General features: G+C 47.7%; 1 protein-coding gene across 1 annotated transcript; it reads left to right on the top strand.

Moving 5' to 3' along the window:
* Positions 1-58,771: 58,771 nt before the first annotated feature.
* LOC126533729 (uncharacterized) lies at positions 58,772-141,179 on the top strand. Its single transcript, XM_050180919.3, has 5 exons — positions 58,772-60,826; positions 101,630-101,931; positions 131,560-131,775; positions 134,599-134,848; positions 135,973-141,179. Exons 1-5 carry the CDS (start codon positions 60,684-60,686, stop codon positions 136,367-136,369), a joined length of 1,308 nt encoding a protein of 435 aa, XP_050036876.1. The 5' UTR covers positions 58,772-60,683; the 3' UTR covers positions 136,370-141,179.
* The last annotated feature ends 3,000 nt before the right edge of the window (positions 141,180-144,179 follow it).

Below are 144,179 nucleotides of genomic sequence, written 5' to 3'. Positions count from 1 at the left end.
AAGACTACCTTTCACCCATGTAACATATATCTAGACACATGCACTATAGGCGACTGATTACGTCTTCCCGTATGTCAGCGCATGCCATGGGGTAAGAGCATTTTTTGATGTTGAGGTATTGTTTAGCATTCACTCTTATAGTGCCTACAAATGCCTCTTTCTGGGCTTCGTGCCATCATATATCAGTTGGCCCACCCCTGCTATAGATTTCCCCATGCTTCTTCTAGGTAGCCCCATGTATCCCTCTGGGTAATTTGTCTGATATATATATATATATATATAGGCGTGTGTTCGCGTTTAGGTCCTAAAATTTTTTATTAGCTAACTATTTCTGTCTCTAAAGCACCAACCAGCATTTGGAAGTGGTGTCAATGGCCACGCAACTGGCAGTGTGACTTAGGAAATAATCAAATAAGCTCTTGTGTTGTTAACGTCGATAGAGATTTTTTGAGAGCCTCTCAGTATCTGCCCAACAATGCCAGTAAAAAAAAGAAAAGAAGATCTTCAGAAGTATTCTTGCTCACCAGTTGACACACGATTGTTATCACTGTAAGCGGGCCGGGATTCGAGAGAGAGAGAAAAACGCAGAATTTTGCAAAAGAAAGAAGAAAAAAGAAACGTTTGCGCTCTACATTGCAGCCTGGGAATACCGTTGGATGCTGATTGCGCTGCGAGTGTGCTAGGCGGAAGTGAGCAGAAATTCCGTTGGCAGCACTATAGAACATAGTTACGCGGTCTCGTTTCTTCGCACCTTCGCTCCTCCTGTTGATCTACGTACACGCAGCAGTCGCAGGCGACTCATCTAAACTTTCCAGCACGTGGCCACCTCTAGTAAACTCTGCCCCTCGGTCAGCCCGCTCTTTCTTTTGTCTCATTTATGCGCATGTAACGAGATACATACCCCTGTGCTCCAGAATGTGAGAAAGCATAACAGCGATACACAAGAAGCGCCTGGCGAAGAGATGTCTCGACACAGCTGCCGCGCAGTAACGTAAGGTTAATGCATTCCATGTGTGGCAGACGAATAGGGAGGTTTCCCTGCTCAAATAAATACATAAATGAATGAATAAATAAATAAATAAATAAATAAATAAATAAATAGAAGAGAGAGAGAGAGAGAGAGAGAGAGAGAGAGAGAGAGAGAGAGAGAGAGAGAGAGAGAGAGAGAGAGAGAGAGAGAGAGAGAGATAGAGAGAGAAAGGAAGGCAAAGGAAAGGCAAGAAGGTCAACCAGAGATTATCTCCGCTTGGCTACCCTGTACTGGGGGATGTGCAATGGAATGCTATAGGTGTCAGAGGGAAAACGAAGGAAAACCAAACCTGGAAAACCGCACACCACACATACACACAATATATATAGAACTGTTTCTGTGGGCACTGTCATGCACCCTGCGAAGGCGTTCCTAGTGTCGCACAATGTCACCGTCCCATCCTGCGTAACACAGTTTACAGTTCCAATTTGTCACAGAGTCCGGTGTTCCTTAAATAACGCAAAAGCGCCTTCGTAGCGGATCGCGCTGATGTTCGCGGAGGCCAGTTTCCAAGGATCTCGTTTTCCGTTATTGGGCGCTTGTCCAGTTGGTCGAGGGTGGCTGAGAGGGTATGCTCTTTGCGGAGAAAGAGAATTGCGGAGGTTCTTATAGAGGCAAACACTCAAGAACACTTGAGTGCGTGAAGCCGTCAAACATACAGAAGCCAACAGATGAAGAACGCTCCATTGACATCTGTTAATGCTGAACGCCTGTTTTCAGCCTACATAAAACATGCGAATGAGAAGAAACGCAATATTGAGCCCCCAGACTTAGAGGTAAGAACCATGGCATATATATATATATATATATATATATATATATATGCCATGGTTCTTACCTCCAAGTCTGGGGGCTATATATATATATATATATATATATATATAACTTTCCCGTGTAAACCCACCCTATGCAGTGCTTCTTTTTCTTACTCGAACATATTCTTACCCCAATGCGTCATGGATTTTAGTCTCTCTCATTAACAGTTAAGCAGACTTGCTGGCGTATTTTGTACTTCTCGTGTTTGCTCCACTTGGTGTGCCATCGTAAGGGGGAAGGTTTGGCTAATAAATCTGCACCACCTGCTAATAGTGTCAGACCAATTGAATGTACGTTCTAACTACATCGGAATTGACAAAAAAAAGCAACCTCTTGTGGTACATGAATGAACGAATTTTGGAGTTTTACGTGCCAAAACCACGAATTCATTATGATGCACGCCGTATTTGAGGACTACATATTAATTTCGACCACCAGGGGGATCTTTAACGTGCCCCTAATGCATGGGACGTGCGTGTTTTTTGCATTTCGCACCCATCGAAATGCGAGCACCGGGGCCGGAACTTGCTCCCGCGACCTAGTGCTTACCAGCGCTATACCACAGCCTATATAAGCCACTGCGGCGGGTTCTCGTGGGCCAAGCGACGCCTTGTGAAGCAACGGCTTGCACAATATTGGTGTTGCTTGCGTAGAAATGGCTCGAGACTGAGCACAAAGAGGAGCGCGGGCTTACACTGGACAATGGAGGTCCCTCCCCAGTCTTCGACTATGGGATCTCCTAGAGTTACTTCTGTAGAGAATTTTAATCGCATCAATAAGTTGAAACTGAAACTGAACTGAAGTAACGGGAAATAATAAACATTCATGTCCAACAAGAAGGATTGCACATATATACATACTTAGGATATTCGCGTATGCATTCCTTAAAAGAATCTCGACAAAATTTGACGGAAGTACAAACGCTGTCAGTACACTGAATATGAAGCTATTCCCGAGGCAGTCGAATGCCTTTCTTTGGTCTAGTAAAACTTAGAGAGACCCCGTAATTATGTTACCAGCGAATGAACCTCCAGGGTGACACCAATTTCGAGAAATGATTTCCCCAAAATGTTGGACGAAATACAGGACGTTCCAGATGCTTTTGCGCTTCAACGTATAAAAGAGCGTTTTGTTAAAAAAAGAAAGTAAGCGGAACAAGAGGGCATCTTTTACGGCGAGTTTGATGGCGCATATGTCCAAATTGGTGCCATTGCAATAATTCATTCTAAGTGGATACGCCTTCCAAACTCTCCGTCTACAATTCGTAAATTGCAACATGCGCCGCGAAGTAATTAACAAGTTAATTATCCATTTTTGTCAATTAGTTGAATACATGTTTCGGTTTCTCGTGCAAGTAATATTGGCCTCTGAAAAATCCAGCCCAGGGACTGGAATTACGTTGCCTGCAACAGGCGATTTCTGGAAATTCCCGAAAACTAAAAAAAATAAAAAAAGCTACAGAGGCGTTTCACTTCGCGAACGCCGGTTACGCGTAAGCGTACGGACACCGCGAACGTGTACAGCGAGCACCACGGCGTACAAGCACAAACGGAAAGGGCGCAAACGCGGTCGTAGACGGTACACTGATCTCGACGCTGCGATACCTCGTGTACCACATGGAAAGCGCATATTGCCACGCATGCAAAGAAGAAGAGACGGCTGCGAACGCGCACAGGGGCGAAATGCGAAAGCACCCGTGTACTTAGATTTAGGTGCGCGTTGAAGAAACCCAGCTGGTCCACATTTCCGGAATCGCTCACAACTGCCTGCGTCATAATCATGCCGTGGTTTTGGCACATGAAACTAAGTAATTTAATTAACATGCACAGTGAACACTGTGACATTCAGCCACAAACGAAAAGGGCGCGAATGCGTTCGCTACATTGATCTCCAGAGTGCACCACCTGGTGTGCCACCGGGAACGTGCATATTATCGCGATAGCGTTGAGAGCCCCGTGGCGCCGAAAATCCGTAGCACGGAAGCTAGCTGGGCGAGTCGATGCATCTGCTTTAGTATTACTTGCAGCGCGCATTCTCTTCTGTGACGGTGTTCTTAGTGTGCGTTTCAAGTAATAATAATGCCGAAAATCCGGCGTCGGAGGTCGTTTCGGCAAAAATGTTTTGGAACCACCTTACTCAGGCCCTTCATGTGGCGCAAGGAAGCTACTGAAATAATCAAATTTCTCAAGCTAGATTACGTGGAAGAATCACAAAGTACGACTTACACACAACCTACAGATATGATGGCGTTAGATTGTAATTTGAATATACGAGAAAACGTAATTCTGTTACGAGAAAACTCAAAAGAAATCCCTTTTTCCAGCGTTTCTACAATTCATAGACCGGCCACGGCATCCGCCATTTGCGCGCGCCAGCGTGTGAGTATCTTGGAGGCCACGGAGGTTCCTTGCAATACCTCCGGTTCCTTGCAATACCTCCAGATGGCGCTCGCCTCCGCCGCATCGCGGCCTACACAAAATGGCGCGTTTCTACCAGAAAGCCCACCTTCAAGCATAGCATTTGCCGCCAGCGTTTCCCGGTAAACATTACGGTTACACACGCTCCATTTGCTGGGAAGTGTGAGAAGCAGCCAGGGGTCTTTGAATGCTATCGCGTTTCACTCTTAAAGGCGAAGCTTAAGCGTCCTCTATCTTTTTGCTACTCATGAAAAGAAGAGACGCCCCAGACATGAACAGGGAGCACCGCGGCGATTCTCTTCTCCAACTCCATGTGCCGTCCTTTTCCAGCGCTAGCTTCCCTCGGGGTGACACACACCATCATCTCGGCCATTTCACAGAAGGAGCATCCATGCTTGCGTGCATAAAACAGCAGCCACACCCGCAGCTTCACGGCAGTGTGTCCTGAAAGTCGGTGAAGACGTAAGAATTCAGTACAAGCTCCAACCACGAAAACGCAATGCATCTGCCTTTCACCATTGAAAAAGAACCAAGTCAGCTGGAATCCCTCAAGGCTTAATGACTTTACTCCGGTAATGTAAATGATAGGATAATTGCTACATAACAGCTCATTGTGCCAAGCTAAAATTTAACCTTGTGTTGAGCGCTGATATCAGGGTCATCCATAAAATTTGCGGAGGTGTTCAAATTTCAATCGGAAACCGGTGCCATAAACACAGGTCTTCAAGCTAAAACCAGTGCCATAAAGAAAGATCTAGCTGTATTGAGAAAACAGTTATCTCAAACTCGTATGTGCCACCGTATGTTGTTCAAACTCGTATGTTGTTAACCGAATCCCTCAAGGCTTAATTAATGACTTTACTCCGGTAATGTAAATGATAGGGTAATTGCTACATAACAGCTCATTGTGCCAAGCTAAAATTTAACCTTGTGTTGAGCGCTGATATCAGGGTCATCCATAAAATTTGCGGAGGTGTTCAAATTTCAGTCGGAAACCGGTGCCATAAACGCAGGTCTTCAAGCTAAAACCAGTGCCATAAAGAAAGATCTAGCTGTATTGAGAAAACAGTTATTTCAAACTCGTATGTGCCACGGGTACCTTTCATAAATTCGAGGCTGACAATAATGCTTTGCGTGTACGCTGTAATGAGTGTTGTTGTGTGTGGCAAAGCCAGTGTCAAGCAGACACCATTTATTGTTTCATTGGCTACTCTGCTTTGTTTACATCAAGTATGATGTATTACATGTGCTGTACATTATATTGTGCTTTTCGTTCATACCACAGTTGTAAGCGTGCCTACGGGTGAATAAATTTCCTTGTCAGCATAACCGTCTGATATCACGCGTAAAAGCAGGCCTAACCGCTAGACGCCATGCGTACAGGCGAACCTAATTGGTTATCCTGTGTCCCGTGCATTGGAGGCACGGTAAAGATCCCCTGGTGGTCAAAACTGATCCGGAGTCCCCCACTATGGCATGCCTCATAATCAAATTGTGGTTGTTGACACGTAAAGCCCCAGAGCAGCTTCTTGACACATACAAGCCAATATCCCTAACCAGCACATGTTGCAAACTAATGGAACATATAATAAATAAAGCTATCGTAACTTATCTGGAAGAAAATAACCTAATATACTTCAGACAACACGGCTTCAGGCAAGGGCATTTAGCTGTAACTCAACTTTTAGAAATTATACACGACTTTGCTGTAACAATTGATTCAAGACTGCAAGCTGACGCAATTTTTGTCGATTTTTCGAAGGCATTCGACCGCGTTCCACACAGTTTACTAATCTTCAAACTCAAATCAATTGGTATTAATCCCAAGACTGTTTCATGGATCGAAGCGTACCTCTCGAATCGGTCCCAGTTTGTTTGCGTGAAAAAAAAATACTAAATCAGACTACCTTGATGTTCTTTCTGGTGTGCCACAGGGATCGGTTCTGGGGCCAGCTCTGTTTCTTTTATATATTAACGACTTGTACACATGTATGGAACCAGGGGTTACAATAAGGCTTTTTTGCGGACGACTGTGTCATATACACAACTGTTAAAACAGTCGATGAACCGACAAAATTAATAAGTCTCTACGAAACATTGTTACCTGGTGCGAAAAATGCGGCATGCAAATTAACACGCAGAAAACTAGGTGTATGATTGTAACACATAAGAAAGAGCCCTTAAATTTCACGTGTAAACTAAGTAATACTTAGTTGGAACGAGTAGACTCGGTCAAATATCTAGGTGTCACAATAAGAAGATCGCTGAAATAGGACGTACGTATCAATAATGTTTGCGCACGCGCGTTCAAACAACTCGGATTTTTACGAAGAAAGCTAGCGACAGCCCCCGCCTCGGTGAAATTAACTGCTTATAAAACTCTGTTTAGGCCGATATTAGAATACGGCAGCATAGTATGGAAGCCGCATCAAAAGTATTTAAACTTGGCATTAGAAAAGATCCAAAGCAGGGCGCTCCAATTCACATACACAAAGTATTCAAGGTACGACAGCGTAAATGCGCTTCACACACAAGCAGGCATACCCACACTTGCTGGTCGGAGGAGGTTGACCTGTTTGAAGTTCGTTTACCTTCTTTACCATGACCTGATAAACTTAACAAAATCCGACTACTTGGTGCCCCCCGGACGTCACTCCAGTCGAACTAACCATGATAAATGTATTAGACCGTTATTTTCACGTTGCAGCACACTAAAATAGTCATTTTTTCCTTCAACAATAGATCTGTGGAATTCCCTGCCAAGTGACATCGTTTGGTCACAATCTGTGCATTCATTCGTGTCGACACTCGAATTGCACTTCTAGTCATTATCGGAATGATGACCGCATTGTGGTCGTCTTGGCTGAGCGTTCCTCAAAAATTATCAATGACGTATTGCCCTGCCCCAACTTCTTTCACAGGCCGGTGTCCGTACGTTCTTTTGTACTTCTCTGCGCTTGGTCCTTGCGCACGTTTGTCCATAGGATGGTATGATAATATACATTACACTTGATACTCTTTGTACATTACACGGCACACCCAAATGCATTTCTTTCCTGTATTAACTGCTTCTTACACTTTACATGGCGTACGCACTGTATAGGTTCTGTTTGTTTCCTTGTATTTACTTATTGCTGACATGGCGCGTCGATTGTAACCATTGCTTTTTGTTTGAGTTTGCTGCAAACCCCCTGTATAACAAAGCGCTACGCCTGTATTGTTTGTATGTCCACTCCTGTATGAGCCTTTCAAGGCTTACAGTATTGATAAAATAAATTCAAATTACTACAACGTACTCACGACAGACGTCATTTACATAAAGTCAAACAAGCCACGCTGTTTTAAGGCGAATGCCTTAGATCTCTATATTTCAATTCCCGTTGTGACGTACAGAAATTCCCACGTGACCCAAGGCACGCTAGAAGCGAGCCAAAGCATGCTCAGCCGTCTATAAGAAATTATTCATGATTACCAAAGTTAAGGAATAATTAGTGACATGACTAAAGTGCATCAAGAAGAATTAGGGTGAATTAGCGTGCATTAAGGTGGACTAAGCTGTATAGGAGGCTTAATTACAGTAGACCTTTAGGCGCAGCTAGATATCCTTCTAATGAACTGTTTCCAAGGAGAGGGCGCTGCGGTCGCCGAGGTGAGCGGACGCGTTCACATCGGCTCTGTCTTCTACAAATGATTTCGCAGCGATTTCAACCGTATTCCACCGCCAATCTTCACCAACGGATCCGTGAAGTCGAGAGGCATCGACGGATACCCAATTTTGTGTTGGGCTGCCATTCTTCGCAGAGACATTGAACTTTGTGTGCTCCGACCACGCCGTAGCCTCGCTAGGTCTAGGCGCGTGCGCTAGACGCTAGGCCTAGCCGGCGCAACAGCTGCGCGCCGCCGACGGACGTGGTGCCACGTATACGGGCTCTTTCCAAGGAAGCGGCACAAGCCGACGAACGTGACTCAAGAACGAACGTGCAAGTGATGGGGGAAGACATTTCCACCGACGAAATTACAGAAGAAGCCGGATGGAAGACCACCGGAGCGCGGCGTTCGCGACCCTGAGACCGCGGTGCGAACTGGACGCATGACATTGATGCAAGAACGAACGCGCCTGGCCCCGGCCAGCAAGGTACGAGACCCAAGCATGTCAAAGGAAAGGTTATCAAAGCGGGACGCATGCCCAGACTAGGAAATCAAAATCGTGGCTCGACCACAAGGCGGCCTCGACATCGTTAAGGTCGGCGCCCCGACGGCTACCACCGCAATATTCGCGGCCGCCGGCATAACGAGAGACGAAATTGCGGAAGACGCGGTCTGTCCGAACTCACACCAGAACATCGTCGTCGTCAGCACTCCGAAACGAACGAACGCGGACCGCTATGCCAAAATGCGGCAAATTCACATCCAAGGGAAACCGCATGAAGTCAACGCGTACGAAACGGCACCGGATAATACAACCAAGGGAGTGCATCCCCATTGAGGACGGACCCCGAGCACCGGACGAGAACATCGTAAATCCGAGAAACCCACTGGCACTGGCTGGCCAAACGCTTAGGAACTACGACCACGGTTATCGTTGCCTTCGACGGACTCAAAGTGCTCAAAATCGTCAGGTACGGCGCAACACTCGTCCTTTGCACATTGTATCGCAACAAAATTGACATCTGTTACCAATGCGGACGCCTCGGCCACCGCATGGACGTTTGCCCAAATCCCGCCAACCGCATTTGTAGGGGCTGCGGAGGCCGCAACCCCGACAAGGGAAACCAATGCTCGCTCAAGTGTAACCTGTGTGACGGCGCTCACATGACGGCCGACAAGGCCTGCAAAGCAAGGTACAAGACTCCGTACGTGATTCGCAGACGACGATGGGAGCTCCAAAACGCACACGACCAACTGACACAGCAAGACTTCCCGCCCATCCAGCCATCCAGACCCAGATCCGCGTCGCGATCGCTTGGCCGGTCCCGGTCCCGCAGCCGGCAAAGGCACAGCCACGCTCCGACAAGATCGAGATCCAGGACACCAACTCCCGGAGACAAGGTGAGTGGGCGGACACTGTCCGGGGCATCGCGCGGGAGGGGTTCGTAAAAGCACCTGCGGTCCCAGAGCAAAATCAAAAAGCTGATAATGCCGTTTTGGAGCCGCTAAAGAAAGAGAACGCTGTAATGCGCGAACTAACAAAGGCTAATGCAAGAGATGCAAGAACTCAGACGGGAACGTGCCGTGGCGGAACAAAACAAACAGAACGCGCAACAGCCGGTGCCAGCGAGCGTTCAAGACGCGGACGCGCACGCCCCGAAGAAACGGGCGATACAACAACAACAGAAATGAGGGCGGGTTCGAGAGCCAGGTGCGAGCGGAAATTACAGACATCAAGAAAATGCTATGCACCATGCAAAGTACCATTGGGACCCTACACGCAACAGTCCTCGGGCTGGCGAACAGGACCAATAACCTCGAAGGAAACGTGCAGATAATAATAAATCACTCCGTATTCACGCAACATGGACGCGTACCAGCGAGCAGTGATGCGGGACCGAGCCACCATCAAGGGCAGCCGAGTAACTCGCATCAGCATCAACATGGCCAACGATAATCAAGGGATAGTAATATGGCAGTGGAACTGCCGCGGCTTCGCCGGCAAAGAGGCGGTTCTGCAACAACACATCAGGCACGCAACACGTAAACCGGACGTAATATTACTCCAAGAAACACTCACCAACGCGGCTACCTTAACAGGCTACAAAACACACGGCAGCAAAATCGAGGGGAGGGGTGTATGCACGGTCGTTAGGAAGCGTCTCACATTCGTTAACCACGAACTAAGCGGCGTCTAGATGCAACACACTCTCATCTAACTGATACCCACCAAGCAGAGGAAACAAATCATATTCATACTGAACGTATACAGCAGCCCGTCGAAATACATCCAACGCTTCCGGGCGCTGTTTCAGAAGACGCTTAAGATTGCCGGGTCCCGGATGCTGATGGCAGGGGGCGATTTCAACGCGGCAGACACGGCATAGGGTTACGGATACAGCACGACCAAGGGAAGACAACTCGGGCAATATGCGCAGGAACTCGACTTCACGCTACTTACGGATCTGGCGCACCCGACGAGAATCGGCAACTCCACTACAAGCGACACGACCCCGGACTTGACGTTCGTCCGAAATGCCGGGGCGACGGCCACCACGTGGAAAAACACGTCGACCGACCTGGGAAGCGACCACATGATCGTCGAAATACACGTCTAGACACTGGACAAGGCGCAGGGCAGTAAGCGAAAATTCAAATGGACCGATTGGGAAGATTTCAGAAACAAAGGAGACAAACAACAGTCTTCAGGAGATACGATCACGGACATCGAAGCCTTGACCCGCTCGCTGGTCGCAGACGCCAAAGCGTCAACCGAAACCGTCGAAACGGAGGTCGAAATTGACGAGATGGACAGCCGCCTGGTGCATCTGATCGAGGCGAAGAGCTCGGTCCTGGCTATGTGGAAGGGACAGAGACTCAATCGGAGGCTCAGAAAGAAAATAGCAAAGATCAACCGCAACATCTAGGAGCACTGCCGAACGCTCGACCGCCAGCAATGGGCCGAATTATGCAGTGCATTCGACGGCCAACTACACAACGCGAACTCGTGGAACTTGCCCAGGTATCTGTTGGACGAAACGAAGACCAAGTCCCATCAGAGGAACTGCCTCACCCGTCTGTTACACAGGGAGCTCGAGAAGCACGGTGAAGATGCAGTGACCGTCCGGTTACGAGCAAAGTACTTGCTGCACACTTCGACCGCACAACACGGCCCATATGAGGGGGATCCGAATGCAGAATTGGATAAGGACTTTAGCGCAGAAGAGGTCAGGACGGCGCTGCACAACTTCCACAGCAGATCGGCTCCGGGCCCCGACGGGGTGTCGAATCGCGCCCTGCAGAATCTCGACGACCGATTCGTGGAACAGTTAACGGCATTCATCAATGACTGCTGGCAGCGCGGCAGCCTCCCTCAACAGTGGGAAACTGCGAGAATGATACTAATCCCGAAACCCGGAAAAGCGCCGAGCCTCGACAACCTGCACCCCATGTCGCTGACGTCGTGCGTCGGCAAAGCCACGGAGCACGCACTGCTTAACCGCTGGCAAGCCCACTTTGAGCAGAAAGGGGCGCACCCACCATCCATCATAGGATTCCGCCCACACTTGTCCACGCAAGACGCAATGATACAACTGAAACACCAGGTGCTCGATGGCAAGACGAGAAACACCAGAGCAATTCTCGGCCTCGACCTCGAAAGCGCGTTCGATGGAATCGTGCACTCCGCGATCTTACACCAGATGTCGCGGCAAAACCTAGGTGTACGCACGTACAACTTAAAAGATTTCCTGACAGGCAGGCGAGCTGTTTAAGTGGTAGGGGACCTCCAGCTAGAAGAGCAAACGCTGGGAAGCACCGGCACCCCGCAGGGCTTCGTCATCTCGCCCACGCTCTTCAACCTGGTCATGATCGGGCTAACAGAAAAGCTACATGAACTCAAAGGCGTCCGGCACACCATATACGCCGACGACATAACCCTCTCGGTGCACGAAGGCAGCGACGGTCACATCGAAACGGCACTGCAATTAGCAATCGAGACAATAGAGGAGTACCTTGTAAGTACGAGGTTACGATGTTCGCCGAAAAAGTCGGAACTCCTACTCTACCGCCCCACGCAGAGGGGCAGACCACCCGGGTGTGGTCGGAATGCGGCGACGACGTGGCGAGAATGTGAAGAGATCAGACTACGCACGAGAAACGGAGCAACCATCCCGATAGTGCACAGAATTAGGGTCCTCGGCATGGTAATCCAGGCCAACGGAGTCGACGGCGAAACGATTGCTAAATTAAAACACAAGACGGCTAATGCCATGAGAATCCTCAAAAGAGTCACTAGCAGAAGAAACGGAATGCGGGAGGCGAGTCTCACACGACTCGTACACTTTTTCATCATGTGCTATATTGCGTACGTCGCGGCATTCCACAACTGGTACAAGGGAGAAGAAGCTAAGATTAACGTCCACATCCGCAGGGTGTACAAGATAGCACTGGGTCTACCCGAGTCCACCAGCACGCACCGCTTGCTCCAGCTCGGGCTTCGCAACATGCTTATCGAAATCACCGAGGCGCAGCGCACTTCACAACTAGAAAGATTAGCGGGCACGAGAGTGGCACGCCAGATCATGGAAAGTCTCGGCATCCGTTACCACGTACAACAAGGCCAGAAAGTCGCCGTTCCCGACGCGATCAGACAAACGCTAAGAGTCGACCCGAATTCACGGGACGTCCACCCGGAACACAACCGGGAAAGAAGAATGGCCAGGGCCAGAGCCCTCCTACACATCCACGGAGACGAAACGCGGACGCAGTTCGTTGACGCCGCGGAATACGCAGAACGCTCGCGATTCGCGGTTGCAGTCGTCGATTCAAGTTGCAAAACGCGCATAACGGCAAGTGTAGCGTGCGAGCGCGCAGAAGCGGAGGAAGTGGCGGTGGCACTCGCCCTCACGGATCCGACGTGCACCACGGTTCTCGGAGACTCGCGACAAGCGGTCAGAAACTTCGCCAAAGGATGGATCTCACGGAGAGCGGCCCGAGTCCTGAGCAATCGACAAGTCCAGCGGGAGGTAGATTTTCAAACCAGAATCCAGTGGTTCCCGGCGCACATGGGAGAAGTGTCGAAGACATATCGCAACCGAAACGAGACGGCACACGCCAAGGCGCGCGAGCTCACGAACCACGCCGGCGACCGTCGTCCGTGGGACAGCACCAAAGACTGCTTGACCAGCTACAACGAAATTACCAAGGCCCTCTGCCTGGTTCGCCGAACCTTCCCACCGACCAGCGACAAGCTGGACAGGGCGCAGGTGGTGGCCCTCAGACAAGTGCAGACGCTCACGTATCCTAACCCGGCACAATACCACAGGGTCTACCATGGCACATACCCAACAAATACATGCAAGGTCTGCCACACTGGTATAGCCACTTTAACTCACATGCTCTGGGACTAACAAAAACCCGCACGGTGTTAACTCCGGAACCCTTCCGCCACCGTGGGCCGCTGCCTTGCGCAGCCCCAGCCTCGGTGACCAACTCTGCACCTTCCAGCAGGCCCGCGAGGCGGCGGCGAGGCAACACCTCGACGTCCCCACGTGGGAGACCTAAGGCCCCGTCGGCGAAAGCTCTGTCGGACTCAAAAGTTATCAAACTGTTTCTAACTTAATCTAAGCGCTACATTGTCGATACTACTGCTACAAAACCACAATATTGGCCAAAGTATCATAAATGGTTCAGCCAAAATGGATCGCCGCAGTTGCTTCTCATTGAAACGTTATTGGCGCCTAAGAATACCTTTTTTATTTAACGTGCATCCTTTATCCTAACCGTAAGACGTTGCAGACCAGGGATTCATTTAGCTGTGGTTTTAGCTGCGACATTTTGGACACGACCGTTGACGCATGCAGCTAACTTGCCAAGCTTCCTCGACTTTGCATTCGGCTAGTGAGCAGCGGTTCGACATACCGCCGCCACCAGTATGTGGGACGGACGGATGCAGACACTGGGAGCCGGTTTTACGTGCGTGCATGCGCGCGCACGTGTGTGTGTGTGTGTGTGCGTGCGTGTACGAGCGTGCGCGTGCGTGTGTGAGTGTGTGCGTTTGTTTGTTTGTGTGTGCGTGTGTGCGCGTGTGTGTGCGTGCGTGTATGAGCGTGTGCGTGCGTGTGTGAGTGTGCGCGTTTGTTTGTTTGTGTGTCCATGTGTGTGTGCGTGCGTGCGCGTGTGTGTGCGTGCGCGTATGAGCGTGTGCGTGCGTGTGTGCGTTTGTTTGTTTGATTGTGTGTGTGTGTGTGTGTGTGTGTGCGTGCGTGCGTGCGTGCGTGTGTGCGCGCGTGTGTGTGTGCGTGTATGAGCGTGTGCGTGCGTGTGCGAGTGTGTGCGTTTGTTTGTGTGTGTGTGTGCGTGTGTGTGTGTGTGTGTGTGTGTGTGTGTGTGTGTGTGTGTGTGTGTGTGTGCGTGCGTGCGTGCGTGCGTGCGTGCGTGCGCGCGCGCGCGTGTGTTGAGATTTGATCTTAATGTCGATTGGGTGCGTGTTCGGGATACACACTTAGATATACATCAACGTGTATTACATAGCAGTTAGCAGAACACCAAAACAGTTGGCGCTTTATTGTTATGGAATATTGCCCTTGAATACAAGAACAGCGAAGAGAAGGCCGTGACAACAGAGCAATAACAATATTCCATAATATGACTATGTCTCACTGCTCCGCAACAATATAATTTCCATACTTTGGTACGCTACTTTAAAATGAAGGTACAGAAAGCAATTATTGAAGAAATTAGGACACAAGTGGTAAGCTACCATATTATAGAGAGTTTTGAAGCTACTGAAGAAAAGAAGGTGGCTGATGACAATGCTGGATGGCTATGAGTTCCGCTCTGTAATTGATAAAGTCTCGGCGAGTTGCGATATTTATTCGTGTGTGCGATTATCGGGCGAACAGTGCAGCAAATGTTCGAGACGTGATCAAGTGTGAGCTGCTGATAAGGCATGCACAAGCGCAAAGAGAGAGTCACTATGAAATACTGAATGAAAAATGGATAGCCGGGAAAGGCTTCTGCACATTGCAAGCTGTTTGATATTAAGGCATTCTTGCGAAAATAGGCTTTCCTATCATGAACATGATGACAGAATGAAACCGGCGGCTTTGTTCTGCACTGGTTTGAGCAAGTTTGTAAGATGAGCTCGGTGGGGATGCCATATAACCAAATTAGATTCCAAAGAAGACGGGATTATTGAAGTATATTCATGGAGTCTGGTGCCTCTATCAGCGAACTGCAGCCGAAATTTCCGAAGTGGCCGCTTTGTTTAAGTCGTAATATGTAAGGACAGGTTAACGTGCGTGCCTTTATTGTTAGCTTTACCAACAAATACCGAACGCTAATTTTGTCCCCATGTTTTCAGACATGCGAAAGCCGTAGAGCGCTGGCCAACAGTCAGTCGAGTACTGAGACTGGGACCAGCTTCATATTTGCTAGTACTAGGGTCACGTAATGTCTGTCGTGCGTGAAGTACCAAATGTGTGTCATCATCATCATCAGCAGCAGCAGAAGCCGGGTTACGCCCTCTGCAGGGCAAAGGCCTCTCCCATACTTCTCCAACTACCCCAGCCATGTACTAATTTTGGTCATGTTGTCCCTGCAAACTTCTTAATGTCATCCGCCCACCTAACTTTCTGCCGCCCCCTGCTACGCTTCCCTTCCCTTGGAATCCAGTCCGTAACCTTTAATGACCATCGGTTATCTTCCCTCCTCATTACATGTCCTGCCCATGCCCTTTTTTTTTTATTTCAACTAAGATGTCATTCACTAGCGTTTGTTCCCTGACCCAATCTGCTCTTTTCTTATCCCTTAACGTTACACCCATCATTCTTCTTTCCATAGCTCGTTGCGTCGTCCTCAATTTAAGCAGAACCCTTTGCGTAAGCCTCCAGGTTTCTGCCCCATACGTGAGTACTCGTAAAACACAGCTGTTATACACTTTTCTCTTGACGGCTAGTGGCGACCTGCTGTTCATGATTTGAGAGTGCCTGCCAAACGCACCCCAGCCCATTCTTATTCTGATTATTTCTGTTTGGACTTGGGCCGGGATGCGGCCTACGAGGAAGTACTTAGTGAAGAACTATTGCTACGTTATTTCGGTCCCTGTAAGATCATCCGACGCATTGGCGCATTGTACGATGAGGTCGTGCCAGACGACATTGCGCAATCACAGCGGCGTTGCTGGCAGCGTGAAGTTGTCCAAGCTGTGCACCTTAAGCCGTTCTACCATCTCTAACGAACTGCACGAGGCTATTTCTTTATTGCTTTGTTGTTGTGATTTTCTACGTCTGCTATTGTTTTAGAGCGCAGCTCTTAAGGCCAGAATACATGGAGCGAACTTTCACGACGAAGTTCGGGCGGCAGAAAATCTGCCGCGGCGCGACGCCGTATGTTCGTCGGGCTGCGCTACATAGAGCGAAGACAGGCCGGCCGCCGCCGGCGAGTCGCTGCGTTGTTATCAGTGTGGCAAGACGAGGCAAATGCACTGTCGTGAAACACATGACAACAAAAAAAAAACTTTACTGACAATTATTATCGCTTTTGAATTACGGAACACTCTAAAAACGCGTAAAATTTTGTTTAGAAATGATTTCTAGTCTGTTTTATGTGTTTGAGACATTCATGTGCCGATGTAGTTTAAAGAAAGCGGCGATGCTATGCGTTGTGGCAACACTGGGCAGGTGAACAACTTTCGGCTCCTCCAACTCTGCGGCTCTGTTCTGTGGCTCAACGCGCGCGCGGCCGAAGCAAGCAGACCCGAAAGTAGCGCACGTGAGCTTGCCTAACCATGCCTGTTATTAACTTGTTAAATTCCAGCCGCGCCGCTTTGGATGCCATGAATACGAAAAGCGGGAGACCGGCGTGAACGATAGAGCGGGATCGGGATACATGGACAAGCGGGGAAGCCTAGCCGGAAGTCGGGGCGGATAGTGAGACCTGATTGGCTCGTTTTGGGGCGCCGCTCGTTTGCCGCTTCCGGTATCGTCGCCGCCCGACGAACTTTTGTGCGCCAGCTGTATCGGCGGCGAACGACGTTTTCTCCGCGCGTCGCGCGTACGCCGCCGGGCGTCAAACGCCGATTATTCGTCGCATATTCGCTCCATGTATTCTGGCCTTTAGGCAATCGTTCATGCAGCGAGCGTCGGCGTCGGCGCTGTCGGCGGCGTAACCGAGCGAACGAGCACAGCGAAAGACGAAAGAGCGAACGCGGAGCGGGAGGTGAAAGACGCGAGCCGCGAACGGCGGAGACCAATAAGAGCGGCCCCTTCATTGACGTGCTCGCGGGAAGCTGGTGTCATGCGGACCCGCCCGACCACTCGATGCGTAGTCGTATCTGGTCTCAGCCTGACCGCTCGTTTCGTACTATCGTCGGCTCGGGTGAGCTCTCGCTCACGCCTGTTTCGATTGTGGTGGTTTGCGAATGTTTTGTAATGAGATTGTATGCGCGACGCGAATTGTGTAGTACTTTCTGAAAGCCGCGCAGTATCAGCTATTACGCTTGAACGCTCGATGAGTCATACATAAAAGATGGCGCTCTTGACCCGCAGATCAGATTTTCAACGATGGTCGACTCTGCTACATGTTACTCTCAAATTTTTTGCCTCGATAAATCGCGAAATGAAAACACGAATGGAGCTGTGCACAAATTTTGCATTAGGGATATCGCAATTGTCGGAAATTTTTTTCCTCGTCGTGTTATGCTTGCAGTACAGCGACGATGCTCGTTAAAGGGACACTAAAGCAAAACAATAAATTAAACTGCGACTGATAAATCTCTCATTGAAAACTGTGTTGTCATTAATTTCACGATAATGCGTCAATTATTACAAGAGAAAACGAAGCTCACAGTATCATTTTTTTTAATATCGCGCCGAGACCACAATGCTGGTACGTCAGGGTGACGTCACAGATTTCAAAGCATTCTTTTTTTTTCACATTTGGGCCGCCTTCGCTCAGTAAAGCTTCTCGAAATTTGCCATATTCAGTCTATGGCTCCCTTAGAACACAATGCAGTCGATCTTTACCGCTAAAGAATTAACTAGGCCCTAGAAGACGCTGGCAAAATACAAGACGCCACGGGAAACTGGTGCGAGAACTTCGAGGTGGCGTCGCCGCTCGTCCTTTGTGTTTGCTCGATTTTATTTCGTGCTCACAAAGCGTCTTCTCTCGGTAAGAGTGCTGTGTTTTGCTATTGTGCAAGGGTAATTTACCAATACAGAAGAGATCAGCTTTCTCTTTAGTGTCCTCGTTTCACCGACTAACAAGCGCTAAGAGTTATCGCTGGGCCGAAGATGCGTCTGCATGTAATCAAAACATCCTCGATTGTTGTCGCCGATTGTGTGTGTACTGCCTATATGTTGTCGCCGAACCTGGTGCAATCAGATTGCGCGCGCTACGCGAACAGTGGTGTACTACGTTCCGGAAGACGCGCGAGCAACAGCGATTACGCTGGCATCTTCGACGAGTCATTTGTAAATAGCCGGAGTGCACTTGAGCCGCAGGTCAGATTTCGAGGGTCGCCGACTGTGCTCGCCGCTATCGTTGCGCTTCGAGTGTCAGTTGCTTTCTTTGTGTGTGCAGAAATTTCCCGATTAGAGAGACTGTTTTTGGTGCTCACAGTTTTCGCTACCGTCGGGCTCCTCGCTGTAATTACAACGCGACAACGCCAAAAATGAGATTCTGGAAATTTAAGTTCCAAATTAAACCGCAATCTGATTATGAGGCGCGCCGTAGTGGTGGACTCCGGATTAATTTTGTCATAATTTTGGCATGTCATATACGCAGAATGTACACCTAAGTTAGAATTCACTCACGGTGGAGGATTTGTTGTTATATCCAACGAACGACGAACGACTGTCGTGTTTTCGCGGCGACGCGAGATGGCTGACGCACGATCTCCCTTGGATGGCCTTCGTTGCTGCTCGCTGGACGGATCACCTTTCTCCGGTGCATTCCTGATACGCGATGTTTAGCGCGCGCTCGGTGGAACAACTCCGAGTGAAAAAGTACAGCCTTCGCTCTGCGTTCCTTTGAGCGGTGGCTGCCTGTTCTATTAGAAGGAAAACGCTGTGTTCTTTGCTCAGCGTGCGTGAGTGATACATCGCCATGTTCGGGGCGAGCCTCCTACAGTTGAAGCAGAACCTTACGCTACGTTCTGTTCTATATTGCCGCAAGAGTAGAATGGGCATTCTACTCTCTCTCAGTAGGGCAGAGTGAAAAGCACATTTCCCTCTCTCTTTGCTGACGGAGTGAACAATGCATTTCAGCCCACTCGACATTTTGCGAGAGTAAAAGAACGCTTTGAAGAGTAGATCGGCCGCTTCACTCCTGCGATACCCTCCCTAGTTTTTAGAGTGTAGGCGAGGCAAGTGGGAAGATTGTCTACATTGGCGGTGACTCTAGCCCCCGGAAATCATCGGTTTGCGGCACTTCAAATAATTCAGTCTCTTCTATTAATGAAGCAATTTGAAAAATGATTGCGGTAGAACACTCTTCAGAAGGCGCGTAACAAGTTCGAGCATGTAACCAAAATTGATATGCGGCCTAATGAGGGGTCCTTTAAAGGGATGCATAATGAAGCACTGGATCAGTCGAGACTGGTAAATTGCTAATTCAAAACAGCGTTTTTTGTTGACTCACGCAAGGAGGTAGGCTACCGAAAATAAAATAAAAACCAAGTCTGCCCATTCGTTTCCGCTTTCGTTTTCTTTCATTAACTGGCGTGTCGGAGCGCCATTGCCCGCACGTGTGTGAAGTCGCGCATTTTAATTTACTCTCTCGTATTTCGGTCGTTTTGTCGCAGCTTAATTTCCCCCGAAACTCGACGTCGTGAGGGACGACGCCTTTTCTGTTACAGGTGTCTCGTGATAAGGTTACTACGAGACCAGAGTTACTGTTACTCTGTTACTTAGCGCGAGAAGTAAGGGAAAAAACCCCGACTCTCCATATTTTGTCAGCCGAAGTGGGCCGCGTTGCAAAAGAGCGAGAGGAAAAAAGAAAAGTGAAGGCGGGGCCTGTGAGGTATGCATCACGCGATCCTCGAGCTCCAGTATGGGAGAACGTGAAGAAGGAATTTTGCTTGCGGAGGCTAGGCGGGGCAAGTGGAGAGAGTGCCGATGTTGGTGGTAAAGCTCGTCTCCTGAAGTCGTTGGTTCGTGGCACTGAAATATTTCTATATCGGCTATTAATGAACCAATTTGAAAAAAAATTATTGCGGTAGGACGCTCCCTAGAGAACTTTCCAGCGTATAACAGAAATTTCCCTATGTGGCCTGGTAAGGTACCCTTTAAGTTTATATCCAACCTTAGTACTAAATTAAATTGAATTAGGGGGTTTTACGTGCCAAAACCACGATCTGATTATGAGGCACGTGGTAGTGGGGGACTCCGCAAACTTGGACCACCTGGGGTTCTTTAACGTGCGCCTAAATTTAAGTACACGGGTGTGTTTCACATTTCGCCCGCATCGAAACGCGGCCGCCGTGGCCGGAATTCGATCCCACGACCTCGTGCTTAGCAGCCCAACACCATAGCCCCTAAGCAACCGCGGTGGGTCCACCTTCGTACGGTTTTCCGCCACTGTAAGCCAACAGGTCGCTCAGATGCGCATAGTTCTGTAGGATTTGGGGGACCACGTGAAGGCGCCACTTCACTGCACGGCACCAAAACACGTCCTAGTGCAACCGTCCGCAAAATACATTCGTGACATTCAGTTGCATTTCAACGGGATCGAGGTATAGGGAAGGCAACAGAAAGTCAGCAGAAATGCAACCAAACTTCTATGAGAACTTCTTTTGAGGGACAGCATCAGTGGTAGCAGAGCACAGGTTGTTATAATGGTAGGCCAATATTATCAGATGTAGGGCCAGTGTGGCCGCCTACGGTGCCTATTCGTTTTCTTTGCTGTTCGTGCCATTACAGCCTACAAACAGTTTACACTCTTTCAAGAGTATTTTCGTCCCACATCAGCGATCGTCATCCATCTTCCGTGCCTTTCTTTAACGCTGCGCAACCGGTAGCTCCAGGTCACGAACGACATGCGCGTTATCGGCATGACATGACATTCTTTACAAGGAAAGCAGTGAGCGCAGAGCAGAGTCTTCCAGAAAGAAAAAAAAAACCCAAGCCAGACCTGTGACGATTATCGATGTGGGACAACAATACGCCCCAAATGGTGCAAACTGGTTTTAAGAGTCAAATGGGAATGCTTAGCGTAAACGTTACTCGAGTAAGATGACTTCCGAATGCGGGCCGCGGTCTTCGCAGCTGCGTCGGCGTATTTCTGTACATCTCAAAAGGCGGGTAGCGTGACCTCGAACTCATTGACCAGCGGGTGTGTATCTGAACACGTGCGCCAAACGAACACCAAGGATAGAGTCTTGAGTGGGCTTGGCAAGACGGAAGTTTCCAGTGCGAGTCGTCTTTCTTGTCGGTCGCCGGCAGCAGCAAGATTTGTCTCCCCGTTCTGACAGAGGCTAGTTAGATCTCCCCCTCCTGTTTACCCTCGCTCTCTCTCTGTTGCTTTTGGAGCAGGCCGTACGTAATCTTATCTCCGTTTCGGCTCCATGTAAAAAGGGCCCCTGTGTCCTCCTCCACACACACATACACGCAAAAAAGAACGTCTTCTTCCTCCTCCTCCTCCTCCTGGAGCTGATAACGCCGCGGCATCTTGGGGTTAAAATGTTCCGCACCCGACACTGTTTGCAGTAGCTACTGTCAGTTCTGCACCAAAGGCGTTTGACGACTCGACACGACACGTCCCCGAGTCCTAGTCGCGGGCCTACGCGGAAACTGCGGAACGAAACGAAATCAGTCTTGACCTAGTTGAGCATTTTTTTGAAGAATGCATTTTCGTTTTTTAGACAAGGAAAGGTAGAGTACTATTGCGGATAAAATATAGGTAAACCTTTCCATCATTGAGTTTCGCTGCCAAGCTCAGCGCCAGTACAACGGCGTTACGTCACAGATTTCAAAGTACTCCCCCGTGTAAATTGGATCCGTTTCGGAGTTGGAGAAAACAATTGCTGCGTTGTCTTTTTCTTTCCTTGCGAAAAACCTAACTCAACCTAACACTTTCTTGACGAGAAATAATTAAGAATCTTGCATATGCCATCAAACTCTTGTGACATCACGCTGCGTGTGACACCACAGAATTCAACATAATCCTCTCGTGTTTGGGCCATTTCGGAGAAGCACGAGTTCTCACAGCTTACTATATACGCGTTTTATCTCTCGCTAATCCAGTACGCAACGTAGCATTTCTTTGACGTTAAATGATCAGCTAGACCAGAGTAGGTGCCTGAGAATCTATGACGTCACGGCAAAGCTGTAATGGGAGCTCACGTTTGGCGTCGGCACACCTTCTGAATTCGATCATTCCATTGTCCCTGTGTCCCGGCTTGTCACCCATTAGCCGTCGGCACAAAGTCTTCGACGGGGTATACAAGCCGGTTGGTCGTTCCGTTACTCAAGCGAACAGAGCGAAGGAGTCAGAGTCGGAAAAAAGAAAGTAAAAGAAAGAAAAGAATTCATTTATGGACTGACAACGACACAATTTAAACGAAACACAAAAAACACAAGAATACTAGCACACATGCACTTAATCTAGATCAATGATGAAGACAAAAGAAATTCAACGAACAGTCAACAGGGGATATAGAAATCAGCGCTACACAAAACACCCTTAACGGTGGTCAACTAAAAAAAGTTCAAAAGAAAACAAATGATGGCATACGCATAGCCGGGCAGCAGCAGCAAGTCCATAAAGCGTCGAGTCGATGGCAGAGCTTTCCCGAATAACGCTGGCAAGCCGATCTCGTTGCGGTGGATGCGGTTGCTGGGCTGGGTTTCCCAGGAGTCTAGGTCTGACGTCTTCCCTAGAGCAGGTTGAGCTAACTTGAGGGGAACTACCCTGAGCTTCGTTGCAGACGTTGGTTTGTCGTCTCTTTCGTCAACTGGTAACTCGCAGCTCAGACGCGGCTAGGCGGCCCAGGCGATACTGGACGGCACTAACTCCTTGACGCTCCTCAGCAGATTGTAGGTTCAGCTTCTAGACTGCCAGCTCGGTATAAAACCTGCGTTTAAATAACTTCTCCTTTCCCTAGTTCCCTTGTGTTAGGGAACGGCAGATGTTGGTGACCATCCAATCAAGTTTACCCAATTGTATCCCGGCTCCTCATAAGGTCTTGGCCGCGCCCCTTTTAATGAGGAGGGAGGGAACGGGTGGTTCCCCCCTGCTGTTAGAGGTCGCGCACTTGTATTGCACCACACACGCACGCCCTTGAGTCCGTGGCGGGCCTCTACTGTTCGTTCACAAACACAGGAGAAACGCCGGCAGCCGGCCACAGGGCGCTGTCGGCACGCATACACTGTCAGCAATTCGTGGGCACAAGATTGCACAGAGAGGAAAGACAGGGAGGTTAGCCAGTTTAAGTACCGGCTGGCTACCCTGTGCTGGGGAAAGGGTTAAAGGGAATAAAAGGAGAAAGAAGAAGAAGAGGAAAAAAAAAAGAGAAATCGGAAAATTCACGCAGTAACGCGATAGTACGCGATACAACACTCAAAGGCGATCGCACAATTCGCACGTCCTTAAAAACTTCAGCAAAGCCCTTAAGGCCTTGAGTGCCGAAGCCGGTCTGGACCAGTGTCCTAGAGCTTTTTCTTCTGTAAAGGGGCGATTGTCCAGTTTTTCGAGCTGTCCCAGCTACAAGGTGCCAAGAACAGTGCTCGTGACCGCGCCTTCTTAGCAAGCTTCTTGCACGCGCGGGGCAGAGAATGCACAGGGGTTCCTACAAGAAGCCGTCGAGGTGTCACGGCAGCGCCGACGACAAAAAGACAATAATCTCTAAACCTGCCTTCGACTTCTTTCGGCGGCTTGCCCGAGTGGCCGGCAGTAACCGTCTTGCTCATCGGCTCCTATTCCCTAGGATCTTGTGGAGCCCGTTAGTCGTTGCTTCGCGGAATCGAATAATGCCGCACCGTGACACCCTGGCTTACCAATCCTCTCATGGCAAGAGTGGTGGATTTGCTACAATCCGAAGCGTGATTTGCTAACAGAACTTCAAGTTCCCCTTGTGCGTTTCATTAATAGGGCGCAAGCAACCATCCCACGGCTACTCTCGTAGGCAAACACCCCAAGATTGTCGACTGGAGAACGGCCGCTGCGGTAGCTCAAAACATTGCGCGCGTATTGCGGAAGGCGTGGGTTCGCCTCCTGTCTACGGCAAGTCCACTTACTGTGGACTTGCCGCGAACGTGCAGACTTGGTTTTCATTTTCATTTTGGTAGCCAGCCTCCTTGCGCGAGTCAACAAAAATGTTGTTTTGAATTAGTAATCTATCAGTCTCACTTGATCTAGTGTAGCTATGTTGCATCCCTTGAAAGGGCCCCTCACAAGGCCGCATAGAAAATTTTGGTTACACACTGGAAGTTGTTACGTGCCCTTAAAGGACTGCTCTACCGCAACGATATTTCAAATGAGGTCATTAATACCAGTGATAGAAATATTCGAAGTGTCGCGAGCCTATGATTTCAGGAGGCGAGCGTCACCGCCGACACAGACATTCTCTCCATTTGCCCCGTCTAGCCCCCGCAAGCTAAATCCCTTCCCTGCGGTCTCCCATATTGGAGCCGGAGAAACGCGTGACGAACACGCCATGGGCCCCGCCTTAATTCCTTCTCTCTTTCTCTGGCGTTTTGCTGAGTGGCGCACTTCCGGGTGCAGTCTCGCGCGCGAGCTGTGGCGTTTGTGTCGTTTCGAGCAGCGGACCGATTTTGCGCACTCTGCACGAGAACACCTGATCCGTGCCACAGTCACGAGCAATGAGGCGGGCACGAGCGCATCAAAGAGCTGGATCACGGCGCTGGAACACGGCGGAAAAGTAGTTTCGTTCTCCGCGCGCACTCGACTGCGGGACGTGGGAACAAGCGAACGAACCAGAAGTACATCTCTCTTACTACGGTACGAAGTAACACAAAAACCCGGAGACATTCGGTTTGTACGTTTAATTATTTCTCTAAACGTTATCTCGTCTACTGAAGCAACAGATTACACGAGTAACTGATGCTGTCTCCAATAATTCTACAAGTCACGTGTCACTACGAGCAACGTCGCAGCACTGGCATGCGTGTATAGGCGCACTTGCGCGATGTACGTCGACTCTCCGGCTGGGAGTGAGGCGCCCGCCAGGGGAAGGCCACATGTCACTGAAGTACTATAGCGCCAAACAGACGACACAAGAAGAGACACGGACGAGCGCCGTCGTCTGTTTGGCGCTATAGTACTTCAGTAACATGCACCAACTAGCCCAACAAAAAGTTCTGCTGGAAGGCCACATGGTTTGAAATTTAAGCTCTTTCCGCGGCGGGTGTAGGGATGTAGTACTTAGCAGACAGGATAGTTAGTGCGCATTGTGTGTACTGTGGTTGCCAGCTCAAAATGGCCAGACCTGGTGGGGGGCCCTTCACCGGAGCAGGCTGCATGCCCTTGACTTTAGCGCAACGGTTAAAGAAACTCCGGGCTGTGGCGCCCAGCAACCGCTTTGGGCCCTCGCTCGGCAGCATCATGGTCCTGCCAAAGTGTGAGCTCTACCCATCGCGGGTATAGTGTTTCGGCGGGGAAAGGGGCTTGGCACGACAAACGCAGGCATCGCTAAACCACCAAGATCAGTCTCGTTCCTCAACCTCCTCCCCTTCCCCGCGCCTACCGCTTTTGGCACAGAGGACGAGCTCGTATTCCAGCCTCGAAAGACAATGCCGCCGCGTCATGTCGGAGCAGAGCACCTGGCACTTAAAGCAGCGACGAGTGCATCGCGGCAACGGCGTGAGAAAAGAATTAGTAGAGAGAGCGTCTAGGTCCAGCTATACGGGGTGATCATATTTTTTTTCTTTTTAGTTTTACAAGATTTAAAAAATTACCACTGGTCGACAGCACAATTCGATTCCTCGAGCGGGAATATTCAGAGCCGAACATTACTTGCTTGAGAAATCGCAACACGTATTTTAAGAGTTTACGGAGATACACTAATTAACTTCTTAATTCCTGACACGACGGCGCAAATTGTAATTTACGAATTGTAGCCGGTGAGCTTGCAAGGCCTACCCACTTAAAATGGATTTTCAGGAAGACACCGTTTTACAGATATTCACTGCCAAAGTGTGCGCTTATGTACACGGTTGTTCCGATTACTTTTGTGCTTAAATTCATACCTCTCAAACGCATTCGTCTGGCACTATTCAAATTGCCCGACGCGAAATAGGCGACGCGACGCTACATACGTCAACACCGACATTTACTGCTGTCGGTGTATAAAACGGGGGCCGAGAGCCTGCGCTTCTAGGAAGCCTACATGCAAACAAGTGTTGCACGCAGGCTCCCTATAGGCACTACGGCTTTTTATGTAAAACACGAAGGCGTGTCTAGAAACAGAGACAGGACATCCCGTGGACACTGCATTTTCTGATGCTCGCAGTTGGGAACTTAGCGAGCCAGCAAAATCAGTGCAGCAACTACGCAATGCCGTAATTAACAAGACGCAAGAACGCGGGCCCGTAGGGGTGGAGGGAAACCGAAACCTTTCTCGCCACCCGCATCGATGTCGAGGGTACCATCTGTGCGAGTCTTTTGCTTCTAAGAATCGAGTACACCTGGGCAAGTAGCATTTCCTTTGAGCTTATAATTCCATGCAATAATATATTTTTATTATATGTGGCCAAGTACTAGTGACACAGAACGACGCGTTACGATATCGTCGGGCTTGTACTTAGAACATCCCAGTAAACTGTCAAATCTTGTCCTACATTCAGCTCAATTTCATAAGAAGCCAACAAACACTGACATCAAGGACAACATAGGGGAAAATTACTTGTGCTTAATAAATGAAATAAAGAAACGATAAATTAATGGAAATGAAAGTAGATGAAAAAGCAACTTGCCGCAAGGGGGGAACGATCCCACAACCTTCGCATTTTGCGTGTGATGCTCTACCAATTAAGCTACCGCAGCGCCGTTTCCCCGTCCACTTTCTTGGGCATTTATGTTTCCTTGTAGAACCCTGGGAGCGTTAGCCAGCGCCACCACTGGCAGACCTTGGCGGCGGATGTGTAAGCTCCTTTCTGCCGCAGGCGTTATGAGAACGTGATCTTTTTGGGTGACGGCAACCGGTCAATCCACCCGCACATGCTACCCGAAGGCATCAATTTTGCGGATACGAGACCCTCGTTATGTAATAAACGAGAAGAAAAAGGGTTGACCGAAGGGCCCGATTTTTCGCTTATGAAGGGTCTGTCCAGAATGATATTGACGCCTTAGACGATTTCGAGCATTAACCTGTTACTTTAGCTTAGCATAATATTTGTCTTTAGAGTGTCCAATTAAAGAAAAACAAAAACAGTCGCAGATTCACCCGGAAGGCCGAGCACTAACAATTAAATTATGCGGTTTTACGTGCCAAAACCAGTTTCTGATTATGAGGCACACTGTTACGTTTCGCCTACGACGCGCGGTATAGCCGGCGCGGATGCAACGGACGCCGCGGCTTCATTCAAAGCGGCGGACATTTTGGCCCGTTCAGCGCTGCCGCAACGCCTCCCCGCCAAGCGCGTCCAGGCATGTTTCAATGCCACGTGTATTCGTGTGTGCGCGCGTGTGTGTGTGTGCATGTTGGTGCCCACGCTTGTCAAAGCGCGGCAGCCGGGGAGAGGAGCTCCCCAAGTGTGAAGCGAGGAGGTCTGACCGGCGCCGGCCCGGCGGATGCGTCACTACACTCGTCTCAACGTGGTTCTCAGCGTGTCCGTGCCCCGCCGTCACGTGCGCCTCTGACGAGGCGTTCCTTCTTGCCCTCGACTCCGAGAGTATAAAAGCAGCTGCCCCCGGACGCCAAGAGAGGCTCCGATTTCTTCTGTCGAGTAACGTGCTTGCTCTCCCGTCTCTCCACTTCGGTCGACCTGACCGGCCGCTCTTTTGCGATGCTAGAATAAACAAGTTGTTCTGTTAGCAGTCGACTCATGCTTTGCCAGGACCTTCGGATGCTTTCAGTAGTGCCCCAGGCCGCCAGGCCAACGCTACCCTCGGGGCTTGCGACCCATTTGCAACAACACCCTAGTGTAGGACTCCGGTAGTGTCGACCACCTGGGGTTCCTTAACGTGCGCATAAAACCTAAATATACACGGGTGTTCTCGCATTTCGCCCCCATTGAAATGCGGCCGCCGTGGCCGGGATTCGATCCCGCTACCTCATGCTTGGCCGCCCAACACCCTAGCCACGGAGCAACCACGGCGGGTAAGGCGAAGCATCGATTGCGAGAGAAAATTAGTGGACAGCTATACGAAATGAGGTTAATAGTTTTATTGATCAGGTAAACTTCTAAACACAGGCATACTAATTCAATTAACAAGCATGGTATCACTCGCGCACAAGCCAGCATAAACACATCTCACTCGAGTACCGCGGAAACTCGTGGTCAAAACACTGCAGTGAGGGAGTGCGGCAGCAGTAGCGAGCGAATTGATCTTCGTGCAGCTTCCCGCACCAACGCGAAGTACGCCGCAAAGACACAGCGCAACGTAGAATCTTTTCCCGTGTCAGATGGCTTTCAATAAACAGCGGCGCGGCCAGGTTAGCGCGGCCGCCCGGGCCGCACATAGTAGAACGCGGCATCCTCCCTCCCCTCCCCCCGAAGCCACGCTCGCGACGGAAGGCGGCGCGCTTCCTCCCCGCTTTCCGCCGTTCCGTGCGCGAAATTGAACCGCGATCGCCGGTTCAACCTCGCACGCTTTCTCTCGCACATACAGCATACAGCGCGCGGCGACGATTTTATCGCCCTTGGACTTTACAGGGAACCTCAAGGCGACGGCAGATATGCGCCTCGAATAAAAAGTACCGGTTACGTAGAAATAGCTGAATGTCTGACCACCATAATTGCTGAGTTTAGCCTGTACAGCATACAGAGCGGCCCGTCTAGAGCACGGTAGAGAATGAAATGTCGTTGTCCACCATGCTTCGATAGTTCGCAGACAACGTTGTCGTCGAGGCTTAAGCCGTGCGCAAGAGGGCGGTGCGGCGAGCTCAGGGGTGCCAGCTTATTATGCTTCCGACGTGCACGGCGTTCGGTGCGTCGCACTTGGCGCGTGTGTCTTTCCCTCCGCGATAACGTTACGACTATTCTCCAACGAGACTAGACCCTTATCTTACGAGGCTTCATCTCCTCTTCGCCTCCTCGTCATAAACGCCGCCGTCCCCAACGCCTTTCCGCTGCTGCTGCCGCCGCCGACGACGACGACGCCGTAAACTAGAAACACCCGTGCCGCTACGCGCCAGGACCTCCCTCATCAGCCAATCGCGTCGCACTTCCGGCCGGAGGCGCCCGGAAGCAATCGAGCCTCCCTGACCAATCGCCGCCGGCCGAAAGACGACGGCGCTGGACGAGCGGACGTAGTTCTCCTTGCTCCGTCGTCTCTCTCTCTCTCTCATCTAAGCATCTCGACCGCGACGAGACGCGAGGATTGACTAGTCGCGAGACCGCCGGGGTGGGAAAACACTTTAGCGAAAGTCGTAAAACTCGAAAGTGCCTCGGTCCCGCTTCGCTAGACGGCCGTCGATTTGGGGCGCTATATGCGAGCTCGCAGAGAGAAAGAGGGAAGCGAGAGAACGGCAACCCTTTACTCGAACCGTGCAAGATAGTGAGTGGAGGGTGGTAGGAAGGCGAGGGTATAAACACACACGAGAAGCGTGTACACGACACTCCCGCGCGCGCACGCGCCCTCTGCACCTTTCTTTCTTCAGTTAGTACCATGCGGTACTGGGAGAACTGAACTTGTGTGTCATACTTCCACGAAAGGCGAGCATGATGGCGCAATTTATTCTTTATAAGCGCAAGTTGGCTCACAGCACTCGAAGAAGGTATGCAGACAGCCTACGCTGAGAATGTGGCGTGGTTAGACCTCTCACTCTAATATCGGGAGATGAGTCGGCCGATTGTATCGCTTCGCATGTGAACACTGCAAAGGGAATTGAAAATTGGACGCCGTGGTATAACTGCATTTTGTACACGACGACGCGAAAAGACGAGACGAAGAATGTCACAGAACAAACGCTAACTCGCAGCTAAGTTATACATGACCGGTTTTAACCCTACGCAACAATGTAAGCTGCATTGCGGCCGGCAATCCCAAGATGCAGGCAAGAAACTGTACCGCCGTTGTAGCCGGCTATCCCCAGACACAGTTGAGGCCATAGTTTTTCACATACAGCCCGCATACGTAATACCACAGCCATACAATACATAGCCTTGGACATCGCGCAACTCTGCGCTTTCAAACGCTCGCAATCGGCCCGAAATGGGGGCACTACACTTTCGATTGCGCGCTCACTCGCTCCAGACAGTTGCAAACCCACGCTGCAGTAGCTTCCACAACGGTGCACCCTTGTTGTGCCGCAGAGTGCTCGTCTTACGAACCCCTCACCGCTCAAGTCATCGCAATTTTTGTTCCCGTGTTTTGTTTAGTTCGCGTTTTATTGTCGCCGGACGCGAGCGCGGGTACTCGGGGGAAGTTTTACAACCCTTTCTTTGGCTGCCGGTTGATCGCCCTTAAAGCCTTGGGCGGGGCTTCACTTTGTTTCGTTCTTTCTTTCGCTTTCGTTCAGTCTTCTTTCGTTCGTTTGCTTGAAATTGCCTCGGCGTTCTTTACGATCTCCAGCTCCACCACAGATACAGTGTTTCTGTCGCTGCCGCCGTCGGTTCGAGCATCACTCCCTCGCGATGTAACGGAAGGGCTTAAATACATGCGCGATCGGAGAGTGACGCCAGGTGGTTTTATTACGGTCGCTGACTTATGCGCGAGGAACAAACGCGATAATGAACTCGGGGGGTCGTTGAAACGGGCGTCGTAAACCGTTGTGGCCGGAGGTGAAACGCATCTTTATGAGAAAGCTTCTCGCCGGCACCAAGTATAAAGAAACATATCGTTCTTACGAATGAAAAGTTACACTCTTATACGAGTACGGATTTTTAAGCCTTGCGGTATGCTCGGGACGAGGAGGTTTTTTAAATGCTTCCATGTTCAGTGCGAACGGCCGCTATACGCTTAGAGTTGTGAAGAAGAAGAAGAAGAAGAAGAAGAAGAAGAAGAAACTTTATTAAAGAATAGTCCGGCAGTTCTTGCTGAGCTTTTTTTTTATGTGGTGTCGAATCTATTCAGAATGTACGAAGCACGAGCTCGAATTGCGGACTTTTTTCTTTTTACCTCGGTCGTGAGGAATTATGAAACGCTTTGCCAGTCGCACTTCTGTGCTAGGGCCCGCCACCAGAACAACGTGCGGGACACTTTTACGCTAGAAAAAGAGTGATACGTGTTACGGTCCTAAAGTTTTATAAATGTACCTGGTGATTTTAATGCTAGGGCAGTCAAAAAGCTTGAATCAGGATTTATTTTGTTCACCTCTCTACTCTGTTACACCATCGCAAGAGCACTTCCTCATCCTTAACTCAACCTTAACCGCGTGTCGAAGAATAAACGGAACTCATCTAACTACCGCTACGGGCATTTCAACTCACACAGCTGCAGAAATGTGCTTTTCGGAGGCGCAAGTGCTCGCCGCTGGGTCCTCACGAAACTTGTTTTTTTCTTTTTGCCTAAAATGGTCATAACACTAAATGTCATAACTTTAGCGATGCATTGCATATTTAACCGCATGCATCGCGGTGCAAGCTGGTAAATTTAGAGCGCATTCGGTGCGGTCGAAAATTTGTAATTCTGTTCCTTTGTTACGACAGTTCAACCGTACAGCAGTACGGCAACACTTACGGGCGATTATATGGAGTGCGTTCTCCGTGGTCAACATGTGGCTTCTAAACTGCTTCCCAAGCGGCGGCTCCCTCGGGGTAAAAGGAATCGGATATCGAAGGCAATGCTTTCGTGTACTGCAATCGCCGGAAGAGAGTGCACAAGCCGGAACGACGTCATCGTCGCCATGTGTCCGTTTCCAAATTTTATTTCCAACGGTGGCTCCCTTGGAGCAACGGAAGCAAATCTCGAAGGCCAAGCCATTTTTTGCACTCGAGTCCAGAGCTGTTGCTGGAGCCGGAAGTGCGTCATGGTGGTCATATTTAAAACGCCGCCTACATGTGTGATGTACGCATCGTTTCATTTTCGTATGTACGTCTCGGCGGACAGCCTGAAATAACATATGCATGCGTTCTCTAGTTCTAGCGTTGATTCTTTTGTGCGAGCGAAATGTTTGCGGGCTCAAAAACTGAATACAATTTGAGTCCGTGAGTTGTAAAGATGCATGGTAAAGATACGTGGTAGGCCCATGAGGGCAGACTTCTTGCTCTATGAAACCCTCGCTGTTTGGTCTGTAGGCACAGACACCTGCATGATGTGTGCTGTCGTATTCTAAAGGCTTCACTATCTTCTAACTACCTGGCTACTTCTCGAATCAAAATGTTCAGTGTACACATTTTTGCGAGCTATGTTTGAAATTTCAGCCATGACGGTAGGCAACACACACTCTTCCCGCCAGAATCAGACGTTCTGAATTCACTGTAAGAAAAAGGTATCAGTTGAATTTCTAGCGGGTGCCATACGCCCGTAAAAGTCGTGTTAATTCTTAGCCCGTATTCAGAAAAGCGCTGTATAACGCTATAACTTTTGGTCAGAGGAACTGTCAGCCAATCGGGTTGATGGAGAAAGCAGGGAAGACGAACGAACAAAAGTATGCATAGAACGACTTAAAGAGTTCTCGGCCTATGAATGAAGTGGTCAAGAACGCAATGGTTCCGAGCTGCTTTTTCACGTAGTGTCATTTCAATGGTACACATTGTTTTCCGCTGATGCTGCAGGCCCATTATTCATTCCTTGTACCGTGATTCACTCTGCATTTTAAAGAAGCCCTCCACCTCAGCCATGACCTCGTCATCTGACGGAAAGTGGATTCTAGCTAAGTATTGCTTAAGTTTGGGGAAGAGATGAAAGTCTGAAGGAGCCAAATCTGGCGATTACGGAGGCTGCGGAAGCAGTTCGGTGAAGCCACAGGACTCATATCAGACATTGCAATAATAAACTTGCACACTGGTGCGTTGTCTTGATGGAAAGGGACACACTTCTTCCAACGTTCCACGCCGTTTCGCGTTGACGGTCGCCCGCAAGCGCTTGAGTTTGGCAGCATGTTATGCTCTGTTCATTGTTTCACAATTTTTGAGGTACTCAGTCAGAATGACACCCTTGCGTTCCAAAAAGCAGAGAGCATCAACTTGCCAGCTGATAGGACTGGCTTGAATTTTCGGGAGGGAATCGGAGCAAGGGTGTTTTCACTCTTTTCATTGAACCTTGTACTCCGGATGAAAGCTGTGTACCCAAGCTTCAAGCATGACCACAGCATATTTGAGAAAACTCACAGAATCTGCTTCAACGAGGGTCAAGTTTTTGGCAGACGTGACGTAACTCTGGCGTTTGTTTTCAGCAGTTAGCATTTTGGGACCCATCATATCGACACCGTGTACATGTCCAGTAAAACTGTTAGGATGTGTTCAACTAGTTTCCAGGGCATCCACACTTTTTCTACAATGAAACGTTATGTCAAACGCCTGTCTGCCACTATGATATCCTTGATTACTGTGATGTTTCCTTCCGTACTAGCAGTGGCTGGCCTTCCAGTGCGAGGGGCATCTTGAGTAGAGTGGTTCCCTCTCTTGAGCTTAGTCCCTAACTTCTTCCACAGTAGAATAGGATGGCACATCCAGCCTTAATGTTTCCCCCATGTCCTTGTGAATGTCCTGGCCACTCACGCCCCTTTACAGCAGGTATTGGTTAACTGCACGTTTGTTTACTGTATCAATTTTCCAGACAATGGTCACCTTCTACAGTCCAGTCTTCAATAACTAAAACAAAGAGCAAGCTTTTAGGTGCAGATTTTACATAGGGCCTTCCAAAGACCTCTACTTTAAATTGCAAAGCTAACATTCCGAGAAAATAAGTGCATCATCGTTAGGCAGATAAATTTTCAGTTACTCCTCGTATAGCTCTTACGAGCAAAAACATTTGTGACTTGAGTATGGTTGATTTATTATCACCACACTGGTACACACCAATATGTACATAAGCGGCAAAAGGTAGTTCGATAAAAGCTGCGTGCCAGCAGCTTGACAAGCGCCACTACCCGCTAAAAACTGGTCCGTTGTCTCTTCATCTGATATTCCAAAGGAACGTCTCCTATCATTTCCACGCATCAAGTATTCCGCATAAGACAACTTCTGTTTTTGAGTCATTGGTAATGTGTTTCTTCACATTTCGGCTTGTAAACTTGCACATTGTGGATCAGACAGCAAGGGTTTTCCTGCCTGCGACCGCGTCTCATAAAAAAGGCATGTCTTTCATTGTAACGCTGCAAGGTAACTTTCATTGCATATTTTCACCCACAAGACGACACTGATGGGTGTTGGATTAGTTTGCACCTGGCCACTGTCATATTTAGCAAAACGGAAACCGGATGAAGCTTCCGGATTTTGTCTTCATTACAAAAGGTTTAGACGAATGTTGTTTTACCAAATGCGACACTTCGAACATGGCAGAAAAAATATATACGACTATGAAAAAAAAAAAAAAGGTTCTGGAGTCTGTCGCCTAACCGCGACAACTTCCTGCGATTGGTTGGCCCGGGAGTAAAGGCCCGTTCACACTACACGAAATATCCGGCGAGCGAAGCGGATTCGGCCGCTTTTGACGCCGAGTAGTAGTCTGAACGGGCCTTAATACTGCGAATTGCGCAGTATCGTCAGTAAGATACATTACACCCTCGGCTTTGACATTACTCAACAGTTATTTCTTGGCAATTACTTATCAGCGCCCTAAGGGCAAGCGACCGAACTCTAGAACCCTAATTTGATAACTGGAACACGTTACTTAAATGCTAAACGTATCGCGACAAGAGATTTTCTCTTGAGCACCAAATGAGCATAACTTTTTACACCCTGCCCTTCGGGACACTTCCGGGCCCTGGTTTCGCTGTTCACACAGCTTTAGGAAATGTGCTTTCTGAGAACGCTCTAGCCAAACTTTGCGTCAAGGTAGAAAAAATATTCAACTTTTCGCCATCGTCCCATCTGTATATACGAATACTAACGTTCAACAATTTTGAACAAATATTAGTGAATATGTTTGTATTCGGCTCACTGCTCAAAATGAATATCTCATATTTGAAAGAAAAGAAAAAAAAAACGAATATTTATTGAGTAGTTTTCGAGTAAGCAGCGGCAACGAGCGGGCATTCGAAAAAGAAAAGACAAAGATAGTGAGGGGTTCATTTTTCGCGCTTTTATCCTTCGACTACGCGAATATAACGAATACTCCAAGCGTTTATGGGCACAGTATTGATCTTGAGGTGACGTTGCTACTTAATGGTCGTGCGACGCCGATGTTCACGTATCACCGGTCTAATGTCATTATGATACGGCTAGGGGCTTGCTTTATCTATATCGCATTCTACCGCAGTGCTTTCGGTTGACCATCCTCCCGGCGGTACTGCCGTTGTGGTTCGCAAGCACCTACTAAATGTCATTACCAGGTTTACCTGCCCAGTGCTTGCTTTTCTCCTTTTCTTCGTTTTCAGCGTGAATAATTTAATCGCATCCCTATGCCACTTAACACGTCACAGATCCACACCCATGGCAGTGAAAATGCCTGCCTTGCCAAAAAAGGGCTTCTTTCTCTTAAAAGAAGTCTGAAACCTGGTAACTGGCTCAACAGCACCTCAGCAAGAATGGAACAAGAGACACTCACTTCCATGTCCCCCTTTTTCAGTCTAAGAAATAAAGAAAACGTACATACAAAAATTTAAAAAAATGAAATTAGAGCGTTGCACTTTCGTTTCAGCCTTTCGAAATGCACGCATACCCGTCTCGACGTCTGTTTCCGACCTGTCGTCTGCTTCAAGAGGCGTGACGCGCTCGCTCGCGTCGTCTGCAATGCGGCGCGCGAACCGGAACCGGAAATTGAGAGCCGTGTCGGCAGCGCGGGTGGACGGGCCCCGCCCATTCACCACCACCCCCTTTCGCACGTACCGGAAGTGTCGGGGGAACAACACAAATCCCGGAAATACGACCACAAATAAGCCGGATACCCCGCTCGATCGAGAGCCGCTTTAAACGTAATAATAAACTGCCTACACCCTCACCTTCCCCCACTCCTGTCTCTGTGGTCTCCCTCCCCTCCATCAGTTATGATCGTATGCATGAAGTAGTCTGCGTATGCTGCTGCTGCTTCTGCAAGTCGGTGTGGGCCCGTGAGTGTGTTTTTATGTGATTCCGAGAGTGAGTCATGCGTGAATATAGCGCTGACGTCGAAGTAACTTTAAATACAATAAGATATGTGAATGGGAAAAGTCGTAGAGGTTTTTCTTTGCTGCTCACATTTCGAGGAAAGCCTTGCTCCCTAGCCGCATAGCGGTAGCCTGCATTAGAACGTTGTTTTGTTTTATGCGTGCTTTCTGTCTGACGCACAAAGGGAACGCTTGACGAGAACGCTGCACTGTGGCAAAGAATAATAAAAGAAAAGTGAGAGGATATTCGAAATGACAAAGCCATAGGGAAATAATGAAGTTGAGGCTCACAGTTCGGCTGAAACGCTCGGCATTTCACTGGAAGCGAGCGTACGTGTTTATGCTTGTTCCGTGCGCAATCGTGAGGAAAACTAAACGCCTGTTTGTGAACTTCCTTCACACCGCAACAGACACGTTGCTATCTTCTGCTCTTGAGGGTGTTGTTGTTCAGAAGTACAATAACTTCGCATATACACACGAAAAAAAGAAATCCTCCGGACACCGGTACTACCTACAGTGGGAAATGAGACAAAAGGGTGGGGGTGCCTTTCGGGGTGTCGGGTATGCGTTACGCACGCCGCATTGTGCCGTCATTGATTTTTTTTTCACTCACTTCTACACACTTTTGTTCTTGTCATGCACTTCGACTCACTTCCCGTCTCTCTCGCCTTCTCTGATCTTTTTTTTTGTACCGCCTTTCGTTTGCCGCGCGTTAATCGATTTCGACTCGCAATGCTGTCAGCGGGCTCGACCTGTAGTGGCCACTCAACCAAAAGAGCGTCGGCTTACTTTTCTTTTTTTTAACGCCTACCTTCCCCGGAAGCTTTCAGGGGCACGCGCCCGGCGTTTCTGTGAACGACAACGCGGCTTCGATTTCTCTTTTCACCCAGCGCTGCTGTTTCTGCTCGAGCGGCAAAGAAAAGACCTGTCACGGCTGCCGCTCGCGCTGGAAGCGGTGCCCGTTCAACGCGGTTGTCGAAGTGACTTTCACCGCTTTTGAAAAGCAGCGAATAACAGTACACGCTCCTCCCGGCCACAGTTCGAGATTATTTTTACGGATGCATTTTCATTATTCACCTGACGTCTGCGTTTAGAGTGTTTTGTTTTTATGCTGTGCTTTCTCGCGCTATTGCAGAAGCTTTCGAAACTTCCGCCAGAGTCGACGTCGTAGCCTTATGCTGCTTGCATGTGTAGCGTCGGTGAAGACGAGGCCTACATGAAGCATTTTGGCATTGAATGCACGCATTTACCCGACTTTGGTGACGGATTAATCAGTTTTTTTTTTAAATATCCGACGGTAACCCATAGGCCACAGAACTGTCATATCCAGTAGCCCTAGGCTATTAATGAGCAGCGGGTTTCGTATTAGGAAACCATATACGCATATATGGATCCAAGAATTTCAAGCATACTGCTGCGTCAACAACCGGCACGCATCGCGACACTATTCTTATCACCGTCATTCCTCATGCCTCTTTTCATTTTTCTTTTTTCCAAGCGCGGACTGTTGCGCAAGTTCACGAGGACAGTCTATTTGTGAGATTCAGCTTGCATTATGCAACGCTGGTAGCTTAGCGCAACAAAATAACGGACACAAAGACAACAAGACAAAACGGTCACGGGCGGACGCTGTACTTGCGACTGCTTATTCATAGGCCAGCCACCGATATTGGTACAGTCGGCGTCACCCTTGTGTAGAGCGCGAGTATGGCGGTTGTCGGGGCACTCAGGTGCCAGTCAGCGACGTCTAGCGCTAGTTGCTGGGCCCAAACGCGCCCAGCAGCTAGTGTTAACCGTCAGGCACTGCAGCTGGCGTCAGAAGTCGCTGGTTGCCTCAGGAGCGCTCAGGAGGCCACCGTTCCCGCGCTCCACGCGCAAGGGTGACGCTGCCTGTACTAATTTAGAGCGCATGCACAGACAGTCACATCATCGCGTCACAGGGAACTTGGGTCCCTTTGAGAAATGCTCGCTCGTAGTTGTTTACTCCATTCCATGTCATGCGTAAAAGTTCATATCGACCAGACGAAACGATCCGTTAACGACCGCCTTAGGAAATATGCTCAAACAGAAGAAACAAACAGAGGATCAGTACGCCCATTTGGTCGCGCATGCTACTTCCTATACGGAAGCGGACCCCGAAAGCGGGAGACAAAGATTCTGGGCAGCAGCAGGAACTGTAGCCTTGCTTGGCCTTGGAGACATTTCTCTATCAAAAAATCACCGCCAAAGCGCTCCATAGAGATAAGTTAACCAGCGAAGCTGAAACGTGCTGCCCCGGTGTTTTAACCCCTGATCACTGGGTTAATCCCAACGGTTCATTAAACGACGGCTTGGTAGGCTGCCGGATCCTTGGTACGCAGTTGCTGCTTGCGCTCGGCTGCACGAGCCTGTTCTTGTGCCCGGGCTGCAGCGTCGGCCCAGCGTAGACGAGGTTGATCCCGGTTCTCCTCGCGGCGTTGCTAATAGAAAGCTGCCTGCTCCCCAGGAGTACGCGTGACGCGTGGCCAGTCCATTTCGGAGCCGGAGAGAAACTGCTGAGGGCGCGCTTGGCAGCGACGGAGAGCAATGACGTCACTATCGTCGTCCTAACTATTAATCGCGCGCCTCTCTTTTTATCCTTCTTTTTTTGCGCATGCCCATGCGGTTGCACCGGAGGAGTTTTCGGCGTACAAGCGACCGACCGAGAGAGGGACGGATGGACGGACGGACCGACGAATCGGCTAGCCACATACAGCCGTGCTGCGAAAGAAAGTATCTTTCTTTTTCTGAGTACGATATTATGCAAGCCTCCTTCTGACATGGAAGAACTTAATGTCGTAGTTGCTTGCCCTCCGATGCGATGGTGTCACGGTGGGCACGCGCACCAAGTTGCGCGTAGTACAAATATCAGTGGGTGGCCTACGAATAAACAGTTGTTATTGGCGCCCCGTTCATGTCCGTTTGGTTTTGCGGTTCTTGTTTGTGTAAGTTTGTCGTTTAGGCTAAGCTACCATAGTCATACGACACGCAAGTCAGAGCTCGCAAGCTCAAGTCAAGCTCTCTGCCTTCTTTCTCTTTGTTGGATTATTGCATGTGGCAGTTATTGTGCTTATGGGTGCTTTCGGTAGGATAGGATGTGTTACCATTTAAGCATCCACGGTTTCGAGGAACAGACTGAAATTAAGTCGCTCAACCTGGACGTGTACCACCATATTGTGGCGCGTAGTAAAAAAAAAAAAAAAAAAAACCAGACGAGAAAGGATTTTGCAAAACGATGGAGACCTGAAGCGATCGACAATAGTCGAACGAGGGCTGCATCATGCAGATGGAACGACTGTTCGGACTTAAGGCTACAAGTTGGGCTATAGTTGGATTGGATTCACGGTAACAAACGAAACTCAGCGCTAAGACGAACGACTACATTTTAATCGCAGCTCTCATGTGGTGCTGTTCTTCTTTTTATATCGGCATTCTGTCTCGAAGAGGGGATTTGCCTACTTCAGGAGCACCCGGAGGTAGACAAGCCCTGTCGTCGAAGCACTGGCTCCAGCCTGAAGCGAGGTGTTCCTCGTAAGGCCACTGTCCATCACACTAAGTTCAGGCGCTTCATAGCAGTATCATCGACGTATATAGCCATACTTATTTCTTTCTTTTTTCTACTACGAAATTCCTGCTACGCAAACACTTTCCCAAACGATTCTTGTACGAAACGTCACAAGATATCGCTGGTGCTGCAGCTGCCGCGTACGTCTCCGGTGTTAACGTGCCTTGTAAACGGCAATATAGCTTACGGAAGAGCCTAGTATCTCGGTTACACACCGAACAGAAACAGTGCAGAAAAATTACCTAAACGTTAGAAACTATGACTAAACACTTATTGAGAAGGCAATGCAGATATCGTTAGGCTACCATATGCAGAAACAAGAGATAAACGTATCTTTGTTAAACAGACACACACAACACGCAGATAATTACAGGCTGTACGTTCCGTGTACTGAAATGCTAGTCTCGGCCAAGGTGCAAAATCTATCAGCAGCCCTGCTGAGCGTTTAAAAGCTATTTCCTCATAATAAGCTCATGTGTCTCGGACACACGGGGATAGTTTGACGTCACAAACCGATCTTGACGTGTCTGCAACAGGCCATGAGTAGATGGGTTTGGAGCGGTAATTATTTTATTGTTGACATTTGCATGATGCCCGTCACCTGCTGTGGTTGCTTAGTGGCTCTGGTGCTGCGCTGCTAAGCACGAGGTCGCGAATTCGAATCCCGGCACAGCGGCCGCATTTCGATGGGGGCGAATTGCAAAAGCACCCCTGTGCTTACATGTAGGTGCACGTTAAAGACCGCAGGTGGTCAAACTTAATCCGGAGTCCCCCCATACCGGCGTGCCTCGTAATCATATCGTGGTTTCGGTACGTAAAACCCCATAATTTTTTTTTTTTTACGGTGCACGTTGAAACGCGAGATTACCTTTTATTGTTCTCTGTTCGGATGTTACAGAAAAGTTGGCTGGCAATCTTCGCATATTGATGAATCCTAGCACGTCAGTGCATCGCACTTTGCGAATCGTGGTGACCTACTTCGATATACATTGTTATAACCAAGAACACGTAAATAATATACTCTGTGCATTTCATGATCGATTATATTCGAACTTTTGCGTCCGCATCAAGGATACACGGACCACGCGTCCGCGCGAGCGAAATGTGCTTCCCGGTGTGTGCTATATCCTCCAGACTAAGCAGACCTTCGAGCGGTCACATCGCCCCCTTCTGACGAACAAGAGAAATCGGCTTATATTCGAACGTGTACGGTAGTGGTCGGACCGTTCCCGGACAACGGTCAAACAGGATAGGGTCCGAGCTGTCGTCGTCGGAACTATGCTGCCGCTTCGGCAAATCTTTCCTCTGTCTCCCGTTCCGTTTCTGCCCAGTCCGGTAGGAAACTCTGGTGTTTGCCGTACCAATTGCCAGCCAGCACGCCGTGATGCCTGTCGGGCCCAAAACCACCGCATGTGAGGCACCCACGCGCTGACAAGCCTATAGAGGAGACCTTAGACAAGCCCGAGTTCCTGACGCACGCCCTCACCCCCTCTCCCGCTCCTTTCCGTCTCCCCCCTCCCCTTCCCCCTATGTGCACACGCGACCCAACCAGCCTGCTCGTCACCCCCCGCCCTGGCACCGACAGTGCAGTGTTTGTCGGAGCCCGTTTTGCGAGCTTTTATCCGCCTTTATTGGTCCCGTTCTGAGTTGGGATTGAGTGCATGAATATAGTGCTTTTTTTTTCTTTTTTACTTCGTCACGACGTATCCATCATTGTCGCCGATCGGGCCGTCATTTATATTCAGGTCAGGGTGCGAACGCTTTTCAGGCTGGACACCATAAGTGCATGGGTGACCGCTTGTGCGCTGGCAACACTGGGTATCCAGCTGAGCAGTGTGTGTCGAATTCTCTGGACGGATCTCGGATCAGGAAGGAATAAAGAAAATACTAACGTGTAGGCTGAGTGGCGATGAAAAGTCGCTGCCCAAAAACCGCGCCGACTGTATACTTCAATTTGACGGACAGTTCTCGGTGATTTTATCGTATGTACGATGCCACCTGAAATGCGAGCATTTGCAAAGTATTTACGCATCATCATAGCGTGTTCAAACTGTACATTTATATACTGTACGTACTGTACTTGTTTATTCACTTACTTTTCAAACATATTTCCTTACGTATACTTACACACCTGCTTGCTTGACATATCTATTTACGTATTTACAAATAGGCTTATTTGTTTGCTCGCTTATCTGCAAACTCGATTATGTACTCGCCTAATTGCTTAGTGGCTAGTTTATATACTCGCTTTGTTATACAATATATAGTTGCGTAATTATTTGTCTTGCGGTTGTTTATCTACTTTGTTGTTTGCTCATTCACTTGTGGTATAGTTGTCTTATGTCTAGCTTACTTACAGACCATCGATGTGAAAAAGTGCGTGCGATTGCACATCGTAAGTATTGGGAGAATGAGTCCAGCACGAAAAAAGAAACACGCAAACAAACAAAAAAGCGAGCAAACGACCGCAAAACAGAAGCAAAATACTTGCATGACGAACATGCGTATCGGGTATACTGACCCATCATTACATATCAATAAGAAGGAATAAGAATAAACAGGCCTGGAGTGTGGCCTGATGCCGGTGACCAGAACCGGTAACACACTCCCTCACCAGAGCAGGATTGGCCACCCTGGTGCAGTACTTGGCCACAACCTCCTATATGAACACAACAATCAAACCCCGGCCCTCAGTCCCCAGCAGCTGCGAAGCAACTGACCACGGCGGCGGTCAGACCTGCGACGCTGCAGAGGGTGCTAAGAATCCCTGGCTCCGGACAGGCCGCCATTGGAATATGAACCTGGCAACGTTTAACGCAAGAACATTATCTAGTGAGGCGAGTCTAGCAGTGCTATTGGAAGAATTAGAGGGCAGTAAATGGGATATAATAGGGCTCAGTGAAGTTAGGAGGCCAAAAGAAGCATATACAGTGTTAAGGAGCGGGCACGTCCTGTGCTACCGGGGCTTAGCGGAGAGACGAGAACTAGGAGTCGGATTCCTGATTAATAAGAATATAGCTGGTAACATACAGGAATTCTATAGCATTAACGAGAGGGTGGCATGTCTTGTTGTGAAACTTAATAAGAGGTACAAAATGAAGGTTGTACAGGTCTACGCCCCTACATCCAGTCATGATGACCAGGAAGTCGAAAGCTTCTACGAAGACGTGGAATCGGCGATGGGTAGAGTGAAAACAAAATACACTATACTGATGGGCGATTTCAATGCCAAGGTAGGCAAGAAGCATGCTGGAGACAAGGCAGTGGGGGAATATGGCATAGGCACTAGGAATAGCAGGGGGGAGGTATTAGTAGAGTTTGCAGAACAGAATAATATGAGGATAATGAATACCTTCTTCCGCAAGCGGAATAACCGAAAGTGGACATGGAGGAGCCCGAACGGCGAGACTAGAAATGAAATAGATTTCATACTCTGCGCTAACCCTGGCATCATACAAGATGTGGACGTGCTCGGTAAGGTGTGCTGCAGTGACCACAGGATGGTAAGAACTCGAATTAGCCTAGACCTGAGGAGGGAACGGAGGAAACTGGTACATAAGAAGCCGATCAATGAGTTAGCGCTAAGAGGGAAAATAGAGGAATTCCAGATCAAGCTACAGAACAGGTATTCGGCTTTAAGTCACGAAGAGGATCTTAGTGTTGAAGCAATGAACGACAATCTTGTGGGCATCATTAAGGAGTGTGCAATAGAAGTCGGTGGTAACTCCGTTAGACAGGATACCAGTAAGCTATCGCAGGAGACGAAAGATCTGATCAAGAAACGCCAATGTATGAAAGCCTCTAACCCTACAGCTAGAATAGAACTGGCAGAACTTTCGAAGTTAATCAACAAGCGTAAGACAGCTGACATAAGGAAGTATAACATGGATAGAATTGAACAAGCTCTCAAGAACGGAGGAAGCCTAAAAGCAGTGAAGAAGAAACTAGGAAATGGCAAGAATCAGATGTATGCGCTAAGAGACAAAGCCGGCAATATCATTACTAATATGGATGAGATAGTTCAAGTGGCTGAGGAGTTCTATAGAGATTTATACAGTACGAGTGGCACCCACGATGATAATGGAAGAGAGAATAATCTAGAGGAATTCGATATCCCAGAAGTAACGCCGGAAGAAGTAAAGAAAGCCTTGGGAGCTATACAAAGGGGGAAGGCAGCTGGGGAGGATCAGGTAACAGCAGATTTGCTGAAGGATGGTGGGCAGATTGTTCTAGAAAAACTGGCCAGCCTCTATACGCAATGCCTCAAGACCTCGAGCGTACCGGAATCTTGGAAGAACGCTAACATAATCCTAATCCATAAGAAAGGCGACGCCAAAGACTTGAAAAATTATAGACCGATCAGCTTACTGTCCATTGCCTACAAAGTATTTACTAAGGTAATTGCAAATAGAATCCGGAACACCTTAGACTTCCGTCAACCAAAGGACCAGGCAGGATTCCGTAAAGGCTACTCAACAATAGATCATATTCACACTATCAATCAGGTGATAGAGAAATGTGCGGAATATAACCAACCATTATATATAGCTTTCATTGATTACGAGAAAGCGTTTGATTCAGTCGAAACCTCAGCAGTCATGGAGGCATTGCGGAATCAGGGTGTAGACGAGCCGTATGTAAAAATACTGAAAGATATCTATAGCGGCTCCACAGCCACTGTACTCCTCCATAAAGAAAGCAACAAAATCCCAATAAAGAAAGGCGTCAGGCAGGGAGATACGATCTCTCCAATGCTATTCACAGCGTGTTTACAGGAGGTATTCAGAGACCTGGATTGGGAAGAATTGGGGATAAGAGTAAATGGAGAATACCTTAGTAACTTGCGCTTCGCTGATGATATTGCCTTGCTTAGTAACTCAGGGGACCAACTGCAATGCATGCTCACTGATCTGGAGAGGCAGAGCAGAAGGGTGGGACTAAAAATGAATCTGCAGAAAACTAAAGTAATGTTTAACAGTCTCGGAAGGGAACAGCAGTTTACGATAGGTAGCGAGGCACTGGAAGTGGTAAGAGAATACATCTACTTAGGACAGGTAGTGACTGCTGATCCAGATCATGAGAGTGAAATAATCAGAAGAATAAGAATGGGCTGGGGTGCGTTTGGCAGGCATTCGCAGATCATGAACAGCAGGTTGCCATTATCCCTCAAGAGAAAAGTGTATAACAGCTGTGTCTTACCAGTACTCACGTACGGGGCAGAAACCTGGAGGCTTACGAAAAGGGTTCTACTTAAATTGAGGACGACGCAACGAGCTATGGAAAGAAAAATGATAGGTGTAAGGTTAAGGGATAAGAAAAGAGCAGATTGGGTGAGGGAACAAACGCGCGTTAATGACATCTTAGTTGAAATCAAGAAAAAGAAATGGGCATGGGCAGGACATGTAATGAGGAGGGAAGATAACCGATGGTCATTAAGGGTTACGGACTGGATTCCGAGGGAAGGGAAGCGTAGCAGGGGGCGACAGAAAGTTAGGTGGGCAGATGAGATTAGGAAGTTTGGAGGGTCAACATGGCCACAATTAGTACATGACCGGGGTAGTTGGAGAAGTATGGGAGAGGCCTTTGCCCTGCAGTGGGCGTAATCAGGCTGATGATGATGATGATGAAGAAGGATATTTTGATTGGCCGAAACTCACCTGAAAAAAAAATCAGTAAGAGAAACTAGAGAAACTTGTAGTGTTAAAAATATCGAATGTATGTAATAGTCCAACTGCAAGTTTTGCAAGTAAAACTTGTATATAGTTGGAGTAGTTTGTACATGATCATTTACAATAGTGTGAAGCAGGTACCACACACAAAGATACCGGCTATACGACCACTTGACCCGTGGGTATTTTATGCCTGTTCGTTTGCGTTGAGCTAAACTGATTGTAAGTTTTCATATATGTTACTGCACACTCACAAGTGGCACATATTCATTTACACAAATATCAGCCACATCTCAAAGATATTGCTTCCGGCCTACTCACAACGCACGGCGTAAGATAACGTGATGAATCGGTATTAGTACGAGAAAGAAAATGATTCATATTCCATTCAGTCCAGCTGCATCTCAGTAACTCCATGTCTCATGTATGAGAGCGGATAATATTGTATTTACCAAAATATACTGCACCTAATCTCGTGAATTACCTTCCTTTTAAATGTAAATGGTAAATTACACTGACCATATCAAGATTTAAATATATACCATTAATCATTGTACCAAAATTTGTTAATACGGGTTGTTGGACACGCGTTGATCGCCTCAAAGAGCTAATTACCACAATGGAAGTACATGTGAGATTGTAAATTAATGGCGGCATTTACAGAAGACGCCGAAATAATTTTTGTAAATAGCCAGGGTATAACAGGTAACGTACTTGTGTGCAAATAATAAGATAATGTTTTCGTACATTGCCACCTTTGCGATGTACCGGTAACGACAGAGAATAGTTTCTATCAGTTGCAAAGATGCAATATTGTTTTAGGGCGTGCTACAAATAGCATTGAAGAAAAAAATGCGTCAGAACCCATCTTGCGATGACTTTCGACGGTAGTGCGCTAGAATTGAATCAATAAAGCGACACGACGTATTCTCACCGCCTGAACTAGTTACGTATGAGACATGTACTGCAGCGGAACTCCTCCTTCGCGCTTCCCTAAAAAAAAGACTCGGCGCCATCTAGCGTCACCGCCGCGAAGCCTGCGCGTGGCCTCCGAAATGCACGGCGCTCCGGTGCGTTGCGAACGCTGACAAACGCGTCATTCGAGCGACCGAGTTGTTCTCTCTCGCGCTTATTTATGGACATGCTGCGCCATCTGGTGGTACTGCCAAGAAGGGTGGGCGTGGCGTCCGAAAAGAGCAGAGTGGCGCGCCGGTGCCTTTAGTACGCTGGGAACTGTATTCCGGCTTGCCGCACTCTTAGTGACACATACTCGGCGACCCCAAGTTGGCGAGAGGTTCAATGAAAAGCGCCACATACCCAGTGAATTTGTGGGCGCAGCCTGCTAATGCGCGTCAGGTTGCTCTACTTGAGGAAGCCTTATGATGTGAGCTCGATTCAGTTTGGCATTGGAGAAACTTAAGTCTTATCTTTTTTAGTCATTGTGCAGTGGCACATTCTCTGCGGTATGTGCCTACCGTTTCCCAAGTTGGAGTCAAAGACGTTCATCGAAGACCTGCGCGCACCTAATGGCACATACCCTGTGACCGAAGCAGGCCCTAATGTTGTTCACTGGAGACAAGCACAGTGGCCCGTACCCAGTATTCATATCCAGGAAACAATGGCACATACCCATTACTCCAAGCCGGCGTTATAGTATTTCTTCGAGAGAGACGCAGAGAGGGAAAGAGAATAAACATCATTATTATATGCATGTGGCTTTGGAGAGGGGTCCTCCTTCCTTTGAGCTCGGGTTGCGTCCTGGGCCCTCGCGATCAGCCGCTGCTGATCCTCGAGGTCAGAGCTGGCCAAGGCTCTCTCCCTAACCCGTCGGTGTGTTAAGGGTTCGGATGATTTAGTGGTGCCTGTCCGCAACCCCCTAATATGTGGCTAAGGGACCCGGGTTCTCCTAAGAAACGGCGTTGCGTAGAGAATCGTGTAAGTGCTACGAGTTAATTTCTCGTTGGGTGGGGGAATGCACCAACTTCTAGAGCTCGCTGAAACCCGCGAGGCGGAAAGCGGAGGAGGGTACGGCGCAAGTGTGGAAATAGCGTAGTGCGGCGACAATGCGGCTACAATACGGCGCCAGAGTAGCGCGCGGCATTCTGGGAGGTATGTCGACGGCGGCTGCTGTGAACCGCGCCCACGCGTCACCCACGCGCTGCCTCTCGCGGTCTCCAGATTAGCGAGGTAGTCGCACCGCACTCCACCCCACTTGCAACGCGCCGCACGAGACAGATTCTCCGCGCCAGCCAATATATCGCAAAAGTAAAACACGCATAGAGCTGCGCTCAAATTTCGCATTATAGGGAGTATCGTAATCGTCGGTGCATTTTTAACTCGATAGATGAGTTGTTTGTCCTTGACGCCATTTTAGGGGAAACTAGGCTCATTTTTATTTAATTAATTACTGCGCATGCAAATCGGGCTTTTTTGGTTATTTCTAAAGTGGCCTGAATTGCCTATTGCTTGCGTAATACTTGCGTACGATTTGACGCGTTTTAGCAAATATCCCACATAAAAAAAAACGACCGGTTGTGCCCTTAGGTTTGGAGCCTCGGGTTGCTGTGCTGGGGGACAGAGGTGCAGTCACGCAATGCAGTATGCAGTTAATTTTTTAAGTGTGAGCTATTGGGTGAGACAGCAGCAGTCCACAGCAGCGCCCAGCAACCAAGTTGATGAAAATGCGGGAAGGTTACCAAGGTAAAGGTTCGCTTAAAGAAACAACTGAAGAATCAAGTTTACAGCTCTGTCAGTCAGAAGTTCTGTAAAGGTGCGCCTACTGGGACATCTAAAGTTGACAAAATTGATGTATTATGCAATTCTCTAAAATATACCACTAATATAGAGAGCAGGAGTTGTGGGACACTCTCCTAAACAATGTAGCCGTTTCACGTAGACTGTGAACTCACATATCCCATTTTCCCTCTTGGACTGCTCTGAAATATATGCACATTACAAAATTGTGATACTTTTTTTTTTAGTACAAAATGATGGGTTTCAGAAGTGAACTTAATGCTTGAGTCTCCTTTCTGTTTCCGATTTTGAGCAACGAAAAAAAAACTGATTTTGTAAAAAAATATTCTACCACTAAACCGAAATTTCGGTTTCTACAGTAGCTAAATCTGAGCTCTCTCTTACATGTAGCAGATTTCATTCAAATCAATTGAGCGCTTTTGTTATGAAAGTACTTCTGCACGTTAAATGTATCTCGATGGGGATATCGTAGTTGACCGCGAGCGAGAGCTTCTGAAATCTTCCAGGCACCAATTAATACTGTTGATGTAAACGTGATTTCACGGCGCTTCCTGCACCTTTAGAATGCTAAAGACTAGAAAAAGCATCTTAAGAATAGAATAATAATTTCCACTTCTTTAGTGAGTTCTGTTCAGTTTACAGAATGTAGGCTCCATGCGGACACTCTCTGCAAGGACACATGATGTGAGAACATCCACTATTTTTTGCGTAGCAGGCTTAGAAAGCATCTATCGAGCAAACTGATAAATTATGCCTGGTCTAACTCATTGTTGAAATCAATGCACGAAGTGAATCCGCTGCATACAACGATTATAATCACGTGTACCGAGCAAAAATATCCAACTGTTTACCTTCCTACTTACTTTACTAACAAAGTTGCACATTTTACTTAAGCTAGCAGCACACTTCCAATCAGAAGTGTGTCAAGTTGCATGCGACACATTTTAAATATCATTACTTTCGTTAATGGCTTTTTGCTGTTGATGTAGAATCTTTATGTACATGGATGGATGTTATGAGCGTCCCCTTTAGAAAGGGATGGTGGGTTGCGCCACCAAGCTCTTGCTGTTATACTGCCTAATTTCTTAGCCAGCTTAAAAAACAAAAAGAAAGAAAAAACCCTACGATGAATTCCCATAACGAAATTTTCTGACCACCTGTTGTGAGCTTTGTTCTTTTTTTTACGTCTCCATTTTTTTTACGTTTCCTTACATTTCTTCCGCCAGTCTTCCCATCGCCTCTTGCTAATCTCCTATTGCGGACACGTTTACTTTCCCCTTGCTCTCGCTGAACGCAAGGGCTTCAAGGAGGTCAGTTGTGCCTAAATCGACAGCTGGGCAGATGTCTTCACATTCTATTAAAACAGGCTCCATCGTTTGCCTAGCTTTACCGCAGCAAGCACATGCTTCTTCTTCCTTAGAACGCGCACCTATAAAGCGAGATATAAGGCATCCCGATCTCGCTTCGAAAAGTAACGAGCTTTCCTTTGAGTTATCATAAATTGTTTCTTTCCCGATTTCGCTTTTTTCCTCTTAAGTAGTTACTCATGGCAGGTTTCTTTTCCATTGCCGCCGCCCATGAGATTATTTCACCCTCTCTGATTTACCGCTTGACGTTCTTTATTGCTGTGCTGCTCACCCTACAGGCCTCATGCTTGCTGGTAAGCTTCCTAGTGCTTTTCCTCCACTGTGAATCGATGTTTTTCCTGTACAAATACCTCGACACTCTCCTAGCCCATTTACTTACCATAGTTCTCAGTCGTTCCTGATTTATGTACTCTATCGTACACACAGCGCCTTCTGGGTTCGGTCACTTGTCACTACAAGGTTTGGGAACATTTCGTTGACACTTCTGACAGAAATAATTCACGTAACATGCTCAGCAGCTATTGTGGCGTCATAAGATACGAGAAATTTTGCATAACCTGAAACTGCGAACTGTCGGGCGCAGCTTCTTTTAAACCTGACTCTAATATCATCTGAAGCGTAAGAACGTCATGCTGGCGGCCGTCGCAAATACGAAAATTCAGGGGTGATTGTTCTTGCGCGACCTGCTGCTTGCAGTGTTGGCATTTTCGGCTAAAACGCCAGAACGACACAGAAAAGAGTCAACTAGATGTTCAAGTATTTGCAACCAAGAAATGTAACTTTGCAGGAGTGTTTCCCAGCGTGAACAGAAAAAAAAGAAAGAGAAGGGGTGTGTAAGCTGCTATGTTCGTTGGCAGTGTGAGCTTGAACATAAGCGGCATGTGAGTAGCGCCGACTGCACATAAATAGAGCACCATTTAATCAACAAAGCACATGTGACCGTGCGCTCGTAACGGTTACATTTGTACCGGCGATGACGAGAATAAAAGGCCATGCTGTGTGAGCGAGATGGGTGTTAGAAATACTCGCTTTAATCTTCCATTGATTTCTTTAATATGACTGGTCTAATAGTTAGGCGCATACATTTTTTTTGAAATTTTAGTTAGCCCGCAATTAGCCCGGTTGTCATAGCAACCGACGTATACGTGCCTCGTCGTCGCGTATGTAGTTATGGCTACGTACAATTATTTGCGTGTACGCAACGTACCAGCGTTACCTGAGTGTGATGACGACACAGCCTTGGTCGCATGCCATATGTACACGTGGCGTACTGCTTTTCCATTTTCACCACAAAAAAAAAACAAGAAAAAAAACGAAACAGCGCGAAGGCATGATGCCCCTAAGCTCTCACTCTCGCGTTGAATGGAGCCGCATTTGCTCTGTCAATATACATTTGTGTCCAGTGTGTGTGTACCTCCCTTCTTTGTGGTCGTTTCTTCCTTTCCCATAAAGAAACAAGTTTGTACTGCTCATTTCAAAATGTTAGCAACCAGCCTTCTGGACCAAAACACTTCTAGCCCTCCCTCGGCAACACTCGCGTAAACCAGACACTGTGTAGTCACCTGTTACCAGCTTTGTGTTTGTGTAGCATGCGTGTGGTGTGCTTCTGCGTACTTTGTATGAATGGGAACTTTCACGCATCATCATCATCATACTCATCATCATCACCTTGTCATCTATACTCCTTTTCGTACATCGAGTGCAACGCCGTGGAGCCCATTTCGCAGTGGGTGCGACTCGCAAGGAAAACATTCATTCGATGTCTTGCGTCAGCTCGGTAATAAAGGAAAAAAGTTTGAATCCGTAAAATTCAACAAATTTTTTTGTACGGCTGCTAATCAGTTGTTTTCAGTCATTTTGCTAGGCAAGGTAGTCAATCAAGTACTTTATTTCAGAACCGATGGTCCACATCACTTGATCCCGATGTGCTTTTCCTTTCTTTCTTTATTGCAAGAAAATGTCAGCAATGGTGTAGACATTGAATTACAGTGCACAAAAGACCGCTCAACAAAACACGCTGATTGGCTTGCTAGTGTGCTTGTACATGTCAAATTTTGCTCCTGTCGTGCCTGATCTTACGCTGCGCCACAGTTCTGGTACAAAAAATCATGGACTAACTAGCCAAGCAGAGTGTTTTATTACTCTAATTACAGCGTACATGCACTTACACACGCAAGCACAGTCACACACACAGACACTCAAACACACGGAGCATGACCAAATTTCATGCGCAGCTTCCCCAGCCAAGTTGGAAACGGAGCCTAGAGTTGAACCCCCAAGGCGTGTAGTGCCCTGGAGTAATCCCGGATGCCCTGGAGTAACCTCAAGAGCAACACTTGTGCAATCACCTCCAGTATCCGTTAAATAATAAGCCTCTCACCCCAACAAAATCAGGAAGTCTGAAAAGCCGCCACAACCTATACCAGGCAGAAATGCAAACTAACAAAATAAGGGTCTGAACACGGGTTATGGCTAACGAGTTGACGTTTTCAACAGCATTACTTTGCTGAAGGACTTTCGTGTCCAGTAATTGAGAATTCGTTCAGTGCTTGAACGTTAAGGCTACACCATGCGCGTTTTCAACTACCAGGGCAAAGAAAGAAATCACAATGGATGAGCGCTGAGCGTTATGCGGGAACAACGTTTGTTTAAACACGAACAGAAAACACGCAATCTCAGCCACACATGCCAAGAAAAAAGCAAGGAAAACCGACCAAGAGCTTAATACACCCAGGGACATACAATCGTTTCACAATACTTCAAAACTGAGTCGCATTCGGAACCTCGGCAATGCAGCCTTTTTTCTAGAAAAATCACGTTGCCTTCTAAATGCGATGCTGATGACTCGCTGACGCACGTGAACTCTTTTTTTTTCCTTATGCGGTATGCCTCAAGCAGCCCGCGCGTCCTCGTGACTTTCATGCTGCAAAATCCTTGAATCTCTGGAAACCATCACGCAACCACAACTCTCGCATCACAAGACCAAGTAATAACGCACTGCGAATTTCAATTTGAGCAATGGAGCTCCCTTATTTTTGTACTTATGCACTTCCCAGTTTGGCCTACGTATACTCGACCACAGAATATCGGTAGAAGGGTCATCCCACCGTGCTTTTGCAGGAACAAACTGCATGTGATGCTTTTTGTTCCTTTTTTTATTTTGCAAACATCTCGTTCAGCCGTGTAGCTGTTGGGCTCTCACTGATCATCAAATCGTTCCCTGTTTACGGCCTCACGAAAACACTGCGTTCAAGTTATTGCAATTGCTGGCGATATTTTTGCTTCTTCAAGCAATCAGACGGTACACTAATATGCGGAATGACTCCCTCTTGCTTGCGATCGGGCTCGCTCTCCTTTTCCTGCACTCTTCGGGGCCGTGTTTCCAAAGATGCGTCCATGCTTTTACAGCGCGAAAATCGCTGGACGCCTGTGCATGTTGAGGCATAACACATAAAGGAAAGAGAGATCATGCGTGTACGCAAATCATCAGCTTCCCTTAAAGAAAGCGAAATAGGATTTTTTTTTCAAAAGAAAAAGGCTATGCACGCGAGAGGTATGTGATACATGAATCAATTTTGAAGTAGTGGGTCACGGTCCGATGTCCGTGGTGTCCGTATCTGAGGTTTCCCACACAGTTACGCATTTGTTAGCCTCGCGGTTTGTTTTCCTTTTCCTTTTTTTCCTCTTGGCGTGCCGTGACTGGGCTTATGTCTTTTCTGTTCGTATTCCAACAAGCATTTTTCTTGCATAAAGTGTAGTTGAAGTTCAGTGCTCCTTCCTGCAGTTTTTTGTTCTACGTTCTGGTCTTTCGCGCTGCTCGTAACCATGAACCAACATGAACACGTCAAATTCTCCGTTCCTTTTCAATGGGCACATTTGTTTTAAATATTCCTAATGTATGTCGTTAGTAGTCATCAGTTATATTACTCTTGTATCAGCAAATATGCGTGAATCAAATCGCTATGTGAGGACAACATGAGGCACCATATTTGCTAACAGTGTAAACACGACAAAGCGCTCGACCTTTGAGAAATGTCCTTTTGTTCATCTTTCTGCAATCGACAGTGAGACAGTATCCTTCGATACGATTTCACAATAGCATATCCTGTCTCTCAAGGATGTACATGCGCACAATGGGAACTGGACAGCTGAGAACGCTGCCAATTTCTACCGCTGAAGGGTCACGTGACGGTGCCCCGTGCCTCGTATTTCCCCGTGACTGATGACCTCTGCGCTATTCTCTCCTCTTCTCACTGTTGCATTCAGTGACTGACAAATTAGGGGACGGGGTATGGCGAAGCTAGGACAGATGCGGGGGTCCCGCAAGACGTATCCAAAAAAAACAAAAAAAAAAACACGGCAACACCAAACAAAAAGTTTCGACAGCGGCTCGGTGTGAGCCCTCCTGTGCTGCTCGCCGCAGGTATCGCCGGCCGTCGAAAAGACCTCACCCCTCCGCGACAAAAGGTCCCATGCAAATACAAGCTCTCCCCGATCGGCCTGCTGCAGCTGACGGGACGAGAAGATGCCGTTCGAAGCTGAACGCCAGAGGGCTCTTTGAATCTTTGACTCTCCACTTTCTCTCTTTTCCTTTCTCCCTCTCGTTCTCTCTTGAGGACGGCGTTTTCTTTTCCAAACGAACGAAGTTTGCCCCTCTCCAGCACAGCAAACATTCGGGATTCCCTCCTGTTTTCCTCACTGAGGGGAGAAGGAGTACCCGCTCCGTCGTCAAGCAGTCTGGCATAACCGGAGCGTCGTCAAGCAGTCTGGCAGAATGCACCCTCCCCCCCACCCCCTGGGGCTAGCACGGACAGCCCCTCAGAATCCACTCTCTCTCACTACTGTCCTCTCACCAACCTTGTAACTTCTGCTCTTCCACCCTTTTTATGGCACCGTTAAGAACGAAGCCAAACCTGGTCGGAGAGAGTAGAAAGAGAGGAAGGGGGGTCCACTGGGCAAACAGGGGAAACAGACACCAATACAATTCTTCTTCTTCGTCAAGACCTGCTGGCATCCACCGCAAGCATCAAGCTGGGAAGCAAACGCCTCGCAGGTAGGAGAGCAGGCCCAAACAGCTGAGGGGTCCCCGAAGAAGCTCCCGTAAAGAGCGGCAAACTTTCTTCTTTTGCCCCCGTTCCTCCTCCGCCACGCTCTTCGTCGCTTGCCCATTGTCCGAATCTACCGGATGGCCTACCGACCGGGCCGCTTTGTGGTCATCGATCCTGGTCGGCACACATGCGCGAGTCGACGATGGCCCGGGTCCCAGCAGAAAGCCATCCTACAGGCCATCGGGGCTGACTTTTTTCCCCCTCCACTCGGTTCAAGCGGTATGGTTTTCGTGCTTCAACGTCCAAGCTTTCTCGCTCCTTTGCTTCCTGCGTAGATTTTTGCCGTTTCGAATAGAAACGCTGTAAACTGATCCGGTTGTTATCCGCTCCCGACTGCTGCCGCTATGGCCCTTGTGAACGTCGCCCGCCCCCTTCAGCAGACCACGGAAGTCTGTGGACATTCCCTGCGTACGTACGCTGTGGGCTCTCGTCCTACCACCCTTAACCTCCAGCCAGCGCCCCCTCCCCCCCCCCCCCCCCCTCCGCTCCCCCGCGCTGGAATTCCGCACGTGCGGCCAACGGAATTTATCTGCCCTTCTCCGGGTCTCGACCATACCTTTCCAGCTTTTCACCTCGGATCTTTTCACACCCCATTGCCTTTCTCGACAACGTTAACGTTCTCCTATTCTTCGCCAATTTGCAGAGGCGCTCCGGGCATCCAGAGGCACCCGGTGGATTCCTCGAGATCGCGTACGCGCGGTCTTCTTTTTCGGCCTAGACAAAGGTGAAGGGTAAGATGTGGGGGTCGGTGGGGCAGGAGGAGTCGCTGACCGCCACTGACTGACTCCCGCTCTTTTCATCCTTCTTGCGCCAGAGACCTGGCGAACATAAACGTCTCTTCGGCGCTCGCGTGTGCGCGCGCATGCGGAGAAAGAAGAATAATTCGAAAGGAGTCAAGAATGCGACCACCTTTTGTGGGGCACTTTGCTCAGTTCCCTCGAGACGCGCACCTGCGAGTTAAGCCCCTCTTCGTGCAGAGACCAAGGGGGTGATGGATATGGTTAGCGAGATGTCGTAGCTCTTTTCCTGCGCTTCACAACGTCTTCAGACCTTCCGCTGAGCATTCTTCTTTTTTTGTTCGTCATGCGCAAACCTTTAGCCCACTGAGAATTGTAGGCTTCTTCTGTAAGTCTTTCGCAATATATTTTGATGCCAAGGGGGTAACACTTATCGAAGCTTGTTGGGCAGCTTAAACGCTGCGTGAAATTGCTGCTGACCTTTCTGCGCGCTGACTTTTCTGCGCGCTGTCCTCCCTGCCTCTTCGGCGGCGTCTTTCTTCTTTTTTTGCCGCTAGAAGCATGTGGAATTCGCGGAATGTTCCCGGACATGCGCGTTTATTTGTTGGTCGCGATTTAAAGACTTTAGAAGAGAGATTCGGGAGGGGCTTTGGAAGTTGTCGGTGTTGATTTCTTGCTATAGCGCCGCTTGTGGATCACAGGTGGTTTTCACTGCTAAGGAGTGGGTTCAGTAAGGCGTGTTCACCAGGGCTTTTCATTGCAGACACCTCTTGAAGCTATGGAAATCTAGTTGCGGTATCTGCGGCTCAAGCTGAAGGGATTCTAGTGAGATACTAGTAACTCTTATGTGGCAGCAGATTGATAATTTATGATGGTCGGTGCATAATTGTGCAAAGAAACAAATAGTGCGTATTAACAGGACGTGGAAAATAAGACACGTCCATTGCTGCATGTTCGTCGTCAAAACTTTATTTGTTATTTGGGCCTGCTTTTTCTTGTGCTGCTCCGTATGACAAACTGGGAGACAAGAACGTTGAAATACACACCACAGGTGCTGTCAAACTTCTTTCATTTGTGTGCATTGATCGACACATAGAAGCTGCATGTCACAGCACAGGAATGAACAGTACAAAATACATAGTTTCCAGTATCTTGACATATGTGACTTCCCCATTATTAAAACTAAATTCTGGGGTTTTATGTGCTGAAATCACTGTCTGATTCTGAGGCTCACCGTAGTGGGGGACTCAGGATTAATATTGAGCATCTGGGTATCTTAACGTGCACATAAACCTAATTACACGGTCTCTTTACACGGCATTTGGCCTCAACCGAAATATGGCTGCCGTGGCCAAAATAAAACCCGGCGATCTCAAGCTCAGCTTGGATGCCAATGCCGTACCCCCACTGAGCTACTACTGTGGTTAAAACTTCTAATTATGTTTATAATTTGGACACAATGTTTGGTGAGCAGCGATGCGGTCTTCTGTCATCACACCATCTCTGGAGAACAAAACTAAATATTAAGCGCCTCTCTTTGAGGAGAGCAACCAAATCGGATATTGCAACATTTTCAATCAGCACTTTTTGTTTAGTTCAAATGAAGCATGTCTAGCATTTCCTTGCATGCCATGGTTTACAAATAGTTTCAACTTGGCGCTCACTGGTGGTGTGCGAGTCGATTAACACCTACGCCAAACCCACAGCCCCCAACCCTCTACAGCAAGGTGCGAGCTTAAAGAGCAGCTATACAGAGCTACCACAATAGGAACGCTCTGTTAGCGAACAGCGTTAATGAACAGGATGAAGAAAACACAGAAGACCCCCGGTCCAGCGGCGTGTGTGAATCGTGTTCTGCATGCCCTCTTTATAGCACTATTTCTAAATCAGCTTTTGTGTGACTGGCAATGATACGAGGGTCAGTGGATCGCCCTTTTAACTACATTATGAAAACAAAATGGCAGGCCTTTTACAGAACATAAATCCCTGGGAACTGGGTCACGTGCGCCGGTGATGCAAAAGCCAGGAAAGTGCTGCTGTGTTTCCCGAGATCCATCGGCCTGTAAGACGGCTTGTGGCTAACAGAACAATGGATGTTGGTGAATCTGCTTGCCATGCCTACTGTGAACCTTTCTTTTCTCCTTCTACTCATTTTTAGTCCCCTTTTACTGTTTCACTGTGGCGAGTAACTAACTGGGCTACTTTGGTTGACCTCCCGGCCTGTCCTAAACCCTTTACTCTCTCTAGCCGCGTATGCACAAAGGGACCCAAAGTTTTACTCTTCTGCCACAGAAGAGGCTCCAGTAGCTTCGAGCGACATTCTTTAACGCTAAGGTCACCGAAACCGTAACTATAACGCCGTGTGCTCTGTGCTCTGTTTGTTAGCACAATTTCTTCCTCACCCATTTAAACGTTGATTCACTAGTACATCGGGGCATATCTGCAAGGGAGTGAATAAACATACTTAGAAGGGTCTTTTGAAGGGAAACCTCGAGTGGCATCCAGGATTGCATAAAGTGACTCAATCACGTCGATTACAAGCCGGTTCGCAAGTCGTCTGTTTTGCGTGTTAGTGCTTAGCAGGAGCCAATCGCGCGTTCCCTGGTGACTTGCGCAAGGAAAACGTGATGATATTACCTGTGTCAGACTATCAAAGCTGCAGGGAGTTCTCTACACCCTTATCGCTTTAAGATTAGTTGGTGCATTTGATTATGGTCGTGCCGAGCAAAAGTGGTTCATGTGACGACACTTCTACATGAAGGATTTTGGCTTTCGTACACTGCCAGAATGAACGTCTGTTGCATCTGAGTTTCTGAGAATTTCTTGTGCTTCCCAACGTACTTCAGAACTTAATTACGGAAAAGAACGAAATGTACGAATCACGCCTTTGTATATTGTGCGGTTGGCAATGTGATTCCATTAGGCATTGTAATTCAACTTAATATTTCACTGTTCGAAGTTCCCCCTATGATGCAACATGGTCATACCGGCCATCGGCGCCCTGTATTTTAGGTGTGACACAAGTTGCCGATCACAAGCTATGCCGCATCCGTGCCATAGCGTGGCAGCGATGGCTGCCCGTCCAACGTCCATTCGGGCCACCCTCCCCGCCATGGATAACGAGCAATACGTATTGCTCTTCGGGAGCCGCTGCTTGCCCGCAGGAAGCTTTGCTTGCGGGGCTGTACGGCTCAGGTGATAGGCAGGGGGACATGCGAGATAAGATAAGCGCGACGGGTGTGGGTGGGAGAAGTGATGCGGAGGGAGGGGGAAGGGGGGGAGTACTAGGCTCCGTGCGGGCAAGAACCGAGATTGTCGCCATGGCCGACGTCGTCTCTGTGGCGGCGTCACTATCGGTTGCCCCCGGGAGATGTGCGCGCACAGTCGCGACCCCAGTGACCGTTCGGCGGTGCTCCGAAGCCGCTCGCTTGCCAACCCTGGGCCCCCGACGAACCGAGATAGTAACGCGTCTGGCCGCTTGTGCTGGAATCCGAGGCATCCCGCAACCCTGTCCTGGACTCTTCTGGAAAGGGCGGCGATGCTTCGCCGTCGTCGTCGGGGACACTCCGCAAGTGCTCTTCGTATCGTGGTCGTTTAACCGTTGGTCCTTGTTGAAGCGGAACTTCGAATTGAAACCCCGTGCCGCGTGTTTGAGAGTGGAACGTTCCGGAGCCCAACCCCGTGCCTTCAACACCGTGCAGCCGCTTTTCAGTTCCCAATCGACAGAACACATTCTTCACTCTACGTGGCCGTCAAGGATTATGCGCAACTTTTAAAGCTGAACAACGAGCTTAGCGTGACATACTCCTGCACTTCCAAGTCTAACATCAAAGTGTTTCTTTGTCTACGCTTGAAAAACTCCTTCAAGAACCCATGTGGAATATCAACCGCGTCTGGAGAAGTCTTATATAGGTACAACCCGTGAATATTCTTGGATCTTGAAGCCTCTACAGAAGCTGTAGTGACGAGCGAAGTTTGTGAGATTGTGCTGGCGTGCCCAATTTTGTCGCTCCGGGGTGCTTTTTCGTTCTGGTGCCTTGTCTGAATAGCGAAAGGAAGGTTGGCGCCCTTTTAATCCTGCATGTCATTAAGCCTGAACAAAGGTCCATCGCTGATATGCCAACTTAGATACGGCAGAGATATTTGAGTGGTCCAAGCGTGACAACAGTGTGCTGATAGCATCCCACGTGCCACGTCTCATGACGACTGTATAGCTAACCGATATACTATCAGTGATTGAATAAAAAGTATAGGCACTTGAGGGTGCTTTGAGAAAATTGTCGGCTTGTCGGCTTGTATCACACTGAATATTCCTACTACATATGTGGCGGGCCAATAGGTCAAAAGGTACCGCGTTATTTTGGCAGCCTATTCAGTTGGCACCTACGTTAAAGCAACGTTTCTGTGAGTGACGTCACATGTGCTGTGCTTGAATCATCCACTTTGCCAACGTGTGCACTCTGCGTGTTCATAAGGGAGCCACGGTGATTGAGCTCTCGGAACGGAGCGCGATCGCAGGAAGCTGCATTTCAGGACTTTTTGTGCCTCGGGTTGAAAAAAGAGTGGCAGTCGGGAAGCAAGACAAAACTTATAATCAAAAACATTCAACTGTGAGTTCAGAGCCTGCAGCACCATGTTCGTCACAGCCCACCAACTTTTACCACGTGTGTTCGTAGTGCCCCTGTAGGAGCACGTCAAAGTGTGGTGCATTTCAGACCGACCACTACTTCAGTTCCGTCAAGATTCACAACTTCTTGAGCATCTACTTATACTCACTGCGTGTGCTAAACTGAGAGCGACACCTTCTGTCAGTTTCATCAATCATCAAGTACAGCAACTTCGACAAAACATCAAGGACGACAACTTCTTCTGCATTGACTACACGCTGTTCCTCAACAGAAATGTAATTTCAAACTATCGGGAGCCATATAAAATGTGTATTTTGGAACCTTAACTTCGTGAGCATTTCAGGAAGTGTGCCTTCTACTTGCAATTGTAGGCTTGAAGAGTTCTTCTCACCAAGGTTACAAACAATCGACAGTCGCAGTGGGCCAGCGCATCAGCATACTGCCATAAGTATATAAAACTTCTCACCAGCAGCTGCAAAGAAGGATAAATATTGGACAAAGGCCACAAGCATTTAGGACATTTGCTGTATTGTGGTCCAAAGAACCAAAGACCGCAGGTCGTAAGAAATAATTTGAAAGTCCTGCAAAAGGCAGCAGCAGAAGCAGCCTTGATGGAACTAGGTCCCGTTTCGACGATGATGTACGGTGACCGCTGGTCTGACTGTACGTACATGCCCGACACCATGGGTCTGCAGCCGGGACCATGTGGCAGTGGCCAGGAGTCGCAGCTTCTGGAGGACACCCTTGATTATCGGTGAGTGCACTTGTTGAACTTAACATAGAGGCTAATTACTCAAACATTATAGAATCACGCTGTTATGGACACTTAGTTTTACGATTTGAGCGGTAAGAGCATTAAGACAGGGGAACAGACGGCATGAATGAACACTTCCGTATGCTAGCATTGCAGCATGGTATAACAAGCTTCCTCCAGTGGGAACCCTTGTTAAATGCTTCAGACCTGTACAAGTCATGAACGGTATTGTTGAAGTTGAACAAGGTGTACACATTCATGTGACGAAGAGCCGAATACGCCGTTAGGCATTTAATGAGTACGCTTCATTATCGGTCAGTGAGCTTTCCGAGCCTAGATGCTTAGTGAAGACTCAAGATGTGTAGACATGGGCGTTGTAAGTTACGAACAATGAAACGTGGTAGACGCTGAGACGGGGACACAAAAGACATGAGCATAAGCTCTGCCACGCTGGTATTCCAGCATGAGATAAGCCTAATGCTAAGTCGCAGCGTCATAGTAGACTTCTGCATGCAAGGCGGGTACGAGATATGTTACTGTAGGCAGTAGGTGATGTCTAAAATATGGTGACCATGACTAGTTTTTTGGCTTCAAACTTACATCCGGCGCGTATAACCTGCAAGATCATAGCCTTTGAGATTCGTGTCCGTTACTCAAATGAAGCCGTTGCTGGGACATGGACTTGGACGCCATCTATGCGCGTGCATATTGACTTGAAGCTCTAGTTCGGCGCCAACTTCCGATTTCCTTATTCAAATAGATGGGAAACATATAAGTACTCTCATGAGACAAAACAGTGAAACGACTTTAACGACATGTGTTGCGTTTGCAGATGAAGTGAAGGTCTAGCAAATATTGGGAAGCGAAATTTTGATTTAGGGCCACCGTACCTTTTTCAAAAAGAACTATAATCGATGTTTAAAAAAATTGAAGCATGAAGTTTACCAATTCGAAACTCTGCACTGAAAAGAGACATCGCAGTTATCTAAACTTCATCGCTTAGAACATTTGAAGCAGACGAACATTATATATGAATTTACAACTTTCGTGAAATTGTCACGTTGCTACTACTCATAAACCAATGACACATGCCAGTAGGGTACTAGTACTACAAGTGTGCCTGCTTTGAATGCCTTAAGGGGTTTAGTTCACACTATTCTGATATCTTAATTTATTGCTGCAATAACTTGTTGAAACCTTGGTATACTGTAGATTTTTTTCTTCCCTTTCGCAATATTCATCAATTTCTTTATAATAAGTTGGAACCCAAACAAATAGAACTGCTTGCAATTTTTATTTTCAATACGAAAAACCTAATTGAACTTTTTGGAGTGGACTTGTTGGAGTTGGACCCGGCATTGCGTGCAAGTTCACTAGTAACGAGACCTACTCGCCAACATCACCAAAATGCGCTAACCCCCTATTTTGCCCGAACCAACGTATTTAAGTACTCTTTCATTCCACGCACCATTAATGACTGGAATGGCTTGCGTTTTTGAAACTTGAATCACGATTGTTTCCTTTTTGTATCAGAATTGTTGTTGTATTGTAGCAGCATTTTGTTGTATTGACATTGTTTTACTTCTTGTGACCTAATATTGTATTATACACCTTGCATGGACTTCGTGTTCACAGTATGTATTAAATAAAACAAAAATAAATACCATGTAAGACACTTTCTCCATTGTCACGTATTTGAAAAAAAAGCACCTGACGTTGTTTTCTATTAATACAAATTGAAGGCATATATTCTGCATAATAGTTGAGAAGTGTTTGAACAACAGTACTCACCTACGGGGCAGAAACCTGGAGGCTTACGAAAAGGGCTCTACTTAAATTGAGGACGACGCAACGAGCTATGGAAAGAAGAATGATGGGTGTAATGTTAAGGGATAAGAAAAGAGCAGATTGGGTGAGGGAACAAACGCGAGTTAATGACATCTTAGTTGAAATCAAGAAAAAGAAATGGGGCAAGGGCAGGACATGTCATGAGGAGGGAATATAACCGATGGTCATTAAGGGTTACGGACTAGATTCCAAGGGAAGGAAAGCGTAGCAGGGGGCGGCAGAAAGTTAGGTGGGCGGATGAGATCAAGAAGTTGGCAGGGACGACATGGCCACAATTAGTACATGACCGGGGTTGTTGGAGAAGTATGGGAGAGGCCTTTGCCCTGCAGTGGGCGTAACCAGGCTGATTATGATGATAATGATGATGATGATGATGAACAGTGATGATGATTATGATTATGATGATGATGATGAATAACAGAAACTTATACCACAGCACATGGCGAAACCAGTAACTGTTTATCCGTAGTATGACTGCTGTGCGAAAGAAAGTTTACAAAATGGAAATAAGTTCTTCTTGTCATCAGCAGTTCAGTGCATGTGCAAATATTTCGCAAAAACGTGTGCAAGAGCTTAAAAAAAGACGTCGTATTAGTTGACTCACGGGATTTACATTGAGTGAATTGGCAGAAAGAATGAGAATTATTTCCTTACGTTTCTTAAGTCATTACGTTGATTTAGTTCTTAAGACAAAAGATTTGCTCCAAAGGAAAACCAGCCTCTTTGTTTGTTATGGGTCAATGGTACATTTGACTGCCAGACGTAGACTAAGAACTAAAGAACCTGCCAGCGACTTAAGGTAACATGCGTCTTCTTTTGGCATAAATGCACGCACCTGTGCACATATCATTTCTATTCTAACAATAGCCCAAAAACTGGTGGTGCCATTTCGCGAGGTTAGCTGTTCTCGGGGGGCCTGCTAGAAAGATCATTCATCACGGTTGTCTCCGAGGTCAAGCACAGGCAGCCGAAGGGACACCTTAAATTTCAGTGACGTAACAATTTACGTCACTTCATGCGCAAAATGGTTTACTGGAGGTTTGTTGCATAGATATAGCGAAAGCAACAACACGAAGCTTTGGTTTTCAACAAAATTGTGGCAGTAAAGTGGGGGTGACAAATTGCGTTTGCTACTTTTCTATATTTCTGCTACGACTTATGTTTAGGTAGGACATGCGAGGTTAAAATCAACATATAAATCATTATCAGATCACATAAGTCAACATCAGGGTGCGAACTTCTCCCAACCATCTCCAGTAGCCTCTGTCCTGCGTCAGCCAAAGTCATCCTAAACATTCAAATTTCCAGGTCTCATCGCCTCTGCGACGTTTAGCCTCCCTTGGCAGTGATTACGCAATCTCTGATAAAACAATGGCTGTCTGTTATAGGCGTTACATGACCTATCAAGATCCACTACTTCATTTTACTCCCAACCAAGGTATCAACTATCCACGTTTGCTTTCAAATTCTTGATGCTGTCTTCTATCAAGGTAACAACTCACGTATCACTCTTCGCGCGATCATCAAGTTACTTTCATGTTTCTTTCCTTCCACGATTCGGGCTTGCAAGTTAGCAAACGGTGATAAAATAGCACAAAACTGCTCCTCCCAACAACAGCGCAGAAAACACGCGAACTCATCCACTCAGTGTGGCGGACGACCCAGCCGCAAACGTTCGCAGCATGGCCATGGCTGATCCACGGTGGCGTCAAGCATTCTCACCTGTACAGCAACGACGATAATTCACAGTTGTTGCCTTCGAGCTCAAGCACTGGCAAGCGAAGAGGACGCCCTCCAATCACGCCCTTTTCTCAACGAGTAGTCTCAACAAGCCCGCTGATAAAGTACCGTGTTGACCAAATAAAAAGAAAGAACAGACGGGATATGGATAACGAAGATTCTTCGTTTTCGACCACAGTTCTTTTCTCTTTCGGGCCTTGCTCGTCAGGGAGGGGACTGCTGTGTCCCTCCTTCTCAGCCGTTGCTTGGCTGGGGCTTATATATATATTTGGCATCAGTTCCACGACGTATACGCACTTGTTTGCGATGGTGAAAACGTTTGTCTGTGCTAACTGTGAGTTTTGGCAGCGTGCCCTTCGTCCTGCATTACGAAACCAATTGGCAGTCAGGAGTCTTGTCCGCCGCGTTGGCTCGTTGGTGTGCCTCTGAGAACCAAGTGGAGGGTTAGAATCCTGGCTTGAGCGGCCAAATTATGATGGGAGAAGGATTGAAATGGCATTTCTGTACTTGCATGCAAGCCAAATCTTAAGAACATTTCGTAAGGTTTACGAATTTCAGCTTGTTCTACGACTTTTACCCATCTTACGACAAGTTCTGCAAAACTATGTTATGCTGCAAAAACAAAAACAAAAAAAAAAAAAACGCTTTGGTCATTGATCTCAGATTGTAGCTTTGCGGTTCGCTGAAGGGTGACTAGAAGGGTACTTGCTCAGGGCAAGTTTATTCGGGCAACTTTATTCACACAAGCAGGCGCAATTGGTAACAGCAAGGTTGCGGGAAAAGTCTGTGGAAACAAAAAAAAGAAGAAGAAAGAAATGCTGTATGCCATGTTGGTCTCTGCTGTAGTTTGCTGTTGCTTTCGTGCTGCGCCTAAATTCTAAACAAATTTCATAAAATTCGTAGGTAATCTCACAAAAGGTGTGTGCTCAAGGCGAAAAACAAAGCGTGCTACTTTTTCTCATTGTTGTGTGGGTTGGAATCTTAACAAATTTGAGAGCTCACAGGTTGGCATGTACATTCTGAGGTTTAGGTGCAGGTTGAAAAAAATTACCCCCGGTCAAAAGTATTCCGGAGCGCACAATTACGGTGTCTTTCAGGGAACTATACCTCGAAAAGAAAGAAATGTCATCCACCTGACAACAGCGTGAAGCTAAGCTACAGAGGAAAACTATAAAAAGAAACCCACAGTGAACCCATAAGTAAGATTCAGCCTTGCCGCTGACTTAGTGAAAGGAATGGAAACTTGGTTTCAGCGACTTGAGTTATGCGTGGCTTTCAACGACAACTTCCCGCACAAAATGGGGCATGCTGAATCATCCTCATTTGCATATGGTTAGCAAGGCTAGGTAATATGACATGCGCTTTTAACTGGTCTAGCTGCTAGACGCCCAACAAAGGCGAGAACTGTTCGTCAAGTTGAGACCGATAGGAAATCATGCACTCTTTTTATGGAGTACTTTCGGAGTATGCCCTTTTGCAGGCTTTGCAATGAGGGCATTATGTGCTACGGGGTATTTGCTTCGTGCAACCCAGCTTCGAAGCACTCCTTGTGTGCATACACTTCAACATTTATTTTTTCAGCCTCGAGCATAAGTGTTACATGGCGTCTTGAGTTATTGATTTAGTTTCTTTCATTATGCGTATTAGCATTTTTTTTTCTCAAGTAATAGGCTTTACTCCTTTTGACTTAGCCCATATATAAAGAGTGATACAACAAGAAATTTAGCTGGAGCAAGCATTTTGATAAGAATTCGCCCTTGTAAAAACATTGGCTGGTTTTGTAAATTGGTTTACACGGTTAAGCGTCGTTAAGGTTACACATCGGTCTAGTTGCAGAACGGTTGCCAATGATAGCTAAAAAAATTGTTTAAATGTGGTAGATACTTAAGATATGAGGGGGCATAGGGTGTATGTGGTTCACGCGAGACTGATATTATCGTTGATCTCTTGGAGATATGCTTGAGCGGCTACGGACTTGATTGGGCTAGTGGTTGGTGCGAGTAACGCGGCTCGCATCAAAAAAAATTCTGGTTTCAGAAGCTCTTGCGGTTCGTTGACCATGCGGGCCATTTGTTGAAGGACATTCACACACCTGTTAAATTAAGCAACACGCCCTGGCAAATATAGTGTCATGGTTGCTCTAATCTACATACACATGCATTATTGCAAAAAAAAAAAAGAGGCGAGAGAAGACGAAAATCTTGACAGAAACTTGACGTGCATGCCATTGAAGTCAGAAAAAAGAACACACACACAAAGAGACTAATGGACGCGGTCAGACCAAAACACTGCAGACTTGTGCGACCTTTCAGAATCACAGTTCGATTTTCAGCAGACTCATTCCTTTCGAGCAGTTGTATTAATTTAGAGTGATGCTTCTTGGGTGAGTTGCAACTGCATACCGTAGCGGTGTGTGCTTTTAAGACATGGACATAGTAAAGCTTACGTACAAACAAACAGGACATTCCTTTATTTGTGTGCCTTACTCTAGCTGTGCCTTTCTTAAATGTGCTCCACGCCACAGCATGTAATAATTCAAGCCGCGCAGTTTCAAACTCTGGCAGAATGTAGTCGTCTTCATCGTAAGCACCTATTTTACCTTTAAGGCAGAGCGCATCATTGAATAATTTACCTCCGAAGACTGGTATTAACCAGCATGCTTCGAACTTTTTTCACAATTCATGAGACGTGAGTCTCTGACCAACAATATGGCCCTAATTTAGCACTCCCAGGACACCGACATAACATACGTACAGCCTTTGTATAGCGCTTTCGGGCGCTGAATTGAGCAATTTGTTGAAAAGGGTGCAGTTAACCCCCACACTTACAATTTTTCGCGCACATCAGCCATAAAATGCCCAGCTTTTCCGCTAAATGTTACGATGGGCACCGTAGGCCGGCAAACGTTGTACGCTGTTCGTACAACACGCGTATATAGCTTGATGGCGCTGGCATAAACAATTAACTTCGAGGCCTGCGTTATCCAAGGCACTTAGAAGTTTACCTACTCAAGAGCTATAACGTGGCCCCAATTCCCAGGCCAGTTAAATTTGGTGCTCGATTTGGCTGTCCTCAGAAACTGGGAAGCAATGCGCATGGCTTCTGTAAGATGATTTATAGCACAGGTATGAGTAATTTACTGCAAAGGCTTTGTTTAACTCACTCACTCGAAACTTTGCCGTCCGCGTTACTCGTAACGTTCCCCCAGATTCTCCCAAATATAAACTAGGCGCCGCTGTAGGTACACTGACGACACCGCAAAAACCTTTCACGCACCTCGTATAACGCCTCGAAGTACCGTGCAATAAATTTTGAGCAATTACTTACAAAGCCCCTAATTAACCCGCAAACATTAAACGTTGATTGCACATCCCCTTTAACACACCCTATATTGATTCCAAATGTCAGCTCAGTGCACCATTTCTTCCAGGGCATTGGGAGAAGTTATAACGCCCCCCCCCCCCCCCTCCACCTCTAGAACGTTCGTACTAGTGATTTTCTGCGAATTCTGTAATTATCCTACAAAATTTAACGTTTGATCGTACACAACTCATAGCATGCCCTATATTCCCATGTCACTGCAATCTTCGAGCCAGGCTGAGTTCTCCAAGGAAACCGCAGAAACAGCGCTCTTACGACAAATACAAATGAGGAGCAGGTGATAATTTCCTAATCATTTGCAAGAACCGTAATTATCCCACACCATTCAAATTTTTGATGCGCATCAGCCATAACATGCCCTGCTATTCTATCTAAACGACTGCATAATACCGTTGCCACATATGGTTATGCCAGAGCACCAGGGAACATTGAAGGCTTTGAATACAACGCTTCTGTAAACAGGCCGAAAGCAAGCTTTCTTTCTTTTTTGGCAATCTCAGTAAGCTCCCAGTTGACGCACAAAATTCAATCTTTGCCCGTACACGAAACGTAACGTGGGCCAACCTTGTCCAAATTAATTCTCGGTGCATCATGTGCTCTCCTCTAAACACACGCTACGAGCGCTTCTATTTGTCGCATTACCGCTTTCGCTGTGGAAAGGACAGAGACAGAGTGTTTAAGCTTTCTGTTCGTAATTGCCCTTGTATTGGGCCAACCACTTTCGCTGATCATAATTCTAGTTAATGTGATTTACAGGTTCCAGTTCTCAAAAAATGCTGTAGTGTGTACGAACTATAGCAGGCGAGATAAGCTCCCCACTTCGGGCGTGGCTGCCGTCGTCCGTGTGTGTGTTCATTTGAAGTTTACGACCGTCAAACTGATTAGGGGCGCACTCAGCAGCAAACTAAAGCGACTAGCTCGTCTTGCACCACTATCTCGTGATAAAGGCTTCTCGAACGATAAAGTCGCCTTACCAACTGCACCCTCAAACACCTCCTTTAACTTGCTACCGAACAACGCCGTGTCGTGACCCCTTTTCCCGTTATTATCCTAGAAAGAATACTTTGCTGCGAGACAGTGGTGTTGGTTGAGGAATGCAGCGTTACCTTACGTTATAGGGGCAGTCCAGAAAAAAAAAGAAAAGAAACGTCTTCGTTCACTTCAGTATGGCTTGTAGTGGCCTCCGAAATATGCGCACAGACGCCGCCACTCTCGAAGTCTGCGTGGTGCGCGAATCCCTGCACCACGAAAACAGCTCACAAACATAATCGCTTTTCAAGCCGTTTCTTATTACGGACTCGCATTTACGAACTTTTTAAATACACAGTTACACACAGTTAGATGGCGAAGCAGCGACTCCATGTGCGTGAACAGAGTAAACGTCTCCTGTAGGTTTGATGTTGTAAAAACTGCTTCTCTTCGCTTGAACACAGAGATGAAGCTGGAATATCGCGTTGTGGGTTTACGTGGTGACAGGCGCATTCTGAATTTTCAAGTATTCTCGCCGTATTCTAAACGAACTCCATATTTGTCTTCGTCTTCCTTGACGACGCAACGACCTCGACAAAATTAAGGCAGGTTTCCTCATGAGCTTGCTGTAAGAATATGTTCAAACCACCTGCATAAAGTTCGGAGTACAATTTGAATTGAATTCGGGGATTTCACGTGCCAAAACCATGATTTGATTGTGAGGCACGCCGTAGCAGGAAACTCCGAATTAATTTTGACCACCAAAGGATCTGTAAGTGCCGTCACGGTGAAATTGAGGACGACGAAGAGTTAGCTTAGACATGTGAGAGCGAAGTTGCACTAACTTGGCGGTGCTGTAGGCCCATCCTGTTCGTCTGTGCGTCTTCGATTTTGCGCGTTAGGCATTACTTAGCATGCATATTAGCGATCGTACTAACGAGAGACTAAGCGGGAAAGTTCAGCTACCGCAGGTAGCTTAATTTAGTTGGGGGGGGGGCTCTTTCTGAAAAGTGTACACCATAACCAGATGCAGCTTTAGAATGCATTAATGTATACCGCACACTACCGGCAGAAAGACAGCGCCCCACGCGGCAGTTCGGCTCACTACGCATCGTAGAATCGGCAAGAAGGGAGAACATAACGCGTGCCGGATGAGTGGATGGGATGGAAACGCCTTTCGTTTTCATTGCTTTTCTTTTATTGGCTGCCGCGAGCCGAACGGCCAATAGAAAACGACGAATGTGACGTCACGACGCCATGACATCTTTTTGCGCCAAAAATGTCGAGGCAGAACAAGGTGCGCCCTCTCGCGGCGTTGCTCGTCGGACGAGAGAGCTCGAGAACGTCGCGCTGTCACATGACCATTGCGCCACGTTGGAGCCCGCTAATGTGGTGTCCGTCAAATGTGAAACGCCTCAAGAATTTTTTTTATGTGTGCATTCGTCTCGTGCTTGTCTCTCTCTCTCTCTCTCTCGTGTGTATGGACGCATGCCAGTCCGTGATGAACACAACTTTAAGGGTGCCTGCAGCCGCTTCTCCTCGTAGGGAACGTCATTTATGTCGTCTGGAAACAACTGCAATTTTCCTTCGATGCTACATTATACTTCACGAACGGACTACATTTAGACGAGTTTTACGGCCACGGCAACTGATTACGGAGGCGTTTCACAACATGCGAGTAGCATCCACGTCGATCGCGCTTGATCCCGAATATGCACACGCACACCCGGGCCAAGCCTTTGTTCCCTTCCCTGCGGCCTAACGCGCCGCTAAAGACTTGCAAGCCCCGATTTGTTCCTCGGGACAAACAACGAACGCTTGGCTGCCTCCCTTCCAACTCTCGCTCAAAAACCTCGGCCACCTTCTTTCCTCTAACCAGGGTTTGCCGACCTGGCGCGAATACAATGGAAGAAAAGCCTCTCGCTTATCGGCGCTCCGGGCTGTCTCCATTCTTTCGTCTCTTCTATTTTTTTGTACTGTTTTTACACATTCGTTCGCTTCTGCCGTTACTGGTAGCGCGCGAGCTTGCAAGGCGGCCTCGCCATCTTGGTTATTTTTCTTTCGTTTTTGTTTCCTTCTGGTTTTTATCTTCCGGCGCGTTCCTGTTGACGAAATCGCTTCGAGCACGCGCCGAGCATGTGGGGACACTGTCAAAACGCGCCTGACGCCTGTCCTGCGATTCCACAAGGCTTTTCGGTGTTCAGCTTCAGTTCGTAGTTCATTAAAAATGCATAGTCGGTTGTTAGTGACACACGGGCGCGGATCCCTAAGTCAAACGACTGCAGCGGGACCCCCAGTTAACAAGAAGATTAATAGTCATCCTGTAACATCGTTGCGAAAACGCAGAACAAATCGGGGTACGTATTCCGCGACGATCACTTCGCCAATACTATGGCCTTTGCGTGACGTAGTGATCAGCCAGCCAATCAATTCATCAGATTTTGCTCAGCCAGTGGTCGTCGCAGAATAAGTCCCCAGATGCACTTGAAAAGTCCCTATTCCCATGTACAACCTGATGCGCCGCACGGAAATGTCCGACTGCATTCGGGAACGTATGTTTCGCAGTCGTCCCCAATGTTTTACGTAGCTATCCTTCTCTGCGCAGAAAACTTAGACCCTTGCCGTACTTCAGTAAACAAGTATTTGCTCTTAAATCTCTACGGGATTTTCTCCTGCACAGTGAGTAAGTGGATCATTGCGTGAAACAAACGATCACAAAATAAGAAATAATAATATTTTTTTAATGCGGCCATGGGTGGAACACACTGGTTCCGCACCTTTTGTGTTCATGCGTTTCGTCCAAGGAACTACTTATGCTCCTGCACCATCTACGTCAGCAACATGTGCGTCATGGACAATGGACTAATCAGTTATTTGTGAACTGAAGAGTTTTCCTTTTTTTTATGCACGCTCCCATCACTTCTTCCTGGATGTGTTGTTCTTTTGGATTTACAACTTTTTTTTTCTTTTTCTTTACCGAATATGCGCTTCCTTGGATACCGTTATCTTATATCGTTACCTCCTTTCACTTCGTTGCTGTTGACTTCTATTGCCTACGTATTTAGAAATACACGTCACTCTCAGTGGCAAAACTTGCCACATCTCGTAGCTGATACAGAATAAGAGCGTTTCAGTAATTGGACAAATCGGGGAAATTTGCACTTGGAACTCATTCTGCATTCGAATGAGCCTTCACCCGAACAAAACGTTGATGGTACCATAAACTATCGCATCCTGTACAAAGCTCCCAATTTCTATTTCATGTTATTTTTTTTTTTTTTTTTTGAGTTGTCAGATAATCCTCTCGTAATTCTTCAGCGTGCCGAAGTTTTAGGCGTTCCAATATTCATTGGTCTTGTGCGACCGAAAGCAGTGTTTCAGTCGTGTCTTCAGGCAAGTTGCTTACCTTTTCTTACCTTAATTTCACCTCGAGACACATTCTTGTTGCATTAAAAAAATGGAAAGGAATCAGCATTAGCATTAGCTCTTCCGGCTTTTATACGAATGATCTGATCGCGTGTTTGCGCACACACACACACAATAAGAGAAATAAGTTTTTCGCAACCTTTCTTTGTCTAGGTCCCAATAACGTCAGAAACAGCTCTCCATAGCTGTCATAACAGTTATTATACGTCCCGGTGTTCCTACTGGGACCGGAGAAGGTGCGTTCGCTGGTGTTAGGCTGCTGAGCACGAGGTCGCGAGATCGAATCCCGGCCACGGCGGCCGTATTTCGATGGGGGCGAAATGCGAAAACACCCGTGTACTTAGATTTAGGTGCACGTTAAAGAACCCCAGGTGGTCGAAATTTCCGGAGTCCTCCACTACGGCGTGCCTCATTATCAGAAAGTGGTTTTGGCACATAAAACCCCATAATTAAATTAATTAAGGTGAGTTCGGTCGTATGTTGTTGAGAAATGAACAGTAGCCCAGTTTTACTCTCCCCAACACGCTAAACTTCAATCCTTTGCGCATGCTTCGGCGCATAACACGACTGTACTGCAAGAAACCTGTCTTCAAAAAAAATAAGAAAACGTTTACGCAACACATATTAAACCTTCAATTGCCCCCCGTGCACTCCTAAACGCATGCCTCGACTTGAAGCGAAGTCAATTAGGCGTGCATTGTCGACGGAAAAATGGCTTGGCTTTCACTCACACTTCGGTTTGCTGCCCAGCGCTTAAGGGCGCTTACGATTTGTGAGTGCTACATCATGTTTTTTTTTTTTTTTTTGCGCTGGAGTTGGGGCACCTTGCAGGAGATTTAGGGCCATGCCTGTACATTCGAAAAGACTGGTTGGAATTCGGGAGTCTCCCTGACAAATCTGGAAAGTTGCAGGTGGGAAAGGTGTCAGTGTGGTGTTGCGAACGCCCGACAGTAGCGCAGAAGGTACTGGCAGCCACGAGCTCTGAGCCTCACATTTGAATCGCTGATGACTGTGCATTACGCAGCAGCGAAATGTTGAGAAATGTGCAACAATTAAGAGGTGCCAACACACACAAACAAAATAATTCTTTCGATGAGGAAAAAGACGCATGCCGAGGGCTTCCTATTTCACATCACATCTGCCTGCCACAAGATACCGGCCGATATCCGTAATGATAGCGATGTACTTATGTAGTTGGCACTTCAGTCGGGAAGATAGCGATTCCTTTTGTAGATAAGTATAATTCAAAAGCGTGCTTTAGGTAGTATTGAAAAAAATATCTTAGAAGATAGTCACCCTGTCGGTCTCTATATCGTCAAACACTATCTTACCCGGTGTTCTCGGTGCTTGTACACATAATGAATGCAATACATTATACAGAAACACTATACAACACGTATTCTTTGCTTTACAATTCCCTTGATAAACACATGTGTACAATTTTATCTCCTGCAGTTTATATTTGCGCAAGTGTTTTTAAATCTTCTTTCTTTAAATCGTTGCCTCTACTTTTTCGTCCTGGATAATTATGAAATAGCGCATTGGATAACCCGCCACAGCTACGTGTATGTGTCTGCCACCTCATTCGCGTTATATTTTCTGTTCACAATGTAATGAAGCACGGCGACCATGTCAGTACCTCACTACCTCCTTTGGTCTCATGTGTATAAAAAAAGAATAGATGTGTTTAGGCGTGCTGCAATCTTTGCTACTAAATGAAAAAAAAAAGAAACGCTTCTGGAAGTTCCTGTCAGGAAACTTTCGTTGAGTCTACGTAGTCCAGCTATACTCTATTAGAACCTGTTGTACTGAGCTTCGGCCAGCCACGGGCACGTTTTCCAAGCCACCTCTGCGAAACAACAATGTTACCATGTTAATAATTTTGCATAAATCCTTATACTCGCTCTATATGCTGTATCTCCATTGGTGTCTCTTTCATTAAAAATTAAAAACAAATTCTTAAAGCAGGGATGTAGCATACTTAAGTTTCGATATTCGGGAGATCTCCTCTTTCATACTTTCTCTTTGCTTTTCTATAGTTTTTATTTCTTTTGCAAGGCTGATTACCCTATTCGGTATTCGTTTATTTGACTTACCCTCGGTTTCGGTTGTATTTTCGACACTGTGTTTTTTTATCTACCGCACAATTTTTGCCCTACCATGAGTGCCGGTTCGTGTCATTTTCCGACGAAATCGTAATCATTAGGATCATCATCCCCAGAAAGGGGTAATTGTGCTATGGCCTCGGCCGCAGAAAAAGTGCCGGCCTTCAAGGAATGTCAACGAAATCCTGAGAGATAGAAACAAAAAAAAAATTTCCCTTACGAGAGGGGGTTCCCACGTTACTCGGGTAATGGAGCAATTTAACGAAGCGAAGGCGGCAATGTCTCATTAGACCAGGGAGGGCAAATCAATGTAGCCGCGCGCAGGTCCCGAATCCCCGAGCCACCAGGAGGAAAGCGCTGTCCCTCCTCATTTTCCCTCATCCCCTTTTCCCTGTCCAGCGCTCGCGCGCTCCGCTCGTCCTTGGAAACCGACCCCCGCTTCCCTATCCACCCCCCCAGGTGGTTCTCCCTAATTGTCCCTACAATTGATGCGCTCTGAGCGTAGATTGAGCGTGCGTCATCAGGCGCTGCCACACGCTGGAGACCTCAGCGCGTCCGTTTCCGGATGTCGGAAGGTTGTGCAACGTAGGCCGCCTACTGGAGTGGCAGTGTCAGGACTCCGTCGAGGGTTGTCAGTACGTGAGAACCTCGTGTATCAACCTGAAGCAGGCAAAATAGGCTTGTGGTCCACACGGCCAGCAAGAGGGTGGCATACATGCCGGCGTCTCAAGCTCATTTACTTTCTGCGTGATTACGAGGGTAATGCCTGTTTTGGCCGCTCAGAAACGAGATTCATTTTGCATGTAATACCGCGAACGTAAGCTCGTGTAATGTGGGGCCCGTTATAGAAGGCACATTTTTGTTCTTTGTTCAGTTTACTGTAATAGTAAACTTTGCCAAAATGCGAGGGGCATCCTCGGCCACTGCGGCAGGAACTACTGCATCCCACGGTACGCTGTGGCGGTCCGGGTGGTGGTGCTCGCGCCCGAAGCACCCGAAGCGTCCAGATAGCCAGAATATAGTCTCGCCGGAAGAGGTATAGTAACCTGGGATGATAAGCTCGGATGTAACCTTGGAAGTGGTCTTAAAGGCCGAAGCTGAGTGCAGGAAACATGATCTCTACACTGGCGCCCAACCTATAGACAGAAATCCACGACCTCGAGATTAACGGACCCGCCCTCTAGCGAGCAGACATTGAACTACCTTGTTTCTGGTGCAAATACTCTAAGGGTTACACAATTCAGTCCAGACATACTTGACAAATGTTCCACGGCAGTTTGGGCAACAGCGGTAGGCGCGCGCCATTTCATGTAAGAAAGAAACTGAGAATATTTATAGAACTTGCTTTTGCCACATTACCGTGGTGCTTCATTTCATTACTATTATTACTACTAAGTTGTATTGGCTATTGGTATATTTACCAAGTCTTACTCGCCACGATGCATCCCTGTGCCTTCACTCCCTTTGTGCAGGGTCGCAGGCTTAGAGCTCCGCAGCTCAGGACAGCTTCTCAGCCTTTCCTGTAATCAAAATCTCTCTCTCCTTGTTTTTTTTTTTTTTATCACAAGCTAGTTTACTAGTCGCTATAGGCAACAGGTGCTGCCGGAAAGTTCATGAAGCAATTACGACTGTGAAGCTCGACCCCGTTTTTTCGAAGTTTCGAAGCCCTTACTGCGAATGCGGTTTAAGGCACTTCCTGACCCTGCCGGCCGCATAGCGCACCAAGCGAGGCCCGCCAGGGCCGCTTATAATAGTCGTACCACCGTTGACCTCCGACCAGGGACGACCGAGTGGGAACCCGGCGGCGAGCGCAACGATATCATCCGGGCGGGTCTCGAGAAGGGTCAGACAGGACACGTTGGCCACACTGTGACCTCGCCTGTTTTGTTTGTTTCTTTCTTTTTGCACGGCGCTCAGAGTTTACACTGTGCATTGTGCGAGCTGTTTACACGCTCGCGCGAGCATGCGTCGATAGCGACACGGCGGTGGCGAACGCTGCTATTCGCGTATCACGTGGACAGCGCCAGCCTCACCCTTTGGGAGGAGCACGCCGATGCACGTGCGAGCCGGTAAACTTGGCACTTGCCTCTTTTTCTTTTCTTCTTTCTGTTGCCGTGACCAACAGTTACGAGTGAGAAAACAGGCCGGGATTGTTGTTGGTTTGTTCGCTCTTTCGTTGTCATTTAGTTCAGGCAGGGCTGTCAACAACAACAAAAAAAAAAAAGATTTTAACGAAGTAATAACGACAGGGAAACTTCGTGCGACACCGCGTCATCGACGACGACGATGACCATCGCGACGACGGCACAATGGCGATGACGACACCCAGTGAGCGACGAGTGCAAAGGCAATGCGGCTGGCACGAAAATTACGACACGACGTCGACAATGTGACAAAGATAATGATGCGCAACGCGATGATGATCGCATGACGATTGCACGACGATGACGAGACGATGACAACGACGACTGCGAAACACGATTACGACGGCACGACCACAGCACAGGACGATTACGCGGCGATAGCGACGAGAACATGGAGACGACGACTGCGAGATGAAGACGTTTCGTTGACTAACATCTGAGCCCGCTGTCACGTAGTGATTCGCAAGATGACGTTGGAGCATTTAGAGTTACAGAGAAGTCGGGCTCTTGTAACTGCTTTCTGCTCCATTCGAGTTTAGGCTATAAAAAATTCCCTGCAGTCTGCGGACTATCTTAACCGCATCGGAAACACTTGCTAGCGGCGGCAGGAGAGAATGCGAACAGAAATGTACAATCACGAACCCCACCAAGAATGTGGGAATTGCTTTAGTAGATTTCACCGCAGTCGCCACCCTTGGCATGAGCAACAGGAGTAGCTGAAATATAGGTCCACGGTAGGGCGAAGGTCGCTCGAGACCTCCAATCTTGTGTCATGTGAACTATATAGTTCACATGCACAAATAGAGTTTATATGGCGCATCCCGTTACACTTTGCTACCAAGTTACACTTGTTGTCACATGCATTGCTACAAATCATTAACCGACAATTTCTCAGGATTCGCCCACGATTCCAAATAATCATTGTCAATATTCTCGGCAACTTGAAAGACAGAGAACACATTTACTGAAAGCAAGACCCAAGTCTTGTTCCATAGAAAAACGCAATGCCTCGTCATGTTATGGTGCCTCCATGTGGTTTTTACATGTGCTCGAAATAGCCTGATCAATGTGACAGAACAATTACGATTTCATAAATGAAGCTGAAAAAAAAGGAATGGAAAAAGAAAGTAACTGGCTTTCACACATAATTTTTTGTAGCACGCATAAAAAGAAGTAGAACGCTACACATACGTGCTTCCTAGTGCTGTAAGTAGCTTATCTGCTGCCTCCGCCGACTTCGCTTCCTGTCTTTCTGCACAGAATGATATGAATTATATGTGTGCATAGATACGTCCATTGATCGCACGCACGAACGTACAAACGAACGCACAAAAACGAACACATTTGCCTACTATCCCAGATTTCGTGTCTTTTGGTGCTCTCGGAAAGAAGAATGAGGGCTGTATTGGACTGTATGCTCATCAACAATATTGCCAGTGAGCATACCCGGATCCTGGGTAGTAAAAAATTAAATGACGACATAGACGCTCTACATGTAATGTCAGATCATAAAAATCTTTACCTCACATAAATTTCGTAAGAGAAGTATGCGCTTATTAAATGCTTTCTTTGATCTTCCTAGATTTGTTATATTTCGGTTGCCCCATTCTCGGACCACTGCTTATGTGTCCATTTTTTGGCAAATCTCCCACAATGGCTATGTACTACTGTAACACCAACGATATAGAAGCCTTAACTGTATTTAGATATCCGTCGTACTTCTATGTGCCTGCACTCATCACCATCTGCAATTATAATGGTGGACCATGCCAAATGTAACGCATGCGGCATGAAAAAAAACGTAGAAAGCACGTGACTGCGGGACTGCGCGTATACGAAGCTCACAGTCTTCGCACAGCCTTATGGCAATTAGACTACAGGTCTTTAACAGGAGAGAGGAGCCAAGGAGCGCCTCACACGTAGGCGTACCACAAAGTCACAAAAGGGCGGCTGCGTGTCTTTCCTCTTTTGGCTGTAGCGACCTATGCGTACAGAGCGGTAGACTCTTCACTACGTGCTTGTGCGTGCATGCTGCATGGAATCCCCTTCTTCTTCTCCTATTTCAGTTCCCGTCCCCTTTTCCCCAGTGCGGAGCAGTTGACCAGGCGGCTCACTCCTGCTTAACCTCCCGCCTGTCTTATCCGACCTCTCTCACCCAATCTCATCTTTCCTCTCGACAAGTGGCAGGCATTGTCTTGGCGTCAGGCATCGTCTTAAGGCTCAGTGTTTGCTGCCGCGCCGGATTTTGGTGCCATCTAGCATGCATTTGGCAAATTACAGCTGTTGCCTCCGGTATACTGACGCCCATACCCGTGTCTCTGCCTTTCTTGTTTCTTGTTTTTCGTGTGATTAGACACATGACGAGCATGCGGCTTCATACAAGACGACCGATGGAAGTGTACTTTTTCCTATGAGAAGTAAAATCTTGCATAACTACAGATGTAGGGGGGAGGCGGCACGTACGACAGACAAGCGCCTTTCAAAAAAGATGACGCATACCGGAATTCTTCCTTGCTATAATAAGCAAAAATTCTGCGCATTTACACGTCTCGGAGGCAGATATGACAGCGGCTTCACACAAGTGCTTCACCAACCAGTACAAGCGCTAACTAGACGTTGCTAGTAAACATTATGCGGGAATGGGGAGAAAGAGCGGCGTTGTCCCGACACGTTTCGGCGACAACGTTCGCTCACGTGGTCAGACACAACAAGACGACGCCCTCCGCTCCCGGAATTGCCTGGCTGTTCACATACCTCCTCGTTTGCCCGTTCAAGAAGTCGTGCGGTCCAGTGCAATCTGATGAATGCGTATATAGGTTGAGGGAAGAGATTCGCCGTCACCGGAAGCTACGGGGATGGAGGTGCGCGACGGAGGACAACGATTAAGCCCCAGAACACCGGTCCTGCGGGAGAGCCCGTGCTCCCCGCTCTCCCTACACTCCCACTAAAATTTCGGCCGAGATCAGACAGGATCATCGGGACTCATTTCGGAATCGGGCTTCCGGTTCCTGCCCGGCAAAGCCGGAGCTGGACGATCCGAAACGTTCGGGGTTCGGATATGGGAAGGACCCGGTGTAGCAGTTTGATTCCGCGTAATTAGGGAAAAGCAACGTAGTATATTTCCTCTTTGCGGAGGTTGTAGGAACGGTGGGAAGTTGGCGGGAGGGGCAAGAAGGGGTGAGCATGCGAGTTGAAGGGGGAGAGGAAGGAGAAGGTTGGGGCGCGGCGTGGATGAACGGTAGCCGCGTTAAGACCAGGAAAATTTAATGAAGCCTTCTCTTTTCTTGTGGTTCTCGCTACCGATTTAGGGTCGTTTTGACGCTTCATAAATGCGCGTCTCGTCGTTCCAGTGCCTCGCGAATCCGGTGGTCCCTTAATTTGACTCCGTTGCCGAGGGAAAAGCTCGTTTGCGGGCCCATGAAACGGGGGAGGGTGGCGGGCGGGACCGGAAGTTTGGGGCCGTGGTTAACCATCCTGCCAAAGCGGGCAGTTGCGAAGTTGCACGGTGGGGATCTGTGACCCTCCGAATCGACGTTCAGGCGACGTGTCTCTTCGTACAGCTTGAACGGATAGCGGTTGCAGCAAGGTTAGACAGTACATAGTATCGCCCGAAATCAGTTCACGCGGCTAAAGTACTCTTTCAAAGCAGTGTCCACTCATTAGGCTGGAAAATGTAGATTATTTCTGGTGAACATAGGCGGTAAATTTGCAGTTCTCAGATAAAGGTATAAGTAGACACTGATGTAATTATCTTTACTGCACAGAGTTCAGAATGACAAATATCCTTACGCTGGACAAAACGCTTCTTTCTGCAGCTTGTAAACCAGAAGAACTTATCATGAAAACTTCATGCTTCTAAATTTAAGTAGTGTGAATATTAGTGGTTTCATTCTATTTTCTCCTGCATTGACAATTATGGAACAGAAAGACTTACGGAACTTGCTGCATTGAACCTTTTGTACTTTAAGGATGCGATGACATTCTTCTTCACTTAAAACTGATGAGCTGTAGACCCCATCTCTAAGGTTCTTGGCAGCACTGGAGAAGCTGAAGGACTCCTTAGCCAACAGGAAGTCCGAATGCCCTTCGAAATGCGTTCATGCATCCGCGCCGCCTCGTCTGCTGACCGCTCCGTAATTCGCGGTAGATGACGTGCATGCGTAATTGTCCTAACATGTCACGTATCGCTGTAACGTAACGCGTAGCAAGCAGCATAACGAAGTATCATTACCAGTATTACGTGTCAGTAGCACTAAGTGAAGCAGTGTAACGAAGCAATAAGTAAATAACACTGACCATAAAACTACATGCCCAGGTGAATGCACAGTAAATACACAGCCCGCTAAGAAAAAATTATAAATAATCAACGAAAAACTGTGAACATGAAGTATACAGGTGTATACACGCAGTAAAGCAAAATGATAAGTTCCAGGCAACTGCTAAAAAAAAAAGTTTATTAATCTTCTGCTTATATTCGTCGCAACATCGACATTTTTGTTCAGCATGACATCGGCGATGTCATGCTGAAAATTCAGTAGACAACCGCGCCACGTCTCCCCGTCGGCAAGCACTTGAAACTGTTTCTCGGCGGTGATTTCAATGGCTTAGGTTTCTCTTCTTTCTTTTTTTTTCTCGCGTGGATTCACACGAGACCGAACCCTGTTTCCGAGAAGCAACGTGGACTCCCAGTTGCAGTGCGCTGCCTGGGATCGCCGTACTCGAGATTAGATTCGAGACGAAGTGCACATAGGTGTGCGTGTGTCTGTCCTCTGCGCACAGCCAGAAGAAAGGCTCACGGAAGAAGTAGCAAGAAGCAGCGGCGATAAGATTGCGGAGGCGGTCGCGCGCACATACGCGCACTGCGGACGGGACCGACCGAACGGAGGCGAAATACGTTGCGGTGCGGTGCGCGTATCGGCAGTGGACGTCTGAAAATCGAAGCCTCGAGGCCGCGCACTTCCCGCAGTGCAAGAACGCGAGTGGCGCTGAAACGAGGCGCAGGTTAGCTTTTTCTTTTTTTTCCGAGGTCAGCGATACCGCACGTAGTGCTGACGGTGTATGCAAAGTATGCGAAAAAAAGACATACAAACTCACGTTTGCTGTGAGCTGCTGCACGTTTCATCGCTCGTTTGATTATATAGACTAAGTGCTAAAAGATGTTGACGGGGGTATGGAAAGACCTTTTTGACCAGTGACAAGCGTAGGTTTGCTGTGAACTACTGCAACATTCATTCATTCATTCATTCATTCATTCATTCATTCATTCATTCATTCATTCAAATATTTCACTGACTGACTGACCATTTACACACAGGATGAATTACATTAAATGGATTGCACACCATTTACACACACGCAGGCGAGAACTTGGGAGAGAGAGAAACGAAGATGGAAAGGTGGGGTCACTCTTGCTAGGGTCGTTCGAGTCCCAGTGCTATTGTAGGCCACATTTGCAGAAGGCGAAAGAGAAAGAACTCTCGACACGTTGACTGCAGGACCGATCACCCAGCAGGTGCCACTAGGGGGGGGGGGGGGGGGGGGGGGGCGAGTGCCACCTGACATCATGAAAGAAACGGGCGCTACAAGCCCGTCATCTCAATCAATCAATCAATCAATCAATCAATCAATCAATCAATCAATCAATCAATCAATCAATCAATCAATCAATCAATATTCGACTGAGTGACGGCTTTTAAGGTACCCCAGCAACAGAGTGCCTTTGAAGCAGGCCGTTAGTGGACGGCTCCGGATATGTCTTGAGCCTCCCCCCCCTGTGGTTCTGCGAAGCACACCCGAAGCGTTGCACGCGAACATTTTCGCATTCCGGCCACATTAAAACGAGGCTGCCGCAGAAGATCGGAACCGAACCTTCAACTCTGTACTCAAAAGAAGAACGCCATTGCGACTGAGCCACCACGGAGTGGTTGACTACATGCTTGAAGCTCAAAATAATTATGTCTGTGATAGGTAAGATGAAAATCTGAGCACACGGGTTGCTCTTTCTGAGATGGCTAATCAGAAGAGAATTATTATTATTTCGTTTGTAAACGTGCACAAATATTGACAGAGATGAAAAGAAGGAAGGGGCAAGACTGTAAACTGACACCGGAAGGGGCACAACCGCAGCCTGTTTCTTCAGCAAGGAGGGGGCAAAAACATTGCGATGAAAGACGGGAAGAGAGGAACGAAAGTGGAAAAAAAAAGAACGCGATCGTAAATAAGGAAAACACATTGAATGTAATATCATGGAAAAGAATAACGATTACCGAGAAATAATGACCGCAGGTAGCACTAGTGAATAAGAAAAGCTGCCCTAAGAAATGAAGATAAAGAGAGAAAACCAAGCACAACCGCCAAAAGCCACGTTTCTCGGGAAACTGTGAGCCCGTACACACTCCGCATCCTGCTCAGATGCAGCTCTCGCGCAGCTACATATTCTGGCCCCACTAACCCTCTGCCCCACGCACACTCTCATCCGTACTCGGCCAACATCGTTGTGCCGTCGTCGCCACAGCCGTCGTCTTTGCCGTGTGCTTGTTTGTCTTTGTGCGTGCGGGGGGGGGGAGAATGTGAGAGAGGGAGAGGGAGAGTTGTGTGCCCTTCCTTTTGTTGCCAATTCTGCGCAGTGCGTCTGAAGCCACGGGTCGCCTCACTCAACCGGAGTGAAGGGAACCAGAATGAGGGCTCCTTTACTGCCCGTCTTTGAAAGCTTCAAGGGAAGAAGGAGGAGCAGAAAGGGAAGAAAAGGGAGGGAGCTCATCTACTGTAAGCACCGCCTAGCTACTCTGTGCTAGGAAAAGGAGGTTAAGGTAGCGAAAGGGACGGAGGGGAGAGAAGAACTAAAACAAAAGAGGCAGAAGATAAAGTACGCACTCAAACGCAAAGCACTGCGCTATGTCCCTTCGCTTGCAAGAACTCGACGCCAGCTGGTCGAGTCACAAGTCGATCTGACCCAGATCGACCCGACATTGTTGACACGCATCTCGCCAAGCAGGTTGGACGATTCAACTCACTCATTGCTTACGAGTTGGCCAAACTCACTTCGACACTCGCTAGAACCGACCCGCGGTAGCATCGACGTGAATCCGGTGGCCGAATTTCGAGCCGAGAAGCAGACTCGACCCTATTTTATAAAGCTTCATGTATAAACGTAGCTCTATAGTTGGTCACGCAGTCCGCTGGTTCCCAAGTAGCGGAGCGATCTTTTAAATCCTTATATGCTGAAGAATGAGTACCGTGCAGTGGTAGAACCTTCCTCTTCCAGGCTTATCTGGAACACGCCGTAGGCTTCTCATTACTACTCCCGACACAAGCCCTATATGTGGCCTTCGCCATACTGCACGCAGTTATTGAGGCGGAGTAGTGCAGACGCTTTCGCCACTTCGGGCTTCCAGTGATCCTCCTTTCACGCCACGCTAGAGCCTCATCACGGCTTCGCTATAGCTCGACGGACAGCGCACTACGCGGACAACACAGAGCAGCGAGAGAGGCTACAGTAAAGCGTGATTAGTCCCGACGTAAGAGCCCGTGGGTCCTCGAACCGACGTTATTCTTCGTTAATGCGAGGCCACACGAGAAGAGTTTATGAGGCCCTCCAGATTCGCGTCACGTGGTGCCTCGGCTGTAGCGTCTGTTCTCCGAGCTGAAGTCTCGTACAAGAGAGAGAGAGAAGAACTTTGCTTGGGCTCCCAGCGTGGAACGTGCGTCGGTTGAGTGTGGTGCTCGTGTGCGTTTGGGCGTTCGCGCACATCATTCGTTTGTGTTTGCTTACTCGGCGAAGAACACGCTAAGGCAACTGCAGTTCCGCGAGAAGTGTTGTTTACCGCGGGGCACGTTTCTCGCGTCGAGGGGCTTGGTCAAGATGGTGGATATTCTTTACCTTATATACTCTGTGCGAGAAGGGCGCGTGCAACTCCTTGCGCGTTGTGCCTGCTGCTTCAGCTGCGTTCTCTCGGCACGCCGCAGGGTTTTTATTTTGTGATCATTTGCCGTGTGTGTGTCTGTGTTTTCGCGTGTGTGTGCGTGTGTGTGCGAGAGAGAGAGAGAGAGAGAGAGCTGTGTGCACTTCGTTTTGTTGCCTTTTCTGTCAGTAACGAAGAAACTCTCGCGCACATTGAATTGGTGGCAAGCTTACGGTTTTTTGCTTGTTTGGGAGAAACGCACTGCACTGACTTTCGAGGGCTTACCGCGAACGTCGCCCTTCAGCGGCCATCGATTTTAGATAGAGGGCTTTAAAGAGATTTGTAAGGCTATGAAATATGCGTACAGGCACGCTTTTCTGTCTGTATAATATGTCTGCAAGTTTATGCCGCACTTTGCGCAGCCACTGTTGATCCCTCGAACGTCTGGGTGCGTCTGGCGTTCCGGGACTCGAGAACGCGTGCAAATGCTTACAAGCTCTGTAGCGTAATACCGAGCGCAGGAGAGGAGGGAGACGCCGTTTCAAGTAAGCTCTCGAGAAAGGGCCATTCAGAGAGCTTATAGTTGAGACGGCGGGCTCTCTTTTCGCTCGTGTGCCGACGTCGCTATGGAAGAATGTCAGACCTCTTAGAATGCAGCCCGACATATAGCTCATCGTGCGCATGTCGTTTGCATGCCAGCGGTAGCTGCATCGCGAGCAGAGCCGTGATTTGTTTTAGAAGGGACTTCCAGTTTTCGAAGCTTGACAGCTCTCCTGGAGCAAAAAAAAAAAAAAAAAAGAAAAAGAAAGACATTTTGAGTTTCTCGCATTCAGGTTTGTATAAGAGATCTTGCCGCTCAAGTCTCAGAGCACCGAGAGAGAAATAACATTTATAGGCGACGGTGTGTTTGGATGGTGGTGAGAGTGGACGGCGAAACTGGGACGAGGGCATGACGTTGATGCAACTGCGTGCCTTTTGATTGGGATCGGTAAAAGGCGATTGGAGGTTTGGTGGCAGAAAAAAAGAAAGTAGAGAGAGACCACGAACTACGGAGGCATACAAAAACAAGTTCCCAATAATGTTTCAGAATGTTTCATGCTGGGAAGGTTTTTGTCCGTAAAAATAAATAGTTAGATAGATAAGACATTCGGCAAAAATAAGAAAAAAGTTTGGTGGCGCAAACAACCTCCCTGTTTCGGAGGGGGCGATCATAGCACTCATCCATCCATCCGGTTGGAGTTAATATTTTTTTATTATCGTGCAAGACTTTATATACATTTGTGAGCAATACAAGAAATTGTGTTTATGCAATGAACTGTTCGTTATCAGTGAACTCACTCATGACATGTCAATATTTAACAAGGGTCCAGCAGCTATCACGTCAAACGGGGTATCTATGTTTAGGCGCTGTACAAGTTCAGAAAACAATCGAGCTAGACTAGCGGCTGTAGTAGGGCCACTGTCTAATATACATAAGGAGTTACGCTTATCTTATCATCATCACCCATGCCAGTACTTTCACTTCCCTTCTCTCTTACCCAGTGCAGAGTAGCAGACCAGAGCGCACTCTCTCAGATCGACCTCTTTGTCTTTCTTGTGAATAAATTCTATGCATTTTGTTCGTTCCTTTCCGTCTAGCTGAAGGGGCAAACCAAGATCTGGTTTCCTTGTGTGGGGAGAGCGTGCATTATTTGAGACTGGAGATTTTAAATCGAGAGCTTTGTGCTTCTGCAACAACATTCAGCAAAGAGAACACTGGGAACGGAGTAACGGTGTATTCACTTAACCGAACACTCAGTGACAAAAGGAAGTCGGCGTCATTATCACCAACACCGTCAGCGTCACCATTATCAGCAGCAGCTTCGTCATTATCAGCCTTATATATATTAAACGGACTAAAAAACCAGCGAGCACACACGAGAAACCAGACAAAAACGACGAGGGTACTATTGCTGGAACTCGCAACTAAAAGATACAATCTTGTGTAGTTTTAAGTTGTTGTTGTTGCCTCAGAACATGGTTCGTAAATTCCAGTTAGTCCCGTCCTCTACTTCAATCTATCTCTTGTGTGTTTCCGCAGGATGTTTACCCGCTTTAAGATGTACCAACTAGCCCAGTTCACCGCTTTTCTGCTTAAACATGTCCACTTTAGGATGAACGCGTCTCGTAACGAAATCAAATTATTTCTGTCTAGCGAAAACAGTCAAGTCATCGCATGCTCAGGTAAGTTATGCCGCCATACTGTAATGTCTTACGGGATGTAGGTAGCAAACCGGAGACTGATATCTGGTTAACCTCCCTGCCTTTCCTCTTCATCTCTATCTCTCTTTCTCTTACGGGAATTACGCATTGCCGGCGGGGCTCAATCTTTGCTTCGCATAACTGATATGATCAGCTAGTTCCCTTATCTGCGCATTTTTTTATCGCCACTTACTCCCAGAACACTGCCGTCGACACAATCTGCCGTCAGTGGGTATCTACGTTAGGTCATCGACGAACCCTCGAAAAAAAAAAAAAAGGCACTTTGCTATCTTGCGTAGAGTACGAATTGAGAAAAACAAAGGAAGAGAGCACGAAGGAGATAGTGAGAGTATTCGGCTCGAGCTGCTAAGACTTATCTCTCCTTATCGCTTTGTTCTGGCGCACACGCAGGTCCTATAGACAAAGGCGACCGATATACACCAACGCATGTAGCCAATTGTGTGAGAAGACTGATCATCGTTCACTTTAAAAGGAAGGTTTACCTCGCGGGTAACTAAGATGTTTCCCTGTTCATACAAATATGAACATGAGAAGAAAGGAAACCGAGGGGCTCGATTTTGTTAATCATGACCATATAAACCTTGGCTATATATATATATATATATATATATATATATATATATATATATATATATATATATATATATATATATATATATATATATATGATTATGAGAGAGAGAGAGAGAGAGAGAGTAAACTTTAATGAACACCAGCAGTTCTGTCGGCTGGGCCTAGGCCTCCCACGATGGGACATGAGAGAGCAGAATTTTTAGTGAAGACCCGTCAAGTTTTGCGAATATCGGCAACATTTGGTATGCTAAAAAAAAAATCGGACCACTGAGTTCACAAAACATTCACTCTGCACCAAAAATAGATATCGCAGTTCTACAAACCGCAAGTGCTAGGACATCTGTAGCGGACAATGATTGTATAGCAGCTTGAATCTGGCGTGAAATTGTTACAATGTTTATGATGGTTTTCGTCAGCTCCTACTAACAAATTAGGGTTATACATCGTAAGGGCAGTGTATAATTCGTCAATTTTGTCCGCTTTAGATGCCTCAATAGTCGTATTTTCTAGAAAAGGGTAATCACTTTTTAATTATGAGTTACAAAGTTGTCATCTTGATGATCCGTGTTTTTTTAAATTTTGTCTTTCTTTTTAATTTTGCGCTTGAAACAATCCTTGTTACACTGTCGGCAGACTAAAAATGAAAAAAGAAATTTGGTTTTCGTAGTCGTTAGATTTTAACCTTTCTTTAAGTCTAACAAACTACATCTAAACCAATACACTGAATTCTGAGCAACACGGTTTCTCCGTTCTCAAGTTCTTGTAGATAGGAGGCTCCCGTGGTAATCATTCTCCTTAGCCTGTTTTACTATACGGCAGCATATTAGAAGCACGGAATTGAGTTAATGGCATCTCTCCGTCTGGCCGACCGGGCTGGTGAGAATTAATTTCAAGTAGGATCTCCTCTGAATCTAGGTGGCATCAAATAGTCACCTACCCTGTGTGACATAAGCAGGTTTTATTACATCTATTACGGTCTAGCATTTTGCATATATCGACTACGTATTCTCTCGCTTCGTTAGAACTTTTGGTGAGCACGTATATGTGTTAGGCACCGTGTGCACCTGGCCTGAACTTGCAACCAAAGAGACCTGAAAAATGCTGTTGCAAATCGCTTCAGTTGCCATACTATGCAGCGATCTTATGTCTTTTAGTTTTTTTTTCATAGTTCTAAACGTCGCGCAGGACAGTCACCGACGTTCGTTCGGGACACAAAATTGCCAGTGGGGCAGTCTCGTAGGCAGTGTAACCAAATGCGTGGATGGCCCGATCCTGATTCCAGTGTATTGGTACACCCGTCCTCGCTAAGTCTCTGTAATGCGAGAGAGAACAGATGTATGACAAGCCAAGTGGGATAGTGCTCAACTGCGTGCTCTGCGCGACAAAGTGGAGCAGCTGTACTCTTTACTTTAGTGATGCATTGTAATGAGGACTGGTGGCACCGAAAGTGAAACAAGAGAAATGATCACAGGAACATGGAAGGCTCGAACTAATCAGATACCAGCGGTCTCATGGTCAAGGAATATCGCTAGACCAACGTTTCGGCAAGGGAACTAGTCAAAATATTGGCATCAGCAACATCGCTTCGTTGACCACCGTTGGTTTAAGAGGTAGGGACAGATGTGCATAAGCGATGAGTCATATGTTAAGAGGATCAGTAGCAGATAATGAAGCGCTGTGGAGTAGAGCAGGTAGCGTCGACAGATCGTAAGATAGTAATCGTTCACGGATGACCTTAGAATTGCAGAGAGGCGGAAGGCGGGAGCGGGGATTTCATTTAGAAGTCTATAGACAATCGGCTGATGCCGTAATGATGTCGCATTAGCGTCACTTCGATGTAGCGTCAAAAACAAACGAGCTTTTTTCTTCTTTTTTTTTTTTAACGTTATCGGTAAGCCACTGTGCGTAACTTGGCACCGCTCTCACTACCAGCATGTCACTTGCCGCGACGGCCCGCATACGGGGATCCCACGTTTGAGTGGCCCATTCAAAACAGAGGAGTACGCGACTCGAGCATCGGTGCTTGAAACAAGTGCTCGACCACTCGTGGCGCGCGAGGGCGGTGGCTTGGAGCGCAACTTTTATCGAAGGAACGAAACGCAACGACGGCGCCGAACGCGGGTGGACGGGGGCCGCGTCAATTGCGTGATCCAACCACAAGTGGCACGCGCCGTGTTTAGTACGCAGCAAACAGGCGCTTTCTCCTCGCCATTGTGTCTGCAGTGGTCCGCGGGTGAGGAGGCTGGTCGCATCGGCACTTCGCATGCGTGGTGGCCGAGATAAACGGCTGCTACTGTTTCACTCGAAACGAGCTCGGAGCCCACGGCTCGGTGGGCGATGTGACCTGCGAGGCGAAGATAATGCTTGATTAGCAATTACGCTATCTGTCCCAGGTCAGCCGCTTTCGGGGCAACGCCCTCTGTGTCCTATAGGATTTGTGACATATACAACGGGCATTTGCAGGCTGATTGCCAAGGCGTTCTGTTGTAGTTTAGGCGATTATATCGCAGGCCGTTATCAAGGTCACGTGTAACTCGTCCGCCGGTGTCCCCGTGAGTCTTGATTAAATAAATGATACAGTGGGTGGATGGACAGATGAGTGAGTGAGTGAGTGAGTGAGTGAGTGAGTGAGTGAGTGAGTGAGTGAGTGAGTGAGTGAGTGAGTGAGTGAGTGAGTGAGTGAGTGAGTGAGTGAGTGAGTGAGCGAGCGAGCGAATGAGTGTGGGAGTAACGACACGAGCAAATGAACGAGCGTTTTCTATACTGTATTATCCCTATTTCTATCAACGCTTCATCATCATCAGCCTATATTTTTTTATGTCCACTGCAGGACGAAGCCCTTTCCGAGCGATCTCCAATTACCCCTACCTTGAGCTAGCTGATTCCAAGTTGTGCCTGCAAATTTGATAATTTCATCCCCATACCAAATTTTCTCCCATCATAGACAGCACTTCCCTTCTCTTGGCATGCCATCTGTAACTGTAATGGACCACCCGTTAGCTACCCTACGTATTACATGGCCTGCCCAGCTACATCTTTTTCCTCCTATAATGTTAACTAGAATACCGCCCACCTCTGTTTGCAATGTAGTCCACATAGCTGTCTTTGTGACAATTAACGTTACGTTTAACATTTTCTTTTGTTCCATCGCTTGTTGCGGGGTCTTTATTGTATTGTAATATTAGTATTGTACTGTATTGTCTGTATTGCATAGCTTTATGAAAATAGAAGCGGTTTCGACTAAACAGCGATTGATTGACAACAGCTAGCCTCTCTTGGTACAACAGGCACTTACCACTTTTCTTTGGTCAAACCTGATCGTTACCTGGTGTTTATTACGGATGCATGATCGCTATTACTGGGGGAAAAAAACTCATATTGAGTAGTGTAACCACCATCAGGAAACTAGCGGGCAATTATGGAAAGACGCTATTTCTGCTAGTCATTTGCTTGCTTTTATACGAGATACTGTAGCCTGTGGGTCGTTATTTCGACGCTCTCCAAAAGGAGGAGGAGGAGTAGATTTTAATGGAGAGAAAGGAGGAGAGGTCGGCCTGGAGAGCGTGTCTCTAGCCTGCTACTCCTCACTGGGGAATGGGGAAGTGGGAAATACAGGGAAAGGTAGGTGGCGGATGATTATGATATGGTACAATGAGATACTATATACACGTTGTCCAATATGCGGATGCGCACTGGAGACGCAATACACTAAGAGTAATCTTGTCCATACAAAAAGTAATCTTGCCACAAAAGTTTTTGCGCAAACACATTTCGCACTGACTACACGTCTCACAGCTTCTATAGGCGATCATCTAAACCAGTCTCACAAAAAAGTTCGAAAGTGCTTTTATGGCACGTTGGGCACAGTCAACACTCCTCCACGCGCCCAAAAGCTTTTCTTCTGAAAAGGGGCGGGAGTCCAAGCTGTCAACTGTAGATTTGAGTTTTCTTCGTTCGGCCGCATATTGAGGGCACACGCAAAGTACGAGAGCTATTGTCTCGAGAGTGTGACAGACGCTACATTCAGGGTCCCGTGTTTGTCCAATCTTGTGAAGGTATCGGTTGGTGTATGCCACACCCAGCCGTAATCGATGAATGAGCGTTTCCTGGCTTCTCCGCAACCGAAGTGGATGCCGGAATGGTAATCCAGCGTCAAGTCTATGGAGGCGCTCTTGTCGATGTTCGGGTTTGTCCCAATGTTGCGCCGTAGAAGTTTTAAGGGAGGTATGGAGCAAGGCGTTAATGTCATACCGGGAAAAATGAATTTTTATAATAGTTCCGTCAGTGTGCACCTGTTTTGCTTCTGCGTCAGCCTGTTCGTTTCCAGCTATTCCACAATGGCCAGGAATCCACTGCAGCACGATGGTATGTCCGGAATGAGACGCCTCAGCAAGCAGATACATGATGTCATAAACCAGGGGACTATATGCGGTTCTGTCACTCATATAATTGCTGATGAGTTGCAGTGCTGGTTTTGAGTCGCAGAACACTGTCCACTTCTCGAGACTTTGTTGCAGTATGCAGCGTACTGCTTCTCGAACTCCGGTCAACTCAGCTGCTGTAGACGACGTCCTGTGTCCTATCCTGAAACGTTGTGCGATCCCCATTCCTGGCACCGTGTAGGCCGCCGCGAAAGACGTCTGTGTCACAGAACCATCTGTAAAAATATGTTCGTAATATCCATACATGTAAGCAATGTATGATAGCGCGAAATGCTTGAGGCCAGCAAGCGGCATCTTCGACTTCTTCGTTATTCCAGGGATTGAGAGCCTGACCTTTGGCTTTGCCATCGTCCAAAAGCTGTCCGCGCAAGAGCGTGCCTGTTCTTAGCACGCTCGTTCGTCAAGCTTAGTTTCCCCGCATCAAGGGAACCCCTCCGGAGAAGCCACCTTTGGCGACCGCCGTAATATTAATTGGTTTTGTCAAGGGTACATAAAAAATATAGTCGTCAGCGCGCGAACAGCGAACAACAGTAGGCGTCAGCATTAGCGCATATACAATAACTACTTCAAGACATCGAACAAGCGCCGAAGCTTGAATAAGTGACCACCACTCGCGACGTTGAAGATCAATGTTGACCCTACTGGCTGAAGCCCAACACTGTCTCTAGTCGACGAGTGACTATCGAATACGTTTGACTAGTATTCCCTTTAGTAGGCTGAGAAGCAGCGATGGATCAGTGGATATGGCTGTTTCTGTTCTTCTCGAGATGGAGACCATTTGCATACACAGTACTAATGCCGCATCCACAAATTCGTTGTGTGACGATGACAAGGAACACAACTTGCTCAGAATAGAGTGTTTTATACGCAATAAACACTGCTCCTCTATTAGTTTTGGAGCTATATGTTTAAATTACTTACAGCGGCAGCGAGTCATGCGCCAGAATACACAAGCCACACAATAGCGTGCGCACAAGCTAAAGGAAAGACAACCTGAAGAACGCCAGTGAGCACGTGCTGGTGGGCGAGTTGGTTATGCGTGGTTACAACGAAGGCACCAAATGAGTGCAATGATTGCAATGATGATTGCATCAGTGAAGCCTCAGTTTCCCTTTCGACAAAGGAACTGGCGTATCTTGGGAGCGGTACTTAGAAGTCGTTGTGTATTGTGGTTTCCTTGTGCGATGCAGATAACAGCCCTGTTTCTTCTTGTTGTTTTGATTCTTGACAGCAGGTATTTACCCTTGTGTCAAGAAATAAAACTCAGTTGTTAGTGCGCCTTCGTGGTTGTCTCGTGTCTCCTTGCTTCTTCCGTTGTTTTATTTCGCGCCTTCGTTGTAATCAATTAAACCTGGAGAAGCAATTCGCCGCCATGCCTTCTCAAGGCTACACTGTCAAATAATTTGCACCTTTAAAAGAGAAAAAGGGTGTAAATGTGTCTATAACTCACACCCTTGGGGTGTCATTTCTATTACAGACAGGCTCGGGGTGTGAGTTATAGACACATTTACACCCTTTTCCTCTTTTAATGGAGTAAATTATTTTACAGTGATATATAGACGGCCGACTGTAGCCCGCACCGTCTTCCTGCTCTTCCTCACCGGATAACAACAGCAGACATCAGAATTTTGCTTCGCCTAATAAAGAAGCTAGAGCTTTTTATGGCATCCAGATGGCTCTCTAATAAGTTAACCACTCTGTCTTTATCTCTGTAGCGGCAAGAAGGGCATACCGCGAGTGGGTTGGCATTTCCAAAGACCGCGCAGCATGCTGCACATGGTGAAGTCGGCGCTTGCATAAGCAAATATGGCCACCTGGACAAATGCGGTATACATGCGTACTCGCCGAGAATCTCACCATTTATCTGCGTTTTACAGTTGACTCCTTCGATAGTCTCAGAAACCATTCACTCTGGAAGTACTGCCGGAAACTCTAACACCACTAGCAAAAATCACTAAAATGTCGCTGCAGATTCCAAGAAGGCAAAGTTGCCGATAAAGCGCCCAAAAAACACCCTAAATTCACCAACTTTCTCGACAAGTTGCAAACGCTGGTTTGAGGCGTTTATCGCACTTTCGTGGTTCGTAAACTTCTACGGGACGCTCTCCATCCCTGTGCCTTCAACAACAGCAAGCCTGTCAAGAGCTTGTGGCACCCTGGAGACGGGCGCGGTGTTTTCTTTCGATTAGTGACTTCGAGTCATATGCGCGAATGGTAAGGCACCGATTGCCTATCCGCAGGTAAAGCAATGGAATTTTTGAATTGTGCACTGCTTTCCACCACATTGCGCTGTGGAGGTGTTTGTAATGCAGCGATAAGTGTGATTTACACAGGTTGATAAGTCTTCATGTTTAAACAGCAACACGTATGTTCTGCGTGCAGTGACGTCTGCAGCTATGGCGGCGTGGTATACGTTATGTACTAGTGATAACCGGTGGCGGTGGCACATCAAACAAAACAGCAATAGCAGTCTTCGTGCTGTTGTGTTTATGTTGACCTTAGTCGACGTTTCATGCTATGTGACCACAGCATATACATTGTGTCATAACTCACAGATGTCTGTGAGATTGATAATAAAGAATAACTCGTATGGATGCTGATTAACAATCGTCGAATGATAGGCTCTCGTAATTTGCATAAGCTACTCTGGTGCAGCATGAAAACGAGCGAGCTTTATTTTCTTCTTGAACGGAAACTATTATCTTCGACTTTTGACTGATGCGAAAGGTGGACGCGCGCATTTTTAACGCTGAAGTTTCACAGCATTGAGATACATCGGACAATAACAATATGTACGGGGGGGGAGGGGGGAGAGGGTAGCTCGATAAGGTCCACGAACATTGATTGCGGCTCTTAACAGATCACCACTTCAACCTTCTCGAGTGCCGAATGTATAACACGTCTCTTCAAGCTTCAAAACGGTCGTTCAGCTCAGCTCAAGCCCGAGCAGCTGCCGCGGGACGCCCCACACCATTACTTCGCTCAATCCGCCAGCCATGCCCAAGTATCCAGCGCCTCCAGCCCCGTCAAGGGGGAGCCCCATCCCGAAGAAAGCAAATCATAAAGCAAACGCCATACGGATTAAGCCCAATGCAGCGAAACCCGCGCGCGTGAAGGATTTTGACCGCACAGATATGTAATCTCATCTAAGCGGTCCTCTCATCGAGAGTGCAGTCGAGAGATTCCCTGCACTTATGCGGAGACACGACGGGTCTTCGGCGACAGCCATTATGTGCATACGATCGCAAATGTCCCGGACATTGCCCAAGGTCCTCCATGCGTCTCCGGTTCCACGCATTCAGGAGGCTTGGCCCTTATTCGCTCTACCGCTTGCGATGTCCCAACGTTCGCCGAGTTGGCTCGCAACCAAACAGTGGGAAAGGAGGTCCAAAAGGTGCGAACGAAACGCTTTCAATAGACAGCTGACAGGAGCTCAACGAAAAGGAAAATAGGCAAATGAAGGTACGGAGGAGGTAATGATAAGCGTTGCAGCTTTGAGGAGCATTCTTCTCTTCCAAGCTATGTATATATATAACATACAACCTTAGCAGAGGGCTTACAAAAATTTGAAAAAAGAAGAAGAATAAGAGGTGCGGGCGAAAACACCTCCTGCCGATGTCGCCTCACCCCCTCCCCAACACCTCTCGCAAACACCTCGTGGGGGCATATTAAAGAGGTGCGTCGACCGTTCCTCGAACCATCCACCCAGGAGTGCGAGCTGTAGCTCCGATGCTCGAGTCAGGAGTGGGGATTAGTGCTGTTTCCTCTCGTCTTATAGCGACGAGATGGCGGGGCGCCTCTCTCCTGAGAACTTTGAGCAGGACCGAGGGTGAGAGGGTGTCTACGAAGAAGGGAGTGTCAACTTCGACGACCAACGGCGCGCTTCTCTTTTTTTCTTCACTTTTTTTTTTGTCAGCCTGCCTCGAGCCGAACTCGCTCATCGGCCCCCTTGGCGGCCTTCGCGTTCACGCCCTCTTCTCCCCGCCGCATCCTAAATCTCCATCAACCTCATCTCCGCGCCGCGCAAAGGAATCGCGCACTCTCTCTGAAGTGTACATGTAGGTTCTCCTCGAACGTGGTGGAACAGAACGCGAGGAGTTTTCCAGTGGAGAAAGGAGGGAAGGGGGGGGGGGGGGGGGCGAGCCTACCCACCGCGCACGCAACAACAACGAAAAGGGCCGCAGCAGAGAGCGCTTGACTTCTGACACCCCCCTCGCACGTTTTTCAAAATCGGCCGCTTCTCTTTTCAAAAATCGCGCGCAATACAAAGAAGGCAAGCTCGAGGGTGCTTATGAGACACCACTGCATCGCTCTCAAGCCGTATGCTCTAAACGCAGCGCGCTTTGCAAGGCAAATAAGTGAGAGAGAGAGCGAGAATAAGAAGCCAGTCAGTCCCTATATTTCTAAGGCGCAAAGCGGCAAACAGCCTACAGGAGGGCAATAGGCCCATAGTGTCGGCGGCTGTTTAAAACGATACCGGCCCATGCAAGGATGCCTCTCCTCCCATCTTCCTCGTGCCGTTCTGACACGCAGGGACGAGAGAGAGAGAGAGAGGCTGAAGAAATGCAGGGCGACTATGGAAGAAGGCCCGATGGAAGTGTGCGCACACACACACGAGGCAATCCGCGTGCAGCAGCACGCACAAAGCGCGGCGCGCCCGGCGATCTCGTACCACCTGGATTCGGCGACCGAGGCGCCCGCGCGACAATGGCAAATTGTCGGAAACGGCCTCATCCATTGTGGGGCCGTCCGCCGCTTCGACGTCGAGGCGGCGAGCGCGGAGATCGCTGCAGCCCGGTCTCGACGTCAACGCCAGGCTGCAATGCGCTCGCGAACACGTCGGTGATTTAGAAAGAAGGCAAGGGGCGCTGATGGGAGAATTGGATGGCAGTGGTGTGTGGGGGGGGGGGGGGGGGGGAGGGAGGGGGGACAGGCTGCGAAGGGAAGAGAAACATATAGTCGCTTTTCAAACAGTGACCGAGGAGATTCCTTTTTTTTTTTTCTGTCCTCCTCTGGCGAACGCCTTTCTTCCATTCTCTCCTTTTTTGTCACGCCCTTCCCCTGTCCTCTTTCTTACCTGCTTTTTGCTCCCGCCCAAAGCCAGTATACTACTTTTGTTCCGGAGGTGCTGCGCCAAATAGTGTTGGCAGTCAGTGGTGGTGTGGTTGAAGCTCGAGCTCACGATCTCTTTCTCTTCTGTCCTTGTCTGCTATATTTTCTGACTCTTTACTTTATCTACACGACCCCCCCCCCCCCCCTTCGACACGCAGACATTCAAAGCCCGGAGGGCACGGTGGGGCCTTTTATTATTTCAGTCCGAGCGTTGTGCAAATACTCACTCCCACATTTGGGAAAACCCACCGCCGCCATCTGGTGCGGCGGAGTGGAAGCCTCTCCTTTGGATCGGTGTCTCTCTCTCTCTCTCTCTTTTTTCTTCTTTTCTTGCGCAGGGGCTTCGGGAGGCAAGGGATACTTTAAGCGGGACGTGAGGAAGAGAATATGCGGAGTTCGAACGCGGAGTTTTGGGAAGGGGAGAGGAGGCTCGGGAGAGAGAGGAGCAGAGGAAAATGGATACGATGAGGCGAGGGAAGTGGCAGGGAGGTCGAAAGAGCTGAGAGGAGAGAGAGAAGGCGTACGGAGTCGAGAGGAAAAGGATGGCTTCGCTCGCGGACCCACTTTTGTGCGCCACTCTCCTTTTTTTGCGCTGTCGTTGCGAGGGCGTGCGCTCGACTCGACTAGGGGGTGCGTATGCGCCGACTGTCCGGCCCGTCTCACTCGCTCTCTACGTCGGTGCGCGCTGCTGCTTTCCCCCGCGTTTGCAGCGCGTTTTCGCTGTGATTGATATGCAACGCCCGGCTCTCCCTATACGGGAAGCGCTATGCCGACAGAATGTGCATACGGGAGATGGCATAAAGAGCAGCAACTTGGGAGTGAAGGACGTCTTGTCTGAAAAGCGGCCATGAATTGATAGCCTGCCCGCGTGCCTGCTGCCCCGGTATCAAGGGGCCGCGACAGTCGGCTCCTTTGATGGAGAGTTTGTCGTTGAGCCGCACTGTTTCCCGGACGAAAGCCCGGTTAGTTTGGTGCGGCATCGGTAGGGTGTTTCGGGAAGGCTTTGGCCAGTCAGTCGGGGCAAGATCAAAATAAGCTTAAGCTAGACTGTCTGTAGAAAGTCGAGCCCTAATCTACTTTCCTAATCTTGCGCGTGCTAGAGCTGCTTTTTCAGGATATTTTTTTAAACTTTTCCCTACATGCAACCTCTAAACGTCACTGCTAAGAGGGACGTTCAGTGGTCGCAGAGGTTCTGGTTAGAGCTTAACACAATGAATGTGGAATTCTTTGGGCTCTAAACACACCATGAAAATTGCTTATTTATTTATTTATTTATTTATTTATTTATTTATTTATTTATTTTCAGTACCGCAAGGACCCCAGTGAAGGGTTTCGCTATTATAGATGTGTTAAATGTTATACAATTTCTAGATCATTGCCTTGAGGCGGTGCTGCTGGAGTGCATGGAGCAGAACGTCAGCTGGATGGTAATTCCAATTGCGTGATGTCTCGACAAAAAATGAAGACAGACGCGCAGTGGTTCGAGCAGATGGCGGGTACACAGCTTTTTCGTGATTGATGCATTCTGAATGACGACAGGCTAGCTTGATTGGAGGAGTACAGGATTACTTACGCGTGATAAAATTTGATGAATATGCGCATCCATCCGCATACATGCTGCGGATTTCAGTTCGTTGACGCTAGAGACAAAATGAAACGGGCTGCACGGTTCTGCACAGATTATAACGTTTTATTAAGGCTGCACTCATGAGGGCTCCAAACAGCCCGTGCGTACTCAAGTTTCGGTCGTGTTAATGTCTGATAGGCGAGAAGTTGCACGGTTTAGATAGGCAATTTAGGTCCCTAATTTATTTATGCGTCTATGTACATGTCGATGTCTCCAGAAAGTATATGTCAATTGACTTTCTGCAGATCATTATACGGATTGTATATATTTCCGTTACGGCGAAGCCGTGCATCAGGATGCTCGTGTTACGTTCTTGTAGGGTACATTCTGCGCCTCGGCTGAGTAAATGGAGTTCGTCTGCAAGAGTCTCAGAATGCGGCGGCAACACGAGGAAGAAAGAATGAAACACGAGGAAACACGAGGAAGAAAGAATGAAAGTCATTATTCCATTACGAGAAGCAAGAGAGCTTGGGGCCAGCGTAGGACAACAAAGGCAGTGGTAGAGAGAATGGGACGGGGGGTACTTGCGCATTGAAGGGTGCGGGGAAGTTCGTACGGAGTGCATGCGAAGAGGGTTGCTGCGAAACAGAATGCGCAGGATGGTGGGGGGCGCCTTTTTTTTTTCTCTCTCTCTCTCTCTCTCGCAAGCGCTCGTCGTGGACGACGACATAAGATTTGACAAAACCCTCGTCTTTTTCTAGAGCCCCTTCTCACTTAAGTCAAGGGGTGGCCGCGTAGACGTCGGTGTCGAGGGGGAAGGGGGGGGGGAGGTCGAGAACAGAGTGCGCGGCTCCCCCATTGGTCGAGTAGTTCGGGATCGATGGGCCAATGGCGCTCCTCCGGACCGGAGCCGGGCGCCAATTGAGGACCACCCTCCCCCCAATCCTGCCCCCCTACCCCCAACCTCAACCCGCTGCAACGTGCATGGCCACACCATGCATGCCGCTTTTTTGCCCCACCGTCCGCTGCTGCTGCTAGCGTTATACGTTGGGATGTTATTGACGACCCCGACACGAGAGTTCGAGAAAAAGAAGAGGGGAGTCAAACAGATCTCGAGAAAAGAAGAGAGCGCCGAAACCTCTCCTTCGTGTAGTGGAGTCTTTCTGTCCCTTCTTTCCCGTCTGTATAAAATGGAGAGAGGGGAACGAAAGGACGACCGATGTGGGCGAAAAAAGGGGGGTTGAAGGGGGTGGAAGGTTGGAGAGGTGGAAGTCGCGAACATGGGTGGGTCTCTGCTCTCCTCTAGAGAGTATGTGTCGCCCCCCACCCCCCTCTCCGGTGGTGGGGGCCAAGTGGTATTAGCAGAAGCGCCCCTCGTTGGCGCTTCGCGACTGTCAGCGGGAGGATCCTCGGCCCGGTCCGTCGTCCAGCCCCTCTCGTGCGCTTTCCTCCCCATCTTTCGAGACTCCCCCTTCACTCTCTCTCTGTTTTTCCCCCCACGATTTCTTTCTTTTCCCCTCTTACGTGTTTCCTCCCCCACCATCTCTCGACTCCCTACTTTCGCGAGCCTCGCACTCGAACGCCAAAGCGCGCTCGGCGACAGACAAGGGGGTACACTGCTGCTCCCGCTGCTAGTGGTGGTGGAGGGCCTTGCGAGTGAGAGGGTGTGAACGAGTGGGCCGGCTTGGCACGAGGCTGAGAGAGAGAGAGACACGGCGCGGGTGTCGGCGGTGCTTGTCAGTTTTTGTCCTCAGTGCGCGGATTTACAACGAGCTCGAGAGGCCGACCGACGTAGGCACAGCACGCTCGACGTGGCTACTTACCACACGCACTCGTCGAAGTCGGAGCGCGCGACCGCTTCAAGAGGTCTGCTCTCATCTCTGCTTCTCGTCTAAGCGGCTGGCCTGCCCGGCGGACCTGCGTGCCCGCTCGTTTGTTGGTTCAACGGCGGCGATGACGTTTTCTCGTCAAGAACCATCGCACCCCCCGCGGTCGCCACTAGTGCCACCCTCTTGTGGGACGAGTGCGTGTTGAGTGCGCGTTCCGGCTGCACTTGCGTTCTTCCATACCTGCCGGCTTACGGGAGCACCGGGACATTTCTCTTCGGAGCTGCGGTTCCTCTTCGGTTTAATCTTGTTTCCTTTATTTCTTTTTTCTTCTGTGCGTGCGTGTGTTTGTGTGAGGCGCCTTACGAGAACTCATCGAGAGAGCAAAAGTGTGTGTTTTGTGTTGCGTGGTCGCTTGAGACTTGTTCCTACGTTGCTGCTGCCTATAAGTCGACTTCTTTCGATCCCGAAGCGCGCGCGTCTTCAAGTCACCGGAGCTGCACAGACAGACAGCATTTGAAGTGATCGGGCTGCTTCACGCTCCTTCTACGTAACTTTTGCTTTCGCAATTCATTTTGCCCCGACGTTATTACTTTAAGACTTTCCTTCGTGACCAGTCGTTCATCCTAAGCTGCTGAAGGAAAAAAAAGAAAGAAAGACGAGTGTAGAAGTGCCGTCAAGTAGGGTTCTTTCTGCGCCAACATCGAGTGCTCTCGTGATGTGTTCCAGACCAAAGCTTGGCTGATGCTTCTCAGGAAGGTATCGCAGAGAGCCCCAGGAATGGCGCACAGTTGGTCGGTCTGCTTTCTCTTTCCCCGGCCAGCCGCGCCGTTTCGCATCGGGAGTCAAGAATACGCGAAGGCTGGTGACGTCTGAGCGAGTGGTCTCCGTACGCAAGGTCGGAAGCACGTCTCTCCCGCATCCGGCCACCGGAAAACGCGACGTACGCGCGGCAATGCCTCCGAGCCGAGTCGCCGTAGAAGACAACAACGTGTCCCTGTCCGAGGTCTCCGACTCCGCGCTTCTCGTAGACCGGCCCTGCTGGGTCGCCGACGCTAGCGTCTCGCTTCGTCGTCGTCAACGTTATGCAGCTGCACCGGCACAGCGCGTCCCGCGATGAGGCCCACATGCAAACGCTGAGGGAACTAGCCATTCCGCTTCTCAAAGAACGAAACCACAGTGGCGCCGCTGGCGGTGCTGGTGGTAACAACAACGGCAGTGCGGGCGGTGGTGCTGGTAGCGGCTCAGGTCTGGCTCCGTCGGCGGGACCGCGGGTCACCGCGTTGCCCATCTCCTTGCAGAACATTGCTTACGTGTCGGTGCTTCGGCGGGCCGTGGCCCAAGCCACAGCCGCGGCCGAAGCCAATGCAGCGGCGGCCGCTGCCGTGGCCGCGGCGGCAGCCGCGGCTGCCAAGTCGTCCAGGAACGGCCAGGGTCGGCCGGCCAAGCTCAGTTTCTCGGTGCGCGACATTCTGGACTTACCCGAGGTCAAATCTGGCTGTTCCAGCCCGCACTCGTTCCTCGGAGCCAACGGACAGTCCCCGGTCTTACCTGGAGGCGGTGGAGGAGGTACCTCGGTCGGAGGTGGTGCGGTCGGCAGCGGCGGTGTTTCGGCGGCTGACCTGTGCGGCGGCCCCGCTGGCGGTTGGACCACGTCCGGACATGTCCACGGCTGCAACCCCGCCACGGGCGGCCTGGGCCAGGACCTGGGAGCGTCCCCGTACTCCCTGCACTACGGCGGAGTGTGCCCGGACACCGCGTACCGGTGGCTCCACCCGACGCCGGACATGCTGTCGTACGGTGCCCTTGGTGAGTGTCAATGCACTTTTATTGTCCTTTAACGCGATAGCATTTTACGGAACAGTCACCATGCCTTCCTTTAAGGAGCCGACGGAAGACTCACTTCCGCGGGACCCATTTTTTGAGGCAGCGTAATCAAAAGCGTACAGTTCGCCCCTACCAGCGCGTAGCCTTTCTTACACAAGATAGGCGATGTAACCGCGATATTCGAAGACATACTTTACATAATGTTTAATCCCGTAATAACTGCAGTGTTTGTGTTTTATTGCAGGCGCACTATACTAACAGTCCTGCGTAACAACCACTGTGACAGATACATGAATGAATCACCATAGAAGAAATCAGTAGATCAGGAGGCGGTAATATTTCTCGGGTGACCATAGGACGAGGGACAACTTAGTGTCTTATCACAGAAGGATATGGTGCCATTATTGCGGTTACACACAACCACTCAGCTGTACAATGAGTGCCTTAGACTCTTTTTGCGGGGATTGTAACCATGCAGGCACAGTGATGAAAGCAAAAACGGATAGAAGCGTGGACGCCTCTAATCCAAGACCATGTGTAACGTCCGATGTGTTCTTATATTCAAACATTTCCGTACTAGCTCTCTTTGTGCATTTGCTACTCTCGCGGACGTAGCGTGCCGGTGTAACAGTAACAAGTAGACATTTGTGTTTTGTTTTGCGAAGCTCGAGTATGTACATAATATTTCAAGTAATTAGGTAATTAGGTCAAAACGTTTGCTTTTTCAAGCTATAGTACATCGTAGGCAAAGATATCCGGCGACATTTTGCTCGAAGTCAGTTCGAATAATATAGCTCACAATATTCTTTGTAGCTGTACTAATCGCAGTGCCCCAATTATGCAGAAATTTCAATAAATGTCAGAAAACACCCAGTGCAGTTGTTTCCGTGATGCTATGCATCATTAACGTGGTTCGTTTTCCCGGGCTTTGAAGAAAATTTGAAAAATGGCAGAAATAGCAACAACAGTCACCATAAAATAATATCAGTAAGTAGTACATGTCGATCGTCTTGTACAATGTCGTTTGGTTGTTGGTCTCAGCTTTTCAAATGCGCTGTGGTTAAACGTCTGACGTTTGGTACCTTAATATGGGCGCCGAACACTGACGCCCAATTGCGTAAATTGGTGAGGGTGTATTTCTTTCCTTTTTGTAAGCTTCCCAGCGAATTTTTAACATTTTCTTTTGCAGCGCCTGCGCGAGAGATATCGTAGATAGTTGCTTATCACTAGAGTATATAGGATTTATTTATCACTAGCTTGTCAGTTTTAGGTTTAGTGAGTGCTTATTAGTTTATCTGTGAAGACAAATGAACAGACCCTTGAAATACTCTTATAACGTCGAAGGACAGATAAGAACGACTGCTGATATCCCGGACAAACAACTCGCAAACGTCTCAAAGGGAAGCGCATATTGTCAAGCGCACTCTACAACGATATTGTCCAAGTTTAGAATACAAATAAATTTAGGTTTGACACCTTGTACAAAGGGAAAATTGAGAGTTTCCGTAAGGAAGTTCACAGTTGTCTGCCCGATATCGCGAATGTTTTGCGTTCATGACTGTCAGATTGGGGGGAGGGGAGGGAAGCAGCCATTACGGCATTTCCTGTATTAAGGCCGCGATGGAGGGTGAAGTGGTGAGATTAATCATAAGGTTATCTTAGCCCCACTGGATCTTGCATGATACTCCTTCTGTTGGTATAATATGCGCACACTTATCACAGACGCAGGAATGGCCCCTGCCCATGCGCACATTATTTTGCTTTTCATTAACTTCAACAAAGTGGGACGAATTCGCCGGCAAGAAAGCCGCTCTCTCGAAGTAGCCGGTAAATACAAAGCACTGACTGGTCTATATTTCCCAATTGCTTTAAAAAAAAAGACCCTCACCACATAAGTATACCGACAAAATTACAAGTTGCCAAAATGTACGTAATGTACGCCTATCACTGCATCATGCAAAGTCAGAGGGTCACCGCGCCCGTACACAGACGCTAAAGCTATATTCACCGAGTTCCCTACACGTGCCTTATCGAAAAACCAGAAACGCTTTTGTAGAGCGCAACGCACGGTTGTTGTTATCAGCAGGGGCAGATGACATCACACGCAACAGCAGTAATCAAACTTCACGACAGGTTCATTATATATAGTTGCAGTATACTTTACCGCGATTATTTGTCATCCCAATTTCCTCCTCCTCAAACATGTACAATGGAAGGTTCAGTCCCGGAGAAAACGGGCCTCTACTTCAAGAGATCCGTGGCAAGTCAGTCAAGAAGCGCTTTGTAATTAAGAGCGTGAGGTGTATACTACATACAGAAAATGCAGGCAGAATTCGCATTGTAAATAACGTGCCTGCGTTCATTAAAAACTAACCGTTTCTTTATTTATTTTTTTGTTCATGGGGCGACTTTTGAAGTGATGTAAATAATGCAATGTCGAACGTTAACCACATTTCTACGGCTATAGTGTACTTGATTGCACAAAAGCTTGCCTCCAGGCCCCATAAGTTACGTGTGAGACATCGCGCCAATTTGCGCACTTTAGTTGGTGCGCTCATTTTCATAGAATAATAAACGTCTAGTGAAATCCAGTATAGATGTGCGCACGTCAGGGTAAAACAGGGAGCGTAATATGTGAAGTGCAAATTCTCTAAAAAGAATGTGCAGGGGTATGTAAGGTGTACACTATGAGACGATAACTATACATACATATTACATATATATATATATATATATATATATATATATATATATATATATATATATATATATGTACGGAAGTGTTACTTAGGTAGAACAAGAGAAATAAAATAAAACGCCGTAGCCATTTTGTTATGACCAGTTGACCAATGTGTGGGGAACGCTCGTTTCACTTTTGGGAGCCTGCTTGCGGTTTTGTTTTCGTCTCTGATATGCACTTCATCAACGAGCCCTTTGGCAAAATCATTTGACACGTAAATGGTGGGCAATATTCTCACTGCCAGTGCGAAATTTTTTGCTAATATTTCTGCGCGAGAATGAAAAAGGAAGAATGTTTTACCTTCATTTCCGCTACTAATAATACGCCATTCCTCGCCAAATGATTCAAAACAGCGTCTCGACGGAATGCTCTATAATCATCAACTGTTCTTGTGCTGCTCTTCGTTGTTGATTTACGACGCGCCGATATTTAGTTAAACTCGACGACAGCTTTTCTTTATGCGATTACTGGGGTTAGATCAACATACGGAGCATATAGCTGAACTTCCCAGTTAACGAGAGAAAAAGAAACTGCCCTGGGCAAGGAACTAACGCGAATGTCACCAACAGTCATTGCCGTTAAGAAAAAGAAGAATGACCTAAAGCTATGTCGCTGGGCTAGTTGTTTTATATGTTGGTAAATAATCATATATTACTGCGCAAAAGGCGCCTGCAATATGAACACGTGAATACGAGTCAGACACTGCCTTGTCTCTCTGTGTGTTAATAATCTATTCGTTTGCCTTTAAAAGAAAGATTAGCCGATATGTAATGAACGTCACGATAACCACCGAAGAGTTGAACGAGTATCCAAAACTAAATAATACGCGAATAGAATCTGACTGCATGGCTGTGGCATAGTTTGTGCAGAGAGAACTCGCGTGCGAGTGATACGTGGCATTGGCGACTCAGCTGCGCTTATACTTGCTGTCTCTTAAGCACGAGAACAAACGGTTACGTTTCGAACTAAAATACGATAAAGAGGGAAGCAAATATAAAGAGCAGATAACACAGACAATAGCGCTAACGTGAGCTGATAGTTTTCAGCAGCGCACTCACTTTTGTCTGCAAGCACTGATGACTGTATATATACGGATGCCGAAACACACGAGCAAAAGGAAAAGGCTAATAATGCTGCCGACGACGCCAAAACTTCATTTCGCGCACGCTGTAAATAACAGTTTGGAATTCGTGCAGATGTATGCCGACTCGACGTTGCTATCAGCTCCAGTTGTATCAATTTTTTTGTTTCTCCTTGCTTTCACACTCTGTCGCTCACTGCTACAAGCTCTATTTGGTAACTGCCCCCGTGCCTGTATAAACGATGAGTAAACGTCTGAACATGTGTGTGTAATGCAGTAGCCGTTAGTGTTGCAATGTTTTCACAACGCAGAGAGCAAACATGTACGTAGATGCACGCAATATCAGTAGGACAAACTGCATCACCCGTTGCGGTCCTATAGTTTATTTATTTCCCATTTATTTATGTTTATAGTTTACAACCGGTTGGCGATACGGCTATATGCTGCCCTGTTATAAAAGCTTCGAGTGGCGCAAAGGGTAATGGCAAACATTTTTAAAACGAAGAAACGGCGGACACAGTGGTTGTGTCCACGTCTGCCTGTAATAGGCTTCTATATTCTTCATGGGCTCTCGGGACTGTTTTTTTTTTTTCGTTATTCGATGAGTGCACGGCGTACGGTAAGGTTGGTCGTTTGAGCATTTAACTAGTCGATTGTTATACGAACAGTGCAATGAAGATTTACTTTCAAATTACGTTAACCTGTATTATTTGGCATTCCGAGAGCCACATTAAAAAAAAAAATTAGTCGCATCCGAACGTGTCTGGCGATAGATTCCGCCTTCGTGCAACCCGCCTTGCATTGAGGCAGGATGTGGAACACCCTTTTGATCTTTTTTCGCGGCCAGCACACCCACCAATTGTACTAACACACTGTAATATAGTTTACACCCTTAAAAGTGAAAAAGGGTGTACATGTGTTTATAACTCACACATTTAGGGTGTTATATATATAACGGACACCCTAGGGGTGCGATGTTATAGACACATTTACACCCTTTTTCACTTTTAAGTGTGTAAATTATTTTACAGTGGAGCAGACGACCGAAATATAGATGTGCTATCACATAAAAATAGTTTAGAGGTCTGTCATCTAAATAACTCCACTTTTTCCAGTGTCCTTTGATATAAACTGCGCAACGTTGAAGAACTCGTGCTAAATTAAAATAGGCGCATTTCTTTCTTTCTCTTTAAAGATGTGAAATATATGAATAAGTACACCAAATATACGAATTCATTGCAGGAGTGCGGAACATGAACACTATAAGCATGCTTGGTACATTTGGAAGTTACCACTTGATTGATTAGTGGGGTTTGGTCTCCAGACTTGGGTTGTATGAGAGAGGAGGTAAAGTGAAAGACTCTGGAATAATGTTGAAGACTATATATATATATATATATATATATATATATATATATATATATATATATATATATTGCACTTTGCCCACATAGAAATGCGGCAGCCGAGGTCGGGAACCGAACACGGGACCTCGTGCTGGGTCACACAACCAGCCATGTCAACCACCGCGCGGCAAGTTGCACATCCCGTAAAACGTCGAAAACAATATGTCAATGTCAATTGTTTCGTGACAGTAGGCTGGAAAGCCAAGAAAATTGAGAGGGTAGGGGGGGAGTAATGGTGTCGAAGAAGGGGAAGGGAGTGAGCTTTTGACGACATATTGTACTTCCGACACTATAGGTATCGGGACGTCATGACTATCAGTAGCCGCATCTGCTTGGAACTATACGGTGGAAGCCGAATATACACATAGCAGACCCGGAAAAGCGAAATACTGTTTATATCCAACACGCGACAATTACTGACTGACACTCATGAGGAATAACCCTCTCGGAACGAACTACAAACATTGACAGTATTCAACTCGATGTGTTGGCACGAGGACGCTGAAATGAGCGCTGCGCGCATGCGCGTTAGCGTACCTATCCAACGGCCCTGTGCACATCACAGCTGGGTGAACGCATTCGTGTGAGAGGAACGTACTGTAAGCGTCAAGCTAAGTCTATCTAACCATTATTATTGATGGGTATACTAACTGCGCGTAACGGCAAACAGACAACACAAAGGCAAGGAACATGAAGAAAGCCATGAGCGCTCACGCTGTCTTCATGTTTCTTCTTTGTTCTCCGTCTCGCTCGATAAGTATCAGTCTCTATAAATGTGAACCACCTATATAGTGGCCAGCAAGATGTCGTGCTCGTCTATAGTTAACCCTTCCGGTGGGTGCTGGCAAACTCCCATGGTTTCATAGTAAAATATTTTTGCGTGCACAATTGACAAGGACACAGTGAAGGGGGACACACGAGCGCTCCTGTGTCCCCCTTCTCTGTGTCCTTGTCAATTGTGCGCGCAAAAATATTTTACTGTGAATTCGTACCAACTCGCCCAACTATCAGTTCTGCTGCAGTCCCATGGTTTCTTTTCTCTTGCGTTTCTGACTTCGTGCACAATAAACATATACGGCGTCTGCAACATCATTGGCGTGGCTCCTCACTATACATCTTGTTGGGACGCCTTTCGCACAATGATAAGCCTTTCTATCGAGCTCAATTTTCTTTCTCCAATCGGTGAACACCGAACAATAATAGTACAGCAGCAGGAGCAGAGGTGTGCTGTCCAAGCGCCTTAAAATTAAATTCTTGATTTCAAGGCGCCGAAATAACGACCAGATTACGAGGCACGGCCTTAGCGGGGGACTAGGGAATAACTTTGACCACTTCGGGTTCTTTAATGTTCACCTAAATCTAAGCTCCCGTATTAAGAATTACACCTTACTTGAAAACCATGCATCTTTAACTGATTTAATTGAATGACACCTGGCTTGAAATTGTCCAAAGCGCTCATTGCCTTTCCTACCGCTCACTCACGACATGCATCATCTAGATCAAGTCGCGCATGAGCTTCACGTTTCTGAATGCGGGGTTAAGTGCACGAGCATATTTAACGCGACAACGTTAAGGGCCCCGTGTCGCATAACATCCGGCGTCGGCGGCGCTATCCAGCGTCGGACGTAATTTCGGTAAAGTGATTTTCGAACCAACCATACGCAGGCCCTCCATTTGAGGCAAGGAAGTTACTGAACTAATGGAATTTCTCAAGCTAAAATACGTAGAATAATCATTAAGTACGACTTACGCACAACCTGCAGACAGGATAGAGTGGGATAGCAATTTGGCTATGCCAGAAAACTAAATTCGTTTCGCGAAAACTCAAAGAAACCCCCTTTTCAGAGTTTCTACCATTCATAGACCGGCTACGGCGTCTGCCATTTGCGTACGCTGGCGTGCGAGTATCTTGGAAGCAACGAAGCGGCGCGCCCGGTTCCTTGCAATACCTTCAGATGGCGCTTGGCTCCACCACATCGCGGCCCACGCAAGAGGCCGCGTTTCTATCTGAAGGCCCGCGTTCGTGCATAGCGTTCGTGGCCAACGTTTTTCGGTAAACATTACGGCTACATATGCTCCAGTTGCCGAGAAGCGTGAGAAGCAGTCAGGGATCTTTGAATGCTATCGCGTTCCACTCTTAAAGGTGAAGCTTAAGCGTCCAGAGAATTTTCTCCCCATTGAAATGCGGACGCGTTGCAGTGGGGATCGAACCGGTGAGCTCGAGCTCTGCATCGGGACGCCACAGCCATTGGTCCATCGGGGATGGAAGACATGACAGGTTTCAATGAGTAATCGTAATACCCTGTAGTGGTTAAATGGCAGATTGATTCGTCGGCTTAAATGATTGATATGAAAATTGGTTCACTGGTTTTATTTTGACTCGATTGGAATTCTGAAAATTCGTCTTCTTCTGAAAGTTTGGCGACTGATGTGCATGGAGGACTGCAGTGCGACGTTCGAGCGTATAGCGAGATCGTCGCAGATCTGCCCAGAGGCATCGCATTATTTCAACGTAGACTAAGAGAGAGAGAGACAGAAGAAAGGGCAAAGGCAGGGAGGTTAACCAGGTGGGAAGGTCCGGTTTGCCGCACGCTACGCTGGGGAGAGAGGGGAGGGGGAGGCAAAGTGATAGCAAAGTAGACTAAAAGTGAAATGAGCAAATGGCAAACGGCGTTTAATCTACTCTTCGTGTTTGATCAGTTGTAAGCATAAAAGAAATATTCGAAGAAAACGCTTTAATACGGCCGGAGCCGCAATGCTGTCCGGACAGATGGAGTATTGGCGCCGTGCATTCGCCTTAGATTTCACAAAGCGATAATTCCGATGACCGTGTGCCGAAAATGTATGCATATTTTATGCACTGTGGGCGTCGGAATGCGCGAAGATTTCATATGAGCCAGCGGGGCAAAATCGTGCATTAATACGACGAGAGGTACACGTACCAGGTTTCAGCGACGAAAGTGTCCCTCAGCCGCCATGGTGGACCTCGAAGGGCAAGCGGAAGTTTTATTCGGCATTAAAACGTGTCGAATCACAAGACACGACGCGCTCGACATTGTCGAAACACGCCCGACGAATTTCGGTAAATTAACGCGTCCTGTTAACTTCTGTGTTCAATGACAGCTATATAGGGATACGTGCGCCTACTTTTTATGATTGTTGCCATGCGGTGCGGCCAGCGCGCGCACAGCGTCTCAAAACACTGGTTTACACGAGAGAAAAAAATTCGTAAGGCTATTTTATTCCGTGTGTTTAAGCATGCGTCCGTTGCCTGTCGGTTAGAGCGTCCGCCTTCTGTGGTTCGTCAAGTTCATCAATTCGTCAAAGGCTTCCCATATGGTTTTAGGCTACTTATCACAAGCGCCTAAAGAATGAAATTGTCACTTCTCTCTAAGCTAAACATTCTATTATCCAAATTTGTTGGAAACTGCAGACATTGAAGTTAAAGATCGTAACAGCTAGCCGGAAATAAACGTTCTCAGTAATATCGGCAGTCACATTTACAAGACAGGGAATGAAAAATGGCGCCGATCTCAAGGTCGCCATGCCGTCAACAGGACTGCATAGGACGTCGCTTCCATTCACCGACACGCACGAGAAAAAGGAACTAAATGGACGGGGCCGTTCCTTTTCCGACCGCCACTGATAAGATAAGCGCGACCTCGGACCAGGGAGAGAAAGATTGGCATTTGTTCAGGAAAAACTCTGTCCGAGCAATCGGTGACGCCAGCGCACAGATGGCACTGCGGTTCATTTCTTCTGCGCGGGAAAAAAAACGACCGTCCGATCGCAATGTATCATTTGTCGGACATCCCGTCCGAAATCGATACGCGTTTCAATCGCGGTTGACCACGCAGCCACATCTCAATCGAGCTGCGAGAAAAAAGAAAAAGATAAATATAGATTCTAAAGAAGCACATAGCCAGGCACCGTCCCGTCAGGGTTGCCAACGATGCCTCCATACCACAAATCATAAGGATCTTGTTCACGACACCGAGGAGTGATTCAGCACAAAAGGCGACAAGAAAGGGGATGCAACGAGGCCGCTCCCGAACACGTCTTTAAAAACCATACGGATCTCATCCCCAGCGTCCTTCTTTCTTTCTTCTACGGAGTAGGGAGATATCGCAGCGTTTATACAATAGCGGTGTGTATCTAAGTGAAAAGGACGCCATACGGCAAGAAATAAGGGGTAAAAAAAAGAACAAAAGATGGCGCCCAACGTTAGGAAGCAGCAGCAGTAGCAGCAGCGACACCACCGACGTTGCTCCCGGGGCGTTCGTTCGGCGATGATGGTTTTCGCGGCCTGCTCGCACGAACGCGCCGCACAATCGCGTTATATGTATGTGCGTGCGTGCGTGTGTGTGTCTGAGCGTATGTGCCTTAAGCGGCACGCGGCGTCGGCGGCGAGAACGTTGACGATCAACGCTGCGGCGAAGGGTCGCGAATTGAAGATGGATGCGCCCGTTGTGCCTTCTTATCAGCGCCGGGGATCTCATTCTCTCGCGGGTCCCGCAGACGAAAAAAAAAAAGGACAGAAGGCAGTCATCAGGAACCGTTTGCGGGGGGTCTTTATAGCTGCAGCTCCAAGCCCAGTGTCGGAGAACACAGGCTTCCCGTTGCCTCTGTGCGCGTGTTTGTGTGTTTTCTGTCCTTTTTGCCTTTATTTTGTGTGTGCAGGGGTCTGTGGCACGCTCGTATGCTTGTGTACGTCTGTATTTTGGAGCCCTCTACTAGCGCTGTTGCAAGCAGGCGTTTGTGCTTGCGTTCGTCTGCGTCTGTGGTCGTCTGCGCGGTTGTGCGTGTTTCTTCTGCTTTTGTGCGCAACGGGAAGGATATTGGAAGAGGCGCCCTTCGGGAGTGCAGGAGAGTACGCGTGGCATCTCACCGTAACCCAAGCGAGAGCTTTATCTATTTGGTAGTGTTTGGAACCTTGATCCAGCAAGCCAAGCCGAGCCAAACATGCCACAAGTATATATATTCGCGCCGTCGACACTCTCCGTTCGTTCTTACACAGTGTCTGCGTAATTGTTCGCCGATACTGATTGCAATGAATTCTCGCCACATGTCTGGCTGACGTCTTGCTTTGCTTTAATTATTGTCTTTCTTTGGTCCTCCAGAGCCCTATTAGAAGTGTGCGAATACTAATTTGTGAGTCCGCACTGCATACAAATTGAACTGCGCCGGTCAGAAGTGAATCGAATCGAATATAGAACATCTTTTTTTTTTTTTTTTTTTTTACAGCGGTACTGTCTTAGGCTTGTTCCCAGCGTTTCGTGATGTGCGTATGCTTCGTGAAGTACGTGATGTGGTGTGGGGCGTTCTTGCCTCCTCGTCACGTGTTTTTTTTTTTTTTTTTTTTCTCGGAGAGCACGGGTATATAGGTAGCACGTTTAAGCCGTCGTGTCTCGAAAGTAATAGCAAAATGAAAACCCGAACAGAAAATGTATGCGTCAAAGGCGATTGACGTCATGACTCAACAGGCAAATGACGTATAGTTTATCTCAGTTCCGTTTCACCTTAACGGTGGGTATCCGGACTGCGGTAGAACAGCGCGCGCACGAAGAGCAACAGCGGGACAGTGGCGCGTCGGTTGCCGAGCGCACTGTAAAATAATTTACACCCTTAAAAGTGAAAAAGGGTGTAAATGTGTCTATAACTCACACCCCTACGGTGTCCGTTATATAAATAACACCCTAAGGGTGTCAGATATCGACACATTTACACCCTTCTTTCAGTTTTAAGGGTGTAAATTATTTTACAGTGCGCGGGCGGCGCTGCGATCTACGCAAAGATAAACCCCTTAAACTTCGCGACGTAGCGCCACACTTTGAAGAATGCCGCCTCCTCCTCGCGCGATCTGGCCGACGCCGCGTCGCTATTGGCCTAATAGCATCACGTGGGCCCTCGCGCCGTGCTTCAGCGCCATTTTCGCTCGAAAAGCGTCCACGGAGTGGCGAGGAGCGCATGTTGGCGCCTTTGCTACGCTCGAGCGGTGTAGGTGGCGCCACGGTCGAGGAGGGAGCATGAAAGAGAGGAGAAACGAGGAGGAGTGAAGGCGGAGGAGCAGAGTGTCGGTACTTTACGAAGTTTAAGGGGTTTTACGCAAAGGACGACAGCGGCGGCCGTTGCGCCCCCTGCCTTACCGACGACGGGCGAGAGAGACTCGCCGTGGAATGTGCCGACGCATGCGCCGTACGGACTGGGGTCGGAATCGTTAATTGTCGCCACCGTATGCGTTCATCCCGGAACGTCAAAGAGGGACCTTGAAGACTTTGGGATCGACAACATTTGGTTGGATCCTCCCTGTGGACCCCAATCCCATTGTCATTGCGGGTGACGTTAACAATGCTCGGCTAGAATGGATCAGAGAGGTAGCGAGCGTCAGCCTACTGTGCGGGTGGGTGGCGAGACCCCTTCATGCGCCGGTGTGCTTAGTTAACGTCGATGTGTCTCGTCCCGACGGAAAGGGGTTCTTGCCGTTTCTCTTAAGAAAGGTTCGGCCTTCAACGTTGCACCAAGACCACAATGTCTTGATGCAGACCAATGTCAGACCAAGAGCAATGTGACCAATGACCAATGACCGTCGCTCGAGCATAGACCTAACGCTGGCTACGAACATCTCCAGTGTCGTCGTAGAGCCCATGGCCGCGTATCATAGTGACTATAAAGTCATAATTACTGTGGTCAGGATACAAACGTAAATGCAAATAAACATAACAACGTCCATATCTGTGTCATGTTGCTATGTTGTTTTATTTTTTTATAGTTATATACAGCTCCGTTGGTCATCCACCTTATAGAGTAGAATGGCTCAGAATTTTTAAAAAATAACTCTCGCGGGAAGCACACATGAAGTCTCCATTAACGTGATGTGATCTTCACATCTTAGAATTCATAATTTTAGCAAGTTTTCTCGTGATACATGTTTATAGAAAGGGTCAAAAGGAGTCGCTCGCTGAAACCAATATAGCAACAGCATTTTATAGCATTATCGTTTATACATTTCGAACAGTGCTAACCACGCGCTTTTTTATGTTGTTGTGTGCACGAAAGAAGCCATTACTTTACCACGCATGTGCCACATGCGCAAATGACGCCATCGTTGCGCCACGCATGACGCAATCACAGCTAAATTTAGCTCCAGTTTAGCAACGTGGTTGTCCATCCGAGCAGAATTGGCCGTTGTTGAGAGAATGTTCCATCGTATAGGTATAATTCATCAAACTATAACTGCATATGGTATTTTTCAGGATTTGTAAGCCCTGAAAAATGCTTAGTGTGTTGCGAAAATTTCACACTTGCTGGAATCCAACTGTTCGGTATACTAAAAACAGCAATTTACTAACAATAACTCACCTAATATGTTTCGTATATAGTGTTCGTTTGAGACGATACGCATAAGCAGGCCCAAACAATGGCTAAACATTTCTGTTGCACTTGAACTCCTTGGTTAAAAAAACAAATAAATGGTTAATAGCAAGCGGAATCCAAAGCGGTATACTTAAGACAAATAATGCTCCGTAGCAAGCAGTGTTTCGTAAGGCATCGTTGGCACCACTCGTATTCAATCAGTGGCGCGCAAATGCGGACTTAAACACAACGGTAAATGGAGGCATGTCTGTCACGTCAGTTTATTCAGTACAAAGTTACATTATGCCACGCCTTTCGGTGTAGGGCCAAGGGCCTTTCTACTCCGGTTTCGCTCACAAGGATTCTTCTTCACCTCGGAAGATTCTAGTTTCGCCCAATACACATTTCAGCGGCCGCTTCCGGTACATTTGGTGGAGACGAAAGCAACGGAAACCTGTGACGGAAGCCGTCCCAGTCAACTCGTACAATACAGCGGCCGCTTGGCTTTTACAACCACATGCAGCGGCGTGCGTGGGACTGTAATAATCGCCAGCCATAAATGCATAGCTCCCATTGTATATGCCGTTGTGTCCGCCCGCGACGCGTACCCACTCTTTCTCCTCCGCGCATGGCTCAAACAGTGCTTGCTAAACCTGCGAAACGTTATATTTCCGCCAACCCTCAGCATTCCGGGGATACGCGCCGAGAGGTATATACACTACATCATGCAAAGAAATTTCAAAGCGCTAGCTATAACTGCTCCCTATATGTACCGACAGAGCCGCACATAATGGTGGTCGTAATCGCTGGCATTATTACTCTGGGTATGTAATAATTCCTAACGGGATTGTGTGCCTCATCGCGTGCTTTATTGCCGTTGGGAAGACGCGAAGTCGGGAGCGGGGATGAAAGGCGGTGGCGGGGTGGGGGTGTTGCCGTTTGAAGGGGAGGAGAAACCAACGGCCGAGTTCCTGCGGTGTATAATGTATGCGTTGCGGCATGAGCGGCGATTTACAACGCGGTACAAATGCTCGGGCGCGATCCTTTAGCTCGACGACGAGGGCTCGGAGACTATATAGGATTGCGCGGATGCCCCAACGAGCTGCGCTAAGCCTAACGATGATGACGTCCTCCGATGCGGTTTCCACTCGTTAGGCCTAGCTCGCGTATGCATCGCCCCGCGAGCCGCGGACACGTTCCTTCGCGGTTCTCTCTCACCAGCTTTCGTCCCTATATACGCTGATGTGCGGGAATCTTCTTCGAGTCGACGAGTTTTCGCACGCATTACGTGTGCGAGAGAGCGTTTAAAGGCGGCGGGCGGACGCCGTCAGGCTTTGGCTGAGTCGACAGAAGTCGTTCGCGTGATGAAGGCCATCATCATTTTCGAGCCGTTGGGTGATGCGACTGAGCCGCCGTCTGCGAGCAAACCAGTTTGTCGTCTGCGTTGAAACCGAAGCAGACAAGAGCGCGTCTGCTCGCGTGTTTGTGACTATAGCCGGGCTACGGACGAAGGAAATTTTTCGTCAAAATGAGAACAAGGTTTCATTATTGAAGAGCTGAGCGAAGGGCACAGCGAACGGTTTCGCAATTACGCTCTGTTCTCCGAGTGGGAAAAGCATACGTGGAATGCATTCTCATCCCGCGAAGTTTTGGTGCACTATATATGTCGGCACTTGGGGTATTTCACACAGAGTGGTTGTCACATACCATGCTGTAACAACCGGAACGTGCTTCGCGCGTTGACATTCCTTCAGTAAGACAGATGTTAGCAAGACGATATAGTCTAGAAGAATGACCTCCGAGATGGCAACTCAGCTGGATCTCAGAGTCCACGCTTGAAGCAATCAGCAGTGGTCGAACAAGGGATGCCATTACCTGGAGCGTAAGGTTTCGACAAGGAAATTTGTCGTCGCCAGTTGCATCTTTCAAGCGTCAATCACTCAATTTCTAACACTTTCCAGAAAGCGTTTTGATAGAAGTTCGCAAGCGTACTTATTGGATATTTTATTTAGATTAACAGACATACGCTCTGAGTGAAATGATATATCGAGTTTTGTTTTCAATTTTTCCCGTATTACAAATGCAGTAATTGCATTCGCAAACATTCACGCGGATCGGGGGTACAATTACGGTGATCACGCAGTTGGGGGGTGTCGCCGTTTGAACAACAGTTCGACGAATGTCGCAAAAACTTTTCGGCTGTCGATAAGAGCAAGAGCTATCTTCTTTATATCTGTTTGAGTCGGTAATATAAACAATACATTTTACCTGAGCGACAACATCAAAAAAAACATAAATCGGTATTTCTCTTGCGCATTTGCTCTATATGTTTCTTTTTAATGCGTTGGCATTACGCCTGTCATGGTGGAAAAAAAGTGTCTGTTAAGTGTGGTAAATCTGTCAGGTGGTAGAAGTATGGAGGGGACGGAGAGGCAGAACGTGTACCGGGGTGTGAGCAGCTCCTCAACAACATTTTGCAATGTGGTGAACGCGGTTTTATTGGATCAGGGACCTCAGAACGCTGCTACGTGATGCCTATAACGCATTTGTCTCATGTTTACCGCTATATCTCCACTGTTCTTTTTTTTTTTTTTGCTCTTTTAGACACAGAGTAACATTCAGCATTTAGTTGGATTTTTGGAGGGACCTATTTCTCGAATGTTCGCACTCCACAAAAAAAATATTCACATTTCGAACGCTGGTAGTAACAGAAAATGGGGGCAGCCGAGCCAATTAACGCTTCACGGGTCGTACGGGCAGCCATTTGTGACTCTCCTTCCCCCGCTTCGTCAAGTGAATGCTGTCATATAAAGCGTCCACACGTTTCATCTAACCTCGGCAGGAATGTTCGAACATTACCTATATAGACCATGTTCTCCGAATTCATACTCTACATCGGGGCAAGAAGGCCTAGTCTATATACGGCAATTAACGCGCATGTGGCTCTCAACATGTCACTGGCATGGATTGGCGCGGCTTCGCGCAACCATACGCATACGATGTTCTTTCTTCGTGGTTGCTCACGCCCTGAAAGTACATTTGTGACGCTCGTAGACGTACACAAATGAACCAACTTGTCAGAACGGTTTTACGTCTCTCGTTCTACGAGCTTTAGATGTAACTGCGTGCAACATCGAAGCAGGTGCGCACACTATGGCAAAATGCTCAAGGACTCGGACAAGGAAGGCATGAACAATTCTGGTCCCGCATATTTACGAAAGCTCTTGGACTAGACTTTTTTTTAAGAAAAAAAAAACATTCAGCCAATTCGAATTCTGGACATATCATTATCGAAGGCGGCCAATGGGAAATAGAGCACTTACGATTGAAGAGGTTTGAAGACGTGGTCCTTGGTCATTTCGGGTCTCAACTGTTCGCCGCTGCTCGCTTTTCGACACGATTCAAACTCACATTCACGTTCACAGACGAATACCCTAACGAATGCACTAGAACCCTTCTATGCAGCTTTAGCGACTGCTAAACGGACTTTATCGGTCGGCCACGATCAAGTGGGAGCTGAAAAAACCTTCTAGTTACCGTTTCGGTTTATCATTCGCAAGCCACAGTGAGGCACCGGGTGTTGTAGTGTTTTAATACTATTCGACACCCCATGGACCCATCGTGAAACAAGCGCATGCATCCAAGGCAAACAAAAAATCCATTCGGACCAAGTTAGGTAAAGCAATCGATGCTATAGACGAAGAGCAGGAGGGGGGATGGTCTTCGGAACCATCAAAGAGGCGCTGTGATGGGGCTGGTCGTATATACTATATATATGGCCATCGACAACTCCCTTGCTGCTTGCACACAACTTTGTGATTATACTTTCTCTATTTCTGCAGCGCTCACCAGCCTAAACTTCTGCAGTCCAATAGATTGGCTAATAAATGAAACAACTTTATATCTAACCCTTTTCTAAAATATTTTGCATATAGAGAGGGGTAGTGATTAAAACACATGCATACCGCAAACGTCCGACACACAATTAAAGTAAGGAATAAAGATTGATATGTTCACGACGGCAGGACGCCCGTAAAACCGCGCCCCCTGCGTGATAACCCACTATACCTCAACGGTCACGCGTATGCGGCGCACCCTCGATTGGTTAAATTCGGGTAATCTCCCGCGCAACACGCCCCCACACGAACCGCGACACCGTGCTCCAATTTAGCACAATTGTATAAGGTCACGCATCAAACCGGGCCAAGCGGGAACGTCCGCATTCAGATCGGGCACGCTCTCTAGACATCATCGCTCGCGTGTGAGGATCACGGTCTACGATCGTAAGGTATACCATTCTAAACCTCGGTGAGGCGAACAAACAATCGGACAGAATTTTGGTGATCCGGCGCATCAGCAGCTCTTGCTGCATGCCGTATGCACACGTACTACATTTTTCACGAATCTATCTAATGATACGAATGCATGTGTCATTTTCGTATACACAAACACACACACGCACACACACACGCACATGCACGCACGCGCAACGAACAACAGGCATCACGAACGGTCGTTTCGATGCTATAGACTTACTCCAACATTTATAACCTTCGGTGATCAGGCTACACTGCGTACAAGCATACGTTTTCGCAGGCATAATGCGAAAGAACGAGACTTGTTTTATGCGTAAGCAACGCTGCTCCAAGCTAACTAACGGCGTTCGATGCGTAACAGGGGGAAACACGCATTCTTTCCTTCATCGAGTACAGCACGCGGGAAAGGTGTGTATCGCAGCAGAGTAACAGTGCGAAGGGGAACTGGACGGAAAGCGATGGGGTGAGGGCGGAAAGGAGTGTGTCGGTCGGGGCAGCGATCAGGGAGTGACAACTCACCGTGACGTCACCGGAAATGGCGTTCGGAAGTGCGCAGAATGCGTCGATTCCGGCACACCTTCCGCGGGAGAAGGAAAATAAAAGGAGATAGAAAGAAGGGGGGGGGGGGGGGGGGGGCATGCGGGCGCGCAGTCATCGCTGCAAGGTTGCCATCAACCCGTTCCAAACGGACTCGGAGAGAGAGCGTGCCTTAGGTGGGGGATCGAGAGGCTAAATTGGGTGAGGAGGAGAAGCTGGGTGAAAAAGGGTTTTTGATCGGGTGGAAGGCAAGTTAAATCTGAGATACACTCACACAAAATAAAAAAAAAAAAAGAAATGAGAACAGGGGTTACGCGAGGAGGAAGCGAGGGAAGAACGCGATTTCTTTTTCGTGTAGTTCCTTTTCTTTCATGTTTTCGGGAAAGGGAGAGCTCGAGAAAACGAAGAACCGAACAACGAAGGTGGGAAAGGGAAGGGAACATCGACATCTGGTGCTCTGGCATAGAGAGAGAGAGAGAATAGGCGCAATAACAAAGGCTGTAGAGAGAAAGAAAACACCGAGACAGAGAGAGAGAGAGAGTGGCTTCAGGAGAAAAGGGAATGCGGCTCGCTCTGCTATTGTTAGGGAAAAGAAGGGAGGGAAGGCGAAAGCGTGAACGGTAGAGGAGAGGAAAGCATATGTGGGTAGAGGTTCAAAGAGGTGGCGTTTGAAAGGAGAAACTTAGAGAGAGAGAGATAGAGAGGACAAGTAGGCGGAGGGAAGGTTTATACGCCACTTCTCTCCACTGAGCCGTCCCATGCCCCTCTCCGGGTAACGAGCAAAGAGAGGGGAAAGAAGCCGACGTAGGCGGAGCTATTCGATCCGGAGACTCCGCCCTTCTCGCTCCTGTCGGGGAGCGAAGATTCGGGGCGGAGAATGTTTCTTTTTTTCCCCTCCGACCGAGGACGGAGAGCAGGCCTCGAAACAGCGTCGTGCTCGGTGCCGATTCGTTTTGCTGATCTCGCATATTCCCCGATCGGGAATTCGCGTATGACGTTCGCGGAATCGCCGAACACGCGATGGCTTGACGGCGGGAGAACTTCATTTGGTCCAAAGCCGGGTACATTTTCTTCCCCGCGGAATGTGTCAGCTTTATTAGGGTGAAGCTTCTTCTTGTACTCTTTTGCGTTTGTTTGTTTAGCGCAGAATGTGCTCGGTGCTGTTTCTCGGCAGACCGATGCGGCGTCGGCGATCAGTTTGGAAAATGTAAAGTGAGTCCAAAGACGTGGAATTGGCGTATGCCACTCTCTTGTTGCGTTTGTTGATGCGCCACTGAATGTATTTCTTTTTTCATTTTTATTTTTCGCCGCCATTGAATCTGTTCGTGGGCGTCAGCTCTGATCTTATGAGCGATTGTCTCTCTGTGCACCAGCTCTGTACGGTCTTCATGCGTTCCTCGTTCTTTTCTTTTTCCTTTCATGAGCGACAAATGACAAGAGGAGTGGTGAACTTTTTTTTTTGCCTGATTGACCGCGAAGCTTTCAATCAATCGTTCTTTAATCTATCAGTCGATTTCATATTCGTAGGAAACGTCTAAGGCGAAAAAAAGTAAGCAAGGAAAAAGAAAGTTGGAATATTTATGCGCATCACACAACCCCCTTTTTTTCGCAGGTCAAAATTGACGCTGCGGAGCATTAGCTTTTGCAAAATGATTACTTTCTTTGTCAACACTGCAAGCAATTTAGGCAGACTCCAGCTGCATATAACAGGACCCCAGGTTGAGACTTGAACCAGAACTATAGCCTTGGGCGGTGGGTCAGATCAGTGATTTGCAAGTTTTGTGCACAAACGAAAACAAAAACAAACACAATAAAGGTCAATCAAGCAATCAACATCCCTTATTTGACCTTTGCTGGGCACCTGAAGTCTGCATCATCTTGGGATCCTGTGTTTCTTGTTTGCACGCAGTTGTCCCTCCATGGGACAGGCACATTCGCGCAAGCAAAAAGAAAGTCAACGCTGTTTACCCCGACGAGCTATGCATTGACAGCGATAGAAAAAAATAGGTTATTTTTAATATGCTGAGCTTCACCATAGTTATCGCAGATTACACAGCCTTGAGGATCTAGTCAGTATTGATTGCACAATATCCGGAATATGGCCCAGCTTCCTTTCGCACTATCTTCGGTATCGCCCGCTTTACACTGTGAAATAATTTACATCCTAAAATAACAAAAAGCAATGGTGGTAAATTAGGCACAAGATGACCCAACAACGAGTTTTATCGAAGGCAAATAAAGCTTCGCTTTATTAATAAGCGAATTATCCGCTTGAAGGGGTATTTGTCGTTGTGAGGATATGTAGGCACCGTTTGTTGCTTCATCATGTAGCGAACTAAGCAGGTCTTTTTGACATCTGCGATGTCAAGTAATTTGCACCCTTAAAAGCAAAAAAAAAATAATAATAATAAAGTGGGAAATTGGTCCTGCTCCTACACCCTTCCTGAGTTTAAGGGAGTGGTTGATAGACCGATTTACACCCCTTTTTTGGTGTAAGGGGGAGTTTTATATCGACTTACACCTTTTCCTTATTTTAAGGCTGTCAATCAACTTACGGTATGCGGAATATCTATGTAGTTGGCTATTAAGCTGGTCCCTCGGCATCGCGACCGTTCCTTATTTTTATACGCGGCAAGAAGCACGCTTAATTATACCGTAGGCCCATTGCTTTACCATCACCACTATCTATAGGCTTATCAACTGGCTTAAACTTAAAAACGCTATTACCAGCCAGCGCCCGCGCGGAAAGTGGCTCAACTGGCATGCAATCTATCGCTTAAAGATCACACGTTTTCAGCGACTTCCATGGACTTGGAGCTCATTTACCGCGACGTCACATTACTCCGACAAACGTACGCATGGTATGGGCTCACTTCTTGCAATTATTCCTGCAGGACCTACAGATACTCAAGTGCGTGCACTACTATGTAGTGTCTCCCTTTCGCTCAAGGTAAAATATCTTTGTAATATTACCTGACATCTTTACAGTGCCAAAGCTGCCTCACATATATATATATAGTGCGAACAATTAACTCTCGCAAAAATCAGCTTTGTAACTCTTTACAGAGTGTCCATGAATGTTTACGTTGATAACAAAACACTATATATATTAAACGGATAGAATAAATGAAACATGCGTTATACCACATATGACCGTGCTCATTACCTTCTGAACCTAACATAAACATTTAATACAGGTAATATACTTCAACATTTAAATCACTTCAAGATGTGCACCCCTGGTAACACGCAATATATCACGCCGGTATTCAATGTCTTGCTGTCTGCAACATGTCTGCAACATTCTGCAACGGCAAAAGTGTTGAATGAGACACAACTATATATACAGAAACTTCATGGGTTTCCTTGTAGGCCTGTAATAAAAAACAAACGTTGCGTATGCGCCATACACGCGTTTACCTTTGAATTGTGCGAATCTGCAAATTCCGCGGGCTGTCCGTGAGCATACTGCTTTCTCCAGTCTCGCCAGATTGATGGACTCCAACGGACGATGTGCGTGTGCTGTTCTATGTGCTCTCTCTCCCTCTCCCCCTTCCCAATCTTTATCTCCCCCATCCCTCTCCCATCTGTAGGGTAGCAAACCGGTTAAGCTAAGCTGGTTAACCTCCCTACCTTTCCTTCTCCACTTTTTCCTTCCTTCCTTCCTTCTCCAGTCTCGCAATTTGTACCCTAGTGTACTTACGGCGCTTCTCTATGTTATGTACTGTCAAAAAAGAAAGAAAGGAAGAAAGAAAGAGGAAAGAGCAGTTGCGGCACGTTAAGAGAGAAGTTATGCAGGATCTGTATATGGTAGGAAGCCGGTAGACCGCGTAAATCTGTCTTTCAAAGTTGAACGTAACGCAGCGGCCAAAGCCATGGTAACAACAATAACAACAACAAAAAAAAACGCTTGCTTTACTGAATTGGAAAAGAACGGCTGACAGTATATTAGGCTGACATATTTTAACGTTGGCCGCGTGCGCATATTTTAGCTGTAATCGGTATAGTGGAATAATAACTTAGTGTTCGCTTTAGAAGTCGACAATATATACTGTACATCTACAGGAGACTGCTTGCAAAGCCTGCACATATAGGGCTAAAATTTTATGTTCCCTGCTATATAGGAAGACGGTTTCACGCATTCAGTTTCGTGTACGACGAAATGCGACCACCAAACGCGAAACTGAAGTTATAGCTGCAGCGATGGCGCAAGATGTACGCACTTGCATTTCGACACAATCAAGAATCTGTGGAAGCACCCATATTGCTAAAGGACAAAGTTCCGCTAGGCGTATATATTGGCTTCCTTAATTCATCGACGCTGACGCACCGACTGACGATATACCGCCGAAAGGGCGGCCGGCGCCGTGTTCGATTAGAAGATAAGGCAAATCATTGCGGTTGCTCTTATCGTGGCCTCCTTGAATCTCACGAGTGCAAACAATGAGATCTGAAGTGTATAATACCTCGTATGAAGCTTGGGCACGTGGCCATCTTGGAAGCCACAGCCGATATGTTGCTTTTATATCGAACACGTGCTGGGACGCTTCTTCTATATAGTTTTAGGGCTGCCTTGTGAAAAGTACTTAAATAGCTTGCATGGAAGACGCGCAGGCCTATTTGAATCAAGAACTTTCTTGAGTACCCCGCTGTACGTGTGTATCTTGGTATTATTCCTCGACATTAAAAACTTCTATTGCGTCATATTTAACCTGCGCCGGCTACACCTTTTCGAGTAGAACGGGTATAATAAAATATAAATAACGAGCCTGCAGCCAGTGAACGGAAGATGACTGGAACAAACAAGTCAGATTTGAAGTCACGGGACAGAAATGCTCAAATGCAACTCCTCGCAACAGAAGCGACGTAAAACACGATGGAAAAGAAAGAGTCAGGTCATGTAATGCCGGGCAAGGCAAATCAGAGAAGAGGCCACATTTGGGATCTAAAGCTGGCGCACATAAATGCGCCAAGGAGATAGCCCACACTAGAGGTCGCATGAAAGACACTGGAACGTGACGTCAGCCCCACGTGTAACACGATGTCGGGTCACAGGAAGGCACGCGAATACGACAATCACGTGAAGGGTCGTATAAAGCACAGCTATACACTGGATTATACCATTTGTGATCGGGAATAGTGCCCATGAAGATGGCTCAATAGGCCTTATGATAAAGGATGTCCGGGTGTGACATTTTTCTAATCCGTTTGTCGTAGTGCCTTATCAGCTGCAACATTGTCGTGGATATAACGCAGCCACAGTATAGCTGTTATGTCGCGGCGCAGTAGCGAACTGACAAGGGAAGTTTAATAAGCGAGCCTTCCACATTATACGAGGTTGGCTGGCACTGCTGTGCGCACTAGCTTGTTTCGTACGATATTTCGACGTCTCTGTGGAAATGTTTCTTTCTGGTGCCATTGTTATCGCGTGGTGCTGTTCCTTTCCCTTTTCATTTGCTTTTGATGGTACCGCATTTGCCAGCAGCCGTATGGTGCGTAAGCGTTCGGGATTTGGGTAACATATGCAGCGTCAAAGAAAAAAAAAATAAACAAGAATGACGACGTACGCGGAAACACGCTTTATCGGTCTAAAACGTTTCGGCTCGTGGGCCAGCCTTCGTCAGAGACACGTCTGCAGTGAGTAAACGGAAGCTAACCAAAAGAGACAGGTCAGATTTGAAGTCAAGTAACCCAAAAGAAGAAATATAACGCCTCACAATGTTTTTTAGGAGACTGTAGGTATATATATATATATATATACCCTTTGAGCCTTTGAGATCTGTATTTGTTATCTACAGAGGCCCATCTGGTTTTAGACACCACCTATTGAGCTAAGCTTATGGCGTTTTTCCACTGGTCAATCTGAAGCGGCCGCCGAAATCCTCGAGCGCGCCACTCGGGTTTCAGAAATCCGAATCGGCCAGCGGAACGCAAGAGCGCTCCGCGGGGGATCACACAGGAAGTCTGCGTACACGTGACACAAACCGGTTCTGGAAACAATGCCCGACTTCCGCTCTCTGCGTTTCTGCGGCAACCAAAAGTCGCCGGCCCCCGTGCGCAATTTGAGCGAGGCAGTCGCAGAGTCCGTCACTTCCATGTCGCACCCGCAAGGATTGTGCACGGACAACGTACACAGAAGGCTTCGTACGGCACCTGCGTCAACTCGTAATCGCTGTCGTCCGAGCATACATAGCCAAACGGGAGTTCTAAAGCTGCAGCACCGAATGCAACGATTTTGCGAAGCAACGCAAATGTTGTGCGTACCGACGAGTTACCGATTTCGCTCGAAGACGGAAGTGACGCGAGCTACTTCCGCCCGAATCAGCGCCTCGGGGGCGGAGCAAGTGAGAGCGATCCGGCGCGGAGCGAGTCGATCCCAAACGACCAGCCGAAAGCGCGAACACGCTCCAGATCGACCAATGAAATTCGGATCCGTTGCCACGGAGCAAGAAATCCTGCTCCGAATCGACCAGTGAAAAACGCCTTTATAGTTCTCCCCGCTTTTTTTCCTTCCTTCTCTCTCTCTCTCTACTATTTGGAGGCACGAACTGTTCGGTACTCAAGCTTGTTTACCGCGATACCCTCGTCCCGCAAATTTCTGACGCCGACTTACACAAAGACACATACAAACTTCCCTATTCTAAAGAAAAAGACCGCGCTGCGCGTGAAGCTATTGCAAAGTAAGGAAGAAATCTCGGCGCAGCATCCTTATCTCGTTTCTTTCTTTTATCGTCCACCTTTCCAGCAAGCGCCAGAGTGCATTCGAAACGTTATCGCCGCATTCTTTCTTTTTTTTTCCTATCCTGTTTGCCATACGCACCTCAGCTAATCGCGCCCCTCCGTCATGCGTTATCGCGCGTGGTCCGTCCGCCGATTGGTCGACGCTCGAACGCGCGTTGCGGGATTGGCTTAACCCTGCTCGCCTCTTCTCTCCTGGTGCGACGAAGTGATAAGACCAACCTTCGTTCTTCGCCGGCCTTTTGTTATCGTTGCTCGTGTGGTGTCCCTCTCTCTCGGTGCGGAAATCGCCTCCCGCACGGCGAATGCCTGTACGGCATATGCCGCAAGGAGGTTAAAGAAAAGCTGCTGGAGTGGAAGCTCCCGTAGCTTCCTACCAGGAAAGGTGAAACCAATGCTTGCACCTGCTTCACCTGAAAGAGAGCCTTGTCGGGTCATCTCCGCTTGCAGGATAAGGGATTCGGCTCTGTTATTGTAATGCTAGGCTAATTAGATAATAAAAGCTGCTTGTTCCCAACGAAAATGTTAACTTCTGAACATTGAAGACGTTCTTTCTGCCTAATACAATATGCCAGGACAGTCAGATTTCACAATAAAGCCAGTAACACAGAGATACACGTAGATGAGTGTCTGTCCGATGAAATAAGACGTGATTAACCGGGGAGGTTAATTAACTCTTGGAAAGTGTTCGACACTATACTCACGCGCGATTGCGCGTGAGTACCGTGGCGTTTAAAGGTTTACATGCTGTCCTCTTCCCCTTGCGGCGGCGGAGTTTGGGTGATGTGAGCTGCTGCACCGTGATTGACGCTTAAAGCATGTCACTGACAAACACAAATCCGCTTGTCGAAATGTTTCGGTTATTTCAGATTTTCATCCGTTAAGATACACTGAACGGGTGTACATTCAACACACACAGAAGAGGGTGCTAAAGTCAGATTTCGCGACAAAGTTGCACTCAATGGAGTTGAACATTGGCGCTCGAGTCTGAGGCATCGCTTCCTCGACCATTTCAAATGCGTAAGCATTTCTACGCCTACCCTACCAGAAATTCGTCCGTCCGTCACGTAAAACGAGCGCAATGGCTCATATTCCCCTAAACAATGGCTCATACCCTCATAAGCAATGGCTCATACCCCCGTAACCAAGCAAAAACTGGAATGTCTCACACCAACGTAAGACAAAGGCTGCAAGCGCTCAGATAATGGAAGCGAACAGTGCATACATTAATTGAAATCACCCATACAACACACAGAACAAGCGCACGTTTCAATAGAACAAGCTCAAAACAAGCATCCGAACAGTCAATAATGCAATGCATACCCCCTCAGCAATTGTAGCGATGGTCTTGCAACAGATTCGCAGGACATCCAGGTTGATAGGGAATAGTAAGAGTTGATAAGGGTCGGATTATGGTCGATAAGGTTGATAACGACCGATAATATTGATAACCAGCACAAACTCTTCGGGTTGATGCTGGTCGAATCAAGTTTCATAACATCGGGAACGACACTGGGCTGTGTGGAGATGCGCAAGTGGCACAATGCTTACGCATATACTTAGACAAATCACACAAGGGTTTCTGCGTGAATCTTTTTTATCACTTCAATTTTTTAGCTTCTCGCTAACAACTCACTTGTTCTGAAGCAAGTCGACATTCGTGAGCAAGTTCTTGTAGTCATACAACATGCAACGGGAGCGTAGCGGTGTGCGAAATATAAACGCCGACGCAGTGCGCCTGAAGTTCGAGAAAGATGGGAACGCATTTTAGGCATGTACTCGTATGAGTTGCCGTTGTCCAGGTGACGTACATCCGCGAATGCTTCAATTTTTGTCCGTGCACCACAACATGTTTAAGATGTTGAATAGAAATTGACCGACTTCACACAATACATTTAGAGAGATCGTAGTGGGCACGATGGAGCGAGAAAATACAATAGTGCCATCAATCCAGAATGTTCGAAAAGCTCCGGAATCATCACCTGTAACGCCAAACAGAGTGGTGACACGGATGCAATGTGATTATGCAGATAATCAATTTCATTGTTTGGAAGGGTCATGATAAGAGAGGAGACAACACGCGCATGCGTGGTTTGCACGGGTGTCGTTTTGGGAAGTTGTACCTCATCAACCAATCAATCACTCAGTCACTCAAAAATTCGCACTGACTCCTTCGGCCCGCATTTGCGACAAATTTGTCCCTGGTAATTCCTTAGTGATACATTATGTGTAGTGCAGGAGCCATAAAGGGAAGCTTTCCTTACACCCCCCCCCCCCCCCCCTCTCTGTCCCAAGTTTTCTGTCTGCCCGTTTGTTGCTTAGCTAAGTGATACTGTGGGCAGTAGACAAATAGCAAAGGGTAGCTATACCGTAGTCTGCGTCATCAGAGGCGGGAATCTGGTGGAAGGATCTTTCACATCAGAGCGCAATACGTGCTCTCGCAGAGTTTCCCCCGGGGTTTGCGACACTTTCGGCAACGGGTGAGGGGGATTGACTGATCCCGTGCCATAATCAGAGGTGTTCGAACAAGCATTGGACCCGCATCGCGACGGTTAATAATTATCTGTGTCCCGTATACACCTCGTCTCAAAATACTCGCTTGTGACAACTTGAAAATCGTCGCATTCGCCTTGGAGTCATCAGTGCATTCGCGTAGCACACCACGTGACCACCGAACTCGGGGGCTCAGTGAACACGCTTCTGCTGTGCTACTGAGTGCGAGGTTGCAGGTTCGATAGCAAGCTGCAGTGGCCGCATTGTGACGGCGGTCGAATTCGACAAAAAATAATATTGTGAATGTGCGTTGATGGCACGATAGAAATGTTTCTGGGGTCAAAATTAAACCGCAACTCCCCCCCCCCCCCCCTCCCTACGCCGTTCCTCGCAGCACACTTTGTAGCAGGGGATGTTAAATTCAACAATTTAATCTCAATTATCAGAGGCCTACGATCTTGGTTTTTCTTTTGCGTTTAAGCGCTTTGTATAAAACGCTTTGTGTAAAATGCTTACGTGTATTGGAAATAAAAAAAACGCAAATTCACGTCTCATGGAATTCCTTGCGCATAGCGGTTATACTCAGGCGATTCAAGAAAGCTCGGAATACGTGAGTTGAACCTGCGGAATTTTTATGCGGCTCTACGGAAGCCTAACGTGTATTACTGCTGATACGCCGAATTCGATTCCTTGAAATTCTCATGCAAGCACGAGACACACAACTCGAAACACAGAGCAATGCCTTTTGACACTGTAGCAAAGTTGAGTCGCGAATAATTCAGACACTCAATTGTACTTATAATCAGCACATGAAATAAATTATAGCTAAATACAACTTGAATGTTATTTTTTTTAGTATATATGTGCCGTCCATGGCGCCACAAATAAAGGTGAAAAGTTCAAATTTTCTTAGGTGTCTTCTTTTTTTCATCGACATAAATAAATAAGGAGATAATGGCACGGACAGAGCTCGCCGGCAACCCCTGTTCACATGATTAGCGTGAACATGAATCACACATTCCAATGGCAACAAAAGGTATTATGAAATTGTGCATTATAAGTATACGACAAACACTATACAGGTACAATACAGGCACACGCACAATGTCATTTTTAAAGTATGACGAGGTTCGGGATTTGTCGACGTAAGGTCACCTCCTTTAGTAGCCTTTGAACGACTGCAAGACCTAACGCAATACCAGCCACACATTGCCTTTTTTTTCTTTTTTGCTCGAAGCTATACACGATAAGAGCAACAGGACCCGACCGGTCTATCATCTGATATCGCATTGTCCTTTTCTTGGAAATCGCCTCCTACCACTCGCCTTGTATGTCGTACTGTACCCGAACGTGCCCGAAGACGGTGTTTGTTCGTACTAGAAGGAGAGCATCAATTATTTTGCAACCCCAAGTTGTCTGTTCAGGTGTCGCCGCGTAGCAGACGATATCTGAAGGAGGTCGCGCGCGTGGATGGACTCAGTGCCATGACGTCTTCGATCAAAGGAACAAATGGGAGTATCAATCGAGAAAAAAAGAAAGAAAAGACAGGATTTAAGAAAAAAAGAAAGAAAATATGCATCGCGATCTTCGGGACGATGGGTCGGGCGTCGGAAAAAAAAAGCGCGCGAGAAAAACGCCGGTTATGACGACAGCATAAGATGTCTTACGTTATCAGTATACGACTTGCGTCACCCCTTACATCGTGTGACTTGCATAAGCTTACAATCGCAAGCCTGTTGTGTAATTGCCCAGCCTAGGAGACTCTAGGAGTGATATGGCACGGCGGCCTCAGCCAAGGTTCGTTCATCTGCCGATCCTTTTATAACATTGAGCGTCCGCAAAGCGGCGTTCCTAAGATTAACTTCCTTTTCAAAGTGTGATTTTGTCACACGCAATGCATAGGTTGAAATAATACATACGGATTTATAGAAGTGCAATGTATCATGTTACACTTCACATTTGACGCCGGTCATTGCGAAAGTTCCTGAGGTGTCGTGCTAAGTTATGCCTTTACATTCAGCTATATAAGTTAGGTTCACCTAACTATTCTGTTGAGCTAAAACCCAATGGTTAAACACTGCGTTCGTTTAAGTTAAACTAACAATTTGGTAACCGTTTTCTTAACCGCACCTTTTAAGAATGAAGTTGGGTAAGGTTAGGCTAAAGTTGGGGTAGCCGTTCGGTTAACCCAACCCAAGGAAATTCAATCTTTTTTTTTTTTTCTGATGGTGGTCAGCGCACTCAGTACTACAACGTCATTAATTCGATTGTGCGGGTTAGTCGCTACAAGCGAAACGACGATGGCGGTATACGTGCACTTATCAATTTATTGTCGTACGCTGGCCCCGTCACGTGACGAAAAAGAAACTGCCGCAATCTTCGGCTATTGTTTCAGAGGAGATGGCTTCTTCTCGTGTCTTCTTTACTGGTTTTCTTTTTCGAGAGCCTTTCTCTTTTCGAGCCGCAAATAACCCTTTTGTTTCTGGACGGCGGTGCAGCCGGACCCAATCTCTACCCCTCTCCCCCCCCCCTCTGAACTTTTTGTTGCCATATTAGGGAGGGCAGAGAAGCCAGTTGAGCCATACCTTTTATCAAATAAATTTTTTATTTCCACTCTTTTACTCATAAAGAAGCAAGCGCTCATGCTAATTTATAGATTGCGAAGGAGGTTCTCATTGAGAAGCGCGTTTCTTTGTTCAGTGAAAGGTGAACGATCACACAGAAGGCGCGTTATAGCGTCTTCCCTTCACAGCCGCAAAGCTCAAATTCGGTGCTTCTGACCGTAGCAATGAAGGAGGAAAAGACATTTGCGAATTGGGTAGCTAATTCTCCTCTTACTGCAGCAGGTGTCCGTTTTCTTATCACCGAAGCGCAATTGTTTAATGCGGCCTAAATTTTTTTTATGTACTCACCCTGTAATTTTCGTTTCCCTTTTACCACGCGCAGCACTGGGCTCGATGGGCGGCGGAGGCATGGACGCATTGCAGGGTCAGCTTCCTATGGGTTCGGACCCATCGCCGCTCCTCTCGGAGGCCGGCGAGTTGGGCGAACCCCCCGCGCTCGCGGCCTCACCCCACCAGGAGTCGCCAGCGTTGCCCACCGGGAGCACGCCGCTGGTGGCGCCCTCCTCCGTGTCTCCAGGATCCATGAGACCTCTCCTGGGTGAGTACAGTTGCGGTGACCTTGTCGATAACACGATTTCCCAATCGTCTTTGATTGACGCGGATACAATCCAGGACGTCTATTCCATAGTGGGATGCAAGGAACACCTTATCTTTTTAGCGGGATCTGTCAGTTCTGAAAGACAAAAATAAATCAGAAAAATAGCAGAGAATTTTCGTCCTAGTTGCTTTGAATCAGGGAACTACGTTCCTAAACTGGTTATGGCAAAACTGTAGTGGTATGCAAGAAGCTGGAAGTCAGCGCTAGTTCTCGTCTCAGTCACGCCCGATCAGTTACACCCAGCCAGCTACGCTGTTAGAAGGAAGCGAAATTTTCAACTGAACCTGCTCAATCAACAAATGGTGGCGCCTTGTGCTGGTTTTAGTGAGTGTGAGCCTGGCCGAGTGGCTGGTATATTATTGTCATTATTATTTGTTTTGAAAACGTATGTGCATCTAGCAGGAAAGGGAAAGCGAGGAGCAGGCTGGCAACTGCAACCGGAAGGGACACTACGCCTGCCTACTCTTCAGAAAAGAGGAGACAGAAACACAGAAATCAAAGATAGGAAAGAGGGGAGGAAAGAGAAAGAAAGAGCAACAGGACAAATCTAAAAGAATAAAGTAGAACACACAGTAGGACCAGTGACTAAAGGTCACGGAACTACAGAATGGCGAATAGAAGAAATAGTATCAACGCTACAAACCTTGGAAGACGTGATTCAGACAAATCCGAGTGCGCATCTCTCGATCAATTTACAGCGCACTAGTAGTAGTAGCGAAAGAAATTACGGGCTGGCATAGTAACATAGCCAGATATAAAGCAACATTTTTTTTTATCCTTTCCGCTGAATATTCAGTGTCAAATGGCCAGGAAATTTTCACAAAAACGGAGAGAGAGAGAAAAAAGTGAAGAAAATGCGAGAATTAGAAATTGTCAACGTAGTAGGCACACTAATTCAATGTCCCGACGCTACATGCAAGTTAGCTTTTAAAGAGTGAGAGATAACAAGGAGAGGGAGAGGCACCGATGACAACATAATGTATTTATTCGCCATGATGTAGAAATTATTGCTCATTTCGTCATTGAGCTGTTTCGACGTTCACTGTTAACTGCAAAACAATCTAGTGAATGGAAGAGGCCTCGTGTTGGTTCTCATCTTTAAGGAAGGCAACCATTTACAGTTAGAAAATTACCGTCTTATCTCATTAACATCCCCAATTTCAAAACTGCTTGAACATGTAATAGGTAAACGCATTGCGGAATTTCTCGATCAGAACTCTATACTAACCTTCAGCATAGCTTTAGAAAGTTTTATTCAGCCATAACTCAGTTAGTCACAGTGGTTCTTTCGTTTGCTGAAATTCTGGATAAGAATGGTCAAATGGACGTTATATTCCTTCATTTTAGTAATAAACGAGAAGAAAGGTGGTTAACCGAGGGGCCCGTTTTATAGTCATCTCATAAGAAGCCAACAAACATTGATACCAAGGACAAAATAGGGGAAATTACTTGTGCTTAATAAATGAAATAGAAACGATAAAAAAGAAACGATAAATAAATAAATAAATAAGTAAATAAATAAATAAATAAATGAATCCGTAGACACAAGATACAATAGGGTGTTCGATTTCGCGCACGACTATGAAATGCACTGACAAGCACGAAATTTAGTGCTAACTTTGAACACAAATCCCCACGGCCCTCGACCGCTCCAGGCTAGCCCGAGAGACACAATAGTACACTGAAAAAACTTCGCCTCCGCTATGACATCATGAAAATAAGAAAAACTAACAAGTTGGAGCATTCATGCGTAACATCTACGAGTTGAAGAAAGGCGTATGCGCCTCCGCCGTTTTAGACTTTCACCAGGCCATATAGTGGTATAACCAACAACACCCTGTTAACAAGTTGCCAACAGTTTTCATCAACTTCCAGTAATTTCCAAAGGTCAAGATAGCTATCTTCCTGACGTGTCACCTGCCGTGTCCGACATCGAGTTGTGAACTAAATAACTTTTAGTAAAGCAATGAAGGGGGCTTGTTGGTGAACGTTCATGATTATATTGCGCTTAGTGTTACACTGAAGGTTTTAAGTGAAGGACAGGACATGGACGTACGTAGCACAAACTATCAAATGTTTCATACTGTTAAAGAACACGCTTGTATACAAGGAGATATGGCGCGGGGGTGATATAAAAGGATATGGCAAGGTGACGACATGTGATCATGCTTTGGGCCAGACATACATCGTTCACTTGCACCCGTTCGCCCTGGCAAACTCGACCTCAGCTTCGAAGCTGAGGTCGAGTTCACCTCAGCCTCACTCACTCACTCACTCACTCACTCACTCACTCACTCACTCACTCACTCACTCACTCACTCACTCACTCACTCACTCACTCACTCACTCACTCAATCGCTCGCTCACTCACTCACTCACTCACTCACTCACTCACTCACTCACTCACTCACTCACTCACTCACTCACTCACTCACTCACTCACTCACTCACTCACTCACTCACTCACTCACTCACTGCTCATCCCGCGAGCTTAACGGCAACACCGGATAAAACCAAAATATTCACATGATGCTGTGTCTATACTTCAATTGACGCATGTCTAAAAAATGCAGTCCGCGAAATGACACACGCGAGACTTGCAACCTTTGTGCCCTCGCCACACGTTTTCTGTTCCATAAAGTGTTCTTTAAGGCACGGGTATAGCGCGTGCAGTGACACCTGCGAGACGTTCTACTGCGTACATGTGCACTCGAATGTCAGGTCTGCATGCTTCTAAACTATTGCGCTGCCGCCATCGTGCAGGACCGGCGAGCCCCAACGACTCAGAGTCATCGAAACCCTCAGTGGATCTCGCGGTGGATGACTCAAACAGCGAGGACGAGGACGGCTCCGACCTCAAGGGCGACGACCTCGGGGTGGGCGGCGCGCAGAACCGCGACGGTGGGTCCTCTGGCCCCGGCTCCCAGCAACAACCCCAAAAGAAACGGAAACGTCGCGTGTTGTTCTCCAAGGCACAGACGTACGAGCTCGAGAGGCGTTTCCGGCAGCAGAGGTTAGCTTGATGTCAATCAATCAGTGAATTAAAACGCTAACTCAGCAATTATGTGTCGGGTTTTTTAGAAGGGAACGTTACCGCAGTGTCGGAGAGCGTGATGTCCCTCGCTAACTCGTCAAGCCACCAAGGCAGCGAAGGGGAAAAAAAGAAAATACAAAGGATAGTGGAAGAGTGGTTGATTGACTCTGCTGGTGATTTGTCTTAGCCAAGATGAAAGAGAGGTGAATAACGAGAGATCTCAGAATGCACTGCAATAGGTACATTGCTATATGGCGGACGTGGCTGGTTGATGAGATAACATGTGGGCTGGGGCTTCAAATTACCGAGAAGGTCCTCGGCGAGGACCTATACGCCACTGGTCTTCCAAGCGAGACAAGACACCAATAGTGCGGTCATTTGTATTGGTTTTTGGAAAACTCTCAGACTGGTCAATGTGCACTGCACACAACGTTCAGTTTATCCGTATTGCGTACTACCACAGTTCTTAGGTCGTCTATGGTAAAGCGATGTCAATGTGAGCTCAATAACGGACTGTGTAAGTGTTGTTACGATATCGGTTGTTTTTGTTTGCCTCTTGTGCGTCACGTGTAGACCGTCACTCTATACATCTAAAGTAGGACGCCGGGCCTGATGGCCGGGCCCTTCCATTGCTTCTTCAAACACATATATTTCTCTTGCATGGTTTTTTTAGCATTTCTATAGTGATAATTGCAGGGCGACTACGCGGTGAAGACGAAAGAGTATAGTCGAGAAAGAGCGTTAACTTCGAACCAAAGCTCTATGTGCGGTTGACGTTATAAATTATGGGGATCGTCTGAAAGTTCCGATGGTTCGCAGGCTTCGGGTGGTATCTGTTTTCTTGCTGGGTGTATATGGGCACCGTGGCCAGAATTCCTTATGCCCCTGTAGAAACCACCATCTCTTCTCACGTGAACCATATACTGAGCGTTGGCCTGCTTATGACGTTCTCGCACAACTATACCTTATAGTACTCGCACCTTCTACCTGTGATACAATGGTGCTCTTAGAGTTTACATGTCCACAAGGGCAAAGAAACAAAAACAAGAATGGTCTCGCGTGTGTCCTTACAATCCTGCGCGCACCTTTTGCCGGCCACGCAGGTATCTGTCCGCTCCCGAACGCGAGCACCTGGCATCCATCATCCGGCTGACGCCGACGCAGGTGAAGATATGGTTCCAGAACCACCGCTACAAGACGAAGCGCGCCCGGCAGGAGAAGGGCCTGGACGGGTCAGCCGGCGCCGGCAACCCGCTGCCGTCGCCTCGTCGGGTTGCGGTGCCCGTCCTGGTGCGGGACGGAAAGCCCTGCCAGCCCGGATCGCTCAAGGACGGAACCTCGTCCGTGCTGCAACCGCCGCCGGGGGCACCGGTGCCGTTTCCCGGCGACCTGGGCTCGGCGGCAGCGGCGGCCGTGGCCACGTGCATGGGATCCTTCGGAGGGAGCGTGATGCCCACCTACTCGCATCCGATGATACCGCCGCAACCGAGGTGGTGGTGAACGCCGAAACAGAGGACGTGTCGCGCGAGGTGGACGGACTGATCGCGAGACGAACCGAGTGACGGCCGCCCCGCCACCGTGGCGACGTGCGAACTGCGTGTGGTCCGGGAGGCCGCGGGACAGAGCCCAGCCAACAGCGAGCCACCAGCGTGTTTGGCTCGCCCCCCCCCCCCCCCCTCCCCCTCAACGTGGACCGAACGGAGTACGAGACCGAGCAGACAGACGCTCGCGGTTGCAACCACTGCCCTGATTCGACTCCGGAGTTAGTGGCAGTCCGGGACTGAGGTTGTTAGCGCGTTAGTGTGTGGTGGTTCGTAGTTTCACATGACGTGGACCGAAACGCGCAGTGAGCCGATTCGGCAGTGATGACGCGCCTCACGGTGACCGTGAGTCCGGAGTGCGGGACTGATAACCTCAACTGGATATCATCGTTGGAAACAAATCTTAGTGACAAAAAAAAGTTAGCGATGGCCCCTTGACATTGATGTCACACCCAGTCCGAAAGAGTTCCAGACCTTCGGTGTGTTGCTAATTTCGTCTATTGAAAGAGGTGTCAGAGTGTGTACGCCCCTTGGTCCGATGCTGTGTTCACAAAGAATGACAGCGCCCCCCCCCCCCCACCCCGACCCCCACCCTGACGATTCTCGTGAGGATGCGTACGGAGAGACGGAAAACTCGAGATGATACGGAGGTGCCTCCGTGGACTACAGGAGTGGTGAATTCGATGTGCGTTGACGAACACATTCTCGACAAAAGCTCTCCGCCTGGCCCTGCATGAAGCGGTGGAGTGCAAAATGGCTGCCCCTTTCGACAACGCGACATTGTCGTGTCGACGTGTACAGAGAACGTTGCATAAAAAAAAAAAAAGCTGGCGCTCTTCCTCGTATTCCAGGAGTGGTGCCATCTTCTGGCCGCGATTGGTACCGCCTGGGATTCATCCCTTGCACATATGTGGTGGAGAAGTTTGTACAGTCTTACAGCTGCATGCCGAGTGTCGCGTGGGGCGCAACCATGGAAGACAGACCAGTGGTAATCGCCATGTTCACGAGTGCGCCGAAATGGATGTAATACCGAAGGTTGTCCTGCACTTTCGAACAATGGAACGCACCGCGTGCGCTACGGAGGGATGACGATGTCGACTGAGGACGTCACTAAGCCTACACAACCACGACGCAGCGTTGGGCTGTAGCGGCCCCCTCTGCAACATTGAATTTGTCTTGAAGACACTGTGACACCAGCGTTCAGCGCGCGAGAAGGTTTTTCTTTCGCATTTTAGGAAAGATAATCTTACGCGCGTTACTCGTGCGCTTTGGAAAAATGGGATTCGCGCTCAGGCAAATTCTCGCTACCACCTTCCATTTCCACAGGCTTGCAGTTTCTACTGTCGTTGCGTAAGGTATGGTGTGACAGCCTCTTCGATGGTTGGCGGAGTTGAAGGAACTATGTACACTCTGTGTAGTCGAGCGTATAGGGCGTCCAGCTTAGATTCAATATTTTCCGTCTCAAGTCCTCGTGCAGGCACGATAGGGGTTGTGTAATGCTCTGTGCGCCAGTTGATTGTCAAATACGAATTTCATACAAGCGACTTTCCCTGACGCGATACACGCGTGAAACAGTGAAGGCAAGCGTAGTGGTTTCACGGGCTGTCGGTATTCTTGATCATGCCCATAACCAGGAAAATTTTGAACACTGAATCCATTGGTCCGTCAATATTGTCATGGAGCGCTTTCATGAGCAGTAAGTAGGGGTTGACTGAAGTGTAGAGGTTTCGGGCATCGGCAGTTGAAACGGAGATCACTGATTTAGACTTGACAGAGTGATTACGTATTCGGGTGACCAGGAGAGGTTCCTGACAAGGATATCTTTTATGAGAAAACCTCGTAAGCCTTCTAAGAAACGTTTAGAAACCCATGATTCCAAGCATTTGAAAAATTGAACATGTGTTTCACAATCGTTGTTGCTTGCACATGTGTTACTTTTTGGGTCTTCACGGCATTGTACAGTCTCTTTAGCTGATCTTTATCCGGTGTTACTGGACGCCATTGCGGAATGATTAGCATCCAACAAAAATTTTCTATACTTGCTCTTTTGTCCCAAAGCGAAGTTGAATCATGCCGGAAAGCCTTAAGCCGCGCTTCTAGGCAGTACCTTTCAAAACCGGTGTAGTCCTGAACTCGATCGGGAGGTCTAAATGTGAAAATTTGGAGGGTCGTTTGCACAGCGGTGATATCTAAAGACCAACTTTCCCCAGATGAAGACAGCACTGTACGGTGTCCCTATCCATCGGTTTCTAGCTCATTCCATAAGAGGTAGACTGACCCTGGCACAGTAGGACTATGGCTGCCCCGTAGTAGAGGCACTGGTACGCATTGGCCTTGTGGCCATAGACGTTGTCTTGACGAGATTCCTGCATGACAAAGTGTGCGCCACACTTTTGTATAGAAAAAAAAAAACATATCCACCAGCGTGCTTGATTAGGAGAACGCCTAGATGAAACGTCGAAGAGCCTCTCTTGCCGCAAGCTCTACACACTGAGACATTCTGTTCGAACTTGAGGACAGCTCGCGGGCGCAATGTGAAGCAACTCCGTTCTGGCGGCTTGCGACTTATACCCCGTATTAGTTCATGAGAGGACGAAGGACCACCCAAGTTCGAAGTGCGAGGGGCCCGTGTACTCCAAGGGCTCTGTTCCAAAGCCGTGTTCACGACACCGCAAGGGTGACGTAGACTTTGAACATGCTGACATATACCAAAGAAAGACTCTCTGGGGCGCTATGAATGGGAAAGTGCCTTAGTCCCTGCGTACCAAGTTAAGAGTTAAAAAAAAGTTTGTTGCGGGCCGAAGCATAGCCCGTCAACTGTGTGTGCATGTGTTTATGTACGTGGTATGTAAACGGCTGCGTGCATTTAGACCACTGGCACGGGCGATCGTGCACGGTTATGCGTCAGCGTTTAACGCAGCCTCGCTTACATACAAAGTGTGGAAATTGCGCAAACACACGTCCTACATCTGTGTGTGTCTTCTTTTTTCATACACACCCATTCATCCCACAGCTCGTCCATGTAGAATTAGACTCCCTAGTTCCGTCTCTGCCACTTTTTCCGGCTTACATTTTTTTTTGTTTTAATGTAATAGGCTTAAGACACATTTGTCTCTCTAATGAAAAAAAAGAGGATTTCCACATCCTCAAACGGTTCTATTGTTTCTGCATTTCCCACCTTGATCCTTGTTCTGATTTCACGCTTAATGGCCCGCATACAATGTTGTACTGAATAAAGTGCTACGCTTAAGCATTCAGTAGCCGTTTTAAGAAATTTTCCTACTATGTGCGCCTCCGCCTTCTGTGCTAAAAGGCAGTGACTAGGCGTTTTTACAAAGCTTTCATCGTTGGAAAGTATTCGGCGATTTGTCCAAGTCTTTGCGGATCCCCATTTAATGAAAATCATCTGTTACGGTTGCAAGGAGCCCCTCAAATATCTTTTCTCGTGGCTGGCTGCACCATTTGGCCAAATAACGAAGTAGTATCCGGAACGACAGCGATAATGAAGGCATATTTGTTAAGAAATGACTTCCTTTGGCCAAAAGAAGCTACCTAATGTATTGGCCTGTACAAAATGCATGATCGCCTATCAGAGTCTACACTGAATTAGAATTAAAACATGCACGGCTGCTTGAACTTCTACGCCTGAGATGAATATAATTCACTAATGGATGTCTGTATCAGGCGTAGTAATTACGTGATATATCTTGCAACGGATCAGAGATCTGTGATGCAGTGCAAGGTTGAATTTAAGTGAAATGGTGCGCCTAGCAGTGAGCAACCATGTAGGCTTTTAAAAAGCGTCGCGTGAAACCACACGATTTGGCGGTTTTGTCAAAGCGTTCTCCATTCTTTAAGTAACTGAAAATTTTGCAGTCGTTACAGTCTATTGGTGAATTTCGACACGAGTTTCTAATTTTCTAAGTGCGTCTACATTGGATATTTCAAACGACAGTGAAGATATTCACACCTGTTACCGTATTGCATTTAAATGTTGTTCAGTTTACACCCTGCTACACGTAGACGTGATCAGTTCAAGATATTCGTCGTAGAAAGGATTGAAAGAAAAATGTTTCCCCTTGCTCCAGCATTTAGATCGAGGAGCATTCCAGCAGCACATTTAGTGTCGAGATGGCCAGTTTGGAAGAGTTTTCACTATGGCGTTTTTGAAAGGTCGTGATTCGTCTGCCATTCGAGATATTGAAGTGACGGGGTGAGCGCATGAAAAGTTCAAGGCCTCTGAGTTCCGATTTTTCACCCAGTACGAGGAATGCGCGGTACCACTTTTCAATTCTGCTTAAGCAGCTGCTGTGTTAGAACGTTCTTTCTGTTAGTGGTTGTATTGTAGTGCTTTCGTTTTTTTTCTCATTCACATGCTTCATCTAGTCTCAGTGTCAAAATACACATGTATATGTCACATTTTGCCGATGTGTTTTTTTTTTTTTTTGCTTTTACGTAGATGTTGGAGGGCGAAGTAGAAATGGACAATTGCCGTACCTGTTTCAATTTTTGTGTTGTTCTAAAAGAACATATTGCCACGTGACGAGTGCATCAAACTGTCATTTTACGACATCCTCGATGTGACTCTCGTTCATAGATTTCTACTTACCTGTTGGCAGTAAGCGAAAAAATGTGTCAGAAATATGGAGAAAAAATATATGTTGCGAGAAATATACTTTGCAAAAGTGTTTTTTTTTTCTTCTAGTTTTGCTAACGGCTTTGTGTTGGCATATGTACATAAAATAAAGAGAACGTGTAATTAAAACCTACCAACTGTTGTCTTTGTTATCTACTGTTTATTTCAGGTCTTGAGCTTGCATTGCATATGGGCGGCGCTTTCCCGTGCGTCAGATTTTGGGGGCGAAGGCAGTCGGATGGAAATACTCCCAGTTTACCCAAAGTATAGTTTGTGTGGGTATTAGTGGCATAGGTACGTGGTTTTATTTACGCACTTACGGTGCGCTACCCTTTATCAAAGGCTGTAGCAGACAATGGGACATTATTTCTTTTTTTATTTAAGGTACATTACAGGCCCTTTGGGGGCATTGTGTATAGCAAGCACAATTTTATTACTTTTTTTGTTCAGGTATAGCCCTGTCCTCTTTAGGATCATCTTCTATCCCGAAAAACAGCAAATTACTTCGTCCGAGCTTATTTTCTGCGTCCTCGCATCTTGCTAGTTATTCTTTGCAGCTGATCTGAGACGTCACGTAGAGTCTTACTCCCTTTTTCATTCACGCACGAGTCTACAGCGCTTTCTGCGGATGTGGCTAACTCAAGCGCCGCAACCCTGGCTGTTTGAATGACGAGTTCATTATCAGTGGCAGCTTGTTTGTACTTTGCACTTTTTAATTCCGCCAAGAGCGCCTCTTGTGCGGCGTCTAGTTTCTGTATCGCCTCAAGAGCCGAGGCAAACGCATTTGCCCCAGCTTTTGACGTGGGACATGGGTTCGACTCAACGTCGCCAGAAAGCAAGGGGAGCAACTCAAACATTGCAGAGTAGAGCGAACACAGGAGTAAATCAGAGCGCTTTAACGCATCAATCCACTCAACTGGGCACGACACCGCGATCAAACAGCAGTTGTTACCCGTAATGCATGAAGCACACCGTACGTAACTAACCTGCAATAGCAGTAGTTGAGTACGTTGCATACTAGATGTGGTGCTGTGCCCGAAGTGGACGCTTGCTGGCTGGTTTTTAAGTTCCCTTCCGGTGGTGGCCGTCGTAGTCCCTAATCACTGTTGCCAGATGTGCGCGAAGGTCTGGTCTGGATTCGACGCTGTGAGTACCAAGGCGAGTATAAGCACACAAGCTCTCAAAAGAAACATGCCATTGCCCCTTGAAGATAATAAATGTTGTTAAATTAGGTGAACTGCGTATCTACGTTAAAAAAAATTGGTTCATTCACCTTTCAGAGAATTTGGCCATAACACGAAAGTGACACCTGTATTATAAAAAGCGGAAGCCGCTCTGAGGCACATTCACAAGTACAAGTCCATAAATGTGCACCGTCCGGGATAACAACGACGGCGATAGCGAGCAGGCGAGGCCTCCGTTGCTGTGCAGCGTAAACAGCACCCCACAGACAGCCAGGCGTCGCAGGCAGTGAGTGCCTACGTGGAGAAACTGCGTCTGCTTCGTGGCTGTCCTTGGGGATGATTTATCACCGACGCCATGCGCATGCGCTGTTTTAGGGACTCCTACGCAGGCGGCTATGCAGAATGAGACCATCAGCTTTAACCGCTCCAGCCGTACGAACTTCTACTAGCTAGCCTTAAATTAAGAGCCGGTAAAACACGAACGAGAAAAACAAAATGTACACATTGCTGGCTAAAAAATAACCGCACAAAGAAGCTTTTCTCTGTCTGCTTAACGGGCATGTGCAAAGTAACCTTTATGTCATAATCATTGATTATTATGTTTCAGAGCAACAAGGTAGAGTTATGTTTGCATGTCGATGAAGGTATCGTGACGTATACGTGCGTGGGGCAGGTATGAGTGAAAACCTTCGGGTGGAAGAAATCACGTAACTGCGTAAAATAAAATAAAACCTTTGTGACATGTGTGATATGTAGTATATAGCTACTTTGTTAAAGCCAGCTTTGATTCTGGTATTCTTGCCATCATAATACCATGACGCCATCAACGGCACCGTGACAACTGCGGCTGTTACAGCCCCGAACATAATTGAATATTACAAATCATAGATTTCCTACCGATTTATTGACGGTGGTTCTGCCTTGTTTACAGACCTGTCATATAGGGTGTAATATGTCTGCATATGGACTGTTCACAGAAGTCCGAAAAGATTCCGTTTATTTCCGTTATCCCAACATGTACGTTGGATCTGCACAATTTTTAATACTCTGCTTGACGTTAAATATGGCAATTTGATTTGAGAAGATTTCATTTCCTTTTAGGAGCCAAAAGCACGATATGATTATGAGGCACGCTGCAATGGGGAATCGCGAATAAATTTGACCCCCGGTGTTTTTTAACGTGCTCTAAACCTAACTCAACGAGCGTTTTTGCATTTGATCCCTAACAAAACGCGGCCGCCGCTTCAGGGCTCGGAACCTTCGACCTTGAACTCAGCAGTGCGACGCTATAAAGAACAAATTACCACGGTGGGTTATTTTGGCAAATAAAGGGGAAGTTCGTTAGCACTGCAGAACTGAAGGCGTAACTTCCCTTCCTCGATATTTGCGCCCAAATCTCAGCGCCAGCATGTCAGTGTGACGCCACTTGATTACACGTTATCTCTCGTTCGGGGCAGTTCTTGGCTCAAGAACATTTCTCGAAACACTCCAGGGTTGTAACTTTGGTTTCCTTATAAACGCAATGTAATGTCCTTCTTTGCTCACACAATATCAAATGCCAGTTGCAATGAAAGTTGAGGCCACGTGATGTGCCTATAGTTTGAAATAGCGTACGTAAAGAAGAGCCTGGGGGCAAAAATTTTACGTTTGAAATATGACTGCACGCATCAGTAAAGGCTCGCAATAGCTCGATTTTCTATAGCGAAACTGACAAAACGTCGTCGCTACCGCTCGTTGGAAGGGGCGCACGACTCAAAACCAGTCGCTCTTCGATATGACCTTCAATATGAGGAAATGAACGCGGCTGCCTGCGGCTGCGAAGATAAAAAAGAAAATGTCAGAGGCGACGTGCTGAAATGCCACATCTGGTAATCACCAGGTTGGAGTGTCGTCTACTTACTTGCTCTTGAAAGACTGCTAATAATAAGAGTGTGGACAATTACCAGCCG

This window comes from Dermacentor andersoni, chromosome 7, assembly GCF_023375885.2.
Source record: "Dermacentor andersoni chromosome 7, qqDerAnde1_hic_scaffold, whole genome shotgun sequence".
Taxonomy (NCBI): Eukaryota; Metazoa; Arthropoda; class Arachnida; order Ixodida; family Ixodidae; genus Dermacentor; species Dermacentor andersoni.
This window is presented reverse-complemented; position numbering and strand designations above follow the sequence as displayed.

What these genes read in the sequence shown, in the direction of transcription:
- LOC126533729 (XM_050180919.3), top strand. Translation starts at nt 60,684, where the DNA reads ATGGAACTAGGTCCCGTTTCGACGATGATGTACGGTGACCGCTGGTCT. An exon ending in GCTGTCGTACGGTGCCCTTG is followed by an intron (nt 101,932 to 131,559) that starts GTGAGTGTCAAT and finishes TACCACGCGCAG; the next exon opens with CACTGGGCTCGATGGGCGGC. An exon ending in ATCCATGAGACCTCTCCTGG is followed by an intron (nt 131,776 to 134,598) that starts GTGAGTACAGTT and finishes GCCATCGTGCAG; the next exon opens with GACCGGCGAGCCCCAACGAC.